This window comes from Pholis gunnellus, assembly GCF_910591455.1.
Source record: "Pholis gunnellus genome assembly, chromosome: 7".
NCBI lineage: Eukaryota > Metazoa > Chordata > Actinopteri > Perciformes > Pholidae > Pholis > Pholis gunnellus.
In genome coordinates this window covers 5,698,829-5,843,007 of record NC_136533.1, presented here as the reverse complement: position 1 = coordinate 5,843,007, position 144,179 = coordinate 5,698,829, and the positions used below count along the sequence as shown (strand labels likewise).

At 41.2% G+C, this 144,179-nt stretch overlaps 1 protein-coding gene across 1 annotated transcript; it reads left to right on the top strand.

Moving 5' to 3' along the window:
* Positions 1-57,463: 57,463 nt before the first annotated feature.
* On the top strand, positions 57,464-124,465 carry cspg4 (chondroitin sulfate proteoglycan 4; the record flags this gene model as incomplete). Its single annotated transcript, XM_079162447.1, has 11 exons — positions 57,464-57,539; positions 94,367-94,530; positions 96,048-99,599; positions 100,947-101,135; positions 101,316-101,591; positions 105,597-105,773; positions 114,469-114,667; positions 114,851-114,982; positions 115,872-116,032; positions 118,328-118,511; positions 119,641-124,465. 11 exons carry the CDS (start codon positions 57,464-57,466, stop codon positions 121,506-121,508), a joined length of 6,978 nt encoding a protein of 2,325 aa, XP_079018573.1. The 3' UTR covers positions 121,509-124,465.
* Between the last annotated feature and the right edge of the window lie 19,714 nt (positions 124,466-144,179).

Sequence of the window (144,179 nt, the reverse complement as noted above, 5' to 3'; positions counted from 1 at the left end):
TGCTTTAGTGTCCCTCACTAACCGAGGCACAGGTTGGTGGAAGCGAGAAGCAAAGAGACAGGCATGGCCGTTCCCTCTGTGTCTTCAACATCAGCCAGACTGGAAATAGGATTAAGGTTTCACTCCCATATGCAGAGTTATTTGGTGCATTTGTTTATGCTTCATGTGCAGCCACATCTGACGACAGGCCAACACACACACACACACACGCGCTTGTGAGATGAGTCATTTCCTTTATGAATCATATTGTGTCTCCTCTTTAACTAGTGTGGGATTTAGGGAAAAAAAGAGCAACTTGTTCCAATAATACATTTTTTTACTGTACTGTTGTAGCTCTGACGATGTAATGAATTCTAGCAGATGGCGAACACATGAAGGTATGAACGTGTTCAAAGACATAAGTTATTGATAGATTTATTAAGGACAAGACAGCCCTGTGTTTTACTTACCCATACGTGAATGAGAAGTTGTTATTTTTTATTCATGGGATGTGCCTCTGGGTTTCTTCCTTTCGACATCGTGTTAATGCTACATGTTGTGACTTCCATGTCTTCATGTAGTTATGGGCATTTTATTGCAAACAAACAAAATTTCAGTTCAAATTCTTTCATCCAAAGTCCATTGTATGTGTCCTTAAAGTTGAACAAATAGAGTACGTTAAAGGCCTTACCTTCCTCACAAAGGAAGGATTTTAAATCCAGGTTTTCTAACTTTCAGTCGTCGTTGCTATGCATTGCTGCATTTCCGTTACCTCGCTACTTCTAACGTTCAATCAGCGTAATGGTGTGGAACAGATGGCAGAACTAGTTAAACTGTATTGCACGCATGAGCAAGACTTACATGCAACAGAAACAGGGATCCACCCATGAAAACATGACTCCAGTAATGGAGTCACTACTCGTGGTGAATTCATGCATGAATGCTTTCTTGTCCCAAATCCCTGATAACGCTACGAAGTGAACAACAAATCAGTGTTTAAATCTTCAGGAGGAGAGGTAGATAACATTAGCGGTTAGCCGCTGATGGGCAGCACAGTCCTGCTTGGCTAAATAATGGAGCTGACAGCTAACATGTGGAGGTTACATTTAGTAAAATTGTGATGCGTTTAAGCCTTATTCAGTAAAAAATGAGTATTATGCAAAGATCAATTATTAAGTTATCATGATGTAAAATGTCGTTTTGGCGAGAAACTTGAATAACTGCAGATATTGTTATGCGCCTGGGGTGCAACTTGTTTTTTTGTCAGGCATCAAACTGCCAACCTTGACGTTAAAGGACAACCTGTTACCCACTGAGCTACATCCGGCCTTTTCCAAGTTATCATTATAAAAGCACAATGCTTGGATTGAGTGTCCTTAGAAAGGAATTGCAATTCATCCTGGCTATTCATTTATGAGATAGCAGGATGCAGCTCAGTGAATACAAAACTTAATTTTTCAGAGAGCACTCCATAACACTATAGCAAGCATACTTGAAACTGTGCTGCATGGAAAATAATGTTGAAACTATCATAGTAAACAACATACAAACTTTGACTATAGCATTTTGTTAGATAATTGATAAAACGACACAGCAAAGACATATTGTTCTGAATCAGGCCTTAATCTGTAATTTTGTCAGATATGAAAGTCTTTTCGCAATCAGAATAGCATCCGGGATTCTAAATGTGAATCGCTTGTGGACTTTCTTTTACCTGTCCTCTAATTTCAGATTCATTTCCTGTAATGTTTCCTGGAAAGGACTGTGTCATTTGGTATTAAAGCACACCTGGTTAGTATTTGAGTGTATAAGAGAGAGCCAAGGAATGATGCGAGAGAAACAAAAGGGCAGAGAATATTCCAGAACAAAAGTGCTGTAATCCTAATTACTAAAAACTGGCAAAAATCTATCATTAAGGTATCGCACTCCCATTATTCCCAGAGAATATATTTAACACAGATTTTTAGCATAATTGTGAATTTCTTTGCAAATTTAACTTAGAATATCAGAATCATTTTATAATTGCTATAAACTCATCCACACAAATAAGCTTTGATTTATTATAGGAGAGGTAATTCTTTGTCTAATTGTAAGTTGCCTGTAACACTCAACCACACAGGATTTTTCTACATGTAGCTGAGCATGCAAAAATCCCTTCTGTGAACAAAATGAGACTCTAGGCTACGCCAAATATTAATTGGAATTAATTATCAGTGTAACAATTGAAAACTGTCGCCGTTTACCGTATAATTAGTACCAAATTACACAGTCCTCTCTCAGAATCTATTCACAGCTGCACACCACTTCCCTTCTGGCAGTTCCACTAAGTATTAGGAAACTATTGGACCAAGAAGTGTTTTCCACTTCGATGGGCCCGTTTATGCTTTTACAACCTATCTCAGTCCTTTGAAGCATGCACTCAACAAGGTGCTGAAAATGTTTGGTGATCTTGGTCCTCGCTGACTCAATAAAATCACATGTTTTTTGTCGTCCCCTCCATTGACAGTAAACACTGCAGTGCACGCAAGCCCCGGGAGGTTAGCCGCTTTCTGCGACGGCTGCAAACGGGTGTCTGGCTCCAAGGAACAAACTACCCTCAAAGTCACTTAGATAACACGCCTGTTCTAGCATTCCACATTCTAACATTTAGTTCAACAGCAAACAAACATCACCATTAGCATGCTTTAAGTGTAACTGTCTCAAGAAGACAGCTGGCACTGTTTACATGGGGATGTGACTAGTAGGTTTTATCATTTTGTCTCAGTTTTTCATGTGTCTACAGAGGCTTCATTCATAATCATAATCGCCAAATGGCAGATGCCGCAACAGGTGATTGGATTAGAGATTGGTGGAGAATGGTGAGCATTTGGCAGGGACTTTATTCATCAACTATTATTTCTGCTGTGGGGTCGAAGCAGAACCTCATTTCACTTCTGTCCCTCCAAAGCCCATATCTCATCCACCCTTCGTCATTTCATCTTATTGATCTTGATGTATTGATTTCATATGAGTGGTGAAATGAAGATTTGGTAAGTTGAGAGGATGGCCTAGAATTTCAACTTCTTTCATTGGATCTATTTCTTGTTGGCTGCAGAGGTTGAAATGTAAGTGAATGGCAAGGCGCCATTTTATCAAAGTTGGTAGCACGCAGGCAGTGAGTGAGCTGAATTTGCATCTTATTAAAATCGGACATATGTTCGCTAACATGAGGGGAGTTAATAACTGACAAGGGTATACAATAATCAGCTGCCCTTGTGAAATTTGTCCTTAAACCAGTTAGTTGCATTTATAAAACCTGGATGTGCAAGTATTCGTTTTCTAGCTCCCATATATTTGCATAGTGTCATTATAACATCCTGATTACTGCCTGGCTGTTATGAATGTTGATGACGCTATGAGTTAAGTTGAAACAATTACATTTAAGGAAGTGACAGATGCAGGCGTACTTAATTTCAAAACATTTGGCGGTTATACATCAACTGCCCTGCATTTGTAGTTTTCTTGCAGCTCTGCTAACGTTGCCTGTAGTTTTAGATGTTCCTAGGCACAAGGTTATAGTTAGTGTCTTGCACAACGTCACTTCAGCAGAAAACCTGGCTATTAAATGGACACTATTGTCCTGGAGAGATGGAATTTAGCAGTGTTGAAAGTATCTTGAAATGTTCTGCGGCTAAATGAGCACAAAAAAACAATGATCGAGTCGATCAAGAAGATCTACAAACATCACACAAATGTTATACATCAATATATGTTTCGTCGCATGCTATATATGTATTTTGATATATTCAACCCACACAAGGTTAATTTATCTGTGAAGTGGCAAACAAAAGGATGAGATTTTAAAAAGTATTCATATCTAGTTTTCTTTGGTTTATTTCAAACCTTCAAGGCATTCAAAGCTCCGGCAGCGAGAGCTACAACCAACCGGGAGACATGCATCATAATTCATAACGATAGCTACTACATGTGTCCTTGCGTCTTTGTTCTGATTTTTTTATTCTGATGAGCAGCAAGAGGCTGAGAACCTTGAAAGACTTGCTTTTAAATTTGCCCTCATTACAAGATCATCACAGTCTAACGTACGAGTCTCTCTTTTGTTTGATTTGCATCTATCTGGATTGACAGACACACTGGAATCAAAAAATTACAGCCCAAGCTTTACGTTAAACTCATTTTGCGTTGCACCGAGAAAATCTGATGTTTGCACTTCTTGGACGACTATGAAAAGATCCAACCAAACAGTTTTTACCGTTCTTGCGAGGGTCTGAGGCCTGTCATGTTTTGAGATGCAGAGGATGGTTTTACACCCAGAGGCATGCACTTTGGTCGGAGAGTGAAATCTGTGTAGTCTGTCATTTTGATCAGACCCCAACCCGCAGTGCTGTCATAGGCAATAGATTTGTGTGGGTGTTTGGGTGTGAGGGAGAAGGGGGTGGGGTGTCGGTGCGCGGGGGGTAACATCTGTTTCAAAGCTACCCGGGGCCCATGCCCGTGTGTTTGACCTTGCGTCAGCAAAGTTGTCCGGGGCTCTCTTCCATGGACAACACGTCGCCCGTGGCATAAACACGAGGAAGTGATGCTTAAACACAGCCCTGTTGCGTCCAGAAAAGAGCAACATTATTCCCCCGAAATCTCACTCGCACAAAAAGTATTTGCTTGCGCTCGATGCACAAAATATCCATTCGCAGACACACAAGTTTGCACTGAGCTCCATGTTTCCTCGCCTTAGGCCTGGGAAGGAGCGCTGGAGTTCAGTCGTCTGGCTTCCATGATTACAACATGCGGGGTCAGCCTTCAGACTCACAGCTGCTCCCCCTCAAACATCCCACCCAATTGTATTAACGTCCGCCAATGCTCGCACACACACACACACATACACACACATGCAAACACATGTGCATCCGCAAACAAATGCAGAAGCGTGGATGCACTAAAACACACATAGACACAGACGCTCTAACAGCCCTCCAGGCTTTATTTGTATAAACAGAGGTTCTGCTGGAGCTGTGCAGACGACCTGCTTTTCGGTGTCTTTGCCTCCTGGTTTTTTTTTTCTGTAGTCTTAAACAACAGCTGTCTCGCTCTTGTAGATATTTCTCTCTCTGTCACCGTCTCTTTATTTCCCTTGCTCTTCCTTCAGCCTTTGTCATCCTCATTTCTCTCCCAACCGCTGTCCTCCTTTGCTCTCTCACACTCCTTTTTTTTCATTCCGCCTTTCGCAATGTCTCATTACCAGAGAGGGTAAACAAAGAATGTTTTCCTTCTGTTTCTTACCCTCTTTCTTGCCTCCCCCCCCCTCCTCAGGTAACTCCCCTCCCTCTCTTCCTCTTACTTTCTTACTTTCTCTTTCTCACCTTTCTCTCCGAACACTCTCTTTACTGTCTATCACAGGCAGGAGTTGCCAGAGCGCTTGCATGCCTGCAGCATCAGGAGGAGGAGGAGGAGGAGGAGGAGGAGGAGGTGGAGGAGGAGGAGGAGGAGGAAGGGGGGAGGGTGTTAGCGGGAGGAGAGTGAAAGCTGGCAATGATGCTGGCATCTGACTGGCGCAGAGAGAAACCCAGCTAAGTGGAATCGGATCCACTGTGCGTTCTCTCCAGTACACTGCAGTGCAGGAATCTTCAGTGTACCAAAAAACTGCACCCATCCTCTTCACCCCTCTTTCTCAGCCACTGACTTCCTATGAATCAAATTAGAATTTAAACTAATTCGACTATGAAGGGTTGTACACAAATGGTATAAAACAAGTTTAGATTGTAGCACCTTGTGGCTATCCAGTTAGCAGTGTTCTCTTCTCCAGTCTGAGCTAAGCTAGTTGTTTGCTGCTGTATTATTGCTCTGAATGTCGTATATTGCTGCTTTAAAAGCGAGACAAACCAAGCGAAATCAAAGGTGATGCAGGATTGCACTGCTCAGCATGATGACCGAAAGATAAGGAGATTACTGTGTTACTATTAGTATATGTGCAGAATAGATCGGACTACTGTAAGGTATATAGCCTTCAGAGCCCCAGAACACATAAGTACGTGAGAGATACTTTTGGCCCAACGCGTTCTCACTCCCAACTCGTCAAATACCGACGCTTGGTTCAGCAGCCCGTTTCTTACTACGGCGCTCTATGTACCCCTCTAGCATCCGTTTGTGATGTATCAGGGAATGTGTATCGGTCTCCTCTCATTACCTGCCTCGTGTCTTTTCAAAATAAGCTTCCGTGTTCACAGGAAATGCACAGTTTCTGCTTGTTACATGCACACAGTGTCTTTTCAAAATAAACCTCCAATGCAGGTTTACTTAGTTTCGAGGTTTACTTTCAAAAGGAAACCACATGGTAAGGCTTTGGAAACACAGCTGGCTGTTTAGGCTTAGGGAAGATAATTGGCTTACTGAAATTACGTAACAAAATCACGGTAAAAATAATTCAACGTTGACTTTCGGTGTTGAACAGCGATCTGTTGGGTGAAAGCCAACCAACATCCTGTCCCACCCAATATTCTGACTTTCTCTTTCCTTATACTAAGCCAGTTGCTCCGACTGTATAATAATGACGCTGATGGGTTTACATTGGAGTTAGTTGACATCCCGGTGCGTCTCATACAAACACGAGGGGCACTGACCAAGTGGCGGCATTTGACGAGTTGGGAGTGAGAACCGGTTGTTCTGGCCATTCAGTGTAGCACACAGTGTAATAGCGCTACAATAAAAAGTCATAAATGGATCACTTTAATCTAAATACTTCTCTTTCCTGTCTCTTGAGCTCTTCTACTTCCCTTTCCTGCCTCATTGCGGTACCCCCCCCACGCCTGTTTCCATCTTCCGTCTTCCACTTTTCTACACTCCTCCTGTCATTCTCCTCCTCTCTCTTGGTGCCTCCCTTTCTCTACGCTAATCTCCCATTACCAGCGATGCCATGTTAGAGAATGAGTGTTTTGAGGCAGCGGAGGCGTGCGTCTCTCCGTCTGCAAGGAGGCCAGCTAAATCTGAGACTGTTCTTTGAATCGTATAGCCTACATCCAAATCTCCTTGGCCCCACACACTTCCCATCGCGCACTCTCCACTTACAAAGCTATACATTTACAGTGCAGTCCATGGGAGGTGAGCTCTGTTTTCATGGTGTGTTTATCTGACTTATGGAAAGGGAAAAAAAACAAAACAAGGGCATTTATTGAAGCACTATGTGGCCCCCTGGTGGCAGGCAGGGGTAACGCAGAAGCTCTGCAGAGGTTTTCCTCCCTCAGCCCATGCTGCTTTGCTGTGCTCTCACTGTCAAGTCTGTAGCGGATTCAAGAAAGATACTGCACACCGAAGATGCATCCAAAAGCTGCCGAGTGCTGTTTGGGTAGGCAGATTGTTTATCATGTTTGTGAGGCTACATTCTCAGTGAGTGAAAGCCTAGAAAATTGTGACCTTGTGGTTCTGAGTAGCCCAGTGGTGACAGCATGGTGCCAAAGTCAGCAAGGTCAGGAGACAGATTCCCACTGTGATTATACACTCTGACAGGGTGAATGCACCCAAATGACAAAATAAATACACGTTTATTTTTCATCTCTAGTGGTATTTAGCCATGCAGATTGTTTTGGGTTCATGGAATCATGTTTCGTGGTCACAGTGTTGAAAGAAATCATGCGAGACACACCACCGAGCTTCCTAAATTGACATGAATCAACTGACACCCTTAGCACACATTGAATAAGCAACCGATAGAAGTAGCAGTCAGGGTACGGCAGCCCAAATGTGATACATCTCTGAAGAGAATAGCTGAGTTTAAAGGTTGGGTTAACATGGTTTGTTTGATTGAAATCCTTTGTTCAGTCGGAATTCTTGAGTAGCACAACCAGAAAGCATCTACACAGGTCTGATATGACATGTATTGATGCTTTATGCCGCCGTCACATTATGGCTTTAAATAAAAACCTCACAAGCTTATTATTCAGCCAGTCATATAGCTACACCTTAACCGGGCTAATAAATCCCAGATTACATTGTTAGGTCACAGTGACATAATGAAAACGATACATCCAAAAGAGACAGCCAGGCAGACATGTTGACACTGCCTGCGCCATTTCCAGTCTTTGTTATGTTTTTTCCCCCCTTCCTTGAATGCCGAGGCTGGATAGCAGATTTTCTGTCAACATGTGGAGATCTAATCTGAGGGTGGTGACAGTGTGAAAGAGACACGAGTGTACTGCACGTGATTATACGGATATCACACAGAGCATTAACGAGCAAGAGGTAATTGTATGCACACAAGAGAATGGGCACGTACACACTGCAAAAGAAACAGCAGGAATGTATTTGTCATGGCGTAATAAGAAGTTAAGACTATTTCCTTGATCACAACACCCCTTACCTCTTAACTCATCCCTATGAATAGCATAACAATCAAAGTATGTCTACACCACTATTGTATATGGCAGAAGTTTCCATGTTTAATCATATCACACAGCCAGTGAGTGCAGCAGCTTCGCACAAGACATGATTCATTCAGGGAATACTGTACGCAGAGCAGTCATGGAAGGAAAGGAGTACAGACTGGTTGATAAAGAAAGCAGCTAATTGCTGTTTTTTTCTGTTATTTTTTTTTTTTCGACGATCAATAAATTATGAAAAAGCTCAGTCGGCTGCCACTTTGCTTTTCGTGGGTCGCAAATTCCAGGCAGTATGACAGCTCAGTGAGCAGCCCGTTCAACTTGCCAGCACTCAAACGCACCACCCACCAACCGCCTCACACCCTCATGCACACCCACGGACCCCACCTTGTACCCCTTCAGCCTTCGCAACCTCCTTGCAAGCTGTTCGCGGCCTCGCATCGCTTCCACGGGCTTCCCTGTGGCAACAGTTGGTTTCCGTTCCGTCCTCTGCAGTACACTCACACATGGAGAGAAGCTTCGTCAAGTGAGTCAGTTGGACAGGAGGAGAAACATACATGCAAGAACATTTGAGTCTTATGTGGGCTGGAAACCTTCCAAACCTACTCAGATGGTAAGAAAAAATGAAAACAGTAGTGACAAGAATCAGCTCATACTCTGAACGGTGTGCGGTGGACACTTAGGCAAGCAGTGCAAACTTAATGGGTCACTCCCATAATGGTTTGGGTTTCCTTCTTGTATGCTGAGGCTATGGAGTGGAACATATCTGCCCCCGGAGCTATGGAGTGGAATTAACAAGGCCTATCATTTAGAAATATCCACATTGCACTGATGGTTAATGGTGGGACTAAACTTAAAAAGCTCACTCTTGCAAACACTTGGTTACATAACCCATCTGTTCCCTGCTCCGGGATGTTTTCTATTAATTGTTTGTACATTATGCATTTAAGAAGAAAGTACTGAATGACTTCAAATCGAGGCCTGACATAAGGCCAAAACTCATTATGCATGAATTTGACATGCATATTATCGAGTACTTCCTCTGATGTTGCCGTGGGCGCACCACAGATGGGAGAGTCGAAGCATTGAGGGAAGAGAGATTTGAATTTCATTGAGCATAGGCCTAATTGAATACATTCTTTTCAAACATCTTGCTTTGGAATGAATGTATTCAAATACAAAATGTTGGCCTTTGTTGTCAAACTGCTGAGTGGTCAGAGGCCAAACCACGACGAAGTGAAATCCCTAGCAAGAGGCAGAAACTTACTCCTCTGTCTAGCTCGCCAATATTCTCAGCATTTCATCAGTTTACTAAACCACAGCAAGACCCACAATAGACATCCTGCAGACTGGCTGACTCATCCCACTGCTATCAGCTAACTCTGTAAGAAGTACAAATGTGGAGTGGGAAAAAAAAAAAGTTTTGGAGACATAATATGAGACACAAATTGTAATGTGACTGGCTTGTCCAGTAGAATGCCTGCTGCTCAGTAATGGCTATGGTCTTCCCCTGGGGTCTGCCACTTCAGTCATTTTGCCTCCTTCATTAAAAACCTCTTTTTGCATTCTGTCGAGGAGGGTACAGCTGTTCGGAGAGTGTTCCTTCAAAGGGTCCGCCATCTGCCATTTTGAGCAGGTTCACACTGTTCATTCACAATGAGGCAGTTTCCTTCTCTTTCTGTTTTTTTTTTTGTGACAAAAGACGATCCACTGCAATCTGTGGGAAATCATACATGATGACGCAAAATATGTTTGCATTATATGTATGTGAAAGGGGGTAGTGATAACGTAGTGGTAACCCTACAGTGAATTGTCACCCAATTCTACAGTTCTCCTCAGCTCTACTGGCCATTTTAGAAACGTTCAGGTCATTGTCTTGGTTTTACAACCGACAACTTGGCGGTTTTGGTTTCCTGCCGCCGCTCTAATCAGTGCCATTTCCAGCTACAGGCAGCAGCTTTCATCGGTAAAGTTGCTAAAATCCCACTGTAGGCTACCTTCCAAGCAGCAGACAGCAGACAAACTTAGCGACTAGCTGTTGAATGCAGTGCAGCATTTAGCAGATAAAGAGCCGGATGTTTCCACGCAAGAGTTGGTGGGGCCCAAAACAGAGCTAAAGGGGCAATTATTGGACTACCTACCCTTTTAAGTTATTATTGAAAGCCCAATGATGTGTTTCCTAGACCTAACTTGGTGGATTTGTTGCATAAACCTAACATTTTTATCGTTACCTATCATATTATATTGTAATAGTAGTGCCTCCCTCTCCGTTTGTGCCTTGCACTGTCAGTAGGTGTGAGCCAGGCAGGAATATGAGCTACTATTGTGGCTGGGCCTCGAACAGTGACTTTGCAGCTACTATAGTCTATCTCACAGGACAGTGTGTCTGTGGTGCTGATGCTGTCAGGACCTGCACAGAGACACTGATGCCAAGTGTAAAGAGGAGAGGAATTTCATTACACGCCTGTCATACCTGGGCACATAACCTTACACAGAGAGAGAGCACTGGCTTCGAGTTCAGACTGTTGACTGTCATTCGCATCATCAGTCTGATATTACTGACAGAGCTGGCCTCTCTTGGCAAATTCAAACTAACTACAGTCTGAAGGATGTGGAGGTCAACTCAATAAGGGGCTGTCCATGCTTTGTTCATCCGAGATTTATATAGAGCTGGCCTCTCACCCCCGTTTTCTACTGCTGGACTGAAGACTTTTGAAATCTTGTTTAATTACTTTTTTTGTTGTATGTGCAATCTCTCTTTTGAGTAGTTTTGCTCATGTACAAAGCGTCAGTGTTGAACATGCTGCTTATACTGCCATAGTGAGAACTGGCCTAATTACATTTGAAAACGGAGATCGTTAAACTAGCCAGCTAAATACACCTTAAATGCAATGAAATTAAAAAACTAATGTAAACATGTGTTGGCATTATTGATTTCATTGGATTAAATGTTTTTATCTTATCAGTTTTTAACAACTGTTGGCCAACATTTTCTCTAGCCCTCGCTATGATGACCGGCAATGAATACCTGTTGTAGTATTAGAGCAAAAATGTGTTTGTTAGATAATAAACTGAGACTAATAGTCTGCACAGAGTAGTTTATTAAAAGATATTTTTTTCAGTGTTCACCGTTACCCTCTGTTTTTTGTAGCTTGAATGTTCTAAATCTTAGTAGCAGGCTTTTGATAATAAAACTGTCATTCTGAAATGAGTTCATTATGCACTGTTATCATGTTAGATGTGCTAGAAACCACACTGCCTGAGACTTAACTTCTCACTTGGCGTGAGAAGCCCAAATTTATTTTGCCAGAATTCAATACCCTCATTTAGTGCTTTGCTCCCTCTCTTGGTTCGACTAATCCTTTTCACTCCCACACTGACGGCTGCAAAGGGAGAGAGGGCGAGACGCAATGAGATAGAAAGAGGACGAGAGCGTGTGAGGGAGGTGAGAGTGAGAAATGAAGTCAGAAGTTGTGAGGGAGGACAGAGGTGTGTGTGTGGGGGGGGGGAATGGGAAAAGTGGACGAAAGAGGATGGCGAGGGAGGGAGGACAAATGGAGCCTGAGAGGACGTTAGGGAGAAAGGTTCGACGTACTAGGGACCGTCCATTTTCACAACAGCTTGGCGAGTTGCTCTCAGCCTCTGCAGACATGGCTCTATTATCAAAGGCCAAGCCATCACCAGGGACCTCTCCAAGAACATGTTTCCCTTATAGGCAGCTGCCCTTTCCATGCGTTACTCTCGCTCCGTTTCAGCTTGCTCTTCGGAGGTTTTAAAGAATACAGTTCAAGCCCTTCGCAACCTAGCCCCTTCACCCCTATCGCATCTCCTGCACCGATGACAACCTCCTTATCCTTCATTTTCACACCACAAATGATGGTGGCATTGGTGACGAAACATTGGGGACATCATGATGTCTGAATTTGATTTTCACAAAACAGTAATTTGATTTCATGAAGCCTGACTTATTTGCCATAATATACCACTGTCAAATGAATCTTAAAGTGTCTATTTCCTTGTAAAATAGCTCATATTCTGTGTGTTTATTTTATTTATTCAAGGGATTTGATTTTGATTCCGCTTCGTTTGGTCATTTAGAGGGTTAGCTATCATGATATCAGTGGATATATGACCACAGCAGTGCCACACAAGTTCAACATAAACTGTCAGCATCTTTTTACGGCATCAAGGTTGTGGATAACAGGGTGAATAATAAGCAGCATAAAACACAACAACAACTCCAGCAGAAACAAGAGAAAACACGCATTTTGTCAAACTCATTTTGAATCATTTTCTTCTTCGCACTACTTGGCTAAAGTTGATAAGAAGATACTCACCCTCAACAAGGTCGAGTCATAATATGCAAAAGTTGCAGTTGTTTACAGTGGAGGAGCGTCAAATACAACATAAGCAGTTTTCCGAGGCAGTGTTTGCCGTTCAAATTATTCAGGTCCTTCCTTGATAACCTCTCTGTGTTTGGATGATGGTTTGCTCTGAGGAAAGTGTGGACACGCTAAAGGATTGGTGCAGCTACGCTGTTTGATTGGGTTCTAGAATTTCAGGTGGCACAACATCCAAGTTCTGTAAGTTCTTTTACAAAAGAACAAACTAAAGCCATGGTGAGGTACATTCTAGTGACTACTGTATATGGAGGGGACTGAGATTAAGTACTGATTCAGTGTTCATATCAAAATCCCCAAGTGAGAACTGCATAGTGGGCATCTATTGGTATGCATTATTAGATGGAGAGATTTTGAGCTGGGAACAATGCAATTTCACTGCAAGTATAGCAGGATGAAAATCTACTGAATCATCGTATTGGCAGGATTATTGAAAACAGCTTTCTTTTTCCCATTTTTCACTATCCAGGAAAGGAAGTCAAATGGCATTTATTGAGCCTATAAGGCTAGGCCAAGGATAATGGAAAACGTCTCATGAAAGCAAAGAAAATGCTTTGAATAGAAAATTAAAAAAAATTAAAAAAATCAAGGCTGGATCCGGCTCCAAGCCATTACGATAGTATGGAGGCAGAAAGAAGAGAAAGAATGTAGGGCGAGAAAAATGGGTGGGCACGATTAAACTTTATGTGGGGCCTGAAATTGTCGATGGGGGGGGGGGGGGGTTAAAAATGGCGTGCCATCTTGAAATTAATAATTCCATCTGATGGTCTATATTTGGCCTGTCACACGCAGTAGGTGGAATTGAATCCCACATCTTCCGCTCGTGCAACTATAGCACATGCCCAGTTCTCCAACCTGCGTCCCTGGCAAACAAGGAAGCAACATCCCCATCCTGCCAGCTTCACGGCTGACTGACCCCCTCTCGCAGCTTCATTTTGTAGCTTAATAAATAATGAAGGTTTGGTTTCTCAGAGGGGTGTCTGCAGACTATGCACCTGGACACCCTGCATGTCTGCTGGCAGGCATTAAAAAGAGCCCGCCAACAAAACTCAAAGAACCACAACCACTTCCTGCCACCCACTACATCATGTTTAGACGAGAGAGGCATTTTCACTGAACTGGCGCTTTTTTCCTCTTGGGAATTTGCACATAGTGATGCAATGTTGAATTGAATTCACTGGCAGTTGGCAACATTATTAAACACCACAGCTCTCCACAAAAGTAGCCACACCGTTTTACAAGAACATGGTGAACCTGAGGTCAGAATCAGTTGGGTGTAAAGATGCATTTACAGAGTTTCAGCAACTTGGCAATATCATGTCAATGGAGGAGTTCATGCCTGGGATTTGAAACAGCGTTTAAGAGCAATGTGAGTATTGTGTAATTTCCATATGTGACTTTTGATCTTCACAGGATACTAATCTAATAAGAAAAAAACGAAACACGAGTGGAGACCTAATCTTTAATATGGAACTCAATCCTTCAATGGGAGACAGAAGTAGTTCAGTGATTAGACATTGGCCGGTACAAATCTCCAGAGCGACTGACTGTAAAAAATAAGGAACAAGATAGACTCCCGTCTCCCTCGACAAACACGGAGTTTCTTTTGTTTGTTTTGAAACGTCCACCCTTAGGAACTTTAATATGATCACACCTCACCATCTGTGATGTTCAGAGCATTCCAGGTGTTCTTTCCTGAGGAAATGGTGTCATTTACATTTTTGTTGCGTGCATTTTGCCTCAAACCTGTCCACTTCTACATCGGTAAGCAATTTCCCGCATTGCCCAGAATGACTTGAGGATCCCCAGAGAACAGGAGGGAACGTATTGCCTTCAGCTGTAGGGTTGTGCATGTAGGTTGAGAGAGCAGGACTGATAGCAATAGCATTAAAAAAGCAAGAGAGCATGAGCTTTTGCACTCTGGTGAAAGCCCTGAGTCTCGCACAAAATGTAACATGTCTTGTGGCTGAATTGCATTATGCTCTTCTGAGGATTCTGTCAGGGTAGAAATGTACATCTTCTAAGATGGATTTCCGCTTAAATGATGAACATGAGTGCACAATGGCGAGTTTATGAAGAAAGGCTCTGAGGTACTCCAACAGAATCTGACATGTTTTCTCTTGCAGAACCCCTTTGTAGAAAGTCTGGAAACAGACATGGGGACATCTGAAGAAAATATTGAAAAGATAAATGCACCAAATTCTACAATTTGGAAAATGCACTTATATTAGCTTTCTTACCATGGCTGGGTGGCTAGCTTAGTTTAGCTCAAACACTGGAACCAGGGGGAAACAGCCGCCTCTGCAGAAAGTTACAATACCCAGCCAAGAAATCTTCTTCTTCTTCTTCTTTGGGTTTTAACGGCAGCTTGCCCAGCCAAGAAATAGTCTGGCAATACCGACGCTTGGTCAGTAGCCCTACGCATCAAACTATGACGCTCTAAGTACTTCTCTAGCTTCCGTTTTGGACTTGGCAGGGCCAGCATATCAGTTTCCAATGCATAGTGTCTTTTCAAAATAAACTTCCATCGTCACAGGAAGTCAGGTTTAGGCAACAAAACCACTTAGTTAGGTTTAGGAAACTGGCATGGTCAACGTTAACTTGGCTGACTATCCTATCAGGCTCATGCTATAACTCAGTGATGCTAGGGGAGCTAGCAGTATCATTTCCTCGTGTGCGAAGAGGAAAAATATGTATTTTTCATTTTGGGGTGAACCGTCCATTTACGCTTACTGTCTATATGACTGAATACCAATAGTTAGACAGTGACATTTATGAGAGTGGTATCAATCAACTTGAGAAACTGAGAAAATCTATTTCCCAAAATATCAAACTATTCCAGGAAAACTCCTCCCCCACAAAAGCAACCAGAGGTGAAGGCACATTACTAACCGTTTTAGGAGGCACCTTTCTTTCATAAAAGTTCTGGCTTCTGAAGAAATGGTTAGCATTTTCTGTTGATAAACCAATTCGTATTTATTTTTTGAAGTTGAATTAATCAGAGTTCTAATCAGTAAAATCTTTGCTGATAACCAGATGAAATGCACACCGGAGCGAGACAGCACAAAGGCTGTGCTCAATGAGTTTGCAGGTGCAGTCCGGCCGGTCTGGCTGTTTCTTCATTTTCCTGCTGACCAGGCATCAGTACTCTTTAATAAGATTCATTCATCTTCCCTTCATGCTCTATTCGCTTACTTCTTTATTGGATCAGACTGCTGACGGCTATTATTCCCCATGGAATCTATTTACTCACCATTTAGGTAATATTACACTCACTTTGTATCAGTGAGAAGCAGAAGTATAGGTACATTAAGCTTGGCGACATGTTTTAATAGCTGGATAACAGATCAGTTACTGGTCTACATAGACTGTCTGCTACGTTACTGGAGGCTAGATGAGGAATTATCCAGTAAAAAACAACACTGAGCGATTAAACACAAATATTACTGTTTCAGTTGTGGTACTTATTCATGCACTGGATTTCTAACGTCTGGAGTCAGATCAGGTGAAGCAGACAGCTGCCATGTGCTGTCGGGGCATTATTTTGTAAAGCATTGAGCTCAGCATGCTGGTCGTTTGTATGAACATTTAAATGTGAGAAAGAGAGACATAAAGAAACATAAAATGTGTCAACAAACAGCGAGCGCCCTGAGAAAACAAGGTTCAATAGAGCCTTGAACGGTATTAGCATGCGACAATTTAAGCTTACATACTTCGCTTTATTGGATTTCTGCACAGTAAGCCTTTTTTCATATTTAGCCACCCTTTCTTCTAGCTGGAAGTTCAAATATCTGAACTAATACCTCTTAGGTTTTTAATAATACCTCAAGGGACTACAATGCTTTATAGTGTTTCCCACACTCTCACTTTCTTCTCCTCGTTCTTTCACATTTCAGACAAAAGACTCAGTGAGTCTCAATATCCTGATTTAACCAGACTTCAACTATTTGATTGATCTGATCTTGGAAATGCTGTCGTATCTCACCATTGTAGGGCACAGAAATCTGTCTGGTTTATATCCTATTGGTGTCAGCTGTAGCTGAAGGCAATGTGATGCATCAAAAAAGCTCTGGGACTCATTACCAATTCTCCCTTCCAAAGAGGGATTAAATATTATTTATAGGGCAGGGGGTAGACTTAAGTTCACTTCAATTGCTTCTGCCTCTGTTGTCAATCTAAATGATACGCTGGCAGGAGCAAGGCCTTTATTTGAGAGCTGGATCTATTGGAGAGTTTGAATTCTCCAATTTCGCTGCAGGAAGTCTACGCGATGAACCGCAACCTAAATAACACTGAATGAGCTGGGAAACCAAAAAAAATTGATATTGACTGTTGACATCCAAGTAATTACAACCCATTCTGCTCTGCGACTAATCATCTGAATATCACTATCGATCGCTTTCTGTTTAAGTTAAATACAGATTAAACTACAGGGTAGTAAACGATTTAGCACATTAAAGACAACAACTCAGAACAAAAACACACACTAGAGTTGTTTTTAAATACAGTGAGGCACGTAGAGCAAAGAGGGTTTTTTCTTTTCTTTCATTGCACTACTACACCTTCCCCATTCGTCTGAGGTTATGGTGCACTAAAATACACTCCACTGCCTCCGCTGACCCTGTCCAGCATCATAGATCTACATTAGAGACTTGGTCCTGCATAGGCTGTCTGTATGACTGATTCTGCTGCGTGCCCCTCCTCCTCCTCCTCCTCCTCCTGCTCTCTTCACAAGGGCAGAACTCTGAGTTCTTGTAAAGATTTTCGGAGGGTGGGGGTGCAGTAACATGTGACAGTGAAGCCGTAACTCACAACTTTTTCATTTTTATGGAGACCCTTTTATTGGACTGTGAAACTTCATCAATTAAGACGACAATCTCGGCGACGGCATCTTTTTAAATTCCCTATAACAGTGATCAGTGCATTGCTTTGATACATGCCTTTGCTGATGTATCTAAACAGTCAAAGGTCTTTTGAGTCATCTCAGGGGTTCAAGGATGAGAACAGCGATGTCCTTCAGCACAGCCAAGTAGCACTGATCTTTTGGATGTTTCCCGTGTAATCTTCTAATCAGTACAGCTCTGTTTGAATGCTGCTCTGGCAAGCAGCAGTCCAGGATTTAAAAGGCTTCCATTTCATTAGCGATTCCGCCTGTCACTTAGCTACCCGATTTGTGCATCCGTCACCTGCTTTTCTCGTTAGGGTCCAAATCCTTTGTCACGGGACCATGGCTTTATGAGCAGGTATCCAGCTCGGTTTTTGGATGTTGATTTAATGGCCGGTAGAGGATATTGATGGGCTGCACCCAGAGTCTGTCAGGATTCATTTAAGTCTTTTGATGTCTCCTCCCGCCGACGAGGTGCGGAGTTATTACCTCCTCGTCACGGGCGAACCCCCTCCCTCTCCCATCTTTGCTCTGCCCCTCTGTCTCTCCATCTGTCCGTCCTTCTCAATGTGTCCGCTGTCAGAGAGGGTGGGAACGGAGGGGGAGGCAAAACATCTCAATACAAAGTAGCCTTCAAAATCTCAGCCCCACTAAAAGCAATTCCACCATGACGGCAGCAAGGCTGCGCTGTACTGTATCAAAAGGTGTCAGTTGAGTGCCTGACGCAAGCCGTTGGATTTCTGATGGGGTTATTTCCCAAAGACTTACTTGACGGCGCCTGTTTTCGCCATAACATTTACAGCCAAACTGGCCCCAAACTCAGGACTTTTGGTAGTCGAGGAAAATTTGTTATGTGTGATTTTAGGCTATATAAAAATAAATAAAATGCAAAGGAAAAGCTAACTTTTATTGTAGGCAATAGAATTAACAGTAATTAAACTGACATTTTAAGCTCAATCTTGTCAAACCACACTTGTTGTTAAGTCCTGTATTACATGGCATAGTATATATTCTCCAGCACATCATGACCCTAAACATGCAGAGACAATGTACTGGAATTACTTAAATGAAAACAGAGCCATGAAATGAATACAGACCGACATGTTGTACCAAACAGGTTCTCTTCTTGACTTACTGCATTTCCCTCCCAGAGAAGGCTGCTGGTCTGCACTGATGCGTGGCCATAACGAGATGCCATAGTGATGATGGTGCATTTAAGAGATAACAATTCCATTAAGCTTAAATAAATCAATTTAGGAAGGCAAAATTAAAATTATCCAGCTATGAACAATTTGAGGCAGTTGCGTATTAGCAATCAGTAATTGAAGTGAAATGTAAAACCAGTTAGTTATGGCTCATTAAAGGCAAGAAATCAGCTTGAAACTCCAGTTCGAGGAGGGTTCGGAAGTTCAGCGCAGAGGCTAGTGTCTAAATGCTAAATATAGGAACTGGAGAGGGCATGGCCAAGTTTTCAAGTACCAGTTTTTGATCAGGCTAAGTGAAGATGATTTTCTGTGATCTTGATGCAGACCTGGCAAAGCGGCTTCCTGATTTTCTTTCTCCGAGACAGCGTGAAACTGTGTTTAATTCCCCTAATGCTCTCGAGTAACTACATCTAATCCTGCACTTCTTAATTGCACAAATTCTTGTTTCCCATGAATCACTGACTGCTTATCCCTCTGAGCCATTCCTTCATGATGAAATATTAAAAACGCTGTAAACAGAGTGGACCCCCGTCTGTCTTTTGGTCATACAGGAAATGCAAAACTCAGTTGAGAAAAAGGGCATTTGCTTATTTGTAATACCCAGGGCACCACTCTGACCAGCCATGCTGGAAGGACGAGAGCTGGGCAATAAAATGCAAGGACATTCCCTCCCCACCCCCGTTCACCCATCATCCCTCTCTTCCCTCCCCACTCACAATGAGGAGGGAAATGATGCGTTAAACACGGTGGAGCCACTCATTCTATAAAACAGCATCATGAAGGAGAGGAGATACTGCTCCGTAAAAAAAAAAAAAGGCAGAAATGACAAGTTGTTATTCATAGTTCTCCGACAATGTGCCAGTTGTTTTATGACTATGAGCTCCGCAACTGGGCACAATGATGAATCTGCCCACAAATCTCTCAGACGTAGACTCAAATCAACGGCGATGGCTGGTAGAAAATTCATCATCGCGACAAAATGGACATGAGGATGGCACTGCTGGTCACTATTTCATAATTTATAGAAACTCTCTTGGCAACATCTGCTATGACACACAGTTGATAAATCCATGCAGGTAGATAAGTAACTTTTAGCTCAGCCGACAACACCTTGTGGTGCCCCTAAAGGATTCAACTGTGTAAACAAGAGATCATAGCTTCCTAATAAAGCTCCTCGCCAGTCTAAAGGCACCTTGGGAATGCAATAGTATCAAGTTAAAATGTTTGCTGTATAGGGTTTATCTTTTACCTCTGTGGACTCTGTAAAAAGGATCTCTGGAAGCATCAGGTTTATTGCAGAGAAAACTCTCTCACAAATATGCACAATACCCACAGTGTAGAGGAAGCACAGCTGAAATGGAAGAGATTGAAGAGAAAATTGAATTGCTAAACCTTGTCAGCGAAGAAAGAACAGAGGAGGAGGAAGTAGAAAAGAAGTGCAGCACCAGTCAGAGAGACGCTGAAATTCTTCTTCTCCTTGTCTTGTTTTAATTGCTTTCTGCTTCCTTTTATTTCTCCATCTGGCAGATAACAGTCACTTCTACTTCTGCACTATTCTGAAAGCCGTATCTCTGGAAAATGTATGTTGCAGAGCAAAACTATTGATGTCGATATACGTAATTTAAACTTTTTGTCATGTGTAAAATGCATCTTATTGTACATGTATTTAGCTGTTTTCTTTGTCAATTGAATGTCCTGTTTATACACAAGAATGAAGTGAAACACAGTAACTAGAATGGTCCCAATCGGGGCATTTCTTCGGATCGGTGAATTACAATCCTTTCTTTACTGTTTTCTCCACCTCGGCCTGCAAGTGTTGCTCTCTGTTACAGCCAGGCTCAATTAGAGTGTGTGTGAATCAAAGTCGGGTAATTTGACAAATATAGCAATTGGCTAAGTACAATAATGTTTTTTATGATGGGGGGATTACTGTATTTTTGATGAGCCAGCGTATTTTCACATCTAACTCTGTGAATTAAGAGTCTATTTAGACCAAGCCAGAGTCGTTGACTGTTGGAACAGTGCAAAGACTAACCAAGATGGTTTTGGTGAGTTTCTATTTTGACTGAAGTACCAAACAAACACAGACACACGCCTGCACGACAATGGTCAATCTCCAGTTCTTGTGCCGATTGTGGCCAGTTGTAAAATGTGAACATATGGCCCGCACTAGTGTGCATGTATTTGTCTTTCTCACTAGCAAAGACATCCAGTTATACAGCTTCTCATTGTTGGTCAAACACTTTCAATCGTTAAAATGAGCATCCTCAGCTGTCACCAATTAAAGTTGATTCCGTGAGTAAATTGATTGTTGACTTCTCTCCAGCAGTGTCACATCAGTTTTACTCTCTCATTTATGTCATATCAATAATTCAAGCTTATTGAGTTCATATTTTTGAACCAGGACCTTCAGTATTTAGATCAAGTATCAGATCAGACTAGGAAGCTCCAGATATTATTATAGGATCGGGATCTGGTCCAAAACGAAACGTACTGGTACATCCTCAAGAGTATACATTTTTATTCACCACACATTGGTGCAGTTAAGAGTTTTCTGCAACACCCTTACATTTTGTTTTCTTCCATACAACATCAGGTTTTCTTTTGTCTTTCGCTGTCAAAAGCACAATTTGAACTGAGTAAATGAAAAAGACTGTAAATATTCTTAATTGCCCTCAGGACAAAGTAATAAAGATCTGTGCCATGCTGTCATTCTGTGTTCTGCGCCGTTTTTCCCAAGGGTCCTCAAAGTCGTCAGTCAGCTGTGAACAGACAGCGTTATTAAAGTTTTGCTCTAACACACCGGAGCAGCCGATAATCCTGGTCATGGCTGAACGCCTGTGCAGAATCGCAGCACATTTAAAGTCTGTTTCCTTCACTTGCGCATCCTCCACCTCAGTAGATGCAACATTAAGGATGAAAACAAGCTGGTGACCAGCTGCTTGTTGCAAAATGAATCCAAAAAAGAGAAAATGTAATAGTACAAATATAGACGATTTATTTGAGAGAACTGTGAGTCAGTTTGGACAGATTGTCTGCTGCTTCCAGACAAGACAGGTACATGAAAGCTCCTGTGTTTGTTGTGCAGACAGCGATAGCGTCAGGGTCTATTGATTTAGCAGCCAGCTCCACGCATAATCAAAGCCCATCCCAGAGGCAGCGCAGTCACTGCCCCAATGCACTCCAATCATATTTGCGCTTGATCACATCCCAAAGAGCTTGTCACCTTAGTGTTTTGTGACATTTAAACCCAGTATATACACCCCGAACTTGTAAAAGGGAAGGTGACCTTCTTCTTCTCCTTCTCAAGTGAATTGCAGGCTCCAGTGATCGCTCTGAATGAGATGTTGTTTGCATAGAACAAACCTGGCCTGGTGTAGTGAATTTAACTTTAGTAAGGGCTTGTGGATAAATAGGTTATATCGCAGTTTTACTGACTTCACATGGGTTTTCACACAAGCTAGAAAGGCAATGTAGTCAAACGCATATTTGCAGGAATGCAGAACAAAGGCGTCCCAGTTCAGCACCTGCATTGAGATCATGAAATCATGCAAAAGCTCTACTTCAACCCCCACCATCCTCTGATGATCTTCTTTCCCTCGCCCTGGTTAGTACGAGCATCATGAGAAAAATAAGTTGTTTATTGTATGGGTTAAAATAAACAAGTGTGCCGAGAGGCTTTGATGTGCTACGCAGTGAAGTTAAGTCGATCTAAACTATGTGATTAATTATTAAAGAACGCTATCTGGATGTTCTATAAAATCAAAATGTTCAATTATGAATGTTTACTGTGCACATTTGCATTATACTGCGAGCTGGAGGCATTCACATGTTATTTTCTCAAGCCCTAGATGCATTTCTTTCATTGAGTGTATTTGCATGCACTCTAATATTCCACTATTATTCTGAATATGACAGTATTCTTAATTTGACATGGGACATGCAAGCAGTATATCAGTTTGGATATTCTGAATTATTCAGATGCAGCATTTTCCAATTCAATCATATGGGATATGCTTATATTATTCAGCTTTTAGGAGCATTCTTTGGGCATGTATACGGCGCTTTGGAATATGTGTCTCAATTTATTTTTTTCCGCAGTTTGCAACACACCGCCTCTTGCCTTTTTGCGCTCATTTTCTGTTCATCAACACTTCTTCAAAGCCCACATTCCTGTTTAGGAGCAATATCATATTGAAGTTATTTTACGTTAATCAGATTGCTTTTCATTAGTCAGACATGTTCAGAAGGAATATTGTCTTTTTTGGAATAATGGCAAAAAAAACCTGAATATTTAGTGCATGTAAACGTGGTCACTGCCTTGTTTGCCAGACTGTAAACATAAATATATGTTGTCTGGGAAAATGAAAGAATTACCTATATAGTGGAGTCTGAGAAAATGAGATTTGTTGAGAGTTAGCTCAAGCTGTCTGGAGTGTTCAGCATCAGTGAGCCCCAACCAATGGAAACTCCTCAGAGACAAAGCAGTAGCTCTCTCCTGTCTATCCAACTGCCCCGGACCGGGACTGGCATTATTTAGGCTCTGGTCGTCTCAGTCGATCCTTTCTCTCAACTCTTCACTTGCTTTTTGTTATCCATTCTTTCCAATTTCTGCTGCCTTGTCTCCACATTCATGAGGGTTGAGAATAGAAAAAGTTTCAAAGTTTCCTAAAGTTCTCCATCTTAAGCAAGAAGAAATGTTTTTGTGTGGTCAGTCTTGATTATGCTTTTGGTTTTGGTTGAAAACTCTGATGTGATGGGAGTTTTTCTTCCTCAGGCAAATGCAGCCCGTTGGCTCAGAAAATATCAATGCAGCAGTGGCACAGCTCCGTAACATCGCTGTGAAATGGAGCATGTCACATACAGGCTTGACCCTGGAAAAGTAATTGATTGATAGATGGTCGGATGGATTAATGACAGACAGCATTCCACCAGGGACTGGCTGGCAAAAAGACCTCTCCGGTAAACTGTGTACGAATCGCCATTCTTGCCAACGTGCCCCTTCCTGTCAACCTGCATCTGGCTGGTGGGGCGAGTGATTGATGGCAGATGTCAGTCTGCTATCCGCTCCACCTCGTCACCCCCGCCGGATGCAACTTCTGCCGCGGTAAGAGTCCATCTTCCTCTCCTGGCAGGTTTGACAGAGTAGAGCCACGTCGAAAACTCGGTTTTCCCCGCCCAGTCAACAGCAGGTGCCCTTTCTTCCCTTTTAAAACTCTCGCTGTAAGGGCAAGTTGTGAGTGTATTCTGAATAAAATTATCAGTTTTCTAGAACAAGTACAACTTCTGAACATTCAGACATGCCACCACACTGTAGGGAGAAGCAGGTTTAGCTGCTGGAACTGAAGGAGAGACAAAAATAGGAGTAGGAAAACGTCATACATGCGATGTCAAGTGAAAACCAGAGCTGCTGAACATAACACACCAAAGGTGGTTTGGCTGTAAGTAAAGCTTCCAGGGTGACGACTGAAAGGCTTTGAATGTCATTCATTAATTAGTCGAAGTAAGATCACAGACCTCGACATCTACATCAAAGAAAGTAGCTTTACTTTCATTTTGCTAGCAGCGGCGGGGAGCAGGATGCAGCAGCGTGGAAGGGTAATGCTTTCTTGCTTAGTGGAGTTAAAATTTACAAAAGGGAATTGGAGAAAAACATTGAACTCATCAACTTTGTCAGTATATCAAGGCACAAAGTTGTCGTATGGATTGCAGATGCACAGCAGTGCATATTTAATCAGGCACCAGAGGCTAGTGAAATCAACCATGACCTGGATGGTAAACATGGAAAAAAAAGAGAAACATCTGTTTCAGTCTTAAATGAGGGTAGATCTTGTTAGTTATATGACTCAAGAGGTCTTTGCTTATTCTGCATCTTATATAATTCTTTGACAATTTCTTATTTTTCTCAGAATTTGCATTCCCAGTGGGAAAGGACATATGCTCTCTCTAATAACAATCTTCATCACATACTTTGAAAATTTTGCAGGTACGAATTATGACTTTGGTTTACCATCTGCTTTGTACCCGCATCAACCTTGTCCGCCACACAACTGCTTTGGCTGCCAGCTGCCCATTGGCTAAGAGCCACAGATACACTATTATAAGCCCAACATACGTTATACTGTATAGTATCAAAGAGACTCTTCACCTGAACTCCAGGAACCTTTCTTTCAGCACAATATGACAATGTATGAGCAACGATATGACGGTATCAACGTGGTGTCACTCAGAGGTGTTGTTGCTCGTAACTGTAATGCTTCAATGAACTTGATGATTCATGAAATTGATGATTATCCATAAAATATCTCCATAGACTCCATTCATAACAGGCTGTTAGAGGGCCAGACTGCATCATGATTAATCTACCAGTCCATCAATAACTCACGACCTTCCAAATGTGTGCAGACAAGTTCCATTATACAGACTTTTAAATGTTCATATGACATAAAGCAAACCTAACATGGTATGAATTTGGAAGCCTCGTCTTGTAGAAGACATGGACAGCCAGTGTTGGTGTCACTTGAGGGACCCACAGTCCAAGACTTAAATGCTGAAAGGGCACAAAACAACAAAGGTCCAGAAATCTAAATTTGAACGTTATTTTACCAGATTAAACAAAAACTAAGTATTTTGTTTGGTTTTGGATGTCAATAATTAACCATAAAGCCATGACCCAACTATAAGAGTTTTGAACAATCAATGCTATCAGTAGAACAGTTCAAATAAACTTTCTAAACATTGGAAGCTCTGACAGAGTCTGTCAGGCATACACAAAGCTGACAACATCGCAGCTAAATTAATTGAAGAGACTTACTGGGAAAGTAGCTGCGTGTGTCATCAACAATGCACACAACGTCATGGCTGCTAACTCTTATAGACGGGTGAACTGGGAACTGTTATGTGCATACACAGTAACGGTTAATTATCAGTTAACAAGGGTCAGCTAAGGGTCCGCATTCTTTTTCAAACTAACCTCCCTACTTACTGTAATTAAGCTTTTGTTCTTTTTTGTCTTACTTTCATTATCAAGCTGATGTGTGACTACATAGTATCTTAATTACTCAAATGGCAATCATGTTTTAAGTCTGTGTATGTGATGTTTTTGTCTTTTTCCTCTTTAAATATAGCTTAAGGCAGTGCTAGGGAGGAGTTTTGCATGAAGAAATGGACCCATCCCATCAGCACAAATCATAAAGAAACACAGCAACAGTGACTGGTGTCTGATCCCTATTGATTCAGACGAAGTAGACTGATTCTATTTTTCCTAATTTAATTCCATGGATGCTGGCAGGAAATCAATCCCATGCACAGGAAGTGGTCAAACTTGAAAGCAGAAAGGGAAAAAGGGTCTTCACCAGCAATGGACTTTACTATGCTGTTGACGTGTTGTTGATTTCTTTCTTCTACTTGTTAAAATGATCAATTTATGAGTATGTATACCAGTTTTCTGAACTACATTATGAACACCTCATCGGCTCAATTGTCCGATTTAGAATCTTAAGGACAAAGGTGTTCTCTGAATATTTCCATTTCTTCTTCAACATATTGCCATTAAACACATCATGGGAGACGAATCTTCGCAGGTAAGGAGCAAGTGAAGCCCTGAGGAGAAAAATGATAGGCTTTCAATTTCAAAATGAGTCGTATCTAAAGTTTGTCAGCTCCAAGTGCTGTGCAGTTTACAGTTAAAGATAGTGACAGATATATTTCCTGTGACCTGAAACAGCCATACTCAGGGCACTCTAGATTAAGTGATTATATCTACGTTTCATAAAGTCGAAACAAACTCGTATAGCTATTCATCTCAATGCCCCCCAGCCGTAATGCTCTATATATCTGAGTGTAAATTGATGCGGATTCTCACTCGGTTACTAGCAGCAGATATGGCTGGTTATAATTGCGGGTTCCCTCTGGTGACTTTTGTCGCAGGGGATTAAAAACATAAATATGGTCAGGGAATCCAATAACCATGTGCAGTGAAGGGAGAATATGCATCATCTACACCTCGCAAACACAAAATGTCAGCAAGCATAGCTGCAGCTGTAACCTTGACAATGAAAATAATGACAGCTTTACCCTGAGGGATTACCACGTCTGATCTGTTTGTGCAACACCGTTGGAGTCGTCAGTGGCTGGATTCATAAACCCTGTTACGATGTGATCCCAACGCCACCGCAACTGGAGATTGATTACCTTGTAAACATAGTTTACAGAGTGTGTGATTCGGTTTCAACAAAGACTAATCATGCTAACATGAGGTTAAAGCCCTACATAGCAGGGTTACTTGTTGGAGTAACTATGTGGAAGCCATGTTTATATCCAAGATGCCACATGATCATTAGCTGCACTATATCAATAATATATAATAAAAATATATTTAAACAATTTAAACTTACTGTTATAGTATGTTTGTTTTGTTGTAGTGACAGTTTTACCAAAAACATTTTATTAAAAAACAACAATGCTAAAAGGTGTAGTTTGCTGATTTTGCTGCAAATTAACATGGCTTTAGAATTGAATTAGAATTTAGATCAATGAGTAAAATATTGCTCATTACACTAATGTTAAACCCGTTGCTGAAGCCTTGAACAAGCCAATGGCCTCAAGGTCTGCTCATCGTAATAATTTTGTACAATCATTCCCTGCAAGCCAGCAATGACAAATACAAAATGGCTGCAGTGTCAATAAAGGGAGCGCCACTAAATACTATTTGCATCTAGCTAAACTCCCTCACGGCCTCATGTCTATAAGTGGATTCTTAGTTTTGGCTCCTGCTTCTTCTTTAGCTACTGACTGGATTATACAAACTGAAGCTGATGATTTATGTGTGTGCGTGTGTGTGCGTGTGTGTGTGCGTGTGTGCGTGTGTGTGTGTGTGCGTGTATTAAGGGCCATCTGCTAACAAAGCAACTATGGTGCATCTGAGTGGCAAGACGGATGAAATTCCTTCATTCGTTTCTGCTGTTGCATTGACACGCCCAAATATAGGTCTGTTGAGGACAAGCCAAAGAATGCATGACAGCGGATAAACAGAGAGCTCTTGGCAGACTCTACGGTCAAATCAATACAAATGAAGATGTCTTTTTGAAAAAGGGCAAAGGGCCCCTGCTTCTTCCTGTTTTGGTTCCGCTAACTGATCAATTTCACGAGGTGGTGTGCGGCAGGTCCACAAACACAAGTCACTTAAGCATAAAAATTTCATAGCGCCCCCCCCCTCACAGATTTTTGGAGATTGGACATAAAGCCTTCCCTCTTTATACCTTGTTATTTACACTCAGTAATTCCACTCGGGCTCCAGAGGAAAGAAGGGAGTGTGTGTGTGTGAAGATGTGTTTGTGTGAAGGGATTTAAGTACCAGCAAAACAAACAAAAACTGTATCCTACACGTTTAATTAGGCGCATCAGCTTTAATGGTAGTAAATATTAAAGCTTATATCAGTTTGAATTTGGATTAGCCGTATTATCACGAGAGGGTGCAGCGCGGTAATCAATGGGAAAATCAGCGTTGGCGGTAATTACAACTACAACATGTCACAGAGTTTACGCTTTGAGCTGTGAGAGTTGCAGAGCTGGCAGTTCATTTGCACCATTTCATTGTCTCAGCTACCGTAAATATTGTTCAATTAGTATTCCAAGTATGCCCGTTAAAAGGAGGGAAGGGAACAGGTCTATTCTTAAATGAATTCAGTTGTTTTTTTGGATCGGACCGTCGAATCAGTTTTTGTGAGCGTATCACAAACATACATATCACATTGCATCATTTAACAGGCTAACACGCCTCCACTAACATCCTTTGTATAATAAATGGATATCAAGTGCAGTCAGTTAATTTTGTTAGCACTTTAGCAGATCATATTTGTTGTGGTGTTTTGCTCTTGGTGTGTGTGGGTGCTTGTATTTTAGGCTAATGTACGACAAGGAAATTTGCCCACAGGGCGCAATAAAGTAAATGTTATCTCATCTCATTATCAAATCTGATTGAATTCGTGCAATATTGTGTTGGAATCTAAATGAAAAGAGAGTTTACTATCATTACGCCCTCTAGCCCAGAGAAATATCTTACTGCTGTTAGAGCCACCTCTTGGATACTCCTGTATTTTTCTCTTTTAGGCTGCAGATTCAAATTGAGGCTGGATTTCAAATGAATGAGCAACCCTTACCCATCAACTCTTAGGATAGAATTTAAAGCTGCACTATTTAGTATTTTTATATTATTGCATTAACAGTACTGCTTTATGGTCCCAACTAATGTAAAAACAAAGTTTGTATCCACAGAAAATGATTAACAAACTCAGTTTCCATCATCTGTACGACGCCTTTTAGCCAATTTTGCTTTTGTTATTTAGTATTTTGAAGGCTCACAAACTCCAGTGATTTGTGTTTGCTGGATGTGTGAGTAGGCAGTTGTTCACTAACATAGTAATTCTATTATTATTATTATCACATAATAATTATGATAATGTCTTTGTGCCTTCTTCCGCTCCCTCAATACGGCCAAAACATGGATTAATGGATTAAATACTGGAGGGTTTGCTGGAACTCCTTATTGCAATAAATACGGCATCATCACATTTTGTGCTCAAATATGACCACCACTGTTGTATTTTATGACTAAATACTGTAGTGCTAAAAAGAAGCAGTTTACGATAATAAAAAATAAAGGTTTTATACAAGAGCTTATCTTCTAAAAAATGTGTTGTACCGAGCGGATATATATACAGGAGATGTCACATCACAGCTGAGAAGGCAGGATAAGCTTTGTTCTTATTTCTGGGTGTAAGAAGCAGCAGAAAATGTTCACTAATACAGTTTTCTTGGAGTGTAAGAGTAACACACAAAGCTAGAAATCAGTATTATCCCCCTTTTAAGCCCTTGTCAACTAGAGACAAGCAATACTCCATCAAGCTTCAGGGTATTGTAATACTCCCACACAGACTGTGCGGTATTGAATAACAGCCTGATTTAAGTGCCCATCACTGTCCTAATTGGTTTCCTCTGGCTCCATGTCTACTCTGCTTTCTCAATCTCTTTCTAAGGTTCTGACCATCTCTCTGTGTCTTTCTCCCTGAGGCATCGGACACATCGCTCCTGCTCTGTTCTCCCTTACAGTACTTTCCTGTTGGTCTTATTTCTTGCTGGCTTGCCCTCCTCCCAGGAAGACTTTGATTAAAGGGGAGCCAGATACCACTTACTGATCAGTCCTCATTCAGCATTTACCAACCGTTTCACTTACATCGTTTTATTTTGACGTCCGCCTAAATCACCTCAATTGGTATCCTGATTAAGAGTTGTTGAGATAACGATACAAAATTGCCTCTGATATTGCCTAAAATGCTGGATCGACAATCGGTGAGTACGCAAGTCTATGCACCGAACCAATATCACGTTGTCATATTATTTATTAGCCTATTCATGCTACACAGGAATAACAACAACAGTGTCACATGCTACTCAATCCATACATTCAAAACGGCAGTCCAAAAACCAATGGGTGAAGTCGCAATGATTATGTCCACTTCTTCAATGCATTCGATGGGTTAAACCCTTGTGCATTTTTTCCTCTCATAATGCTACATTTGGAACAACATATCTCTGTTCAAATTAGCAGGAGGACTACTTGCCATTAGCTTTTAGCTAACCGAGGTTCCATTGAGTTACATTATGATGCGTTCAAGCTCTATTCAGTAAAGATTTGTATTGAAGGTAAATTATAACATCTGATCTGTTCATATGTAAGAAAATTGAATAAATACAGTCATTTTAAGGAGATGTGTACTTCATGATCGAAACTGTGCTACCAAATCAGACGAAAGAGTTAATGTACTCTCTTTGAAATAGCAATGTTGACATGCACAGTAATTAAATGCACATGCAGCATCATTGTAGTTTCTGCTTTCCTGAGGTAAGAGTTTATCCTTTTGACACCCTTGTGTTACTTCTGTGTGACCAGAAATGGTGACTGTCACATCTCTTTGTATAATTTTATGCGCACATGGATACATTTTATTTAAAGGAAAGTACTGGTAATCAAACTGAATTGATTTCCCTGGCCACATACTGAACAAATACATGTATAGGGCTTATATAACTTTTCCCAATGAGAAACATTGTCATATTTTACATATGAATATGACAATATTTAATTTATAGTATCATGGTGTGTGTGTGTGTAACATATGTACACACCAGCAGACTTGGCGCAGGGCCACCAGGGTCTCACCTGCAGTTCAAGAGGACAACATCCAACTTAACGGACAGCAGACACCAATATGCCACCGCTGTGTACTGAGGTAGCATGACATACAGTGTGGAACAAGGAAATAAAGCTCACTCAAGTGTACAAAGAACCCTCAAATAAACCTTGTGTGTCCCAAAAGCCAGTTTGCCCTTCATCATCAGTAGAGCAGCTGCAGGCTTTGCAGAAATAACGACAGCAAGCTAAGTCATAATAACCTAAAGGTACATTGTAAATCTTAGCTTTAACTTTTATCTTTCTTGACAGTAGCTTCTGCATGTATGTATCTGGTGGCTGGCACCCTGCAGGCTCTACCTATGGAATTGCTTCTTCCTCACTTATGTACATTCACAACCCAATGTACTGTGACTGTGTCCACACAATGGTTCCTTACCGTCTGCCTGTGCTTGACTGCTCCAGATGTGTTTGAAATATATATCAATTAATACTGAGTTTAAAAAATGCCCATTACAAATTTCCCAGAGTCCTGTCTTCCAATGTTTTGTCTTGTCTGTCCAACAGTCCAAACCCCAAAGATGTTTAATACACAAATTGAGGACAATATTTATTTCTATTCAAATTTGATAAGTCAGAATAAGGACTTGTTCACACTCTTGCTTAAAAAAATCAATGTAGTTGCTCTATAGTTGCTACTTAAACTTATAGCGAAGAACCCATTTACCTTGCCCTACTTAGCAATGCATGCCAAATTTAATAAAGAATATAATATCTTAAGATCTACTTATTTGTGTACACTTTTGACCTAAAACTGCATGTTAAACCTAGTTTAAAATCAACTGCTGCCCCAGATAGGAAGGCATGAATGTGTTAATAAAATATGTTTAGTCCAAATGCTCACAGAGACATCTAGTTCTTCCTGTGGGTGTCAGGTGATTGACAGGAAGTAGAGCATAACATAATGTGTGCAATGATGTTAAAACAATCTAGTACAATAAAATAACACACCCAAATAGCCAGAAATCCCAATTTAGGCTCAGTGTTTATTGTGGTGGATTATTTCACTCTGGTGGAGGTTGTTGTTCATTAACCTGTTCATACTGTATGTGAATGAATGGTAGCATAAAGAGAAAAACAAGCTCTGCCGCATCCAGATGAATACATGCCGACGGGAGGACAGGAGCAGCATCTCACAAACTACCATAGCAATCATGCTAACTATAGAAAATACATGATCAAAAAGAAAAAAAGGGAATATGTCGATGGGTAGAGTAATAACAGCAATGTCTATTCCTTTGTACTCCTTTTGCAAACAAACTCACTGTAGCGGTAACACATGTGATGCCATGACTCTTCGGATAGATGTTGTTCTCTCTTGCCGCTGTCTTTTTTGTGTTAACACATTTGTACATTTCCCATTGTAAGCTCAAACATTAACTACATCCCAAAGTTTGACGGGCTTTTTAATAATTGCTGATCTTTTAAGTGCCCTGTCTTTACATATTTTATTGAGTTGATGTTTCCTGAAATTGGTGAGAACAAACCCGTAGTATTCGTAGAGACGGCAAAGAAAATCGCGGTGGCAGTTTGTTGTAGCCTAGCAGAACAAAAAACTATTACGTATGTATCCCGGGGCAGACCAGGGCATAAAAAGAGCAACACATACACCACAGGACTCTTTTTTAACAAAATATGCATTTAAATACATGGTTAACAACAGTGAATCATAATGTGTTTGCTGGTCATATGATCATGTATATATATAACAAAAATCCAACAACTAAGCACCAGACCTCATCACAGGTTACATACAACTACAGATCACACATGAACACGACAACTAATAATAATGTGTGACATTGTGGACAGCACACAATGACAAACTTAAGCAGCATTAGCTGAAATTATATTACAACACAATGACCCACATTCAGGCAAAAAAGGCACATTCTATTTTACCCATTACAAGCAATACAACCACAGTAGCAGAGAGAGAGATATAGAGAGAGAGAGATATGTTTTTGACTCACCTAGCGTCTATTTGAAGTCCACAGTCCTTCATGGTGGAAAGGTGTCCCAAAACCACGCTTTATTTCCCTCTGGATATTTCCACCACAGACAACTTATTTAAGATTTAAGTGTCCAATTTTCTCCTTTGCACAGTTGTCCCAACTCCAACCTCTTTTTCTATCAGGGCTCAGGTCCAGTTTCTGAGTTCCAATTCCCAGTCTGTTCATTTAAAGCAGCTGTACAAGTCCACAACTCCACCTTCCGTAGCCACTCGCTAGAAAAGAAAGGTTTCACAAAAACTTGGTAGCTCATGATTTCATCAGCAAGACTGGAAAACTTGCTCACTGATCTAGTTGTTATTTTAACATAGCTAACTGTCTATGCGTTCATCATTGTTAAGCTACAGTGGCTCCCCTGACTATTTATTTGACCATCCAGTTTCACACTGCGGCATGAAGACACTAATCAAGAAATATCCACTTCACCCGGCCGTGGCTTCACTTCAGTGGGCTTGACATGCATCTGGTCTTCAGGATGCTCAATGCTGGTCCTGTTGGTTGGTTGGTTAGTCGGTCGGTCAAACCTTGAGTCCATCCAACAAGTTTGCCAATGGGTTTCCTAATATCTTTTCTGGCCCAGGTTTGCTGCATTTGGGGTTTGTACCTTTACATGTGGTTTTTAACAAATATTTGATCATATCAAAAACCAATGGCTGGATTCCCATAAAAAGTGCTGTGGGTATTCATATTAGTAAGAAAATTGTAGTGACCTTAACCTTTCTTTTTGCGTGCAATGTGTCTATTATGTTGTTCATTATGAACACATGACATCTATTGTACTTCTGTCCATCCTGGTAGAGGATTGCTCTCTCTACGATTTGTTGTTTTCATATTGAGGGTATAAAGTTCTTACTGTAGCTACTTATAATTATCCTTATTTTAGGTTATGTATTTTGTATATTTTAGAACTAGATTTTATCATTTATTTGTGTGGAATATGGAACCAAATACGCATAGTTAGGCAGGATGAAATGCTGACTTATAGCTAACAGTTAAAACAATAGCGCTGAGACAAACTACGTGAGATAGTATGTTTACAACTTTCCAGGTGAGCCAGGTTAAAGTGCATCAGTACAAAGTGATGGCATGAATCAATGCTGCTGCTAAATACAGTACGTAAACAAATGCGAACTCAGCAAAATAATTCATACAGCTGGATTTTACGACCAAATTCCCCCCTTGTGTAATGACACTTAAATGGCAGCCTGCATATAATGATGGCGAGGTTTCCAGCAGTGCTGTCAGCCATGAATATGACTGTATATTCTGTAGCAGCCAAAACACCATCTTCATATTGAAATGTTGCATATAAAATGGGATTACCCATGATCGCATTCACATTATGGGCAATTAAGTCACATGCTGCCCAACTCTGTGTGAGAAACTCCTGCTGGCTTTAAAGTCAACATCAATTCTCAATCTAATTGTGTGCCTTCATGTCAGACTTCATAAATATTGGCAAAACACTGTATATTGTACACTAATCTCTTTGGGATTTTTTTTGTTGGTGTTCTATATCGCATTAAGTCACATTGAGTGAAAAAGGCATCCGAGCTTTGTTGTTACATATTTTAAGTAAAAAGCTGCATGAAATGATAAATCTAGTTGATCTTGAAGAGGAACGGTAAAATTAGCATCCAAACAGGCTTTTGTGGTTCAGCTTTGACCTAATGCACTTGCCATAATTGTGCATGCAAAGAGTTTTCTTCTGCAACTAATAATAATTATTGACATTTTGGATTTGCTCACTCAAAGGTTATGCATCCAAATAAAGTCATTCATCTGGCTAAAGCTGGAGTATTCACAACCTTACAATAATCACACTGTGTGACTGCTCATGCTTCTTTGGACAAAACATTTGAGTGTGAACAGTGTTATCATAACCGGAAGAAATGATTGCCAAAAACTATAAAACGTTGAGCAAGCTTGTAATCAACTGGAATTGTCCCTTTTAAGCAGTTATAATCAATATTTTTAATAAACAAAATGACAAAAGTTAAAAAGAACAATGTGAAAGGGATGAATTTCACAACTTTATGGAAAGGACCTTAAAGAGAAATAAAACCTTTTCCTTTAACTTTCACTTGATCCTGATTGTTATTGTGTCTAAGTCTCGTTCTGAAATTTTGGGTCACATCCACATTGTCAAAATCAGCTAATTTTCAGCCATGACACTGAAAATGTTTTTCGATGACACTACACTTTCTGTCAAACAGAACAAACTCCAACAATACCGGCACTGCTCTCTCCAACTCTCGCTCTACTTTCCACCATTGTCTTTTGGCAACAAATAACATCACACAATAACTAACAGAAAGCAAAAGGCAAAGAAATAATGGTTTGAAATCTCTGATGGGTCTTTTCCATGTTGTGAGCCTGTCAGTGGCAAAAAAAAGCACTTTTAGTGGACGTATATTGACGGTGAGGAGTTGCCCCGAGCGATTACACTGTAGCCCATTTAGCGGCTGCCGTCTGCAGCGTTCTCCCTCAATACTCGACCGATTTCAAAAATCGTTGTTCCCATTAGACACTTAGACACAAAAGCATTTGAAAAAGGGTCTTGAAAAATACCAAAGTTACCATTTAAAAGGTCAATGTAGCATTTACAATTGGTTTCCGCTGCCCCAAGTGGCCAAAAATATTCAGCTATTGCAGGTTGAAGTAATGCAGCCTCTATTGGTAAGACAATGTCAAACCTTGTGGCAGCAATTTACACTAATTATAATGTGACAATTATATGACAAAAATGAAGCCATCTTCAACATAATCATCTATTGGGAGTTATACCATATGTCACAACAAAAATGACTGTGTTAATATGTCTAAGTAAACATTTAATGAAGGGGTTTTTGAAAGTCAGAAGCCCATCGAACCAGAAATATTGTCATTACATATCATTATTGCACTTTCATTGATATATCCATTCAAGGTTCCAAGGCTTTTAAAGACACATTTACTCTCTATCATAGAGATGTGATATGATGGAAATGTATCTCAAGTTGTTTACCTCTGTTTTCCGCAGAGCTCAATATGGAGATGCAGCATGTTATTGTTGTTCACACGGTTGTTTTCTGACTGGAATCAGGCTCTGACTCAGAAGGAGAATCTCCTGGAGACTAAAAGACTGCAACTCTGTTTTGTTTTTTGCTTTTCAGCTCTCTGAGCTGTGAAAGAAAAGTGCAATCTGTTTCAGTGATTACCGAGTGACTCACAACAAACCGCCAACACTGAAGTGCTGGTGGTGTCTTACCTCCGTTTCACCTGAGCCTTTTCTCCAAAATGTCTCGTGGCACCTTTTAAACGAAGACAAAGAAACATTTTTGAGTCACCCCAGGTTGTTTTTTTTTATGAGACTGTCTGTCTATTAAGTTACATAAAGGACATTATACTCAACTAATCTGCTCTACATGAAACAGCTTAATAATGTTTACATGAGCTACAGGAATGAGATGTCTTATGGACCGTTAAATTCTTGAGAAACAAACCTGTCATGTCGGTGAAATTGCATATCTGTGGCTTCATTTCCATGCGCATAAGAAACCTTAGTATGAATTTACATTTAAAAACAACTCCCTGAATTTTGACAGCCTTCTGTTCAAACAATGTGCTGACATCTTGCAACAGTTCATGCTAGTCATCGTGCTCCTTCGAAGATAATTCTGACTACTAAGTCCACTTCCTAAACCAACAAAAAGCCCAGAATAATGTCCAGGTTTGATGTATTCCACCTTAAGAAAACAACAGATATTAGAATTCAGGGAAACAGCTGTTCCAACTGTCGCATTTCTGCAGAGAAAGTCCCAGGTTTGTGTTGGAAAAGTCACTAGTCATGCATTGGGACCAGATCTTTAATTGAGCTGAGTGGGTGTGAGGTTTGAAAATGTGTCATTTACATATTAATTTGCATGTCACTGTAAATCTGTTTCAGTGTGATTTTGTTCGGGCTGCAGTGGTGTCTTAAATGTGAATGTCACTCTCTGTTGGAAAAGGACGTTCTGCTCAAGACGTGTTTCATCACTTCAGGAGGAGTGCTGACTCTTGTGTTTTTGGTTTATTGTTCTCTCATCAATCCATTAATTTAGAAGTGTTTTCTTAAATTTCATATGGAGGTCAGAGGTCAAACTCAGCCATCGAACAGCACCTGGGGAGCTGGTGGGCATTATGGTTTCTTACTCAAGGACACTGCAGCAGGGCAAATGTTTGCGGTCTCTCGGGCTTCAACCTGAACTAGTGTCAGAATTAAAGCAGGTGTGTCTGTTGTTCCAATATTGTGAAAACCATTGTACATAACATAGCAACCTTAAAGAAATAACCCCAGTATACAAATGTATACTGCAGTGACAAATCCACTGAAAATCATTACACAACTCTGTGAAACGTATCTTCTTTAGCTCAGCATTCCATATACAAAGCACATTTAATGACAGCTGTAATTGACCCTCCGGCAGCAGCAGGCAAACGTTTTCAGCAGACAAGCTCAGATAAACCCACTGTGGGCTTCCTGCTCAGCACCCAATGACAGAAGAACACAGTTAGCAAATGGCTCACGAAGAAAGTCAAACAACCATAAATCTCAAGGCCGAGATATCGTTTGGCTCATGGCACATTCTCTGGTTGGGGTGGCTGACTCCAAGCACACATGACCATAATGTACTGATCGGGCTCTTAGTTTTTGTTTTTATCGGCTCAAATTATGAAGATACAGCCATTTATCTTCTTCATGATTATTTATGAGAAAAGGGATATTTGGGACAAAGTTGCCATTCCGTCTGTGGCCTACAGTGGCCAACAAGGGCAATTGCGCTGCAACTGCCCAAAACATTTCCATTTGAAGAAACTTGATGCAGCTTCAGAAACGATAATAAACACATATGAAAATCCAAAACAAATACAACAACGGAATGAGGAAAACAACGCACAAAGTTAAACAGCTTGATTTCGGAAAAAACAAACGCACTAAAAAAAATCAAGCTGTTCCACTTACCGCTCCCCCTAGAGGCCTGGAGAACTGCCATTGTGTTGACTGGATATGCATCATTTTTCTGTTGTATTCGTTTTTGCATTGTTTCTATATTTGCAGCATATTTGCTGTTAATGTATTTGTTTTGGATTACTGCAACACTTTTTTTTTCATTTGCACCATGTTTCTGTTAGATTTTCGGTTGCTCTTTTTTTTTAATTGGCAAGCTGCAGCATGTTTCTCCGAATGGAAATGTTTTGGACCGTTGTAGTTGGCCCTTGTTGGCCACCGTAGTGGCCACTATGCCAGAATGCTCTTCTTGGGGGCTTGTCCTACATCAACAGATACATGTTCTTTGTGCAATGATATTTCTCTGAAAGTTTAGTTATTTGACAAGTGTGACATTTTCTAGTTTAGCATTCCTTAAAGCGACAAGATTATGACAAACCATGAGGTCTTCCAGAGGGCGTGGATCTTGTGCTGAATATAGACTCTGTTATAATGTCACTGCCCAACCTTTTCATAATACTAAAAAATAATTTCTGAAAAATTGGAATGATTTGGCTGAATGCCTGTCTGTTTCATTATCATGCAAATGATGATAACTAGTGGAAACAGTGACCCCTGGAGATTAAAACAATTACTATTATTGTGAGAGACAGCTAAGAATGGAATTGTCAAGCCTACAGCTTTGAAGAGGCGATGGACAAAAGAGGTTAGGAAAGCGGCAGGGAAAAAGAAGGCCAAAGTCGAGCTGTTGAGCTATATCCATCAGGTTAAGTGCTTAAACTCCTGACAGTCTGATGGCAAATGGGGTCTGTGAGCTCCCGTGAGCTGTGGTGAGACAAGCTGTCTCTCAGCAGACTAACACTGGCCTACACTGCTGCCTGGTGATCTGCCGGTCACGAGGTACAGGTATGTTGAGCTTTAAGCAACAGCTCCCCCTTCAGAGCATGGTCAGCTCCAAAATGTGTGTCACAAAGAATGTAGGAGGAAGTAAGGCCAATTAGTGTTATGTGTATTGAACTCCAACGTCCAGATACCCTAATGGGGAATTTGAACTGTCTCCCCTTCCTGCTCTCCCTCCTGAAACAGAGCAGACAGCCGTGGAGATCTGAACGCACACATCTTCATACTGAACGCTCTGGGTTAGACAGATAGGAGGCTGAGTCTGGGAGCAGACTCTGAGTCGGCAGTCTTTTGCTTATTGTGGGCCTGTTTTTTTGTGTTTTTTTTATTTATTTGTATTTGTGTTTAGATTCATGTGAATTTTAGAAGTAATGTGTGTTTCGATCCTCTTAACACACACCAACCAGATGCCATCACCTCTGGAATATGCTATCAAGTGCAGAATTAAATATTCTGATAAGAAATGTCTTATCAATGTCTCGATAATACCAACTTGCATGTGTTGTTGAAGTTGCATTCTTTCCGCTGATAAGACAAACAAAGTTTACGATATTGTAACCTTAGTTAATAAGCACAGGTGGAGCCTTCTGCCAAGGGGGCTCTGCCTCTCCTTTGCTGCTTGCTCAAGAGGGTATTGGACTGGCCAACTTCCCTTATGCACATTTCCAGTGGGCGAACGCATGCTCGTGATTGGAGGAGAGTATTATCCATAGAGTCCAGTCGAGGGCTCCACCTGTCCATAGAACTAAGGTTACAATTCCGTAACCTTTGTTCAAAGAGATAAACCTTTCCCTTTGACAGGTCAAATATATATTTGATAATGTGTCATGTGTATTTATATGTTTCTAGTGTCATACCAGTGTCTTTAGAGTATCTGATCCAAAAATAGAATAATCTCAACATTGCAGTAAAATACATCAAAAGATGTATACAAAAAAAAGATCAGCAAACCTTCTCAGTATAATGCATTTCATGCATTGCATAAAAATACAGTATGTTTAACATTTAATACTCACTAACACCCTCATTGTTTTCATCCTTAATGAGCTAGGGAAGACCCAAATGGATTTTATATCCCACTAGCTGTAAATATCAAACCACCGTTTCAGTTCCTAATATCAGAGCAGTACAGAGACATGAGCTGCTCCTCCTGAGATACTTGTTATGCTTAGTCTGCCAGCACTGCCTGCCCTCATACGTCCTCTTATTCCCTCTGTCTCTTTGTGTCTCTTTTCCCCTTTCTCTCTCTCTCCCCCTCTCCCTCCAGCTTAAAGCTGAGAATGTTCTGTGTCTCTCCCAACACCTCTCTCACATAATTCTCCCAAACATCTCTGTGAGTTTGCTGTTTAGTTTTTTATACGAGATTGAAACGCCTTGACCCTGAATATCAGAATCTCATTCAAAGTGTCAGAACGTCCTCATGGGGGATTGGTATTTATCCATTCCTGGTCCAGCGTTACGCAAATTGATTTATCTGTCCTACTTGCCCATTCTATATTTATGACACCTATGAAAGATGTAGCCTCACTTTTTACAAGCTGCAACATTGACACTGGTATTGTTTTCACCTTGTGAGTTTGTGTATGTGTGTGTGTGTGTGTGTAGAGGGAAATGAGCATCGACATAACTGAGCGCTGAACATATAATATAACGTATAACTTATATACACAACTTCGGTAAATACTGCTTTTGCACTTCTAGAAAACAGAAACTCTAACCCGTCTTTAACCACATACTTTAAAGGACTGATCACTCTCCTCAAAGCCCAGTGGTCAGTGCCATGGTATCTGTCTTCTTATTGATTATTTTCCCTCGCTGTGTTTTAATGAAGCAGCCAGTTGCCGGCAGCAGACTTGTCCGCCTTATATTTGTATTTGTGAGCAGTCAGTATGCTCTTTACTCGCTCATGTTGCAGGTGGAAGCTCGCGGGCAAAGTGAACGCTGAACCTGTCACCCGAGTGAGCAACCTTCGTTGAGAAGAGCCAGTTGAAACGGGGGCCTTCTATTTACCCAGTTACACTCATAGATATTTGATGAGTTGACTTCCACGTAACTTTATCTTTTGTTTGGCTTTGGGTTTTTTTCAATGTTCGTGTGTTTGATATGGAGGAGGTGTGTTTGGTTTGGGGAAAGTGAGAAGCTGCGCCGAGCGGTTTGAGGTTCTCAGTTTGTAAGACACCATACTGGTATAAGCTCATTTCAATAGCCCCATGTTGATATGCAACAAGATATAATCAGTTAGTCAACTGTGCTCAGCTGCTAACAGGTGTTTCAGCAGATAGTCTGAATGGTTTTTTTTCCCGCTGATTAAAAATAAATGCTGGACAAAAACATCGAGCTAACAAATCCAAACCAATACTACTGTACAGGTGTTGCTGACAAAAATCCTGTTGGACAGAAGTCATTTATTATAAAGCAAGGAATCTCGGTCTGCAGGTACGCATGTATGTCCTTCGCATATCTCCTCAACTCTTATCTGATCACTTGGCAGGTGTATTGCTGCGGACCTAAGGAAGGGTCATTTTTCAGGGGTAGATTTCGTGACGCTGTCGTGCTTTACTTTTCACCTGGGAATGGGAATGTTGGTATCGGCAGTGGTAGAAGAAGGAGAAGGCTTCTAAAACCGTTTTTTTCTGAAGTAAAACTATGACTAACCGCACAGTAAAAGTCCTGCATTTAAATTTTGCCCCTTGAGTGAAAGTTAAAATGGGCCTTATTATCACCTGTTCTTAAATTAAACATCTATTCAAGGAGGAGCTGTCAATTCTATTATGAGGCTGATAGTTTAATGTGTCATATTTTAATTGTTATATTTAGTGAGTCAAATCTAAATCTGCAACGTGAACAGTAACATTTCTCTGTCAGGTAAATGTTGTATTACATTGAAATATTTATTTATGTATGTATGTTTAATATGTATTTAACTCTGAAATAAAAGTAGAAGTACACAGTTAGTAGTATACAGCTGAATTGCATATTTTTTAACTGGGGGCCTACAGTGAGTTAGAATAGAAATATAATTCAATATTTTTCATATCCAATTATTGTTATGAATCTATAGCTGTTTGGAGCCCTTTTTAGTTGGGGCCCGGGTTGCCTACCCAGCCCAACGGTAAAATCTGCCCCTAATGTTTTCCTCGCCTCTGAACCAGAGTCTATTTCACCAGTGTTTCTGACCGTGAGTAGCTGCTACTTGAGAGATTCATGCTACTATGTCTTGTGTGTATGTGTATTGATGAGGACCCAAAGAAGCGTAGTGTTGAGTGGGAAGTTGTTGTGCAAGCAACAACACCACAGGCCAAGCATTCAGCCCCTTTCTAACCTGGCATGTTTTGAGCTGCGCTACTCAAGGCATATCTAAGAATGTCAACACAAAATGCTATGCCTACTAGAATTTGCCTGAGACATTGTATTGTTTCGTCGATCAAATGCCTTTCTGAGAATCAAAACCAAGGCTACAATTTGAGATCTATTCTTCCGTGAATATTCTGCCAGTATGTGTTGTGGTAGCTTACTTCTATCTGTACTCACAAAGTGAACAAATGTATTTTTGTTAGAACAGCTGTTGTAGCTGTAGCCTTCATATCTAAATTGAAAGTATCCTACCTCCTCTGTAGACTTTCATCACCTGCTGCATGTCAAAGGACTAGCTGTTTGTTTTCAGTCTCAAAAGAAAGGAAACATTTATTGTACAGTAATGGATTTTGCGAGCAGGCTGACAAGCATGGCGCTGTGATCACCTTCAAAGCTGAAAAGAATCTGCTGAGCTAATGTGACTTTGAATTGAATGTGTCAGGACACGCTATGCAGTAATCTAGGGGAAGAATGGTGCAAAACATTAACAACATAGTGTTTTTCTTTTTCATTTTGGTCTTAAAGTGCAGCCACTGGCTCTTTGAATGGCTGCCTGGGTGTATGCTTGTGCACGTACAACTGCACTGACATACCAAATATTCCCATCTGCAGCTGTTTTATCACCATCTGCAAACAAGATCTGCTTTTGAGGGAACTAGTCAACATGCCGGTACTTAAAGAAGGAGAAACTAAGCTACTTTGCAGTCATTAGAAAGTAAAACAAGTTCTCCACAGTCATAGCCTCTGGATAGATCTTGAAATAGAAGACCTGTGTGGGGCTATTTGATGTTTGACATGTCTACGGTAGAAAGCAGAATGCCTAATAAATCACAGTCCAAATAAAAGAATAACACAAAGAACTATAAAGAGCAGTTTCTTTCTGTCCATTCTCGGGAGATAAATAATGATCCACCTCTTTCCCTCTCCACCTCCTCTTAATTGTCTTTCAGGGCCTTCTTTAGAGAACTCAAAGCAAGGAGAACGGATTAACAGAGGAATTATTGACCAGTTTTACTTTGAGGAGAAACCATGGAGCCGTCCATTTGTCTCGTGGTTTGGTTTTATCAAGTGCAAAAGTCCAGCAATTACTTTTCCTCTGACCTTAGGGAGATCAGGAAAGTAGGCTTCTGTAATCCTTACTTTTGTGCGATTGAAGTGGCGTCTCGTTATATTCACACACGCTTATGTTTGAATTCACTGCTCATGTTTGTGGAGGCCAGTAAATCAATCCATTCTGAAAGGCTCAGCATGGAGGATCTCTGCCGTTCGGCGTTATCTAGCCGTCCAGGGCTACATTTAATTAACTGGCAGCATATCAGTTCCCGGGAGTTTGAAGGGTTGAGAATCTGGTCATGCAAGTAGATGTTGTTTTAGTCCAGCTTTATCATTTTTTATTATTCCTCCTCTATGACACTTCTTTGTACTGACTGGTTATTTCGGGCTTGACATGCTGGCTCCAGAAGGCTCGATTTGCACATTCACAACTGTGCCCAGGACGCAGATCTTTTTTTTCCGGTTATATTATGGGGCTAGAAGGACAGCATGATAATGAGGGGGCAATGGCTGTTTGAGGCACTCTACAATAATGTAATCAATGGCGTTAATGGAATCTGACTTCCATAAAAAGCTAATGTTGGTCAGCCTTTGCCACTAATTTGCACGGAGAAGGCTGTGGCGTCAAAAACACTGCAGAGAGCCATCTGGAGCTGCAGCCCAATGGCAGCCGCCTGCATATGCCATTAGAATAAGTACTGCTACTGTACCTAAGCCAATCAACATCACATAAGGAGGCCACCGTGTGGAGGCGGCTGCCATTGGGCTGCAATACCAATCTCAGTCTTGGTTGCTCCATATCTCCTTCTGTGACACATCTTGTTTTTCTCAATTTCTACCAGACTCCAACTCCATTGTTCAAGGACAGCACACTTCCAAAGCTCCTGCACCAACACGCCAACAAACATCCACTGAGGAAAAAAAACAATGTCAGTTTGCAAGAAAGATAGCTAGTAAAAAAGCTGATAGCTCGTAATCTACACATCTGAACAGCTTAAACTTACTTAAAAATGTCAACATAGCTTTCTTTAGTTACTAAAATTCCTAAAAGGTTTCCCTAGATATGCAACTCGCCCTATGTTGTCACGATGTTGCTAGATGGACAGTTTTTGCAATGTCCATTTTACAATTGAGAGGATCCTAACCTCATAATAATTATTTAAGACCATTGACGTTAGCATCATAAATACGTTTTGCCTTTTAATTGTTAATGCTAAGGAATTTGTTTTCAAATTTAAGTTATATAAATATCGTAGTTTATTAATCTCAGCAAAACATCTATCACCTATGTTACTAATAGAACATCCCCCAATTAAAAGAGTTTTTTTTCACAAAACTATGTGACATCACAGGATGACAACTTTCTCAGTGGCGACCATTTTGAATACATTCTGGTGACCGTCCTCTCTTTTTTTTAATTTCATAGTGCATTTTCAAGGAGCATATTTGACCATCATATGTTGGGTACATTATAGTTTACAAGTCTTTTATGATTCTTATTCAATTATATGTTAAAGTTTGTTGAAGAAAATTGCTAGCCATGCTAGGTCGACCATGGAAATTGTCAACTATGTTACCCAACTCATGAGGGCTAACTTATGAGTAACATAGTTGATATGACACTATAACGGTGTGTTTACAGGTCTTTGTAAAAAGTCAATCAGAACGCTGCAGCTCGAGTCCTCACTAAGACCAAGAAAGTGGATCACATCACTCCAGTTCTGAGGTCTTTGCACTGGCTTCCTGTCCAACAAAGAATTGACTTTAAAATCCTGCTGTTGGTTTATAAAGCACTGAATGGTTTAGGGCCAGAATACGTCTCTGATCTGCTGCTACCTTATGAACCATCCCGACCCCTTAGGTCGCCTGGGACCGGTCTACTTTCTGTTCCCAGAGTCACAACTAAACATGGAGAAGCAGCATTCAGTTTTTCTGCTCCACATATGTGGAACAAAGTCCCAGAAAGCTGGAGGTCTGCTGAGAGCCTCAGCTCCTTTAATTAAATACAGATTGAAGACTTTTCTGTTTGCTGCTGCCTTTAATTGAACCTGATTCAAGGATACTAATCCATTTCACTACTGCATTTTATTTCTTAAACTGCTTTTTAGTGTTTTAATGACTGTTTTTAATGTTTCAATCAATGTTCTTCATTGTTTTTAAATCTCCTTTTCTTTTGCCTTATGTTTTGATGCTTTTAACCTTCTTGCAAGAGTTTTGCAAATCAAGGGGTTACCATCTAGACACAGCTGCTTCTTATTCTTTGCAACCAATGTCCTTAACTAGTAAGCTAGCTACCAGACCGGACTGGAGTTGTAATTCTTTCCCACGTACTGCATCTCTGTAAAAAAATATATTCTCATGCATTTGTTCTTCATTCCTCCATTCCACCCCCCTTCTTACTCGCTTTATTGGCTTCAAGTATTAATTCCATTTTATTGCTTTTGGCTCACTCTTGCTTTCTGATTCAACCTATTGGCAGTCAGATGATAGCGCTGAGTGAGTAATAAAGTGCTTGTGAAGACCGTCGCAAGTGAACACATGGATCTTTTCTGGTGTCTACGTATGTGATATATACGGCCATCGATGTGCTAACATATACATGTGCACTGCTGTCAGAATGTGAGAGGAAGGCTTAGCGACCACCTTTACAGTTTGCAACTACTTACTTGAGGTGTTTCACATTTAATTACAATTCACTAAATACAAATGATGCCTCTACAAGCTATTTTTTTCTATTTTTACGCTTTTTGTTGCCCATACAGCTGCAAAAAAATGCATAGCATTTCACTTGTTATACTAATAAAAGAGAAATTGTTTTGCACTTTTATACAGTTTTTAACTGGCATTAAAAACAAACTATAGCTGTTAAAAATGTATATATTTGTTGATAATATTCCCCATGTCATTGAACTTGTTGACAGTTGCAAACACTTTTACTCTGAGGGACTAAAACACTGCTGAAGGTTAGAAAAAAAGGGAAATTTACTATAACGGGCAAAATGTGTCAATGCACAGCATCTACAAATGAAGCAGTGCAGAGCTTTACTGCAGCATTTACTTTTGGCAGTGTGTGAGGCCTTATTATGGCAACAGAAGCCAGGAATCCTTAATCCACAGGGGTCTCAGTGGGAAGGAAAAGCTTCTTGAACAATCCCCATTCTTGGAGCCTGTGGTGAAATCCAGCGATCAGTCAACCCTGAGCCCCTGAGCCTCTTGAGGGCTTGGGACTCAGGCCAGTGTTTTACAATGGCCCTGGTGCACTGAGGAGAAAGGGAGGAAGAGACGGGGAGAAGGAGTGAGAGGAAGAGACAGAAGGAGAGAAAGAAAAGAGGCCGAGATGTAGCGAGTGAGAGAGAGAGAGAGAGAGAGCAAGAGACAGCCAAGGTCTGCTGGGAAAAAAACATCATAACTCACAAACTCATAAAAAAACTGGCTCAACATTGGTGTATTCATAGAGCTGAGTTACAAGGCTGGCGGGACACAGGAGTGGGTGTTGACTTTAGAAAGACGCCTCCATGCATGTACACGTTTCCACATACAATGTTCACCCGCACTAGTTGACTTTACAAAAAAAATTGAACGAGACTGATTGAAAAAATGTAAGGATGAGACAATGGTGAAACAAACTTGTAGGAGTGTAAGTGACTTAAATGCCAATAGCTTATAGGGAACTATTTAATTTCAATAAACTGAAAATCGAATTTACTTCATATCTATAATGGAACTCTAATGTTAGCCTATAGCTACTGGCGCTTCGAACCACATTGGCTCGGTAGGAGCGACACAGCTGTGGCATCTCACGTTCCGAAGGTAGGCTACCCGGTCTGACCAATGGACTTTCTTTTTTTAGCTATCGGTCGAAGGCTAGCCTGCCGGCCAGTCAGGCTCACAGATCCCCTGCTAGCTCAAAGTAGCTCTCTGAAGAGATGCTCCACAAGACCACAAGCGGACCCCGCCGATCTCCTTCTGGTTCATTTGCGGAGGAGGGCTTTCTGGAAGCTGTTTAAGGGCTGTGAGATAGAGTCAAGCAACTAAGAGTCAAGCAAGAACATGCAGAGCATGTTGGAGAACCAGAGAGGATGGAGATGTGCGGACTACACTGCCTCTCACGCCCCAGTAAAGCCTCCAGATTTAAAAAAAAACGAAACATGAAGATTTTATTTTAGACTTGTAGCCATGTTACACCACCAAGTTTGTACAGTAGCCCTGAACGGACAAACCAAAAAGCGTTTTGCATTTGTAAGTTACCTGAAGGCCACCATAGCTTGGAAGAGGAGGGCCGAGTGGAGGGTTATTCAGTTAATTGCAATTTGCAAACTCGCAGATAAGACGCCACTAAGTCCTACACACTGCACTTTTAAGATGAGAAAACTCTATTTTTTTATTTGTATTATTAAACCCAAAATGCACATGTACATTTATTAGAATGTCACTAAAAATGACATGCAGTAACATCATCGTTACAGATGCAAACAAAACAGTCCGTGTACCATTTACAACTCTTAAAAAAAAAAGTCATAAACATGGTAAGCCAGTTTTTGGGTGTCAGCTCACCTCTACACAGATATTCAGCAGTACTTGTTGAATAGTTTTTTGATCTACTTTGGATACTCCAGGTGCAGCTCATAAATTGGGCCAGACAGGAAGCAGCCTGAGGTGGCTTCTTCACTTCATTCATGACAGCACTGCCTTCCAAGATGTCCCCTGCTTTTGATGGGTTCAGGTGAGGAGAGGCCACATTGTAGGCCTTTTGGATCTTCCGTACAATTATCCTGACAGAGTGTGAGAAACGTGAAAGAAAGGAAACTATTATGTCCCGTCAACATTTCTAAGTGTGTCTGTGTCACGCCGATGCATTTCTATCAGGATAGAAGTCTTTGCACAGGGGACCATTTTTGTGACCAAAACTGCTTTTCAAACTTCATCACTGTCAATATCATTCAAGGCGTCAGAGCCAAACAGAAGCCCACAGGAGGCCATCTTGTTCATTTTAAAACAGTGATTTAGAGACCGTTCATGCTGCACATTGCATTACCTTGCTGTGTTACCTACCAGAAAACCCCTTCTATCACCCTGGGACGTTGTATTGTTGAGATGTGTACAGACTGCCACATGGTTTTACACAGCTCATAAAATAAGAAAGGCAGCTTTTGAGATAAAAAACTGGGAAACCTTTTGCAGATTGATTGCTGTCATGAAAGCACAATCCACTGTTAAATGTCACCGAAGTTATGAGCTGTGATGAGAACAGGGCTTTAAAGATGGAACCATGCTGTTCTCTGTAAATAGTGAGAAATCAACATCAGCTAGAAGTATTTAAATCTGCATTTTCATACACAGCAGTCGCACTGCTCATGTGTGACAAGATCATTTTCTCTGATTCATTCAAATGCCATTTAGTGATGACAACCTTTGACCGCATCTAACTAATGAAATGACATTCACGTGAATTTGTTTTACAAGCACCCCGCATTGTGTTGTTTCCAGAGATTGACTTTCAACTTCTGACCATCTCAGTTTGACCTGCATGTGAAACACCGGAAATGTTGATCCAATGTTTTCGTGACACGGTCGATTCGTTTCATGAGCGGTTTCGACGTCACTGAAAGTATCTACTCTGTGAACCGGAAGCATTTAATGTGAAATTTCTTCCCACAGAGCAAATTCTGGTGAGTCATCCATCTGACGCTTTTTATAGGAAAAACATGTGCCTCTTGCAACAATCTGTTCATTGCAATATTTGTAATTACACATTCAAGTGTGTGCAGGCAGAAAGGCCTGATGGTTGGTCATCAAAGCTCATTTGATCCTCCACCAGAGGGCAGTGCTAAGTGCTCTCTTGACCTCAGAGCTCTGCTCGACTCTCCAGTGGTGCAGCGGCTGCATCTCATCCCACCTACTGCTGTACCTCAGAGGTGTGGTTATTTGCACTCAGCACACTCTGAACATTTTGTATAATAGGATAAAAAAAAACAAGAGCAGCCATTAATTGCCACAGATGTTAATATGTTGTCTGTATTTCTTCAACGTACAGTATACTATCTAGTTTGTGCAGCTTTAACTTTCAGACAGTGTGAGATGAAACTTTTCTTTCCTTGACTCTACTCAATATAAACCCTCATTTTCAACAAAGCACAGATGGGGGGTGCTTTGGAACGGTGCCAGTACCTCTCAAAACAAAGAATACAAGAACAGAGGATGCACAGTATCATTGAGAGCGTTGAAACTGAGATTTTTTCTTTTTTCTTTTTCTTTTAATAATCGCCTTGTCGCACTGCGCTGAGCTTTGTATCTGAGAGCCTTTTGTGTCTGAACAAGCCAGGCGCAAACACAAAAGGCAGTCAAACATTTTTTACGGCTCCCAGCAGGTTTCCTTAAATGTTTTAAAAAAGTGAATGATAATGGGTGTCCACATGGCATACTCAATCAAGGTTACAGAATGGAAGGTAATTAAGCCATTTAAGCTCCATAAAGCTAATTTCTGCTTTTGAGAGGAAAGTCTTGATCAATGACAAGCTGAAGATTAAAAAAAAAATAGATGAAAACAAATCCCCTTGACCTCCAGTCTCTTTCATATGACACATTTTTTTGTAAGCCCTTGTATTATTTAAAAAAAAAAACAGTTTCTTTTTGAAAATTATCACTGCAAACCTAGTGTTTTGTCTGCCTGTGAACTCACCAGTATGCTCGTGCACTGAATTTGACTGTCTCTCCACCCACGCCTTGGCATTCCATACGCCATCACTTCACAGTATATGATATAAATATAGGTTTTCTAATTCAGGAACTAATACAATGCAGCTCTGTGACGTGGCGTCTTGTTCAATTACTGCTTGAATGCAAAATGAGAGACGTGTTTTGCAAGGATGAAACTGCCGAAGAGCACAGATGGGTTAATCAACAGTGTTCATGATCATGGAATCCACTAGACAGTAAATATATAAATATATGAAAGGGAAAACATCTGTAGAACTGCAAGTCCATATCAAGACTAGATGTAGTTTTTTCTACCATCATGAATTATATCAGTAAAAAACATATATATCTTTGATTGCATTTGTTTTTAGATCCTTTATCTTTATGGCTTTTGTTCTTTGTCTATATATATATATATATATATATATATATGTATACACATATACATATATATACATATACATATACAGATAAGATCAATGCCACGCCCCTGTTTTTAGGATAAATACCAAGCTTTGAAGTACTGGAATTGCATATTTTGTTACCTTTGGATAGCATGCTAGCTGTTTCCCCCTGTTTTCAGTCTGTGTGCTAAGCTAACCTGCTGTGGGCTGTAGCTTTATATTTACCCTACAGAAAGAGAGTAAGGGAAAAACCTATGACAAAAACCAACAAATAAGTTAATTATTTATGAATTGTATGAATTCAGTTTCATACATCAGGAACAAGGGTTTTGTGCACAGCTTGCAGTCCTCTCCTGTTGGTGCTGTTCAGGATTATGCTGCAATATATTACTTATTGATTTCAGGTGAGAAACCAAAGGAGATTTACTTTTTACTTCAAATAAAAACAGTATCATGCGCCTTGGCTTCTCTTTTCTGAATTTTACAATCAGCTCCTGCCTCTGTCTCCAAAGACAACTATCACTTCATTGCTGCCTGTTTGCTGCTTTAAAGTGCTGTGATGTTCAGTGCACAGCAGGGGAGCGGGAGGGGGCGGTTCGGTGTTACAGTACCAACGCCACCCTCCCATCCTTCCTTCCATTTAACAAGTTCATATGCGAGCAGCTTGAGCAGACTGACATTCCTCTCTTTATCAAGTGAAACGGCGCGTGAAATTCCGAATTTGGTTTTCTGTACATGCTGACTGGCACACAATTGATTGTTAGAAAGATTTCCGTGCCACTCTGTCACAGTGATGATCTGTTGGCTTTGATGGTGGGGAAATCCAGTTTTGGACTATCAGCTGTGATGTTATGCCTCAAGTGTCAATAAGATTGGAATGTTTCTGTTTTCTGTTACAAAGCACGCATATGTTAGAAAATAACCTTGAAATTCTGTCAAATTCACGACCAATTCAAACCTGCTCAGTAGATAGATAGCTGGTAAGTGAGGCTTACATGTGGGATGTTTTTTGCATGTGCTATTTTTGACAGATTTAAATCTGCATTCATTAACACTTCTGCTTAGTTTTACTCCTTTTCCATGCGTCTTTGTGTATCATTTATTTTTATGTTTTATTTATTTTTTCTCCGTCATTGAACCCCTGAGGGTCCCTATCTGTCGGCAGAGCTTTGCATTGGGGACGGAGATCCAAAGTCACAAAGCTGTCAGGGGAAAGATAAACTAACTGGATGTGGTGATGATTGAGCCAGGGAGCCAGAAAACTACATGCTAATAGAAATGAAGACCCTGAAATGATGTTTACAGCAAATGCCAGTTTAGGCTGAAACCACTTATTATCAAGTTACATTGCTTTAATTGACTCTGGAAGTGTTTGATTGGCAAGCTTAATCCTCTCCTCTCCTTGAGTAAACATATCTAAATAAGTGATTATTGGACACAAAAAAATTGAAGGTGACACAAAATATTGTCATAGCAATTAGCATGAGACACAGCATTACATGTGTTTACGCCGCAGATGAGTCAACCATTTTGCCAGTGGTGTCATGCATTAGCTGAGGTGAGAAAAGCAAATTAAGTTGACACTGCCGATGGGTTGTCAAAGAAGGACTGTAATAGGCTTACAGCGGGAAGAAAGTAACTCTTACAAGTAGCGTCTGCTAATGTTGCAGCACAAAATAGAAGCTTGTAAAATGATATTCGCCATGCTTTTTAATTATCCGCAAATGTTGGCTGTTGGTCATTGGGAGTCCTTTGAAAGTTGAAAATGTGTCCTGTGTGTGAACTGACTTTATCAGTGACTGTCAGTCAGGGTAGAAAATCACTGTGAACATGCAGCCTGGATCATTTATTGATGAGAATTCCTCAATAATGAATCCCAATGATTCTTAGAGCTTAATTTCGCCTGCTTGATACAAACATCACGCTGCAGTTCAATCAACACCTTTGTGACAGTGCTAGGCTCATTTATCACCCTCTACCATGTGGCCGTGCATAGAGTCTCACGGCTTAAAATAGATTTATTTGAGGTAATATTCCACTAAGATGTATCCATATAAGCCTGTTACCATCTTCAGTGCATATTTAGCTATTCGGCAGAAAGCCCACGTACAGAATTATATACAGGCGCTAGGATGCTAATCTTATCTTAATACTGTATGTGTAATTTCCTCTCTGGACTCCACAGCTCAATCCTGGATAGGAACACTTATAATTCATAAAATCTCTGCCATGCATCAGGTTACAAGCAGCTAGAGTAGAGAGTGGGTGTACTGTCATTTTTAAAGTCCAAGTTATGTATTGAGATGAATTATTGACAAAATAACTATAATGGTACAATCAATTTATTCAATAGGGCCGCGACCATCGAAGAACAGACATTGATTTTTTGTGGTCATTTGATTAGTACAAAAGAAATTGGAAATTGTGGTTCGTGATTATGTTGACAACCACGTCACTGGGGCCGTAACGGGTTGTCGCAGGTTGCCAGGAAGTGAGCGGACGCAAATTTGGAGACAAATTGACGGCTCGGTAGCTAGTTTGCTTGTCTTTCTCCAGAGCGACAGGGAATGAGGCAGAGGGACTGTCGGACCCAGCCCACTGTTCGGCTCATTTTCTGTAGCCAGTGTAGCATTGGCAAGATTAGCCAGCCAGCTAACTAACCAGCTGTCCAATAGTTAGCTAGCTAGCTTGCTAATTCCACGATGCTAAAATGCTACTCTGGTTGCAGAAAATGACCCAAAAGTTGTCACTTATCTGGCGTTAGCAATGTGCTTTCCTATGTTGTGAGCAAAGAGTGGGTGGATGAAGCTTTGTAATCATTCACTCTGGCTCTTTACCTTTTGTAAAATGACTACTCCACGGCTCATTTTACAGCAAAACCTCACTTCACTGCCGTAAATCTGTTTAGATTATACGGAAGTTAGCCCACTACAATGGACGCAATGACAACAGGACACATACAAATTACCACCCAGCTATGTTGATTTGAATGGGAATGTCCCTTAGACTCACATTTGATTTCTGTAGCAGCAACTAACAATTGCTTTTATTATTAATTATCCTGCAGAATATTTTCGTGATTAATCAATTGATTGTTAGTGTACAATGTCCGTGGGAGCGTCTTCAAAAAATGTTGTCCAACTAACAGTCCAAATTGTCACTATGGGGAAGCCATTCAATTTGAATTGTCCTTGATTAATTACTTAAATGGTTAATAAACAATTATCAGCAATGCATGATCTGTAAATCAACTATTCCTATTTGTTTGCACCAAACTCCCTGTAGATACTAACATCAATTTGTAATTATATGCTTGTTTACCCTTTCACCGTTTCATCTGTTAAGGCTGTTCTACAATAGACATTGATCTAAAACAGATTACATTTTGAAAGTAACCTTCTTTGCCCTGTATAGAATTAATAAGACCATGAACTTCGCCTCTCAGCGTGCTGCTTTTTCTCACAGCTACCCATCAGAGTGTTTACCTTTTCTGTTAAATGACAGGGGCTGCAACCTGAAGCCTCTTCAAAAAAACGTTTCCACTCATAAAATTCCTTTCCAGCAACCATGCTAGAGGCATATTTACCGCACGGGGAGCGTTGCTGTCATGCACGTGGTTTCAGTTTATTCTCAATTAAGGTTGTCGTGGAAGGGAAAGAAAAACTACTGAGGAGTCGTGGAATTATATTATGAATATAGTAAAAAGATTGCATTTGTGAAAAAATAAACCATGTACTACACTGTACTAAAGAGACAAAAGGGGAGTGGGCTCACACTAGTAGAGAAAAGTGATATCTCCTGGACAAAATTAAGAATTTGTTATAATGAAACTGTTCTAGTTTCCCACAGCAGGATCCTGCTAATGCCACTAAAGCTCTTCATTCACTCCTTGATTATTACAGTGTTTTTTTTAAACCAGTAAGACATGGTGATCAAAACAGGCCGCTGTGATTATCTGCCATTTGGCTCAAGTTCTTATCCAGTGGGAAAAAAATGTTTAGAAAAACATCGACTTGCTGCGGTTTAATCAAGTCTGGAGCTTTGACAGCATAGCGGTGGTCTGGCCAGACGGCTGCAGCAAAACACAAAGGTGATATTTGAGACTGTGTGGTGAAAGCTGAGTTTCTTCGCTCTACCCCGGATGACTTGAGAGGTGATATTTCGTCAAAATGTCCCGAGTTACTGCTCTGTGTGCAGATTGCATCAACTGGGAGAGAAATGAGATCTGATAAGAATTCCTCCAAGCTCAGGAAAGTTAGTGAACTATAAAACTGTGAGCTAATATGGTGAGATGACAAAACCACAGTATATATTGTTGCAGAAGTGCAGATATTTCCACTTCAACAAGGATAGATTTAGATTTACTTTTTTGAAGAAACGTGGAAAAGTAAAATATCGGAGTTAGTCCATATAAGTGGAGATCTTAATAAACAATTTATTTTGTCTTCATAACATTTCTGCTTTGTGTTTCAATGTTTCTTGTTGTGCAAGGAAGGGATAGTAACACAAAGAGGTCATTTCATGGTGAAGCGCTTTGGAAGATACCACCTTGATTTGAAGTCAGACAGCTCAGGCCTTGTGGCATTTAGGCCTAACCACTGGCAGTCAAGGCTGATGCTGTTTGTTTACTTCTGGAAAAACAGTCACGTGATGGGGGCGTGACCAATCAGGCGTTGCTGATAAGACCCAATCAGGAAGCAAACGTGGGCGCCTGCGTCATCGTTTTCAAAAGTCTACAAGTATAAACATGGCAAACGTTATGACAAAATTTCATATTATTTTTATCTTGTGTTCCACCACAATAAGGATGCAAATGCACGACACAACGTTAAGTTGATGCAAAGTTCACTGTAAAACTTTGCAATGAAGCTATAAAAGAGGATGAGAAGAAGAAGTAAACAACACAGGTTTCAAAGGATTCACAGATGTTTTATGAGGCAGGAAATGCATTCAACATGTTTTGAAGCCTTAAGGACACTTCTAACATGTTTTGGTGTATATAATTTAATAGTTGAATGTAAACAAAACCCTGTTTGTTTCCAATAAATACTCCACGTCCATGCATTATTGAGCCCCCAAAAAGTATCATGAATTGCATCATCTTGCTTTGATGAAAGCGGGTTCACACACACATCTACTTGCATCAGCTGAAGTGCTTATGCTAACGGGGCTACATGGTGTTTTGTGGATTACATAAGGCAGCCTGTGCGCTCACATACTGCAGGAGCCCACTCGTATCAGTGGGTGACAACCCTCCAGGGCAATTTATGCATCCCCAGGGAGGCGAGAGTATGTCATCGGTGCAAACGGTTGGCTTAGGCTCACAGGGAGCATTTTAATTGTAGCTTCTGTCATGCTGGAATAATCAGGGATGCTGGGGTGTCAAAAAAAGGTTGCCTGGAATAAATGGTGTCGTGTTACAGGCACCACGTGTTATTTCACCGGTTTTCCTTACAGCTACAAACACTCACAACCTTTAGTGAAGTAAAGAGATGAGCTGTCCACTTCATCTTCATTGTGTTTGTTGTTTTCCCAACAAATGAGTGCAACCTCAGTGTGGAGCTGTAATGCTGGTTGCCACCAGAGGTGCTGTTGATCCAACAGAAAAAAGACATATTCAGATTTTGTTTGAAGGAAAACTTTCCTGCACAGATCAGAGGAGTCAGATGAAAGCCTATATTCCTGTGTGGGATCTTTATTCAGTCATGAAAGAGAAAAAGGTAACGGAACTTGTTTTTGGATTTATCTGTTACAATGTGCAACTTTCAACAAAAACCCTCCACTTCTTCTATGTAAAATGCCCCTCTCATTCTCAAGTAATCATATTTTATATGCAGCTAATTTGAAGATAATTTCTAAGGATTTGTTTGTTCAGTTGAAAAGAGGGGGGGGGGGGGGGGGGGGGCTGTTATTGAACTGCATGGGTTGCGCTCAACAGTGAATTACTGTTGTGAAGTTATTCCACACCCGAGAGGAAGTGATTAGACAATTCTAATTGTATTCCCATTTCTGCTGTCAGAGAGAACGAGCAATAATTTGCCAATCAGCTGACTGTGAGACAGGTGAAATTGAACGTTCAGGCTTCCAGAGTGAACTTGAGGTTTAATCTTAGCATCCAACCAGAAAATACTAATCCCTGTGTGCGAGGAGCATCTGCATGTTCATTACAAAAAAAGAGGAAAGTAAAAGCCAAGTGGAGAACAATCTGCAACAGCACACATCCCGATTAAAGTCTCTCTCTACTTGAGATAACTTGAGCAGCAAAACTTTTCCCGTTGTCCCTGACCTATCGATAGATCAGACCCCAAATACAACACAGCTCACCTCTACTCCGCGCTAAAGTGTGAGCAAATTAGCTTCTGGAGCAGGTTTGTTGAACAAAAACATAAAGAACGAGACATTGATCAAGGGGAACTCTAGAAGGATGAAGCGCCAAGAGACTTGGGCAACCTGATTTGTCTTTAATTAAACGTAAAAGGTTTATCTTTGCAGAAGGCCGTCGCTGGTCTCCAAAGGCCACTGCAATTACTGAGTGAGACAAAAGGAGGGAGCTCTACAAATCCAGGAGTGGTCAGACTGAGAGAGAGGCAGGGAGGTCGTGTTGCTATGGGGAAGTTTGGTTTGAGGGGTTGAACAGGGAGAACTGATACATGTGAATGGAGGTATGTGTGTGTGTGTGTGTGTGAATGTGTTTGTGTGTGTGTGTGAATGTGTGTCCTAACGGGTCTTGTGAATGTGAACGTGTAACTGCAGGGACAGGAGGGAGAGGCAGGATATGATTTTTCGGTCCTTGAAGATGTGTGTGTATAAGTGTGCTGGAGAGAGGGGTGGGTTGAAAGAGGGCGTCCCTCTCATGGTCCCTCCCCAGCCCTGCCCCTTCACATGGAGGAGTATCCTGCAGCAGGTCCCAAAACTGGAAACTCATTCAGTCCCTTCTGAATGGAGTGTCTTTAACGTGAGAGTGGAGGACTTAAAACTTTTCAGCACGAAAATATGAGAGCCACGCATTCGGTCCTGGTTGGTGCCTTCCTGGCCCTGCTGCTCTGCCTTCCCAGTCCAGGTCATGGAGGTAAGTGCCACTGCAAATCCCTCTGTTAGTGTCCTGTTACCCCCCCTTCTCACTTTCTCCCCTCTGTCAGAAATACACGGGGGGGAGATCAGACCGCTGTCCCTGTCTGACGCTTCCCCAATGCATAAATCAAAGCATGACAAGTTGATGAGATAATGCCTCAAACTTAAAGTACAAGAAACTTCAACCTTAACCTGCAGCAAGATTGCATGAAGCAAAAAGTTTGAGTAAACTCTAGTCTACATTTCTTTTCTTTACTTTTTTGTTGTCCACTCTCACGGCCCTCTTGCCATCTATTGCTCAGCAGTGAAACCTTCCTTTTCTTGGATGAAACTCAATACATGAGGGGGAAAGATGTGCCAAGGGTCTGACCCTGGTCCAAGGTCTGAGACAACATCTGTCAATTTTTTTTATCGTTGCCTTTCAGTCTGTGCCCAAGTGTGTGAGAGCATTTACCTTTAGAATGTTTGCATTGAAATTGTTTTGCCAAAAGGCAGGAGGTAGTGAAGATGAAGCCCTCTGTGGATACAGTTGGAGGTGAGCTGAGGTTCCTCTGCCGGCAGCAATGAATGGCTCTTTCAGAGAAGTGCACAGTGGCAGGCAGAGCTGCTCCTTATCCACCCAGAGAGGAGAGATGAAAGTGTGGCGGGGTGGGGTGGGGTGGGGGTGGGGGGGCTAGTAAGGGAGTGAGAGAGGTAGTGTGCGCTTTGGGGAGGGGGATGCATGGAGGCCAAGGCCCGTACAATGGCCCCATAGTGCATTAGTAAAGTCAGCTACAGATGTACTTTTCTCAGATATGATGCAGCAGTTCTTCTTCTTATTCATCCTGAGTACAGTTCGAGTGGGACTTGCAGTGTTTGGGGCGAGGCAAAACCAGTAAGAGTATGGGAAGTTGAAACAGTGTATCCAAACAACTTAACCAACTCACCTCGGTGCATAATTGTACATATGGCGAGTTGGCAGGATCAGCCTTGGACTTAGAGCAGCTGTTGAGCCCATTGTCTTCCGCCGGCTGTCAGATCTTCAAACTCTCACTGCAAATTCCACTCCAATTAAGTCCGGGCAAACCTCTCCATGAGTGTCTTATTGGCAGACAAAGTGAAAAAGTGTCTCTTGATAATTTGAACGGGGGAGTACTGCTTTGTCTCAGTGGCACAGAATCAAAGCTCAGCTGGGGAACTGGATTGAAATCGTCTGCACTGTGATCTGTTCACTATAAGCACGAAACGAGTCATCTACCCTTCTGTTTGCTCATTTATAGATAAACCCCACTGACTAGCGTGGTGGCGACACCTCCGCTAAGGACTTAGCTGTGCACTGAGCAATCCGACTGCTGTCTGAGTGGGGTCACATAGCAATTGCTGACGAATCACAGAAACCTTTTTGCATATCAGTGTGCAGTATCTTAATGTAGATATAGACCCTTTTCCAGCCTACATCATCAAAAATATGGGTGCGCATCTCATGTGAGTAAGCAAGCGTTAAACATTAAATTAAAACTGTTAACAGCATCAAAATGGTTGTCCAGTGTTGTTCGGTGGGTTGTTCGGTGGTCAGAATTGATATTCTAACACTAGACTCAAGTTCTCCAGAATTCTGACAGAATCATGATCGTTTCAGTGCAACCAGTGTTTCATTTTAACAAGTGATCGTTTTAACTGGTGACTTTCAGCTGATTGCTCGTAGTAACTTACATAAATGGTTGGCATAGATTGCAAACACAAAATATAAATATGTGTTTAAAATTGATAAAAGGCTTTTACGAGGACACCCAACCTGCTAACATCGGCCATCACTACGAGAAACCACAGAAACGTTTGTGTGAAGCTATGTTTAGAATACGAGTGACAAAAGCAGCAAAACGGCCATTTACGTTTGTTGGCAAGTTGCCGTTAAAGTTTTGCTCAAGTATCTCATTAACGTAGTTATGTCATTAAATAGCACTCCCATCATGCAGCAGCAAGTGTCGGGCGTCAGTTTGTAGCTTCATGTTTCTGGCTCAAATGACTTGAAGACCGTTGCTGCGTCGCTTGTAGTGTCACTCGTGGAACCGAAACACCGGGAGCGTCTATGGCAACAAAGATATTTAACGTGTTGACTACCTCTGGACTGAAGACATGAATAAAATATATGCGTGTGTAGTACGCATTTAAACACTCACTGTTTGTATCATGGTAGTTGATGTTGGTAATTGTAAGCATGTAGCGACATGGTTCTCAATTAAACACATGTATATATCTGGCCACTAAATATTGGGCCACTTGCTAATGTATTCTACCAACTCACAAACAGCACACACATCTGGAAAGTCAGTTTGTTTAGGTTGCAATCGCAACCTTTGCGGGTTAATGCCCTTGCATAGATTGACATATTAAATTCCAAACTGTAAAAGGATCTATACATACATACATACAATATTTAGCGTTATAGTTAGAGCTTCTAATCAAAACGATGGTTGAATAAAACAGGAAAACTGTACAAGGGAACAATTTCTCCTCATCTAATAATTAGCTGGCACAATCTGCCTCAGTGTGAACAGTACTCATCCACTGACCCTGGAGAGCTAATTGCTAATGTTGACCAGATGTACAGAGTCACTGATTAGATTTTTTGCCCCCGAGCGCTCATCAAAATTCCTGCCACAAGCTGCTGGGGGACTCTTCCACCCTCGACGTAGAAGGCTTACATTTCCTCCCCGTGTTTACATCTTCAGATGTCCCGGGCCACGCCCCACATGACGTCCAGACGCCGGGGCATTCTTTGCGTCTTTGGCACCTTTCTTTACAGAGGCACTGCACAGTAGTTCTCTAAATGTCTGCGTGGACCCACTCTTACTATATTTCTAGGAGCAGAGGAGGTTTGAGTCAAATCATGAACACGGCCAGCCTTCCCCTTTATAACATTTTCCATGAGTTTTTTTCAGCGATGATTCCTACCACTCTCCAACAGTCTTATGCCATCGTGTTTCTTCCGCCCACATAACAGCCTCGTGAACAATTATGATGCAGTGCGATGCAGGAGCTCACCAAATCAATTCTATAATTCACCCTGCATGTAGAATATATGAATAAAATGTGCGGTTACGTGTTTGGAATGCTGGAAGACCTGCATGTTTGACCCTTTGGTGATGTCATGACCCTCAATTTAACATTGCACCTGTGTTTGATGACACCATCTTTCACCTACCCAAGCTTACAGCATACCTGCCTATAGTGAATATAGAATTTAAAAGAGACGGGTCTTTTTGGCATTGATAGTAAACGACTAGTGTGGTTCTGTATTCAGTGGTCAAGGGAGATCAAGCGATGCTCACTTTATCATGGCTCTATCTGAGATTGGACCTGACATGTGCCTGTAAAGAGTCTTTAAAACAGCCTGCAGCTCTGTGTCTCTTCAGTGACGCTGCACTTTAACCGCCACTTTACCAAGGTTTGGAAAAAATTGGCAGGGCAGTTATTTTCAGACCATGAATTGCTCTCTAGTGCTTACATGTTGTTTGATTGTCCTGGTAATAGAGGGGGTTTTTTTGTTGATAGACTTACAAAGTTTGAAGATGTTTTATTTGTTAGAAAGTTGTGCGCTGCTATGGAAGCCACATCCACCACCACTCCCCTCCGTTGGTCAAACAGTGTGCAAAGCTAATGACTTCTTTCTTACCCCATTGCCAGCCTTTCCAAAAAGTCTCCCGTTTGTTCTTTTGTTTTGTCTTGTGTTACTTCATGAAAACCCATTTATAACATATTGACGTTTTCTGAAACACAAATATCACCAGACAGCTGAAGAGACAGACAAACAGACGGAATGGAGAGAAAACAAAACTCATGTCCAACTCTGTTGGCAGACGTACTGATGTGAAAATGCTTCTAGATAACACTGTAAGAGCATCGATTGAATCTTCACATACCTAACTGCGGATGCTTGTCTCGAATTGCTCAAATAACATATAGTAAGACAACAAAATCTACTACAAACACTGTGTAATGGTTTATGCATATTTGTGAGTGCTTTTGAGACATCTTGCTCCCGAATGTGTTTGCATTTTCAATTGCTAAGCTTAACGAGGGGATTTGCATCCCAAGACTGCACATGAGCCCGCTATCTCCCCTGGAGTATAATGTCACTATGGTAACAAGAAAAAATAAATATGGACATTTTCCTGGGCTTTGTGAAATGTCTGTATGCAAGGCCTCCATGTGTTCCTCAAGAGCTGGCAGGGAAAATGGTGTGACCACAAGTGTCTGCACAGAGGATTAATAAGTCCAATATTTGCATTGGGAAATTGATGAGATTAGTGTTTTGCTGGTCGTGCTGGTCCCACAGACACACTTTGTGACCCTCCCCTCACCTCTTAGTTTAAACACAACGCAATGTTGGGACAGAATAAAAATGGGGCGTTTGCAGTCAATCCAAACAAGAAAACCTGTGTTTATAAATGCAGAGCAGAATGTGCAGTCTCTTGCCTGTTTTCTTTCTTGGATGGATCCCTCAAAATGTGACTGAATGTCCGAAAAAGAAGCAGCTTTCTGAAAAATGTCTAATGAGAGAGTTTCACTTCCTCATTGTCAGAGTTTTGGTTAATTTTGTAAAAAGAAAAATGTAAAGAGGTAAAATAAAACACTCAAGTATGGTTTACATTTTTTATTTTGTATTACCTTGTCATTTGCAAGAGCCTTCATCAATTCAAGTTTTTTTGTAAAAATGTTTGCTTCCATAACATTGCTGTCGTCGGAACGGCGTTATCAGCTGTAACCACCGTATGAGTGCAGTGCAGAGCAGCGGCCAGTAGCTAGCCAGTGGGGCATACAAACAGGGACTCACATGCACTCACACGCACACACAGCAGAACCGGCTACGTAAACAAAGCACAGAAAAGCTCGGATTACAACACACACAGACGGAGAACGACTTTATTCTCTGCCAACACGTTCTCATCCAAACTCGTCACATACTGACACTTGGTCAGACCCCTTTGGCGTAACTTTCTAACACTCTGGGTAGACTACAAGCTGTGATCTCCGCTGCTGAGAAGTGAAGCCGAAAGCAAGTACCAGTGACATGTGAGTGCCATACCAAGTCGCTAGCTGCCAACTGTCTGCTCTGCGTCACTTCGGAAAGTCCTGTGTTCGTTTGACCCAAAAATGAGAACGGGCCGTCTCATCTCATCTTAACAGAGCACATAGTTGTTTGCTGCTAAATGAATGTTCTGAATGTCGTATAGAGAACCTTTAAAAGATAATCAACTCTGGTTGCTCTGCTGCAGAACATGTGAATTCCTTCTAAAACTTCAGTGCAGTATTGGATCCTTCCTGTAGGCTGGAAGACATCCTGCTCATTTACACTCTCGTCCTTTTGGCTGCATGAAAATGAGACTTTTTCTGAGCATGGAAGACGATCAATATTGATACCATTTCTAATATGATATAACCTCCCTCATTTCTGCCAGCCTGATGTTTTATCCTGCCACCTTCAAAGAGAAAGTTTCAGTGAGTCATAGTTTATTAACAATTTTTTGGGATATTCTGGCCCGAGGCAAACATCATTGCGAGAATCCAAAGTTAGCTGTATGAGCAACCTGCTTCACCCCGCTCCTTTGCCCTCAATAGCTTCCTCTTGTAACTACAGGTAGGATTTTATATATGAACTACAGCAACAGCGTAGGCAGCTAGTCTGCCCGGTGATTACAGTGTCGGCCCCATAATGGACATGAGACAGGTTTGACTCCTGTAACATCAATAACTCCTGTCACGACACTGAACCATTGCTGCTCTTTCACAGTGGGCTGCTGTGGTCAGATAAGCATTGAAGCTAAAAGCCAGTAATGGGAAATGCATAAGATTGTCTAAGAAAAGCCAGAGTTGAAGACAATTTCATCATTTATTTCACTAAATAGCGGAACTACAGGATAATTTCAGTTCATTACAACTTCTTATTTTTATAGTTCTTGCCGTCACTTGTACTATGACTCACCAAAGTAACTGCTAATATCTTAAAACACAGTTACATCCAAAGCAGGGCGAAAAGAGTCAATAGTCCAACAATCAGACAGGGCCAATATTTTAGCCACATTCTCAGATCACTTTATTTTGAGGTAAAACTGAAAGTGAACTAACCCAAAATGCACATGAGTATAATTTGTAAGTGTGATGGATGTTTACAACTGTTTGGATAACTTTAATCCTTATCCGGTATTTCCGGTACTTCTCAATATCTTTGGCTAACCTCCGGGCGAGGCTAGATAAGCCCCACACTCTCAGGACACTCGCTTTAAATGTTATCAGGCGATTCATCAGTGTTGAACAACCCTATAGATATGGGTTAGAAGGGACCTGCTTCACCTACTAGTAGGTTCAGAAGGCTGTTACAGATATCATCTTTTTACATGTTCGATCACCAATGCGATTACAAGACGACCACGCTGACCATAGTAGCGGCCATAGTAATTAGGACAAGAGCAAGAGCGCCGACGTCCACATGGGAAGGCATTTGGGGATAAAGAATGGGTCAAACAAACAAACCTAAGAGACTGCTGTTCTGTGAAAACCATAAGTCAACATTTGCCGTACTTTTCTTAGGTAGTTTGATAACGCCAAGTTACGTAAGTGACCTACCAGCGTACTTATTTGAACCCAAACCACAATGTGCCTCTAAAACACGCTATAACAACTGTTTTATTACATAGATTACAGGATTCAAATACTAGGTATAGAGAAGTGGGGGGGTCAATCGGAGCCCACAAGCACATTTTTACCCCAAGGCCCCATAGTTGGTTAATGTGGCCCTGTCTAAGGTTTTTTTTTAAAGCCAGTTTGATCATCTGACAGCTCATGTTTTCCCCTTTTTAAGCGTGCCAGATCAAAGCAGATGATTTGAAGAGTCTTATGGTATAATTACTGACAGGATAATGACCAAAACTACTAAATTAAGTTGTTATAAATCAGAACAACCCTTTATAGCAGCAAAAACATGTGATGAAGCTGTCAAGATGTACTTCACAAGGCTGCAGATGTGCCAGATGCACAACCCTTCCAAAATAGGAGCGAAAGATCTACGTTCCTTTCCAGATGCATCACTGCCATTGTTGTGACCTCCGTCACTTCAAATGCACATATCATAACTCAGTTTATTCTCATGGTGAGGCAAGAACAGTAAAATACATGTCCCTTGACTAGAAGACTCTATAGTCCCCTGGCAGATGATCTTTCCCACATTGCTCTCTTTGAGGTTGCTGGCTGTCAACGGCAGGCTGCTCGGATTATATTTTCAGGCCATGATCTGCTTAGAGCGGACAGACAGCCCACACACAGACCTCATTTAGCCCTGGGTGTGTACACAAAAGAGTTTCTGTATACAAACACAGGCCCAGATTCTCTCCTTAGGTGGAAGGTCAAAAGCCATCTCATGGGGTGCTCCCATGTTGTCTTAACCCCTACCACGTCAATCAGATAAGTCGGTGGAAGGGGGTTTTGCTACCATTAACTAATGAATGTTCTACACCCAGATTTCAGGTCTGTAAGTGGCAATTTAGGGTTTAAAATTGTTGTTAAACTGTTTTCGCATTGTCGTCATGCAATGTTAAGGGAATTCTCTGACCTACAGCAGCAGCAGACTGGGGCTGGAGCGAAGGAGGAAAATAGTGACATTAACATTAAGTTTCACATATGTTAATACTTGGAGTTTTACAGTTATAGGCCTTGGGGCCAGCCAGGATTTTTCATATTTAAATATTTTGTGCTGGCCCACTTAACAGGATAATAATGATACGTTTAACAGCTGTATTTTTCTTTATCAGAGTGTGGAGATCATACTTCTAACTAAAATACCCAAATAACTTTGTAATCGCACACCATCTACACAACATTAATATGATTAAGAGTTTACAGGCATACTAGCTGCTGTGTTAGGCTGTACTTAAGCACAGCAGTGCTTTTTAGCTAAAGGTTAACTTGAATATGCTAACATGCTTGCAGTGGCAATAGGTTACTAACATGCATATGCTTAGCAGGTGTGATGTTTGTAATCTTTTCCACCTTAGTTTAGCGGGCTAGCATGCTAACATTATTATGAGTTGGCACTACATATAAAGTACGGTTGGACACAGTGGACACAGCAAAAGTGCTTGGGACAAAGTCCTATTAAATGTGTGTCCTTGGCCAAACGCTTGACATACTCGGAAATCTTGAAAGTAGATTAGATTTGGTTCATGATGTCCGAGGATATTGGGTCTTTGCAGCTGCAGGCAAAAGGATATGGATGAATGGAAGAATGAGATTAATGTCAATTACTGAACATAACAAACAGTAAACAGGGTAATAACAGTACTGCAAAAGATGAAAGAAAGAAACAAATCAGATGCACCATCATGCACATTAGGATGCCTGTAGGATAACAATAGGGCCACGACCTGAAGTGGAGCATTTAAAATCAAAGTGTTGTGACGCTAAGAAAGACGGTCTTATATTCTTCCCCCACTGCTGCAGCTGAACTCTGAGTGTTTATTTTTGATAAGAGCTGTTGGGGAGTTTTGTGCCCAAAATGAAAACTCCACACAAAATTATCATCACTGCAGAACTGCCAACTTTTCAATAAAAAGGAATTATGCATGACCAGATGTCTTGATAAGAGTGGCCTTTTTTCTTCTTCTTTTTTGTGAACAGTCAGTTTTATCATGTTTGGTTGAATAGAAGGGAATCAGTTCTATTCTGGCTGCCATTGTTTCTCTTATCCATTGGAAAATAAATTAAAAAGATGAATGAATTCTTCTTACCCCAAAGGGCTGTTATGGAATTACTGATTTCAAAATCAACCCTCAAGATCTTCCCTTCTGTCTATTGTGAATGTTATCAACTCATGATATCAACAGATTGTGTTATCGTACATCATCATATGATATACATTAATGCGTAAATCCGATTACAGGAACAATGCTTGCTTTGTTGAACACTCTGCATCGCATGTAACTCACATGGCCTGATCAGTGGAATCAGACCGATGTGGCCAATGCGGTAAGGGAAGGCTGCTCAGGCACTGGAAAAGCAGCGTGAATCATGGGAAATATTTCCAGTGTTGGGCTGACTCATCTGAGACGAATTAGGAAAACCCTGAGCTTTCCACTCCAACATCTGGAGTCGGCTTGGTCAGTTTGTAGCGAGCCAAAACTGGAGGCTTTAATCAAATTGTCCCTCCGCTTCTCTTTTCCTAATATAGACAAAACAACTGCGGTGAAAGAATGTGAGTGCGCCACAATTAACTAAGTTCTGTAGAATGCGGAGTGTTAGATCTGAAGTAGCTCTTGAAACAGGCACTGAGAGACCGGTTTGTTATCAGATGTGTTGCTCGCAGCAACCCTAAAACCTCCAGGGAACTTCTTTTTTCGTGAGTTCTATAAACAGTAAGCAACACACACAGTAGTGTCTCAAATGCATCAAATACAAAATGGAACTGAATGATTTTAAATTGTAAGACGTCTCGAATATTCATGCAATGTATATTGTGTTTCACATGTGTTGAGTTCCATTCTACATAGCACTATCCCTCAGAAAGGTCCAGCAGGGACAGGAGCTCTCACATGAATATGAGTCACTATTTTAAATATAGAGAAATCCACTGAGAGTGCGAGGACTCCCTCCAGCCCTGAGGGTGCATGACTCATAAGCACATGGCCGCTGTGGTTAATCATAAGACATCTGACTCCAAACTAATAGTTTTTTGTGCGTCTAATTAGTTCTCGACTCTGAGATGTTATTAGCCTTTGCTCCAAGACCAGATGATTGAGCTTTGTCCTCAAGCGGCTGCGATCTCATGAGAGAAATGAAATATTTTTTACATAGTGCGTTTGGTCAGGGACAAAGTTCTGACACTAACAAAGTTTACAGATTCTGGCACCTGAAACCTGATAGTTAACTTCATCAAGCATGTGACTTAATTGTCTTATCATAAACATTCATATACCGACACAAAGTAATGCACTGTAATTCGTAGCCTATATATCCCACAAAACTAATTTCTATTTATTCCATGTAGTCGTGAACAAAGAAGTATAAAGAGCAACAGACGCTGCGTTGGGAGAATGTAATTCCTGGATGGAAATCTGGTTTTACCCACCAATCCACCCTGTTTGTTCGAGTCCTGTGTGTAACCAGAAGTCACAACGTTGATGTATTTGTCCCGTAACTTCCATACTTGCGTAATGTCGCTCCTTAGTTATTTTAGTTTTGTTGCCGAAACCTAGCAAAGATGTTTCCTCTGGAGGCCGAAGTTTATTTAAAAAAAACGTTATGCATGTAACAAGCAGAAATTGACTTGTGTTGCTGGACATTCATGGGAAAACACGGGAAAAATGATTAATAACTTTTGGTAGGATATCATACGAAGCACTGTATGAGGATAAAATGATTTTCAGCTGCATAAAAGTTATTTTGTTTTTATCCAAACAGCTAGTCTCCTGCTCTATCGTTCTCACAACATGGCAGCGGGAGGCTGCATTTACAGTAGCAGTGCCACTTTTCACAGCATGCTGACATGAAGGCAGATCAGTGCCAACTTCCGTCCGGTTGAAGATCTTCATCAGCACTGCCAAGGGAGCATGAAGTGTTCGGAGTAATTTGATGCCAGACGGCCTCATTGCAGGCAGGGTTCAGACAGAATCAAGGGCGCTGTGGGGTGGCACCAGGCCTGGGATCGCCCAGATGACAGTCTGGAGGAGCTTGCGCCAGATAAATATAGCTGGACGGGAGAACCAACAAAAGAGCATGTTGCTTCACATGGGATTGACGAAAGAGGAAAGGGGGAGGAAAGCGGATCCAGGGTGGGGCTGTGTGTGTGTGTGTGTGTGTGTGTATGTGTGTGTGTGTGTGTGTGTGTGTGTGTGTGTGAGGGTGTGTATTCTGTATGTGCTGTGGTTAACACAAGTCCTAGTGTTAGGGAGCCCGAGCAAATGTCGTCATTCCCCTGGTTATGCAGGCTTAAAATAACTGGGGGAAATGATGTGTCACATGAAGTTTGGTTTGACTGTAGCATGAAGCGGAGGACAGCTGCACAGTGGAGCTGAAGCACACGTCACTGGTCTGCCCGGCCAGACAACCAAGCTCCTTGTGCAATCATGTGTTGAATGTTTCACACACTTGTGGCAAAACAGATGCGAAAAAGTTCTGCGTAGTTTTATGGAATATTGTGAAGTGAGCAAAGACTCAGATTATGTGTTGTGGGCGTCAGTTATATGATAATGAAGTTCTTCCTTCACATCACAAATGTAGGTTGTGAATATGTTCAGGCGTGTAGAATAGTTGCAGTTATAATAATAAGTTATATTGAGGTGTACGAGTAGACATTGATTGAATAATTAGACATTTTGGGAAATGGGCGTATTAGCTTTCTTGATCTAGATTGGCAGACTGATAACCACTCTCATGTCTGTATGATAAATATGATGCTAAAGCTAATGTAGCAGGCAGTTAGCTTAGCTTAGCACAAACACTGGGAACTGCCCGAAAGGAATCACAATTATCCGACCCGCACCTATTTCCCAAAACCACTGCTGTAGAGAAAAAAGGAGAAAATAGGCCTGTATTGGCTTTAAACAATCTCATGTTGATGCGCTGTGAACACAGTGATTTGAAAATCCATTTGTACGTAATATATGACATTATATCAATCAAACAATGAATGTTTTTTATCCTGAAGGAGACCAACACAGTCTCAGCATAAGAAGTGTCGCTCTCCATTCCTTCCATCATTAATAACGTAATTCTTCCCTGTTGAAAAAAAAGTTAAATTGGCCCCTTGCACAAATTTGCATTTCCAGACAAAATTCATATTTCATGAAATTTGTAGAGACCCTGCTCAAAAATGATTACATGCACAACTAAACAAACGGAGGGCGTACGCTATCTTGTAGAAGAGAAAAACAAATATTGTGAGAAATGGGAACAAAAGATCCGGGATCTTTGAGCAACTAACAACAGCAGCTGAAGTCAACAAATGATCGGCCAAACCAGAAGAAATGCAGATGAGTGCACACTGAGAACAACCAGTAATTTTGTGACCAACTATGCAATCTGATGCATCGTATTGTGCCAGACTGGGTCATGGGAATAGACCCTAGGGAATGCAAAGATACGCAGTAGGGAAGTTGACCACGCGTGACCCCGGAGCATCCGGTCACTCCTTAGCCCAAAATGCATTCCCAAGATTCTCTTTCTCTCGTTTTCTGTGGTCCTCTGAAGTGGGTGGTGGGAGCTACACCTTGGAGACACAAATACAAAACGTCCATTTCTTCTTTTAAAGCAAACCAGTGACACATGTGGCCTGTTCAGTTATTCCAATCTAACAGAAATGCTGTCCGACCCATGTTTAGTACAGTAGCCACCAGAGGCTGTGTAGCTAATTTGCAGCGTGAGAGAGCATTTTGCAACACATAAGAATACCAATAACCTTTGGGTGGCAATTAGCATAGGTCCAGCCTAAGGAAAAGAAAAATTGGACTTGCTTTTTTCTGGCTGCTTGATTCTCTAATGCACATTAATTTATTAGAGCATGCTCCTGGTGTTTCTTTGCCCTCTTTCCATTATTCACATAAACTACTCTTATAGGTGTGTGGGAAGGAAAAACTGGTAAAGTAAAAACTAAATGTGTTATATATCCGGAAGGCCATTTAGTTAAAGTTTATTTAAGGGAAAGTCTGGTGCATGGCATTCAGTCTAAATACTTTAAAATGGTTCCGATCCCTCTGGTGTTGAACTAACAACACATTCTCACTCCCAACTTGTCAAATATCTCTGCTTGGTCAGTGGCCCTACGCTTCAGACTATAACTCTGGGTACCCCTCTGGCGCAAGTTTGGGACGTGTCTGGGACAGTGAGTCAGTTTCCCCTCATTACATGCAGTTTCTTTACAGAATAAACTTCTGTGTTCTCAGGAGCAAGCCAGTAAATCCAGAGGCTATAATCCTTTATTGAATATATCGACTAATAAGCCTGAGTACAGTCTCAAATGGGAGATCTAAGTTAAGATGAGAGACTTTTAATCAGGCTTATATTATGACTCACTTGAGACATTATGGATGGGGAAGTAATTTTAAGGACGGTGGGTCTGAAGCTTTACACACACCAGCCTCTACTCTACTGTAGCGGACAGTGGAAGAGAGGTCAGCAGTTTAAAATAGAACCATCTGATGCCTGGAAAGTGTGGTCCACACTTTAACATAAATCAGATTTTATTGTCATCTAAAATAGTTTTACAGCCTTGACAAACTTTCTCTCAACAAAATGTATGTTTTGCAAGCAGACATCAAATCAGATAGTGTGTTGAGGGGCGGGTGGGTCAGGGGTTAAATAAGGTTTCATACAATCAATCAATAAGAGAAATATGAAAAGTTTAAATAATGATAAAAGCACCATTAGGTTTCCCTATCTCTGCACGAGTAAATCATTTATAAATGTGTGTATCTTGGTGGAAGTCTTAACAGAAACTCTCACAGCAGCTGTTGTTGCAGAGAGATTCTACTGTCATCCGACAGGCAGCTACTTGTGAGCACAAATATTTTCCTGGCAACCGAAAGTGGAATAAACTGGGTTCACTGCCTTGCCAAACTGTGGATTTCATTTCCAGGCATAAGTAGAACATGGTTGTCAAAAGTAGAAAAGACTGCCATGTTATCTCAAAGGTTGTATGTGCTGTATTTCTGCTTCCCTGGTGCATTTACATGACAAGTAAAAAAACACAGGGGTTGCAATTATTTATTATTATTATCCTGGTAATTGAAAGTCAACATCTGAAGCCAGTAAAATGAATCAGCTTGATAACAATGATTGAAATTGCACACAATCAAGAATACGCCCGAATAACAGATCTTTGATTAGGTTAATCATGGACGTCCTTATTAGAAGCTGCATAATCTAAACACAAAGAGGCCCACTTCAGGCTTCCACTTCTGCTTGCAGCCTATGACAAATTACAGTATCTCATAACTCATTTTTTTTAACATACAGCCAACTCCACCTCGCCAAAAACTTCTTCCCAATGTCTTACCAGGAACGCTCGCCTCCAGATAGCACTGCATTAAACCTATAGTGCTGTGCTGTGAGGTAAAGTCCAGGGCATATTCTAGTAGAAAAACATGATTCACTGGTCTCTGGAAATCTGAAAATAGTACATTACTGCCAGAGAATGTTCAGCCGTTACCTGACATCTGTCCTGGTGACTGCAGGCCAGCATTCCTGAGCCCGTTGTTGAGCTGACTGGATACAGTTTGGGAGCTGATGCAGGGAATTAGCTCTCCAGTGCTCACAGTGGAAATTGAATGCAAACAGCTGCATAGAAGTGTCAGTGAAGTTAGTGTTTGGTCTGGCTGAAGAGTCTTTGTTGTACACGACACTTAGCTGCTGTTTCTGAAAAGACAAATGTATTTCTTTTCTTTTTTCCTGGCCATACTGGAAGAACAATTATGGTCCCATTGTAAGAGATGTAGGACAAAATCAACAGTCTTTGTTCTGGGACAAAACATAATTAGGGGTTTCAGAATAAGCTAATATGAAGCTGTAAATTATGTAATTACTAAAGAAGAAAATAATTCGCACAGCAATTTCCTTACATTTTGTACAGCGAATAAAGGCATGAACAAATCACAAGAATGTTCGTTCAAAGCGTACACGGTAGTGTAGCCAAGGGTTATGAGTTGCGCCGACACATACGAGGATTATAAAACAACATGGAGGCTCCGTAAGACGACTGTATGATGTCCTCCCGATCTTGACAAAGGCAGCGCATTTGTCGTTTATTTGTCACGACCCTGGTGCATAAAAGCCTTAACTCTCGAATGAATGATTAATTCCAGAGCAAACCTCCTTGACATCTTTTAAATGCAAGTTATAAACTATTGATGGTGGTCTCCATGTGAACTCACTGCTGACTCCTGAATCGCTTCACGGTGATGTCATTTGGAAACAACTTACTGGCCCCGAAAACAGACTGTCTGTGTAGAGAATTAGGGTAGTTGGATAATATATCCTGTAACAGGCTGTTGTACTGGATTCATGAATGAGGCTGTAACTGTGAGCAGGTGTGTTGTATTACAGATATAATACTCTCCTTCCTGTGAGTCGAGCGCTACAAAAATATATTTAAAAAAAGAAAAGGGCCCCATCGCATTGTTGAGTGAAATGTAGATAAATAATGTTAAACCACTGAAAGTGAGACGTACCAAAGTCTCACATGGTAGGATTTTAGTGAATCACTGTGAACATTTGGAGGACACATTGTGTGAGGAGGATGCTGTGGTGGACCTTTTATTGCCAAATCCAACAGGAGCAGCCCTGCACTGCCTGGCTCCACCCTGCCTCGCCCTTCTGTGTCAGCTCCACTCGTCTCCTCCTCACGCGCCAAGAAAGTCAAAATATATGTGAAAGTATGAATGCAGTGACTTAATTCCATATATAGCCCGATTAATAACTGCGACGTACATGATGAAATATAAAATCAGACAACAAAGACAGCTTTGACAAAGTTTTTGAATTCAGCTACCTCCTTATTTTTCCCTTTGCCTTTTCACCACTTTATTCCAACGTATTTGAAATTATCTTCTTGTGAGGCCTCATCCAATGATATTCCAGTAAACTAAGTCCATGAAGTGTCTGCATAACGAACATTTATCAAAAGTAACAGTCTTTTTTGGGGGCGACTGTCGCTCAGGAGGTAGAGCGGGTCGTCCCTCAATAAGTAGATCGGCGTTTGGATCCCCGGCTCCTCCAGTCCATGTCGATGTGTCCTTGGGCTTAACCACAAATTGCTCCTGAAGTCTGTGCCATCGGTGTGTGATTGGATGCGAATGCTTCGATACTCCTGATGGGCAGGTGGCACCTTGCATGGTAGCCCCTGCCATCATTGTGTGAATGGATGAATGATGTCAGAGGGTTGGAAAGGCGCTATACAAGTCCATTTACCATTTTCAAAACAAACTTCTTTCTTCACTGTAAACAACTTAGTTAGGTTAAGACAACAACACTACATAGTTAGGTTAGATCCTGGTTTGGGAGGAATAAAGAAAATGGCGTTACTTAAGTGCGGAAATTGCATGATAAATAAATTAACGTTGACTCCACATCTCCTTGTCGAAGGGCCGGTGTTTGTTTGACATCCATCTCCCCTCACGCCTGCTTGACTTTTTGCAGTCTTTATACTCAACTATTACTTGAACTACATACGTTTCGATTTCGTCGGATATCTACGAATTATAGTGCATTTATTTGATCTACAAAAGCTGTATGAGAAGAGCCTGATCAAAACTCTGGTCACCTCATTTGACTTGATGGGAGCCTAGCGTGAACCACAGCATCCTGCCGGACTAAGACACTCAACAAATGGACTACTGTCTCTCTCCAGTGTTGCTCGTACCCAAACTGTTGGCTTGGAAGTCACACAGCAAAGAACATTTTTTTAAATGCGTCATTCATGCATTCCATACCGTGCAGTGCAGCGCTGTAGATGCTTTTAATTTCACGGGCCTTATTCTCTGCGAATCAAACGCATCTGTAGAACATCTGAATGCCAGCTGGATGGCATTGGAGGCCTTTGGCAGTATTATCAAGAATCAGTCCAATTCGGAACAGCATTCATTTGTAGTCGGAATATATATGGGCCGCTTCATTTAGCCTGTGGAATTAAATTCCTCAACCTCATTTAAATTCTAATAAACAACTATATATATTCATCACTAAAGGCTACAACTCATTTACATCGGATTCACAGGGCCGGTGTTGTGAATTTTGAACAGCCTCCACATATGCTGTGTTACATATATGTTTCGTTCGGATTGAGAGCTAAAGAAACACACAGGGCTATTACCCCGGAGGTTGCTGTTCATGTCCCGGGTGAAACTATTAATTTATGTCTGTACCTTAAATAAAGTAACAAACGTTTATTTTAAGCCAAACCATGATGTTTTTACTAAAACAAGCCGAGTCGCTTTTTTGCCTAAACATAACAAAAAGTAATTTTGTTTGCATTTTTGTTCTGTTTCAATATACAACGTTAAAACTGCGACCAAAATCCAGGAGCAACCCCTTTGAAACGTAATTGAGAATGCAGTTGAGTTGTATGGGAACGTAATATTGAAGGAGACAGGGTTGTGTCTGTGTATGCTTTCCAGATTTACTCAGTATTTTCACTTGGAAGGATGGCTTATTGTATGTTCCTGACAGCTCTCAGCATGTTGTTAAGTGCTCTGAGCACCAAAGGATTGAAGTTACATGTATATCATTTTCTTGTAAATGGCTAAATTGCTTCAAACTTTCTATAGTTGCATGGCAACAACAGAGAGCATAAAATGTCCATTAACAGTTGTTCAGCCCCGCAGCTAAGAGGGAGGTTTAAATCTCATGGACAAAACAGTACAGCACAATTCACCATCGAGCTGTCTGTCAAAACGCATCTTGTAGTTTTGTGTGTGCTTCAGTTTAACTACAGCTTCTCATTGAACGTGACGGTTGCAGTTAGCGCTGCCACATCAGATAACTGAGGCAGTTAAAAATAAAACACATTATTAAGGTCTTGTGAAGCTGCTGTCGCACAGAGAGTGACGCTATTGGAAACAAGACCAACGCCCTGACAGTGTGCCAAGGCCTTCTGGTGAAATAGCGGATGAGACGCCTGCAGAAGAAGCTCTTTTGCCCAAAATACATCTTTTGCTGCTCACCAGAAAAATCCCCTCCTCCCACTGGGTACACTGCGTACTTTCTCTTTGAGTCTTTCTTTCCATTTGTACTTTCCTCTGCTTCACTTAGTCAAGTGTCGGTTGGAGCAGATTCTTGAGGACACAAAGACTCCTTTTACAGTAGCCATCTGAAAAATAACTTTCGTTGCCATTTGTTTGGTTTGCTTTTTTTGGGAGGGGGGGGAGAGGCAGTTTTCTCCACAGCCTGAGTTGTATGGGCCCTCCCTTTTGCAACAGAGTCACCCCGCAGCTTCTAAATGTTTAAAAAAGGAGCCTTCTTCCAGTCCATCCAAAACCACCTCAACGCTTGGCAGTTAGAGGACGAATGCAGTTGAAAAACCAAGCGAACACATTCCATGTCATGTGCTACACAAAACAATGTCGGTTGTGCTTGCAAGGCTGTGTGATTGTGAGCAATTCAGCTTCCCAAAAGATGTGTCAACTAACTGCAACTCCGGCACTTTCTGTTGACCAGTATGTTTGTTTACCATGTGGCAGGACCATTACTGTTGATATACTCTCCATATGGTAGGTGTGGAGGGCGATGAGTACTTCAGAGATATGGAATTTGTCAACACTTGGCAACACCCGGCTTCATATTCATGACATTAAGCTGTGGGCACATTCACACTGGGGAGCCACCAGCGTTAACTGTGACCTACGTGTCTTGCTCAAAGGCACCTCATTGGACCTTTTCAGTGGGAGGAAACGGCATTACTCAACCCCCGGCTCATTTGGGGATTCAAACTGACATCCCTGCAGTCATAAACCCTCCTCTACAACCTTCATGCCACCAGCACATGCATATGCTTTCGCTTAATCAGGAGGTCCTTTATCAGCATCGGAGGCTGTGTGTTTATGCCTGTTTGTGCCTGAGTGGATTGAATTGAGCGTGTCTGTGGCTCATTGGGAGGTTTCTGTGAGAGCCGGAAATGAGGATCCTCGTGTGTTTATATGTGTGAGTTTTCATGCGTGTGGCCATCTGAGGCATGAAGACAGATGGATGAGTCATACATTTTAAGTTTCTCACTTCTGTTGCTGCCAAAATATTCAGTTCCGTTTTTTCATTTTTATTCATATTTATGTCCTTTTGTTGTTTTGTGAAAAAAAAACGTTTTGACAAACCTGTTTGCCAAAAAATATGGTTTGGAAATAAATGTAGATTCCTCCCAATGATGACAATTATGTATTTCATGAATTCATTAAAACACCATATCAATATATCAGGTAAAGTTTAGACAATGTTATTGTGCAGTGGATATTAGAAGTTATAAAACAGTACACTGACTTCATGCAGCATTAACAACTTATATTTAAATACAAAAATCACTGAAAATATCCACGCCAGACAGCCAACCCTGTCTCTTACAAACGTACCCATTCAACTAACCTGCACACTCAAAAAAAATGTCCTGTAGATCCCTAAGTACCTGGTCTCATATGTCTGACAAAGACAGCTACATACGCTGCCAACTGTTTAGAGATGGCTTGTTAAACGTTAATTATGCTGCCGTCACTGAGCGCTTGCACATTAGTCAATTAACTTGAATAAAAACCACCTCTGCAGGTGGGCTGCCAATATTCTGCAATGTGTGGCTCTTTAGTTCACTTAAAGGAAAGTGCAAAGCGGCAGTGAATTACCTGTAGCTCCTCTGAAAGTGGGTGTTTTTATGGAAAGCCAGGATAGTGATCTGGCTTTTCTAACCTTTTCCTACCTCCTGACATCAACTTTTATCTTCGTTGGGCAGAAAACAGAAGTGTGTACAAGCTGTGTGGCCAAAATTAGTGTTTTGTTTTTTAATTTGTCAGAAGACTACCCATCTCAAAAATCCATCAAAGTCTGTTAAACTTGAACCATCTGAAAATGTGCAACATCAAACCAGCCCTGAGAGGCTCTCGGCGTCTTTGTCTCTTTGGTTGGACTTGTCATTAAGTCTGGGTTATGTTTGGGTGCAAGCGCTCAGTGGCTTTACAAATTGGTTCAAAGGGACTGAGTTACTGGAATCAAAGCAAATCTGCACACACTAAAAGAGATAGAAATGGCATCACCCACACACATGATGGGAAAAACTGTGCGATAATGCGTTTTTATTAAAGTCTGACCCTAATAAGAGTATAATCGCATTGGGAGCTGTGAAATCATGTTCACCCATTAGCAAAAGGAAACACACTTCTCAGTCTCTCCGATTAGTCCAAGAAGCTCCCAAAAGGGCTGTTAGCATCCACACTCGAGAATGTATTTAAATCCGGAGGAATTTTAATTACACTCGGATAGCTTTTAACTGGGTTAGCGTGTGTTGTTTGAATGGTTAATTAATGGTTTTGTAAGCTGCTTTCATTTCATCTGTAAACTCCAAGCGTAGTAAACAAGCAGACATCCTCATCACAGGTGACGTCCGGTACTTATTTTTAGCATAAAAAAAACATTCAAACATATTTACCATATTATATTATTCAGTCATTGGGCTTTAAGTACTTAAATACAGTCTCCATTTTACAAAAATTGAGTTTTCTCATGTTTCAATTTCAGATTCATTGTTGAATGTCTGCCACTGCTGGTGATCAGCTGATTGACTGATTGTTTGAATGATTTAAACACTCTATGTTTCTGTTTTTCAAGCCTCTTTGAGAAATGAGAGAATTCTACTCATTGAATTAAAAAAGAAGAATCCACTAAGAAAACATCACATTTCTCCATTCATCAAAGGTTAGAAATGCTGTGGCATTTTTATACGATGAAGGAACTGCGTTTTTTCTCATTTGTTTGTCTGATGTGTGAGGCTGCAAGATACTTTTTTGAGATGCAGTGTGTTGCCAGCTTGACAGGTCATCCAGATCTGTGAAATACTCAAGAAGCTAATCCTCAGATTTATGATTATCATATCTGTTGCCGTGGAATTTGATCTCCCTGTGAGGTATGAGACGTAATATATGCATGTTCAGACCATCTGGTGCATCGGCTCTCACACATACTGACATTCTGTGACATTTGCTTACTGAGCGGGTAAGCGCCGGTGAACACATCTGCACATGGTTTATGTTTGCTTAGTACTGTAGGAGCCTCCCCCCCCCGTGTTTTACATGTGAAAGTATATCATCTTTACTTTAATGGGGTGAAAAGAGAGAACGGAAAAGTTTAATCTTCACAAACCTGTCCTCTTCCCAAATGAGCCAGATGGAACATAAAGCATGATAATTCCCTTTTTTTGGAAAAAGTTCAAGGAGTTTTACACAACCAACATTCAAGTAACAACTAATGAATCACACTGAATGTCCCATATACAGGTGTGCAAGGGGGATTTTTGCAGCAGGTCAAAAGAAGAGCGAGTAAAGCAGAGAAAGCCTGCCTGAAACTTTAAGCCCCTCAAAAAATCGAACTTTAAAAAGGGATTATCACCGTTTTCCTGACTTTTGGATGTTTGGCTCCATAATCGAGCCCAAGATTTTTTTTTACACAGATTGAAGTGCTCCTCTGTGTCTGCTGTACTCAAGTTCCTTTTAACAACCATTTATTCTGTAATAGTCCTCAACACACACACTGTGATTATGAATGAGCTGAAGAAGTTGAAAATGTCATCCATCAATAGACATTGATTAAAGTGAATCACTGTGAAATCTCTGTACTGTTTAAGGCTACATTAGGCAAGTTAGTGCACATTAAAATATCAATTTCTTATTGAACCAATGTGACTGAAGTGGGACTGTAACAGGGAGGAACAGCAGTAATTGCAGAAGTAAAATTGAGTGATGGTGATGTGATAGAACTATTGTCTTTGTCATGTGATACCACCCACCTTTTTACCACTCACCACAATGTTGTGTATTTCTTAGAGTCATGAGTTGAAGCTTTTGTCACAACAAGTCATAATTGTTCTTTGTTGAATCCTGGAAGACCTGTCAATCAAGTCAACATAACCCTCAAAGCACACCCTCTGCACATCCTGATATCATCTTAATGAAACAGCAGCTGTCAAAATTGACATCTGGATACACAATAGAAGGCGTAAACATAGCAAGGCCATCACATCTTGTGAAAAACATATATCGGCTCTCAAAGCAAGAGTCCTCATTCATTTCCTGCATCTCAAGACCATGAAAGATTCAGCCACGGTGATTGAAACTTAAAAGCAAAACACAGTCTTCCTAAAACAGTGAGCAGTCTGTCTAGAAAAAGAGACAGATTTTTGGTCGCCCTTGGCATCCTTTGATATGAAGCGATCACACAGTAGTTGGTGCAGCTGACCGATGTCTGAATACATGTTAGACCTTAAACTTTAAAACGCCCCTTTTGACCATTTGTTGAGCTGCCGGTTGTGCAAAAAATCGAAGACTTAAATATAAAACGTAAATGAAATGAAATGTTGCATCAGAAAGTGAAAGTCTACTTCTTGCCGGTAAAAGGCGATCCTGTATGTACAGTAATTAGCCTGCAAGACTGTAAAACAAGACATGCGGTCAGGGAGCCAATGTCGGCTGAATGGCAGCATGTTAAGCACATGTTCATAAAACATTAGGAGGGAAATGGAGAAGAAACAAGGTGAAGGACAGAACATTTGCTCCAGAAGGGACCATTATCTGTAATGGCACCCATCATGACATACTTCCGCTCATTCACAATGAGCAGAGAATTAGACTCTTTGATGGAATTAATTTGCATATTTTAAACACAAGGTACACAATCTGTTCTTAGTATGCTGCTATGTATGATATTTTATGTTCCTTATCATAATGTGCAATAATCCTGGGGCTAACTCTCCAATAGAAGAACAAGTCTGCTATTTACTTATACATCAACCGTTAAGACTTTGTTGATTAGGACATATAGCTTTTCGCATAAGTCATGTATGTAGCCAACAAATGAGAGACGGCGATTCAAATCTGCTAGCAGCAGCCGTCACTACATCCGGCAAAACACATGGTCGACAGGTAGAAATGAGGAGCCTGCTTTTGTCTATTTCTGTCCGAAATGGAGGACACTTTGTTTAAACATTTACCATTGATTTTCACTGGGGACTCCACAGCTGGCTCAGCAAACTTTCTGTGGCAGCCATTACATGGGTTAGATGCATCTCATAGGTGCCCACAGCCTCCCAGCTTTGGCGTTTCTAGCTACCTGCCAAAAGCCCGTCATCCTCCATTCTCTAGATGGTGGCGAGGACAAAACGAAAATACGAGTCGTTTTCTCGTTTCTACCACTTTGGATGTAATCCAATGAACAAACACACAGACCCTGTACCTTCGACGTGATTGACATGCCCTTGGGAAAGCTCTACGTCTTGGACTAAGGACAGACTGGATGCTACAGTGATTCACTATTGCCTCAACCACAATACACAAAGGGGCTAACTGGTTAGGATGCTCTTGGTGTATTGAATAGTGTTAGTGCCGTCGAGGCTTTATTCAAAAGTAAGATGTATAAGAGTTAAGAAGCAATGTTGTGGACAGATTTGAATTACTGACTCACATTTAGCAAGTAAAACCTTTCATACAATCAATACCTGGATTTACGAATAGACTCTTAAACCCTCCGGGGTTTGTGGTTATTTCTTTCTCCACCACGTCAACGTTTCCTCCCTCTGGTTCTGTTCTGTTTTTGGCTACAGGGTCTGGTGAAGGCAAGCATTGATTTTAGTCATGGGCTTTGTTTTAGTCTTCAGTCAGGACAGTGACTGTCTCAGTGGAGCTTTCGCCTCTGGCATTGAATAAAAAACACATTCCTCACTTCCACTCATTTCACTCGCCCCTGTTGACGATCTCTCTCTCTCTCTCTCTCTCTCTCTCTCGCTCAGATTGACACTGTGTTTCAACATCGCGCTCCTCCAAACCCTGGATTCATCAGAATCTGACAGCCTTGTCAATATTCACCACACAAATTGGGCAAAAAGCCATCTAGCGTCTCAATGAGATGAACAAATGTGTTCATGAATCTAAATCTAGCGGCGGGGCTGTCAGCATTGTATGTAAAACTACGTGTAGCTATCCGGGTATTATGCACAAAATCTGTGCAAGCCATCTGTGCCTATGGCATGTCTTATACCATCAAATTACTCACCCATGTGTGGCACTTTCATCAGTACACGTAATTGCACCATGGCAAGATAAAAGATTTGTTTAACGGATGATGGATGAAAGGCTTGCAAGATGCACGCAGTTTGAATTGTCAGATACATTCCAACACAAGTTTAAAGAACATGTGCACTACAACATATACCGGGTAATGGAGGCCATGATAGTTTATTGATGAAGCAGCCTTGAGACACAAATGCCTTGAGACAGTTGAGAAATGGATTGGGCGGAGTTTTTTCTCTTTTTTCCCCTTTTCTTTTTTAACCTAGTTGTTAATGGTCAGCATCCCATCCCCTAAGTGCAGGGACTCTCCACATGTTCCTGTTTTTCTAGCCATGTTTCCAAGTTAAATCGATATCTAATACTGAATTGGTCAGTAAAAAAAAGATGAAACTATAAAGGTGCATCTCTACCAGGTGCGTCTGGGACAACCACTGCTGTATTGTGTGATTGAATGATTACAAGCGGTGCTGTAAAGCGTCATCAAACAGACTTCATTCAAATTTAAAAACCAGTGGTGCTGTAACATTATACAGGCAATGGACTCAAAGTTCTCATATAATTCACTTCACGAAGACACTTAATACAATCGTGCCAAAACGCAACGGTAAACTCACCGAGCTGTCTTGTCTGCTGAGTGGTTACGAGGTACAGCAGTGTGTGCGCTGATAGTTCTGTTTGCTGTTAGCATCGCCAAACACTGCAAACTGTTATCCGCACACTGTGGCCGCAGAGTAGACAATGCCACGTGGTTAATGTTGTGAAACGATGCGTGAGGTTTAGGCAACCAAACTACTTGGTTAAAGTTATAAAAAAACATTATGGTTTGTGTTAAGTAAATAACGTACCGAACAGAACGATGTAACTACTGGCCATAAACAACAACGCCCTTAGCGGACTTTCTTTTACGTAACGTTATGTAAAAATCGTAAAGTCAATGCTTGCTTTTGGTCATATCCTCTTCATTACAACCACGTAACTTTCAATAGCTGTCGCTCATCACTTTTTCTGACAGAATGCAAAAACAACCACATTAAACACAGTTGTGGTTCACAGAAACGCACAATGGCAACATTTTCTCCTGACGATTGGGCTGTCTGAGCGTACCTGAAGGCTACATTCAGCTGTCACAGGTTAATCCTTGTATTCAGTGTTCTGGCAATCTAGACAGATCTTCGACTGCGGTACAATAGTTTCACTTTCAAGGCTCACACCTCCATAGATCAGTTCCGTCGCTGAGAAGCAGTCAACCTCCAACAATGGCTGCACTGATCCGCTGTCATCCTCGAGGTGGGTGGCGCAGCATGGGAGGGAGTTTTACTTCAGCACGGTCTTCTGCAACACATACGGTCGTTTCAAACACAGTGATGAGCATTTAGTTGAATCAGCCATGCAAATTTGGGGGTTACAAAAAACGATTAACAACTTCTCTCAGATAAAATGAAGAAATAACACTGTAATCAGTCAGAGGCAATGAGGTGCATTACTCGTAATTACATCTGTTGGAGACACAAAGAAGTTGTTGGAACAACAGCCCATTCAAACTCCCTGCTCTTGTTATCATCTAAATGCAAATTGGATGTAATAAGGACGTTGTCTGTCTATCTACAGAAGATTTCTGCCAACGTACAGGAACAGCAAAAAGGGAAAAAAGGCTGTCTGATGTAGCTCTCACTCTTTGTACTTTTTTATAGCCCCAGAAGCATCCTTCCAAAGGTCTTTTTAATCATATATCTCTCTCTCTGAACATTTTGTCTTTCTAAATGTTTCCAATGTTGTTTTGTGCTTTCTGTCTTTGAGGCATCCCTGGGGTTTGGCAAGCCATGATGCGCATTAACTCGTGGCACTGTGTCTTCAATTCTGACTCATGACCCTTGTCACAAGTAACCCTTTCTCTGAGGACTTTCACACAAATCCACCAATGAGTCTTCACGTGAAAAATAAAGACAGCATTGGTTGTTCATTCCAATGCATTTGACGATCTCTTTTCACATTTTCCTGATGAGTGACCTTTTGCGGGTCGTGCAAATAATGACTGTTCTGTCAGTAGCAACGGTGGACCTACGATCACTTTGTACACAACCACAAAACCTCGTATCTGCACCTTCCTGTCTCACATAACCCCTTTGGATTGTAGGGAGGATGCAGCAGCTGCAGCCAAAGTAGAACTTCCGCACCCTGCTTTTATCCTGGACTATAGTGGCCAAGATGGATGATTCTGTCTCAAATGTTGCAAACTATAAGTGAATATAGTGCTTCCAGGTGAAGTAATGTCTGGCAGCCATATTGGAGGTATTTAGATCTTGAGAAAAAGTGTCCGTCTTGTCCAGCTCAACAGAATTCAGTCGACATTGTGAAAACAGCCATCAGCAACTGCAAAGCCTTCATTTTGAAAACTATGACAGACGGCTGTAGAGAAACAGTTTTTACCAGCAAGGTGAAGGACGGTGCAGCATTCAGAGATTACACCGTTGGACTTCCGCTGTTGTGTACATCTGTGCACAGCACCGATGCCAAAGGGCGTGAGTTATACCGTAAACAGTGGCCTGTGTTTGAGGATGCATGTTGCCACGACGTCCCTCCAGGCCCACTGCGGTGTGCAGAGTGGCTGCAGTCAGTGAATGATTTGGCAGGAACGCAGAGTTTCTTTCCCCTTTTGGGCAATTTTGTCACCACATGTTTTAAACCATTACCACAGATGTGGCATGAGTGTTTAGGCCCAACAAGACCGGTGTTTACATTAAATGTGGATTCTATGTTGAGGCCTCATATTCCATGTGTAGGCAGGGATGACCTCACAAAGCAGATGACACAATTCTTTTTTGGATTGAGAAAATTGACTTGAAGTTTGTTGTTTGATCCCCGAACTGAACAAATCTGGTAGAGAGACGGCAAAGAGCAGTGTTTGTTCCTTCGTCGAATTACCACTGCTTAGGAGCTCTTGAGCAAGGACTTACCTCCCGTTGCATTGTTGGATTCCAGGTGTGTGTATGTATGTAACTGCGGGGAGCAGGGCGTTCCTGGAAAAAGTAATTCACGCTCAGTGAATTTACTGTTCACAGAAAGCTTAAACAATCAAGGTAGACCTTTTCACACTGGACCAAATCCACACTTGTGCCACTTAAAGCCTTTTCAAATAACCATTACTGTTTTCATTTCTTTGGTTTGAGGTCTTTAGACTAGTATACCACAATGTCTCTCTCAAAACTAATATGAGGCTCAATAGATTGTTAATAAAGCACTTGTGATTTGTCTCTTGAATTTTTACAAATCACAGCTGCTTTTATCAGCTCAGATATACATTTGTTTATTGTACAGAGGAGAGAGAAAGAAGACCGTTTCAAATTCAAATCCCCAAAGGGGTTCCTCCATGTACCAACCACCACCATTTTCCACTGAAATCAGAGCTATCCATCTTCAAGTCAGTACTGCGATAATGAAACCAAACTGCAAATTGTGGAAAAATTAAATGGATGTACAAGTTGCAGCCGGAACATTAGAGTGCTGTAAAAATTGTTTTGCAGTGTTCCCGGTCTTTTCCATATTATAGGCTATTCAGTTTCCTCGGGTAGAGGGAGATTGAGAGTAGGACACCACAACTTTTTTCTGCCAAAAGAAAGGTTGTGGTGCTGTTGAGAGAAAAGTGGCTGGGTGGAGCAGGGTGGGCCTCTCCAACGGTAGCCTGGTGGAAAACAGTTATGCGAACGGCGGGAGACGGTGGGCTGACTCAGCCAGCAGGCCTGTGAAGGAGCGACTGCCAGGTTGTGAGATGTCTAACTCATAGTGGAGAGAGTGTGTGTTCATGGCCACTAATATGTGCATGGCTGAGTGTTTATGTTTGCACGATGTACTTCTGTCTTTGGGTGTGTACCTTGGAATAGTTTAGAGTAACGCCGGCTGATGGAAGGTTTTGAGAGCAGACATCTGGATAAAGCATTTATCTGGACCTGAATTCAGTTCAGAGTTAAGCGAGACAGAGGTGTCTCCAGGGTTCAGGGGGGAAGGAGTGAGGTGGTTGGGAAGAAGGATGGGGGGGGGGAGCAGTCTGAGCCGGAGAGGGGCAGTCTGGCGGTGTGTGTGCCTTCAGCTGGTTCTCATTATGGGGCTAATGTGACACTCTGATCTCAAACACACACTGACTTTACAGACCCAGGTTAAAGCCGGATATGGGTTTTGGGGGGCCCCTTCACTGCAGCTTCTGTATCACAGTTTCCGTTCTTGATGCACGCGGAGGACTGAGGGCCTCATTTACAGAAAGGCCTCACTATCAAATTTGGTCACGGAAAAGTGAGCAGCTATGACGCTTGGAACTGATGTGACAAATGGTTCCTAGACGTTTGGTTTCAATGAGGTTAGAAATATGAAGCGTTCATGATGTTTTATCATGGTTTTTTTGCGCAGAATTTGAAAATGAATTTAACATAGAATTTGGTCTAGAGTGATGAGTATGGAGAGCAGTCAAGTCCTAAAACTGTGAATTCAATGCTTAGTTCGATTCAGACACTTTACTTATTATTAGACCAAACCTGTACCAAACACTCTAATCGTCAGCCTTGACAGCAACACTGGTATTGTCTTCACCTTGTTTGTGTGTCATCATGGTCCTGGAGACACTTACTGTAGCGAGACCTACCACAGAAGTTTGAAGATGGGTGTGGTCCGAGCAAAGGTGCCAGAAGTAAGACACTGACTAGGCCATTGAGAGAAATGTTTGTTTCGGGTCAAAGACAATTTGACATTTGGATCAAGGAATCCAGAATTTCTCAATATAAAGTACCTCAAAATTGTTGTTGTAGCAGCTGTACTAAAACCCAGCACAAGTATCAAGATCTACATAGAATCTCTTGGAGCAATTTTGACATATGGCAAATACAAAATGGTACAAAATGGTTGATTTATGAAATCTGTCTAGGAAGTATTTGGGACCTCCATCAGCAGCCGATCCCACTGTAAACCCCATTACTATCAAGTCTTCCCCGGCACCGGATCCCAGCTGAGCAAAGTTTCCCGGGGGTCCAGGTCCTACATTTTTTCCCCAGTGTTGATGTTTAAGGGGAAAGATTTATGACACTGAGATGCTACTTGGCAAAGTGTTTTCCAGCCCACTGAAAAGCCAATGTCATGCTGATAATTAGTAGTGGAGTGACTGACGCCTGCACTCTTACTCAACAGCTGAATGGAGCTATTGATATGCTTAAAATGACTGCCAACGGTGAATGAGGCAGACCTTGAGAAAATCATGCTCAGAGCAAACATGCAAACATACCTTTTCAATACCCCTGAAAAAGAGTGATGGTGGGTAATTACGAGACCAAACCATAGTGCTGTCAAGTGCTCTCTGCTCATTCATACTTTTGACAGTTTAAATCACGCCTCAGACGCTCTCAACAGTATGCAACAGTGAACCGGTCGTGTGTATGATGGAAACATTTATTAAACCCACACAAAACCTCAAAAGTGCATTATGCTGACATTAAGTGAAGTACCGTAAAATGTAGAAGGGCGTTTGAGTCACGACACAGGCAAGATAAAGAATGTGTTACTGCTCATGTTAAGGCTGGAAGACCTCATATTTAAGAGTAAAGGAATACTCCACTGAAAGTCTGTTTACTATTACATATTTGCGCTATCTTCAATGCTTTTAATGATTTTTGCCACCAAGAGTTAGCGAAAAAGTATCTTTTTTTGATGGCCTGTTTTTTGTAATGGCTGAAAATAAACAATAAAACTTCAAACAAAAGAGTAATTTAATATGCAATATATGACGCACTTTAGCTGCAGCCCAAGCCTCCAGGAAGAGCGCCGGATTTTCAAGCCAATTTCATTGTAGTGGCCAAACCGTGGAATTACAACTTCCATGTTTCGGCACATGACTTTTTATCGTAGACTTACATTGGTAAAAGAGACATCTCTAACTCAACAGATATTTAAATTGTATTCTATTTTGAGGTAAATCAATTTCCCAGTACGAACACTTAAACAGCACTTTAAATCCTAAAAGTTGTAAAATCTCCTAATTGCCAAATCCATTCATTTCCTTAGGCATAGTGAACTGCCGTGCATGTGAGAGGGCCGTGCAGTTGTGAGGCGGGATTAAAGGAAAGGTTTCTGCACTTGCTCTATGTGCCCCATAGATGCGGAAGATCCGGGTACTAATAATTGTATGCACCACTGGGCAACTTTCATTTGAATGAACGATGCCCCGTCTCCAACACTGTATCCAGTTCTCATATACATCAACAGGTCACACATTTACATTCAATTACAGGGATTTAGCAGACGCTTTTTTCCAAAGCGACTTACAATATGTGTATTCAACAGCTATTCAAGAGAACTACTAGTCACCAGAAATCATAAGTGCATCTCCTCGTTTACACAAGCATCTAAGAGCATAAACCAGAGCAAGTACAGTGCAGAAACAAACTAATATGAATACAATAAGTGCAACAAACCACTACATAATGTCAAGAATAACACAATAAAGTCAGACATATTGGACTCATCTTTGACAACTTATAGCTTGGATAGCTAACTTACTGTATTTAGTTACATGCTAATGCCATGCAAAAAGTGTCAAAACATTACAAAAAGTCCTACAATTCCTTTTAACCATGCCTGCGATATAAGCACCTAAACCAAGATACATCATATAGGAAGATGAGGGCTTCAGAACGGAGGCCTAAAACAACCAACATTAACATTGTTTTGTTTAATTATCGGTCCTAATCAGTAGATGTAGCAACGGGACACAGAACCTCTGTGCTCGTCCATTTTGTGTTGACATTGTAAATATTAGAACCTTAAGTGGCTCTACTTAAATGCTGTCTAATTTCCTCCTGCAATTAACTTGGACCGTCACTGCTGTGGAACAAAGCCAGCGCAGCCGTGCGTTGCATGAAGTGCTCTCAGTTTTAAAATAAAGTACTGTAGGGTAATGATAATTCCTTATTGACCTTTAATTAAATTTATGAGGATAAGTCAGGTGTAAAAGTACAGAAGTACAGGACACTTTGTATTCCGCAAGATGAGAAATGTATCATTGTATAAGTCTTAAGTTTAATAGTCTATACGGGATTTCCATCACTATTTGGCACTGCTTTCGTCCTTCCTGTCCTCTCCCTTGACACACTTTTATCATGGTGAGATTTCACACTGGAATTCATTACCGGTGTGTTAAAATGTCCCTCAGCTCAAACTATAAACAGCCTTGTTCAAAATGAGGGGAAACAGATAAAGTCAATGTATAAACAATCATTTGCTAGAACGTTCCCTTGCAGTGAATGAGAAACTGGCAAAAGAAAGCGTGTGTGTTAACGGCTGTGGGGGGGCAGAGTTGGTGTGAGGAGGAATATAGGTTGAAATAGTATGAAGAGGGTGGGGGGGGGTCAATCCTCTGATGTCACAGGGGGGTTATTTTAACAGGACCCACCCACTGGGGCCTTGGCAGTTGATGGCTTCCGTAGCTCGGCTGGGCCGACAGAGGCGCGCTTTGTATTAGAAAGTCATAAACTACAGCAGTGCCCTGAGTCACCACAATGCTTCTGTTCACTGCTGTGTTTGTGTTACAATGTTGTGAGGTGAGTGAGATCATGAGCCCAAAGTCATTATGACCAACGAGTCCTTTAGTTGAGTGCGATGAGCCAACAAACTGTGAATTGGTTGCACGCCTTATTCGGCTGGAACATTGGGTTTCAGGAAAGATGTTTACCTTGTAGCTGAAGCCTGGCTCGAAAATTTGAGAATGTCCCATTGTGTAGTTTTGAAGCAGCACACTATTTCTTTGTCCGCTGTCGCCTTGAAATACGGTATGGCAATGTTAACATGAAACTGAAATGCAGCCAACATTTGATGGAAATGTTTTCACTGGCAGCATTGCAAGAGAGTGTGCAGGCCAAAGAGTAGAGTTCATGGCAAGTTTCTGAAGTTTTAAACAATGATCTCCAGTGATTTGTTTGGATGCCGTGTGTTCTGTCGCTACTTCTCCTCTATATAACCTTCCACGTCTCTGATTTCCTGTTCTCAATCTCATCTCAATCCAGTGAAAGTCTGTCGTCCTCGACAAAACAAGTTTGCTACAGAGATAAAATGTCCCTTTCCTTTTTTCTGTCTCTTTCCAAAGAAAGTGGACTTTTCCCTATTCATTGTGTATAGAAACCCGGCCTTTCAGATCCCCTCTCAAATTAACAGCACAAACTCAGACAACACTGAGTCTTTCACATCCTTTCCACGCTTTCCCTCCCTTTTTTTCTCACAGGTCCATTTTCCTAAACTGAAATTACATTACACTGCCATTCTCCTTTCACGGGGAAAGGTCATAATTTTTCGTTGCTGCCGCCACCCCCTTTTCTGTTGTGTAAGTGTACGTTTTACAAAGAAGGAGCCTGAAAAATCATTGCCAGGGAGGCCACCCGCTGAGGCTCCACAAGCCTGTGTTTTTTATTGTATTGTACCTCCTCACTCTGGTCAGCGTTGGAGTGTCTCAGAGGGATGCAGATGTAGGTGGGGATTTGAAAGAGGACCAACGTGATGTTGTGTTTGCTTTCACACCGACATAGTCTGGCCTGAGAAATGGCTCTATAAAAGCTTGTAAAAGTGTGTCCCTAGTGATTTCTGAAAAAGTCAGCGGGGAAGGGGCAGAGGGGGGAGGGGGTCCTTATAAAGCAGCGCTGTCAAGGTATGTAGAGTTGTGGCTCTGCTCTCTGCTGTTTAACAGTGCTGGAGTTAGCAGTATTTTTTTTATACAGACTGCTGTATTCAGAGTCAGGTCTGTAAACACGTTGCACCAACACGGTCACTTCCTTTAAAGAGCAGCTATGTGCTGTGATCAGTGTTGGGAATATCATTTGATGTTGTTGCATTCATCTGAATCAACACACAGGTTACCAAACAAAAACTGAAGTGGCAATTGTTCATCATTAAGTGTTTTTTCCAATTATAACTGAACATTTTGAAACACTAACCTATGGAAGCTCACGTCCACAGGAATGCTCTGGCAACTCTGTTACCTAGATAGACACCATGCATTTGCTTTGCTAATTACATAATTGCTGTAGGGATTATGTTCAGTGGTAGGTTTTTTTTCCAGGTTGTTGGATTTTTTCTGGGATGTAAACCATTGCCTGGAGCTTCTTCCCACTACCAAAAAATCCCACTAGATATTATTATATGATTCACAACCACTGACGCTGCCAGCCACTGACAATTAGAAGCTAACAAGCTAACTAACTGCAAACAAATTACAGATGCTAACTGCACGACAGCTAGTCACCAATTTTGTAAAAAATAGACTAAATGCTGAAAGTTGTGGAGCTCCGTGTCGCCCCCTTGATGCGCACTGCTCTGCTCGGTCAACCTATCAGCGCTGGTGGGCGGGGCGAGGCCAGATCCTCATTTTCCTTTCGGTGCCGTTTTTTTTTTACATTTACTTTTAACGTGGAAAAACCATATCAAACAAATATTATTTTGTCCAAGAAATAGTCCTTCACAAATATATACATCAATTATGAAAATGATTGCTCTATTTTCTGAATTGATCCAGCATTAGTAGATTTCTGATGTACAGCTGTATGTTCTGATATCTGGGGACTTAACTGGAAATCTAATGTTTATCACAAGCACAAATGCTATTGACCCTTGTGAGTGATGCAATTGCCGGTAATGGCCGTGTTACCATACTGTAAATGCCATTACACCCTTAAAAGCTCTTCAATTATGTATACAGTTAACAACACCCTATCCTTCACATAATTGTCTCCAGAAGCCAGCATGTCCTGTTGTAACAGACACAGCCCAGCAAAGGAAACAAGTGACCAACATAACCACTATTTATAGTGAAGCTAACCATGGTTTAACCATGGGTTACACAAGGAGGTGGGTTGTTTGGATTCTAGGCAGTGCTACCATGGCAATATTGAAGTCGGGGAAAACACACTGGGTATCCTTTACTTCTGCATTTTAAACAAGGAAATCATAGTATTTTAAACAAATGTGGAGCATCGTGTTGATAATAAAGTAGAATTGTGTGTTACTCTGTTTCAGTTCACACTAACATTAGTCAATTACACACTATGTTGTGATTGGGATTTGTGTATTTTCTTTCGTGACCAACACAATCAGAGCACCAAAAGCATCCCGAAGGCTCATCTGCACAGTAAAGTCACAGGACGGAGAGTCGTCCCAAAGGCTCCAATCTTCCTGCACTTGTGGTCAGCGTGTCTCTCTTCCCTGTAGCTTTTTTTCCGGACATGTGTTGCTAGATTGAGACCAAAAGAGGATGGAGACGAGGAGGAGGAAAGGGAAAAGACAGACAAGTAATTCATTCAGGGGCTCGTGAAAGAGAGGAAGACTCGGTTTCCTCGAGCATTATAAATACAAGCGCAGTCAGTCATCAAATTATAGCCATCTGCATTGGCCTGAGACCAGGATTCTGCTTGACGCACAATAAAGTAGTTGTGAGGAGGGGTGTGGTAGCTAAAGGGCATCAGAGACTGTCCTCTTTGGTGGTTAAACCTCCACACAGAGACTGACACCAAAGTGTCGCAGCAGCTTCACAGCTCCAGCTTACACTTTTCGGGAGCAGGGATGATCCTTTACAGATAATGATGCCTTGTCAGCGGAATCACCTCGGCTAGGTCCCATCTACACCCAGCCCCTGAAAGATGGACAATATAGCTGAGTGTTATGTTGCAGGGGAGACAACAGGAGCCGTGTGATGCACATTCTCAAAAGCCCTTCATGATAATGTTTTTCCTTCATCCTGTAGGTATGAGTAACTTTTAGGGGTCAAGGCAGAAAAAGATAGATTTTTAACAGATATTTAAAATGTGCTTTCCCCACATGAAGCCTGTTCTATGCAGAGCTTTATACAGCTTAGATGGGGAACTAATGAATTCCAGGTCCAGGTACACTGCAGAGAGTAAAGCTATTGTGTGTGTCATTAGAAAACGTGCTCCTTTTTCCTGAAGGCAACGGCAGCGAGCTGAATTTGAACCAGAAAATCCCGAGGCAGAATTGTCTTGGCATCGCTCTCTCCTTCAGCTTTTTATCCCCATGCTCAGTGAACAATCCAACAAAAGCTCGGGTTTAAGAACCATGGAGCTCATTGCGATTTTCTTTGTTAATGCAATTGCCTGTAAGAAAAGATTCTGTTCCCCCATTTTTCAGTTTCAGCCTGAAGGCTCCTGTGCAATTAGCACTAGTCTTTCATTTGGAATACTTTAGCCTTACTCGAAACTCTCTGAACAGTACCATAATAGCCTGGAGCACAGTCAGTAACAGCTAATGACAATAGCCTCCGAAAAGTGACATTTTGAAAGTGAATGATGTGTGACTGTGATAATTCCATTTGATTCAGTAATACAAATGATATTTGCATGTTCATCTCAATTCTCGTTTTGAATTACCAGGAAACATCTCATGGCTCTAGTTTTAATAGTGTTTTCCAATGTATTTAAGTTAATTTGTTAGAATTCACGCTATATGGTTTGCGAAATGCAAAATGTGATAATGTCAAAAACTATTTCCTGTGATATTTATTTCTAAGAGCCACCAGCGTGGTGTGACTTTGGCCACAGGAGACCGGTGCTGTGCAGCAGTGTAATCAAATGTCTGTGTATCTGGCCGGGCGCTGAGACCGTTCATCACTGTCTTTGTTCATGACAGAGCAGCCTTGGAAGCAAAAGCAAATGCCTCTTAGTGAAATCACAAAAAGCATGGGCACCATGATAAAAGCTCGCTTTCGTCCTCGCTGACATCAAAATGATTGTCTTTGTTCACATTTCATGTGTTTGTTGCAGATCTGGAGGGGTTAATTTACAAGAAGAGAAACCAAAGAACAAATGTACCCTTCGGTGCTTTGAGGTCGGCAGCGTGGCATTAATGTAGATGCATCACAGACACAAGCTGCCCTTTAAAGGCACACACATACACGCATTTGTTCCCAAGCGGACACTGGCGAATCTTGAGGAAATACCTTTTCCATGTATAGCTATGAATGGGAATGTTTGGTGCCTTATTTTCTCTGACTCAGTCATGTCTGAGAAGTTATTCTGGGAGATTTTTTGCTGCATGGCATTAAGCCCACCACCCTGCTAGGCTACTGGATGCTATACTGTTGATTTTGAAGGAGTATTTTGGTCCACATGATCTCATAGGAATGTTGTAACTTTGACACAGCAATGTCTCTGCTTTACTATTCCAAAGCATTAGCATTTTGTGATCCGAAGACTGCCTTCTTCGCTGTGTTCCAATGAGTTTCTGTGTCTTGTCCCTTGTGAGGGCGAGTGGGTGGCTAATGGAAAGCCCCTTTCCTATATCTCTTGGCTAGGGCCATGGAAACCCAATGCTGAGGAAATGGGGTCTTGGAGGTGGTCCAGTTTAATTTCAGAGCATGTGCACTGGGAAATAATTGACTTCCTTCGTGGTTTACATTTTGTCGAGGGCCTCGGAGAGCACAGTCCGATGCAGGTGGCTGAATTAGCATATCATTGGAAACGAGACAGCTCAAGCCTGGGAAATCCTGCGCCCCAAGTCTCTATATGCCCGGAAAACCTCCGCAGGGGTAATGACTGATGTCTCAGTGAGTGAATCCCTTTGAGGCCAGAGGAGCTCCTCTTCATCCAGGAGCACCTGGAGGGCACCTGATAATATAGAAATCAGTCCTGAGCAAGTTGCACTGTAACGTGACACTCAGGAAAATGCTCATATACAGTAATTAGTTTCTCCAAACCTCCACATTAGAATTCACAGAGTTGCCATCCAGCAGTACAGGATGGGTATATATTGTCTCATGCATGTTATCTTTATGTTATCCCAATGTAGTGATACATGTTGCCACAGTGTCGAGAATGCAAATTGTGAGATTAGACTTATTTTGAAATGGCAAACGACAAAAGTGTCATTATTGTCTCTATTAAAAAGCTCACAGTTAAAGAGAATATGTGTGTGGGGTGACATACAATTAAAATCACTAAATTGCTGCAGATATGCAGCACTTTTGACTTCTAAGCCGACAAGATGCCTCTTTCTTATCTTTATATTCTATTTTCACTCTTCGCAGAATCCTACTTTGGGGACAGCCACTGCAGTTTACAAGCCTTCCAAGATGTCTCCACCTTCCACCTGTCACTACAGATCAAGACGAGTCGACGAAGTGGGCTGCTGTTTCTGGCTGCAGGAATGGAGGATTACCTGTTTCTTGAGCTCCAAAACGGGAAAGTACAGGTAAATGCTTATCAAACTGGGGCGGAGGCCATAATATTTATAGACACTGTCCCAAAGAAAGAAAAAAATGACAATAAATCTGGAAACTTGTATGAGCATGGTTGCATCACTTTGTAAAGGACTTAAATGAAAATGAAATAGAAGCTAAAATATAATCACTGAATTTGTTAATTAGAGGTAAACCAACAGCGGCTAAAACAACTCCTTCCAAAACCTATATCACTTGAAAGAAATAGTTTGATGGCCTCAGATTTTTTTTTGATTCTAAAAACAAAAGGTGAATCATTTTGCTGTCTACTTTTTCCCCCGGGAGAAGCAAGTATGAGGAATTAAATTAGTATTACTTATGTAATAGGTTAAAAAACACATACAGTGTTAGTTTGCATACAGATGTATTACATTACATTTTGGCTAAATATGTAAGTAAATTCATGAATGTCAAAGCAAACCATCATCATTATAATTCATTATTATGCATTTACCAGTGCAAGAGGAATATAGCATCTTGTTCTGTGTTGTTTTGGTGATGCATTATATAAAGCAGTAAAAATGTTCAATACAAATCAATATGATAATAATAATAAATAAACATAAAAATGCAATTTCAGTTGGCTATTAACCTATCAATTCATTCACTACAATAATATCCAAGTCATCACGTATGAAGTTACTCACTTTTGGGCATCTAAGCTGCAAAACACATTTTTAATGCATTTCAAAGCTGTACGATAAATTGCAAACAGTGTGAGAGACATTCAGCTTCAACACTACAACACATTTCATAGGTGCCATTCTGAAAACAAACATGACATTTTACATCTATAATTACTTGTTTGACAGCAGTGAAAAGCAGCAGAATTAGCATCAGGTGTGCTATCACAGAGATTTATATTGATTTCCCCCAGAAAGCACAGTAGCTCTGCAATTTCATGAGGTGAAATCTCAGAAATCTATTAATGTGTAATAAAAGGAAATATTACGTTTCGTGTTTTCTTCATTCTGTTACTCAGAGTGATATGAGATGCACTGAGCAAATAGTCTTATAAGAATTGAATAGCCTTATCTGTCTTGCATGTGTAAGAATTATGTCATTTAACTTTATTTAAGGAAAACGCAGATCTCTGATGTTATCAGTGAATCTTCTTACAGATAGTTCATTTTTAAAATGTAGCTGAGTCAACACTGTGAGCATATCTGAGGAATTGGGGGGCATTGTAGATACACTGCCTTTATCGTAAACGTTAACATAGCAATAAAATAAAGCTTAAATTCAAGTGTTTTGATGAGGACATTTGGGTTGCTATTTGCGCATTCAAGAGAGTTTCTCATAGAGTAAATAATGACAGGACTGAACACACTTGTAGTGTACATCCATTTTAGGGAAGGCATCCATGTGCTGCCAATTTGTTAGATAATGAATAATTACTCACCAATAACGTACCCCAATTTGCATGCACAAAACCTGAAATGTATTGTAAGTTTAATATAATACACTCAATGTTGTTGCTTTTCCTCAGGCACGGATGAACATGGGGGCTGGTGAGGTGACACTGTCCTCGTCCCAAGGAGTGCAGCTGAACAACCTTCTGGACCACAAAATCTCCCTCACACTGCTCGATGGCAAACTCACCATGACAATTGATGAGCTCTTCCCAACATATGTTCCTGTAGATGACGACGGCGAACAGCTCAATATCGACATGGGCGTTTGGCTTGGAGGAACCGGAGACCTGGATGCTCCCTACCTCAGCAATGCCATTCCTCCTTTCCGCGGCTGCATGACTCAAGTCAAATTTGAGTCCCACCAGTTTGATATTCTCAGCTCAGCGTTTAAACAATGCCATGACACAAAGGAATCCTGCAGCAGTGAGTTTGAGGCTGGTGATGGGGAGGCAACTAGTTTCAGCACCCCTGATTCCTTTGTGTCCTTTCCTACCTGGAGCGGGGCTAGTGGTACTCCAAGGGTCTTAGAAATCCTAATGAAAACCACCATTGAGGATGCGTTACTTGTTTTCCACCCTGGCCGAGAGTCAGACTTTATTGCTGTTGGTGTTGTGAAAGGCTATCTCAAAGGCATGCTGGACCTCGGCAGTGGCTTGGAGGTACTGGAGAATACCCAGGTGCGGCTGGATGATGATCAGTGGCATAGAGTTAAGGTTCAAGTCAGTCAGGACTCTTTTGTCCTGAATATAGATAGCCAGTCTTCCTCCCTTCCTCTTGACTCATCACAAAAATTGGAATTGGTTGGAAACTTGTATCTAGGAGGCATACAGGGGAAAATGAAGGACGTCTTTCGTGAGAGCGGGTCCTTAAATCGTGCAGAAGAGGAAATGACAGCAGAATCCTTCATTGGTTGTTTGGGAGAAATCAAAGTAAATCAGAAAGATCGAAGCCTCCAGGATGCTTTGGTGACCAAAGATGTTCATGTTAAATGTGAAGGAGAGGAATATGACTACTCAAGTTACTATGACACAGACGCAACTACAACTTCTCCACCTGTTCGCATCCGATATGTTGATATGGACATCAACGACCAGCATTGCTACCCAACAGATGACACGCCAGAGATATTCAAAAATGTCACAAAACTTCTTGATGTCACCCCATTGTTTGTGCCCGAAGGTGGGGAAGCTTTACTTTTTATCGACAACCTAAGTCCTACATTTGACCTCAGTGCTGCAGGAATGCGTCAATCTCAGATAATCTTTACTATCCAGAATGATCCCTGGTATGGCTTGCTTGACATAAACACTAATACAAGACGCACACAAAAGTTCACTCTTCTCGATGTCATCAATAGGAAAATTAAATATATGCATGATGGAAATGAAAGGCATGCAGATCAAGTCCAGCTGCAGGTGGTTGCTGAAAGTAACAGCTACCTTCCAAAATGTTTAAAGACTCCTCAGGAGTATGTCCTCCCTGTTGAAATTCTTCCCGTCAACGATATACCGCAACTTGGTGGAGGAGAAATCGCCATCACAGAAAACGGCAGAACTCGTTTAAGTCCCGGCCTTATTAAAATCACAGATTCTGACACCCGCTGTGATGAATTAGTAGTAACTGTGACCCCAGAGCCTTCCATGGAAGTTGGTTACTTAGAAAACGGTCAGCAGCCAGGAAGGAGCATTTCAGAGTTCACTTGCAGGGAATTAAAAGATGGAAATATCTATTTTATACATAGAGGGGGTAGAGCTACTGGAATTACCTTGGAGGTGTCTGATGGACAGTCAGTAAGCCATTCAACTACTTTTACGTTATCTGTGACACAGCCACATATGACTATTGTCACCAACACTGGCCTTCTCTTGGCTCAAGGAAGCAACGCCTCCATTGGTGTTCAAAATCTGGCTGTCATCGCTCATCCTCGTAATGGAGATATTATGTATAACATTACACAACCTTTAATATTTGGAGAACTACAGATCAGGACAAGTGATGGAATGTACAAGCAGGTTACAACTTTCCATCAATTTGATCTGGATCAAGACCGCCTTAGATATGTCAGCACAGACTCGACTGACCAGGAAGATATTGTAACTGATCGGATTCAATTCAACGTCCACCTGGGGCAGTTCTCCCTCTGGAACCACACCTTCTTGGTCAAGATTGTCCCTGCACAAGTGAGAGTTTCTACCTTGGTTCCATTAGAGATAGAGTCCGGTGAAGAGCAAACAATCGGACTCACAGAGCTTCAAGCCGAAGTAAGAGGGAAAAACCCAGATCCACAAACTGTAAAATACATCCTTGTCAAGCCTCCAACACTCGGTAGTCTCCATTTGTCAGACAGAGAGTTGAATGAGGGGGACATCTTCACACAGAAGGACATTTTGGACAGTACTATCAGCTACAGTGTGCGTGTGCAAAGAACTGTGGATAATACAGACCAGTTCCAGTTCAGAGTCCTTGCTGATGATCAGTACTCCCCTCTATACACCTTTCCAATTACCATCCTCGCCAATGCCGATGCTCCTGTTTTGACTATTGAGGAGCTGGTTGTCGTGCAGGGCGGTGAGAATACTCTGAACAAAAACTATCTTTGGATACATTCTCCAGGTTCTACAGATTTTATGTACCGCGTCACACAGGGGCCAAAGTATGGGCGACTGATTAGGGACTCCCCATCCGGCCAAACTAGATTTGAGGGGGCGATAAGAGTATTCAGCAACGAAGACCTCCAGTTTGAAAGGCTTATTTACAAGCATGATGGCTCTAAGTCAAGCAGTGATGAGTTCTATTTTTCAGCATTTGATCAAGGAGCGGAAAATGACAATGAGGAAGCAGCGCGTGGAGTTTTCAGAATATCCATCCAATCCAAGAATGAGCATGCTCCTGTGAGGGTTGTGGACAAAGTATTCAATATAGTCCGCCACGGTCAGCGTTTGCTAACAACTGATGTCATTCAATTTAAAGATGACGACTCAGATTTTAATGACACCCAAATTGTCTACGCTCGTGAGGGAATACTCTCAGGCAACATCGTCTCAACATCTAATCCCTCACAGCCCCTGTTCCGTTTCACACAAGCCGACCTGCGAGATAAGAACATCCTCTTCATTCACCACGGAGCAGACCGGGAGCGATTCTCCCTGCAGGTGTCAGATGGCTTCCACAAGACCACCGCGCTGCTTGAGATCCAGGCAGGTGAGCCCTACCTCCGAGTAGTAAACAACACAATCATTGTCATCGACCATGGAAGCACTAAGACCCTTAACACCACCCTGTTGAGCGCTGACTCTAACATGGACATCAGAGACGACAGTGAGATCAAGTTCGAGGTCACATCGCCACCCAACGACGGCAGGATTATTGTGAGTGGGATTGAGGCTGCAGAGTTCACCCAGGAGGACTTGAAAAAAGGCGTTGTCTCTTATGAGCACAGTTATGAAAGTCTTAGATCCAAGGACTCCTTCAGCTTCGCCGTGCAAGCAAGAGGACATTCTGAAGAAGGCACATTCAGGATTAAAATATTCAAGCAAGGTTACCTCTCTGAGCCTGAGGTGATAACCAATGAGGTCATCATTTCCTATGAGGGAGAGCACACCATAATCAACCAGGATAATCTCAAGGTAATGTTAACTGACTCATTACAGTATGTTGAGCAATAGTGATTTGTTTACACTAACTGGAAGATTTACATTATGTGCTTGAGAGCGACAGATCACAAATATACTATTAATTTGCTTGGCTGACATTTAATCTACAAAGCACACATTTGTTTTTATTCATCAAGACAGCATTTCATATTTATACAACTTGGCAGTGATTATGTGACAGATTGTCTTTGTCTTTTTCAAGTTTATTTTCTGTTTGTGAAATAGATCTTTCGCATGAGTCATTCAAGCATACTGCCCTGTTTTGTAACCCTGTCTCTAATCTACATCATAACCACATGAAAGCAGGGCTAAATATGACTGTGCAGTTGCTGCTTTTGATCTAGTTTATATACTAAATTACAGTCTATTAAGTGTGGAAAACAGAGCACTAAGTATCCCCTGAGGAGCTTCCTGAAGCCCACTGTAATTTATAAGATGAGCCTGCCCGCACTTCATCTTGAATGCAATTAATGAGGTTTAAATTGGCGGCCCATTCATAAGACATTCTCTATATATATCTTGAATTCTTTCTTTTAAACGTTCATTTCACCAAAGTGCACACAATCTGCAGTATTGACTGGTGAAGAATCTAGACACACATACTCCTGAAATATGTATTGAACAAATCCTTGATAGAATGGTAGAATGATCTTCTCAAATGCCAGCATGCCTGCTAAACACTCCCCTGCTTCAGGCTGCAGAGAGTTTATTAAGTCTTCTCAGTGGGACGACCATAGATCTGCCTGCGTGTAAATCTCCAGCATGACTTTAAATGTTACCAAATGTCAAAAAATATATTATTTTAAAGTTTCATACAGTCACAGTGTTCTAGTTAGATACTATATGCTCTACTTTCACCATCAGGTATTAAGTGCACTGAAGTTTACAGTATATTGATAAATAATATACAACAAATTAATGTAGTGCACTAATATTAACTTAAATACTGTTCCTGTACTAAAAGGAAGTAATAAAAGCTATCCAACTCCAGATGTCTATTTGAAACACCACGGCCAAATGAAAACTTTTGTTTTATTATTGTTGATTTGTTATACTAACTGGTGTAGTTGTCCTTCTGGCATTTTTGTCAGCTGTGATTAGTTCCTCTATTTCCATGATGCATTGTGTTGGGGGACAGCAGCGACTATCAGCACCACACTTAAAAAGTCAAACAATTTTAGTATGTATGCTGCATTTTCACCAGAAAGCTTAATCTTTGCACTTCACACAAATCACTTTTAGATGGTCATTATACAAAAAAAGACATGAAATATTTAGAGATTAGATTATAAATTAACTGTACGAACTTTTGCTTTTTAGGTGGATCAAGCTGATATTCTTCCGACAGAAATGGTGTTTACCATTAAGAAGCCTCCTCGTCTCGGCCACGTGGTCAAACTCACAAACAGCTCGGACAGCACAGCCTCGCCTGTCCTCGACTACATTCACTCCTTCACTCAAGAGGACATTGATCAGGGACGCATTCTCTATGTGTCTGCATCCATCCAGGTTTATTGTCATATCATTTATTCTGCTGTTGCATAGTAAATCAGATGTGGCAGCTTGTTCTTTTTCATATTCACGCCGATAGTGAAATCAGACAAAAACAACCTCAGCCTCTGATGGATCTAAGGCACAAAGTCTATTTTTGGTATATCAATAACTTATTTGAACATCCATCTCATTCAGGGCAATGACGCCTTCACAGTTGACGTCAGCAATGGTTTTACTTCAGTGGAGGACCTGCACATCTCTGTGAACATCGTGCCCCAGCTCATCCCCATCCAGACCTTCAACTTTACAGTGAAGGAAGGCCTCAACAGGGCAATTAATGCCGAGATTCTTAACATCTCACATCCCTTTTACACCTCAGCAAACATCGTCTTTCTTGTGGAAGAGGCACCACAGCACGGGGAGATCCGTTACCTTGATGGAGACGAACTGACTGACTTTACATGGGAAGAGGTATGTAATGATATGATGAGAGAAACAGAGAAATTAGGACTTCAGATACATATTCCAACAAAAAATGTCCCCAACGATCTCCAAACAATCGCATCTCCCTGGCTCCTCATTCAAACAACACTGTATTTTTCTCTTGCACCTTAGGTTCAAACTTTTGTCTGATCACTTCCCTCACTAACTCTCAAAGTTTATAAATCAACAATCAAGTTAAGTTTCATTGCTCGCCAATATGGTAGCATGCTATGCTATGCTATGTTGTTGGCTTGGTTCATCGCTATAATGAGGAAGGTCATTGATCCAGCTCTTCTTATTTTTATGTATATTTTTTAAGCACACTATTTTTTGTGCATGCATGTATTATTTTACATAAATCTATTACATTTGTGGGGGATATTTTCGACATACCAGCATCTTCAGAAATTACTCCTTCAATAGAGAAATTGTGTTGTAAAATAAAACACAGAGCTTTTTATTTACCAAATGGTTGGTTTCACCAAATTGTGTGTACAACAGGCATTGCCTCTAGCTACAATTTTTAGGGATTGAGTGATTTGATTAATTAGTCAAAGGACATGAATCGTGGAAATGTGGAGATTCTTATATTTTTGTCAGTCTGGGACCAAAATCTTTCCAGAACACCCCCAAAAAACGTAATAATCCACATTTCATCCACTCTTAATAACTCCAGGGAGTACAGCATCTCCCTCTCTCGACTAGATCACGGTGGCTGTTCAGCAGGATTACCACAGCAAGGCTTCACCATTAAACCTCCCCCCGGTTACTTCTCAGTGCTGTTTTGGATTTGTTGTAACAGACAGAAAGTGGAGAGAGACACGTGAAGCTGCTGCAGCACAGCTATCTGGTCGCTCTCCGTGTGGTTTGGAGGCCCCAGCTTTAGGAAAATATAAAAAATGCATGAGTGTAGTGATCATTGAAAAAAAACTCATGCATTCTGAATGGACCACATAGTTTACTGGAGCTAGTTAGACACGTGTCTTATAGCTTCTGCATCTATCCCCGGTCTCCCTCTACTCCTCTCTACTTTGCTGAAGCATTGTGGAAAAACTGACGATGCCTTTGGACCGCCTGGAGCCAAAATAAACTGGCCCGGTATATTCCTATAATAATATATGAGTGCACGCTGGCGTCCCGCGCTTTGCTACTGCCAGACTCGCTCACAGTGTCTCTCAAAGAACCCAATGTGCAACTCAAATGGGTCCACTGCGTAGCAACGGTTTCATTGGCAGCGGAGGGGCAAAAGTGAACATAGATATCAAATGCCACTACGGAACTGTCACAGAGACTGTTTGCTAAATGTGTTTTTCTGTTTTCTTTTAATGTTAGACTCAGAGAATGGAACGCAGTCCGTTCTCCCAAATGAGTACCACATTGAAGAATAAATGTCCAATCCTCAGTCAGTGGAGCATTTAAAGCAGACCGTAATTGTTTCAAAATTAAAGTTGTGTGTGTGTGTGTGCGCGCTTTTTTTGTGTTGACGGGTTTATTTCCCCCTAGGTTTAATGCTGTTTGGACACGGGACTAACTGGTGTGTGTTATCATTTTGCGATAAAGTCACTAGCTTGGGTAGTTCACTGAGGTTATGTAAGTGTGCAGTAACATCGTGGCTGTTCAGTGAGAAAAACTGAGAGTGTTCGAGAGTGTCTACATGAACACCAACCACATGAATGTTAGTCACTCTACTCGCTGTATGTGCCATGTGGTCCAGATGTGTCACATTAGCGTGGAATCTGTGTCAGACAAAGTTTTTTTCTATCCCACAGCACTCACTATGATTTACTCCTGCTTTGAACAATCAAGTCATGAACACATTCAGTAACATATGCAATGTTGAGTGGGATCCAACAAAAATCTGAAACATTTTGCTCCGATACACCTTCGCTTTAATCAGGTTCAGCTCTCCATCGGGTCTCAATTAGGTCTTCCATCTGTGGAAAGCTATTAAAGTCCTCACATGCAACTTTAATTTTCGCAAAGTACAAAATGTTTTCGGTCCTCTGCGGTTTATATTCCTCTTTTTTAAAAATACAGTAGACACACAGAACCTTTTACATCAATCAAAAGTGGAAAACAAATATGTCAACACCGTGCATCAGCCTCTAAGTAAATCCAAAGGCCACATGTCTAACAGCCACCCACTGTTTATTGTCCCAGCAAGCAGACTGATTGTCTCGCTGACTTTCCCCGATCAGTAATGATGATGGGGGTTGTTATTCCAGAAGGATGCCCGTCATATGGGATCCATTTGGCACTTCCTGCTCTCTGAAGCGGGTCCCTCAAATTCACAGCAGCTTACTGGCTTTTGTCAAGACAAAGTTCCAACTGTCCTCTTTGCGGAGATGTATCCGGAGTCTCTGTACATTTGTCAGATTAAAATGTTACATGTTACATACAGATTATTTGATCCAGATAGGACTACAGGATTGAGAAACAAGAACTCAGGGTGCTGGGTGCTGGGATTTCTCTTCTGTATGCAGAAAGTCAACTGAGTTGACTTGGCTCGGCCGCAGGTGCTGTTTTCCGTCTAGCTCACTTGACACAGGATGACTAATTCTTTTGTGCATCTGGTTCCCCTCAAGGTTTTGTCATGGGAGATTCTCCTTGTTCATGTGCTGCTGTCAGACACTAAGACCTGATTATAGCCTTTATCTCAAAACTTTGAAAACATATATTATCTGTTTAGGGCAACAAAGGATATTGTGTTTACTGTACAGAAATAAAGATCTGTTAGAACATAAACGGTATTATGTTTTCTCATCTCCTAAAAACAAAGAGAGGAATTGTTTGACAATTTGGCATCTGCCTGTTAAATACTAGGCGAGAGTCAGGAGACAGTTAGCTTAGCTTAGCACAAAGACTATAAGCAGGCTGAAACAGCTGTCTCTGTCCAAACAACCAAGGGAAGGCATATAAATAGCATTGCATTACAGTCTTTTCCTCCCACCATCATAATTAGTCTTTCTCACTTTCCATACTACGTCACTTGCTCTGAGCGTAGCATATTCACGCGTATGCATTTATATTGCAGAGGTTGCAGACTACATGACGTAAAATGACATGCATAAAAGCAAGAATGGCGTTGTCATTGTATGCTAACTGACACATTGTCGTGTCATTCATAGACCATATGGTGAGAGCGGGCTGGTCCAAAGAGAAATCCACCAACCAGCACCCCTGAAGTTTGAAAAACTGGGCAAGAAAAGACTAATCTTTATGCTAAGCTAGGCTGGTTGTCTCTTGGCTAACTCTCGGCAAGAAAATGACAAACCATACAGTATTTACGTACCGTCTCACATTATCCGCAAGTTGGGTATTCCTGTGTTGTTATTCTAAATGAAATGGATGATTCTCACAGTTGGAATAACCTAAAAGATAAAGATCAAGCCAGTTAACAATTTGAGTAAATCAACTTTTGCTTTAAAGTGATATTAATGGGAATTTTCTGCTTTGTGTAAAGTTAGTGGACTAACAAGAGACATAATTATAAAATATTCAGGGTTTTAGTCCCAACGGCATATTATTGTTAGATTCTGCCTGTCTAGTAAGCACCCACGTCTCAAACTCCACTTTGTAACGCAGTTTTTCTGTTTAAAATGTTTATAACATTTGTAGTCTCCAAACCTCAGCTGAAATAATAAGATCCCCCAGAGCCACAAAAGACATTAAACATTATGTTTTCACAGGCTGAGTAGCACACCAGATAGTTAGTCAAAGTACTATTATGAGTAAAATGATTTGAGTTCCCTGTGTCAGGGGACAGACGGCTATTTGAGAAGATATTATGCACCAAAGAATTGAGAATTTAAGAATTTGAGATGGAAACAATGTCATGAATTTGGGTTTCTTCAGGTAAACCAGGGAATGATGGCTTTGTGGTTTCTCTAAAGCAGGCCCGCCCAGCCTCTGCCTATGTCATGTCGTTTCCTACCATTCAGGTCTGATTCAGAGTGGAGTGACAACTGGATCTTTTTTTTTTATCTTCCCCAGCTGAAACTTGGACACGTCTACTACATGCATGACGGCACCGAGAGCAAGGAGGACAGTTTTACACTCTCTGCCTCGGCTTATGAGATTGAGCGCCGGAGCCTCCCTGTCACCATCTCGGTGACTGTCACACCAGTCAACGACGAGCCGCCAAAACTGACACGTAACACAGGAGTGGAGGTAATGTTTTGCTTTTTGAAAGTGCATTTGCTGTTACTTTGAGCTGTCCTCCAGCATGCTCCACGGTAAACGTTGCTGCTGTAGGAAAATCTTATAAAAAAGTAAACTTTTAGTTTGTTGGATACTTTTTATTTTCCTATAGTACATTTCAACTGATGAGAATTCAAGCTGGCCACAAGCGTCACTTTGTGTAAGGGCAGCAAAGTTATTGCGACCTTTCAAAACAAGGGAGTACTTTATATTAAGAAACCGTGGAAAAAGATCTCGCTTCCTTCGGGTTTATGTCAGTTCAAGTTTATTTCACGTTACCTCTTGTTTTTATTTGCTTATATTTTACCTTTGTAAATATTCTGGAAAGAAGAACTAGTCCAACTCGTGCATGTGATTGAAAGGCTGCAGGTGTTACCACCCGTTCCAGACTTTGCATGATTAGTCCGATGCCCAACCCACACAAAATTTGAGAAAATGGCAGATAAATAGCTTTATATTGGTAATGAGAATCTGTCTTGTTGAAAAGAGCTTGATTTATTTAAAATATACTACCTCATAGTGCTTTAAGCCTTTTACCGCTTTGCGCTTCATCTTTATTTACATTTATTCTCAGACAAAATTGATGAATTTAGTGTTTTTCTGCCAATTTAGAAATCACAAGATATGCAAACAATCAAAAAGCCTTTTGTTTGAAGGAGCTCTTTCCATTTAAGGCTCAAACTGATATAAAATCGTTATGAACTCTGAACTCTGAATGAACTTTCTAACATCTATAGCTTGAACTGCGGTTACAGCCCACTGTCATGAATCCTGTATGAAGTGAGAGTTAAATTCACTTCATGCTGCAAGTACAGTGAATGCAGGGAATTTTACTCAGACGCTGAAGGCTACTGTCCTCACAGACGATGACGCACGCTGCACCAGTACAGCAGTGGCCTCCACAGCGTATTGTTTTTTTTATAAACAGCCATGAAGTAGAAGTGAATTAGCATATTCTTAGCTTGACTGCTCCAAAATGTTGCAAATGAATCATGTACGCCACATAAGTACAAGAAGACAGTGATTCACTGAAAGCACTCAGTGCTGTCTTATAAAGCATCCGTATGCATTTTAATTTGCACTGGAACGGAGGGAACTTAGTATTGTTATCAAACTACTTTACAGTATCCATGCACCTCAAATATTCAAAACTACATACTTTCAACTTTCATAAAAATAACGATGTTTTAAAATTAAATATGTCTAATTTGGAAACGTATTTCAGTCTGTATTTGGCTTTAGTTAATATCTTCTGATTCATTGTTGTCTTTTCCCACAGTATAACTGTGTACCACTCTAACTGAGGAGTTTTATTTATCACAACGGGACTTCAATCTGACTTGTATTATTGCCCATCCCTAATTACCATAGTCAAGTAAAACACATCTGTTTATGTTAACTCTCATTTTCAGGTTCATCGTGTTTTTGGTTTCCTATTGAGCATGTTTATATGCCTTAATATTCAAAAAACACATCATTTTTCTTGAATATACCTGTACGCTCTATTTTAGCGCCTGTCTCTTTAAGCCCACCTCCCAAAAAAGCCCAGTCTCCTATGATTGGCTCGCGAGAAAAAGATGGTGCACCTTTGATTTAGAAGTATGTTGGAATTAATAGATTGACTCCAAACTGCATATTTACTGAAAATAGACGAGGTGTCATCCCTTGTGGGATCTGTCAGTTTAAAAGTGGAAACCACACTTTATATCAATGGGTTGATGACTGGTGACAGCAGTGGTTAACCATCCAACGCACGCAGGGTGATAAATGGTTCAAAACAAGTCCACAATGAAAGCTCTGTCAAAATGCTCAATCTGTCACTCCCCCAAAGTGGAATTACAGAGACAATAATACATAAAACACATCAAGTTGATCCAAAGAGAATTCAAATGTTTCTAAAATAATAAATTATGTGAAATAATTTTTTGCCATAATCTTGATTTCCAATAGCCTTCAAGTGTCACACTGCACTGTTTAATTTCCTTCATTGTGGATCTCACTTATATTTCCTCTCTAACTAATAACACTCCATCCGTAAATAATGTCACCACAACTATTAACCTTTGACGCAAAAAGGCAGACGTTCATTCAACAACACCTTTATGTAATTCTCATATACAGTAGTTTGGGACACGCTTTCTTACTGACTCAGCCATGAGAGATGAAAAAGTTTTGAAGGATCAATGAAGTAGATTGTGCTGTAAGAGTAGGCAGGCGGTTGGAAAAAGCCAGCAGTAATCAGCTCACAGAACTGGAAACCGACTGTGTCATTCAGCCCTCCCTGCTCTGCCTGCGGCTCCGCGTCTCCCTGGCAACCCATATTTTTGGAAAACCAAGATGGTCGACGAGACCACGGCTTTCTGGCAGAGCGAGGGCGGCATCCAATCCCTGCGCCTCCTCGGCTGCGGCTGCAGAATGTAACATAATGATATGTGGACGTCTCCCCGCACAGAGCCGGGGCTGGCCCAGCAAGCGGCACTTGGCTTGATTTAAAGCAGGAAGTGTGTGTGTGTGTGTGTGTGTGTGCGTGTGTGTGTGTGTCTGTAGTGACCTCTGCAGCAGATGATCAGACATGATGACGAACATGGTCGTGATCGGGCTCTGTTGAAGCTCACCGCTGATCCCAGTTGGCCCGGTCTGTAGGATGCAGCTGGTCTCGATTAGGGTTTACACTCGTCTCTATATGTCTGGTTCTACTTGACTTTACTGTATCTCAAAAAGGTTGCGCTAGTTGTGCAAAATAGCTGGCTCTGTCTCTGTATCTAGATATCTGTCTGTCTGTCTGTCTGACTATATATATTGTATATGTAGCTCCATTGATAAACCATTGTCTGTCTTGTTGTTGCCTTTACTTCCCCACTCCCCAGTATAGAGTTAGAAAACACTCTGGTGTCCCCTGTACTTCCAAATTCAGCCTGTATTTCGGATGCCCAGGCAGTGTGGGACCCAGCTTCAGACATCTGGCGCCCCTTCAGAGTCTCCAACATTTAAAACATGGTGGTATCCTGTTGAGTCATCAGCCAACGAAGTCATTCGCCTATGGCAGCTCCTTCATTACTGCCTCCAAATGAAATATCAGCCATTGTGTCCAATCAAATTGAATTTGCAGCCCATCCTCCTTGGTGCTAAATGCATTGATTGTTATATAAACCATCAATTTGCAAGGCCATTTTCAGATTAGCTGGCCTAGATTGCTTGGTGCCTTACTGGAGTGTAGAGTAGGCTGATGGGGCCATCTAGTGCCGGGGATGGGTTTTGCACTTTAAAAAATATATAATCAGAATTTGTAGACAGATACTTGAAACTAGGGTACTGTAAAATATTGAAACATTTGTATTATTTAAGAAGGCTGTCTTTGGTTTTTCTGTTTAGGAACCGTTTTGTTTATTTGTTTGTTTATTGGTTAAGAACAGTGTGCAAAACATGCATTGAACCAGATACGGCTAAAAGCTCATTTTCATCTGTATCCCTGGGCGGAGTGCTGCGCAGGTTACAGAGATAAAAGATCAGTTGTATCAAAACGTTAGGCTTCCTTAAAAGCTGATACAATAAAACACGGAACATCCGAAAACGAAGAAACCAAACAAAAATTCACAACCACCATGAAACAAACAACAGAAGAACATTACTAAATTCCCACTAGCACAGTATCAGTATCAGTGTTTTAGCTCAATGACTACAGACCTGACTGTCCTTCGACCAAGTTTTCATATTTCTTCCAGTGGAAGTTGCATTTCAGTTAATAGTTAATGTCGGCAGTGTTGCCTACATGGTGATTATCATCCTTCTCAGCATGTACATCACAAACCAGTGTCATCATTTGTGTCAAAAAGAGCTATGAGAAAGCACTGCCTCGTCATCATCAGCTGCTCAGACATATTCATCATGTTTTCTGCAAAAAAAGAAATGCATAATTTATTATAAATGAAAAGTCATTTGTAATAGCAGAAGGCTACAAAAGCAGTCAAAGGCCTTATGATGTAACTTTGCTGGCGTTTTCAACTTCCATGCGCTGTTTGGTATATTTGTTTGCCTTAAGCGTCAATGTAAATTAACTTTTGACAAATTATTTGCACAAAAGCGATTCAAAGATAGAAATAGATGTCATTTGCCACATGCTCTAAACGGAAAAATTCTAAACGGAAGTCTCTCTTGTTTAGGCTGTTGTGCATTCTTCAGAAACTTAAGTCATTAACTGCTCATTGAAAGTGCCTGTGGTAGACAGAGCGTTCCTTTATACTAAGATAGAAGAAGAGAATAGTATTGGATTCTGTTCATTACAATTAGATTGAGAGCTTCTCCCGAGCTGCTATTTCTAACTCGTACTTCTCACCAAATGGAGTTCTGGTTATGTACTTATATGCTATAAGTACATACCCAGAACTTATTAGGGCTTATAAGTGCTGACCTGGAAAATGTTGCTTTTTGATGTCATATACCCGGAACAAATTGCAGAATTCCTTGAATATTACAAAAAGAGAAACTTACTGTAACACCTCAACGTCTTGTTTTGACAAACCCCCAGTGGTTTGACTTCTCACCCTCCTGCGGTGATGTACAGGTGCTCTTCAGGGTCTCTTGACATCACGGCTGGAAGTGGTTGCAGGTGCTACAGAGCACACCTCTGACCACACCCAACCACTCCCAGCGGGGACGCTGAGTGTGGTCAAAGGAAATGGTGACGTGACGGCGGCAAACTGCTTTTCAGACTTGTTTTAAGTTATTCTCTTCCAGGAATCTGACAGAGAACCTGATTAAGTTTGTGATCATATTTGTACTCTTAAACAAATGTAACCATGGTAGAGGTGACTAGAAGCTGTTGTCTTGACGCTGTGGTGTTATAAGTTTCTTGAAATGAAGAACATATTTTCTGTTGCCTCTTGAAAGGAGATTGTTCCCGCCCTCAGTCTTCTACAGCTTCTGCTCTGTTAGTTAGTTAGAATGATGCTCCTTAATGCTGAGAAATTGGCCAGGTGGGTGACACAGTTATCAGCTAAGTCATCTCTGCATATCATATCACCTTCTCACATCTCTCTCAATAAGGAGGAAGGATAAGACAGAGGGAAGGGAAAGCATCCGTCTTGTTTATGGTGCAATAGTGGGTGTTCTGTCCCATGAGTCCAGATTTGGCTTCAATTGTTCAACACATTCTCATTGCGACTCGTCACTTATTGACGCTTTGTCAGACCCCTTGGCATCACATTCTATTGCACTGGGTAGCCCAGTGCGTGGTTACAGTAAACAAAAACACTTGCTTAAGTTTTGCCAAAAAAAGACACTTAGGTAGGTTTAAGAAAAACATCATGGTTGGGCTTAAAATGAGTATGCAAACTAAGTAGAACCTAAACAATGTAACATAAGTACAGAAAATGCATCACAAAATTCACTTACTTAACTTTGGGACACAAAAAACCCGAAAGTCCTGCATTTTTTTGACACATCCCCTTCTTTCATTCTTTATATTACGTCATCACACTCCCAGAGCACTTTCTCTGATCGTCTAATAATGAGGTGGATGGGTTCAAATTGTCGTCCCACACAGACACTAAAGGGTGCCTTGTGTGTTGGTTTCAGACGTCGAGCGGCCTGACAAAGTGTCGACATCTGACTCCCTGGAAATGAGCTGAATTGTTTGTGTTCAGTCTCCCGGGTGTGCTCCCAGACAAACTATCGGTTTCTGCACCCTGAGATGTAAACTGCCTCGAGGATGTAGGAATTCTCCAAGGCCTGATATCACAGGTTCTCAGCAGGCTTCAACAACAGAGTGGATAAAATGCTACCCTGTTTGTTAATGTAGGCTGTTGTGTTGCTGTTGTCAGTTCTACAAAATAACCTTGTAAACTATCGGTGGCTGTAAGTGATGCAGTAGGATGACTTGATTCTCTTCCTCTGAAGATAAAACGCCGCCTATACCGAGCTCATCGACACAGGTTACCCCCATTCTGTCATGGAAGTGTCTGACACATGAAAGGTTATTGTTCCCAGAGGTAACAAGTCTCTGCGGGTATCTCATGTGCAGCAGCTCCAGTGGAACCGCGGGCTGAGCTGCTGACATCTGGTATCAATCTTTCACAAATTCCAGCAAAACTCTTTAGATACAGGTGATGCACTCTAGGAGGTCATAGCTGGGGTCCCAGCTGTCTGGAAATACGAACAGCAGGCCTCAATCCCCTCCAAGCTGACGGTCCAGGGATAATCCCAAATGTAGCTGCTTTACCTCCAAAACATCAGCGCCTCTGCTCTCCACACCCTGGCACACAAGATGGCCCAGTAAGCATTTACGGTAAATGACTATCGTCAGTGTGAAACAGGGCTAAATACACATTCAATTACAGTCGTTTAAATCATGATGAAACAACTGATACATGTAATTTAGGCGTCTAAAAATGTACCTTTCAACCAGATTTAGTCTGGTTAACTTAGACCTCTCGACATACTTTAACCTGGGTATCAGTGCTCATCCTGTGTGAACAAGCGTGTACACAATAGTCACATTTGAATATCCTCATCCTATTTTTTGCTGGAAAGCCATGCAGCCGATTTACTGCTACATCCAACCAGAGGCCACAGAGTGTAAGTGGTTCGCATATTGTCTATGTTACATGAGTCTTTTGTATACAAACTCAGCATGCACACACGTTTAAATTACCTCTGCAGGCGCAGTACAAGACCACGCAGCAGCAGAAATTCTGTTATAAAACAGCCCTTCTTGTCTGTAGAGTCATCAGCAGTCATAAAAGTTACCATTTCAAAAGGAACAAAGGCACAAACCACCAGCAACAAAAAACAAAGTGTGATACGGTGGATTCTGGCTTTGAACTGTTGATGCTGCGTCACCGTGATAGATCTTTGATGGAGTGTCAAACTAAATCGGAGGAGCAGCAGGGGAAACTAAATTATACACAATTGTTGTACTGAAACAGTCTAGATGGGTTTAAAATACCAGGGATGACACAGAGGACCGAAAGAGACGGCAATTGTGTTGGTTTCACGACAACTCCGGAATAAAGAGAATATAGCTCACTTTTGAAAGTGGAGGGGTGTCTTTCAGACCACCACTTTGGTCAAGAATGGAAAACTAGCGCCAACATCTATGGGGCCCATAATCGAAGCATTACCATATGCAAATGTCGTGGAGAGCTGTGTAACTGTTTCTCAATCTGTGTGTGTGTGTAATCAGATTTGTTAATGTGCAAAAGAATCTTTAAATGCGTACTTAGATTGGTTGATGTCTCCTGGAATCTGCAAATGTGTATTCAAATCCGCCAATGTGATTTTTGATTCCCCTCCTCGCTATCTTGGTACTATATTGCTTTCAACTAAATCATCACTTTCCAGATCTATGTCTAGATTACATAGCCTACAGTGTAAACTCAAATACTAAATTAAGTATTTAGGCTGCTATTACAGGAAATTACAAAGAAAGCTCTGCCTAAAGCGCTTGATCGCTGTAGGTAATGTACCATAATGTATTCTGGCTTGCTTTTACGGTTTGGTGGTGCATTTTCAAATGTCCATGGAAAACTGAATATGTAGGCAATGTGACATCATAGCACAGCTTTGATAACAGCAGCAACATTTTCTACAATTCAACATCACGTTTTTAAGTTTTCTTCAAGGAGCTTAACTCTTGCAGCGGCATTCGTCTTTAGAGAATTCTACATAAAAAGGGATATTTGTTTTTTCTTAAGGTGTAATACCCTCAGTAGACCAGAATGCAACACAGCTGTAAAACCTCTGGCTCTCATGCTTTATCTGTATTATTTCGTTCTTATTTCACTTTTTACTTTAACACACGAGTGAATGCCACAAGTTCATGACCACACTCTTGAGCCAGTTTAGGAGATTAGTGAGAGAAACTGGACTCACCAAATAAGACAATTATACATGGATGATGTGTGCTCATGTTCTAAATATAACTGACTCTCAGTGATTGACACCTGAAGCCTTCGTATTTGCTCCCCTCTTCCTCCTGCCGGAAGGCTTCTTGCTCTTCATCCTGAGTCTTGAGAAAGAGAGAGAGAGGTATCAGAGGTCGAACGGCTTTCCGGATCGATATGTGCTCTCTTACTGTAGGGCACCCTCGGCTCAGTCTCCCAACTGATTCCAGCTATTTAAGAATGTCTTTCTGGGGATCTGGCCCATTTCTTTCAATTAATGCTCCTTTCAGCCAGCCGACCATTAGAAGTCCATTATAGCTCATCCACCCAGGGATAGTCATTCAGCATGCGCTGCTGTGCTCCATCTTCTGATAACAGGAGCACCCTTGACTGCCACAGAGAAATAATTAACCTTTTAAATTGTTTCTTTGGGGGGGTGACTGTTTGTACGGTGGCTTTTGTACTTATCTTCTTTTTATTTTAATCATTTGTTTTCTTCCTTTTGGTTGGTTTCTTATTGTTTGTTTCCGTGTCTTCTGAAGTGGCTTCAGACCAACATTAATATACAGCATCATAATGTCTTTTATACACAACGCAATCTCTATTGGTTTTCTAATAAACTCCTGACCCCTTGTATAACGTTGAATTACCCGGAATTACCTTCCTCCAAACATAACTCCGACTGGGTAATATGTGGTATCTTTTCATCTCGGTTTTTCTCTTTCTTTCTTTCTTTCTTTCTTTCTTTCTTTCTTTCTCTCTCTCTCTCCCCTCATGTGCCACAGGTTCTTGCTGGTGAGGAAGCTGATATCACCTCCAGCATGCTGAACACTGAGGACGCCGATACTGTTGCAGAGGAACTGGTTTACAACGTCGAGGTGCCAACCAGCGGTATGGTGGCGTTGAAAGAGGCGTCCGAAGAGGGCATCCTAAATTTCACACAGGCTCACGTAAACAAAGGGGAGGTCATCTTCATTCACGAGGGTGAGGCCACTGACATTTCTTTTGTTTTTTTCTTATTAGTATATTGAATATAAGTCGGCCTCTATATTGGACTGTTGATATTACAACATCATTGTGTAAATCATGTTCTAGTCACTGCCAGTGATCAACTATGAAACCCCCAGAGGCATGTTGTGTCACATCCAAACTCCTCTGCTCCTCCAGGTGAGGAGTCTGGTGGTTTCAGTTTCACGGTGACAGACGGCGAGCACACATCTCCTCTCTACCGATTTGTCGTCACAGCCAGGCCTCTCACCATCACCATGGTAACGCAGGAGGAGCTCATGGTATTTCCAGGTAAAATGTCAAAAAATCCTTGAGATTTCAAGCCCTGGAGACAGCAGTGATTGGAGGATTGTGACGGATTAGCGGTCAATAGTTCAGCCCAGTCACTGCTTTCTTTTAAAGACATTTATTATGTTTATCTGAAACAATGGTTAAGTAGCACAAGTAGAAGAAACACACTGATTAATATCAGTTACACAATATCTTTGCTAAAATGAGCCACGACAAGCTACTTGACATAACGGACAAAGGAAGGTTGGAAAACCTGAAGAGTATTGAATTCAACAAGGCTGCATTTCAATCATTTTATTTCATTCAAAAGAGATATGAAATACAGGCCGAGGGAGGTAGATAAAGACACCTCCACACACTTCCAGTCGGTCAATACCTTGTCTTTAGGAAAATCCTACTCGGTGTGCCTTTTAGCTTACTTTTCCTTTTACAGTCTAAGCTTGATCTAAAATTCTTCCAATGCACCAAAGAGAAGTTGTTTTGTTGTTAGTAAATACTGTATTTTTAGAGGATAACTTCTCCAGATGAAACATTTGACAAGTGACACTACTTCATGAGTGTCAGCACGGACAATAACCTCACCTCTATTCTCAACAAAGTTTACTTTCACGCGTCATAAAGGATATGAGTTGTCACATTTTTGAAAGCACGAACATCATTTTGGAATGAAACCCTCCCCATCAGGAAGCTCTTCCGCACAGTAATGTGCATGAATTACTGTAACCACTAAAGCTTTTGGCAATTCTAGACTCTGTTACATTTTACAAGCTCCACAACACTTCCAAGGCCATTTTCCACAGCACTCAGAGGACGGTGTGTGTGTGTGTGTGTGTGTGTGTGTGTGTGTGTGTGTGTGTGTTTGTGTGTGTGTGTGTGTGTGTTTTCACAGGAACAAGGCAGTCTATCACGAGTGCCAATCTGGGGGCTGTGACCAATGAGGATGGCAATGAGATAAGCTACTCTCTTATCCGCCCACCTCGTTTGGGACGACTGATCCTGGCCAATGACAGGAACCAGTATGAGGAAATTACCCGCTTCTCACAAACACAGGTAATTACTTTTGTGCGTGTGCGACACTAAATGTGTGTATTTCTAGGATACATTTCCTTCAGGAGACATTTAACTAATTTCCCCCTCCACCCTTCATGAAATGAATGTTCTACGTTCGCTATAATGATTATTATAAATTTTTAGTTACGGTAGAAAGTAAAACAGATTAAACGGAAAAAAAATAATGTAAAAGAATAAAGAAATCCCAGGACGAGCAAAGGAAAAAATAACATATTTTGATGGATTTTGTTTTTAATAATCAGTTACATAAGGGAGCACTGTAAAGGCAACTATGACTCATTTCCTTCTTTTTAAATAAATCCTCTCCTCTTTCACATTTAGCATTCCTACTAATAGCAGGTTTCTTTTACTAAGCAGACGTAGCTGTTCAAGGCTTTCCAGTTGTCTTCTGCAGAGACCATCAAACAGACATACGAAAAGACATAATTCCACTTTTATGCATAAAAGTGCAGCTAATCCTCCTTTCAACACAAACTGCTGCTGAAGATCTCACCGCTCTCCTCAGGGTGCAAATTAAGTCATTTAAATTCCTGAGGTTACAGCGCTTGACTTGTCTGAACACTTTTAAAGGTCTGCTCAGAATGATACTCTTATTTTGTGTGTTTTTTATCAGCATCGGCTTTTATTTAATGTAGAAAATTCAAATCAATAAACGTGATAGTAAAGTTCACTCAATCTACACTAAACAGTTTAGTGTTTGTCGACTTATGGTTTCACATACATTGTGGTAGTTTTCCATAAGTAAAATGTTTTCTTAATTTAAGTTTGTACCGAACATCTACAGACCGTCTATAACTGCAGTCCATGTTGTACATTTATATGAGGCATCAACATGTTCCTCTTCTTCACCAGCAGGGGGCCTCATTGCATAATGCCTTTGTGTCATTGTGACGTTTAGGGTCAGCATTAGCATGAGCCTCCATGCTGATAAAGGGTTTGGGTTTTTACCCTTGATGATTTTTAATGTATGTTAAGAATGTGTGACTGCAGTCTTGCATTTTATTTTATTAATGTTAAATAAATAAATCTCTGTCTAAACTGCTAAAAGTAGTGGACAGGGTTGGAGACGATTTTAATAGACACTTTATTGAAACGTTTTTTTATTTCTTACACCACATTTGGCAAAGTATCCTTAAAGTAGTCAGATTACATGCAAGAAAAAGAAAAGAATATTCCAGGCACTCAGAGTCCTGAAATATGATTAAAGGTTTTAGGTTTTTAATGGTTTACGCCAATTTCTTTTCAAAATCCTTCATCATAGTTTTGCCCTCTTTTTTCCAAAGACTTTTGTTTATTTAGTGGATTTTGTTTTACTTATTGTCTGTGAAGCAAAGAATCACTTCTATTTCAGTTTACTCAGATTACATAACCAAATATCCAGATTATGTTTAAAAAAAGATGACGATGAGATTTTTAGCATTTACTGGATTTGGTTTAGGATTATGAACTACACAACATGATCTTACGCATTGCTTCATAGTGTGTGTGTGTCTGCCATGGCAGCAGTGTGTTCTCACTCTCGTTTCTGTCTGATTTCCATTGCTGACATCTGACTGTGCTTGGATGAGCATGAGAATAAATTCTTTCCCTGCAAACTGCTCTGTTTCAATTGTGACAGAAAATCGAACATTAAGTCGAGCTGAAAACATGATTTGATGATTTGAGTTATTCAGCGATGCGTTTGTGTGTGCAAGCATGAACGCTCGGTTGCTTGTGGTCTTGTGTGTGTGTGTGTGTGTGTGTGTGTGTGTGTGTGTGTGTGTGTGTGTGTGTGTGTGTGTGTGTGTGTGTGTGCGTGCGTGCGTGTGTGTAAGAGAAGAATTGAGTTTAGGACACAGAGTGACCTCAGAGAGCAAACACAGGCCATCACATTCCGGTTCTCAAACCCGGATCCCAGTATACAGCTCAGCCAAACCACTGCTGCAGTCATTTGAGTTCCTATTTTACTGTGGTTCTTACACATTTCAGAGGAAAACAGAGAAAGAAAATATTAAAGCGAACTAAGATGTCTTTGTCTTCCTAATCACTCAAGTCAAAACAAATAAATAGTCATTGACAATCAAGCTGATACTGACCAGATATTGAAAGATAAAATCCTTTAGTTGATGTAGTAGAAAATGAATTAGTTGTCTTTATTTTTATTTTATCTTATTTTTCCCTATAGGATCATCTTATTCGCTAACTTTCCACTCCATTAGGCAAAACTTGCACATTGCGATATTAAGAGTTTTGAATGGCTCATCATCTTCTGATTTTGTTTCCCCTGACACACAGCTGGAGTCAGGAGTGGTCTACTATGAGCACCAGATACCCGAGGAGCCTTTTTGGGTGGTGAGGGACTCCGTAGACCTAACCCTGTCATCCCAACCAGCCCCTGATGTCCGTCACATCCTGCCCATCACCATCTCTTACTATGCTGCTCACAGAAACATCTCCTCACAGCTGTGGAAGAACAAAGGTACAAGCTAACATCCAAATCTAAATACATTTCTAAATGAACTGTTTCTCACCTTTATTTAACCGGGACATCCCTTGAGATAGAAATCTCTTTCACTAAGGAGAGTCTGCCAAGACATCACACAGCTTGAATTTAGTTTTTAACTTTCCACAGATGTTGAGATGCAGAGACGAGTGGCTAAGCCAAGCCCCATTAGAGGGCTCCACCTAAAATAATAGCAGTAGAGTTTAGGCTACAGCAGTTTTCACCAGCTGTAGCCATGTTTTAGACACGTCAGATCTGTGTTTAATTATTTATTTATTCATACAGCGTTGATATGCTATCTTTTATATCTTTCATACTTTGTTACCCTGCTACAGTACAGTTTGGGTGAAGTCTCACTTTAAATTTCTGTAGATTTATTTATTTTGTAAATAAAGTTGTTTTTGAGGATACGTACATTTGCACATTTGCAAGGCTGTAAGTGATACCCTTGATAGAGTGGTGCAGGGACGTTAGCGTTGCCCTGGTCCCCTCGACAGAAAGCCAATAGGATTTTTCCATTGGATTATGGATTATTGTAGAAATTAACCTCTGTGCAAACAAAGGTTTGTTATACTCATGCTACACATCTAGTTCAGCAAGATAATCTTCACAAAAAACATCACTTTCTGGGAAGCGTAAATGCAATCGTCAGAAGTAAAAAGCTAACGTTAGGCTATGAACAAACTACAGCTTCCAGCTTGTATTTAGATTTCACACGTTTTCACCTTTTCAACAAAAGCCTTTTCTCTTCGTGTGACCTGATCTAGCTTGTGGTCATGGCTGTGTCAATTGTCTCAAAATCTAAATCTACAAGTTGGAAAGTTGTATTTTGCAAGAGCACAACAAGGCTGTAAAGATATTTTTTGGCCAATATATGTACAATAACTTCTTATTGCCTGAATAGTCGACAGTCATCACGGGACTTATTATCTCTGCTTCCTTTTGCTGCTTAAACAATACGCCCCTCCTCTGTCTGTGTCTCCTATGGCGCCAACAGCATAAATGTACTGTGCTGTATTATTAAATATCGACAGGAGACAGCCAAAACTAAAGAGAAAGTATATTTGAAAACTTAATTATTTATTTTTGTATTGTTTCTGCTCAGGTTTGGAAATTGTGCAAGGCCAGAGGAAAGCCATTGATGATTCAATTATTGATGCCTCCAACCTTCTGGCTAGCTTACCTGAAGTTGAGCGGGACGACGTGGATGTGGTTTTTGAGATCAAGCGTTTCCCTGACCACGGTCGTATCACCCTGGGTGGTCAGGACCTGCCCCGTGATGCCCCATCCTTCATGCAAGAAGATGTTACACAAGGAATGCTGGAGTATCTCCATGATGACTCAGGGGCTCCCTTTGACAGCTTCTCTTTCAGAGCCCGTCTAAAGTCCGAGGGTCAGAGTTTGGCCCCACCTGCTGAAGCCGTGGTCCTGGAGGAGATATTTAACATCTCAATCAAACGGCGCGGCTCTGACTCCCCTGAACTAGTCACTATAGACATGCTCTTGGAGGTTCTTCAAGGCTCCATGACCCTTTTGTCTCAGAAGCATCTTAACACTCAAGACGAGGACAGTCCGCCAGATGAGGTGCACTTCAAAGTGACCAAAGCCCCTAGCAACGGCCGACTGGTTGACTCCCTCACAATGGACCCCATCTCTGGGTTCACACAGGAGATGGTCAATCGTGGGCAGGTGGGCTTCTTCAGCGATGGCAGCCTTGCCGCTGGCTTTATGGAATTCATTGTGTCAGATGGAGAACACCAAACAGAGCCACACACGCTCCACATCGGCGTCCTTGCTCGCACCTTGTTTCTTGACAAAGCTCCTGAGATCAAGGTGAAGCAAGGCGATGATGAGACCCTGGTGACTGAGGAGATGTTGAGAGCCACTACCGGGGGCCCCGTTGAGGAGGACATCCTTTACAAGATCACAAGTGTACCTAAGTATGCAGCTGTCATGGTAGATCGGCAGCCTACATCCGCCTTCACCCAGACACAGATCAAAGAAGGCAGAGTCAGTGTCCGCTTCGTTAAGTCAACTTCACCTCGAGACAGTGTTGCATTTGTAGCCCGTAGCAAAGCTGCTAATGTCTCCTCTGTCCTCAACATCACAGTCCAGCCTCTGGCCAACATCGCTCAGGATCCCCTCTTACCCCAAGGTGCTCTTGTCCAATTGGACAGGAAGCTTCTGGATGCAACTCCCCTGGCAAACAAGACCAGAACCTCCCCAACGTTCACTGTCATCCAACAGCCCCACGGGGCTCGCTTTGTGAGGTCTGGAGCTCCTGGTGCAGGTCAGCCAGTGGACACATTCAGCCAGAAGGAGCTGGATGAGGGGCGAGTAGCTATGGAAATCCTGAATAGCGCTTCTGGATCACGAGGCAGTGTCACTCAGGACGAGGCCCGCTTCCTGCTCAAAGCCCATGGGGTTCCTCCAGCAGAATGTGTGCTTTCCTTCCAGACCGGCCCCTACAATGCTTCTGTGGTCTACCCTGCCACTCTGTTGAGGATTCCCTCAGACGCCTCACCGAAGGACAGTAATGACCTCCCTGGCGCTGGGTCCCCTCGGTCCACTTCCGCTAGCCCCCGCTGGCGGGGCAACATGGACTGGCCCCACGGAGATGCCCCCACAACAACATCTTCTGGCTCTAGCTCCAACGGGAAACCATATGTTTCCAGGCGCAGCAACTTCTGGTCTATTCTCATTCCAATCCTAGTAATCCTTCTCCTCGTGCTGCTGGCAGCCATCTTGGCCTACTACCTGATCCGCAAAAACAAAACAGGCAAGCACGACGTCCAGACCGCAGCATCCAAGCCTAAAAACGGAGAGGTGGCCAGCGCAGAAACCTTTCGCAAAACTGACCCAGCCAATAACATCCCCATGTCCAACATGGACTCCAAAGACGCAGACCCGGAGTTGTTGCAGCACTGTCGGACAACGAACCCGGCCTTGAAAAAGAACCAGTACTGGGTCTGAGACACTTTGAGATAAGACACAGAGGGAGGTGATCCTCAAGTGTTTGGAAGTCTCCTCAAATCATTCCTCTCAGTATTAAAGACCTCTTGCCACACCAGTTCAAATGAAAATTATGTTTTGACACCATTTATTATTAACTTATCTCAACATAGCTGTGGACAAATTCTCAGGCAATGAAACACTGAATACTTATCGGCAAAGAAAGAGGCACTTGCTTATCTAAGGTGGGTCAGGCCATGTCTATTTATTTTAGTTTTATCGTTCCTCTTGTCAAAGGGCACAAACAAAAACATAAACATGCCATGTGTTTGCAAAAAGTATCGTGGGTGTGCTCTGTCATTGTATTCCATATGATATCATAGGCCAATATTATTCATTTCATTGGATAGGTGATATAAAGCCTTTAAGATGTTTTAAATTTAGTTTTTGATCCATCACGAAAGTTGATAAGCCTTGTACATAGATGATGAGGTAAATATATGCTGTATTAAGTTGAAAAACTGCCTCTTTGTATTTTCTCTTTTATTTTTCAATATTGTTAAGGTACCGTTGTATTATGTTTCTCAGGGCTAAATTCAGTTTAAAGGAATAGTACAACATTTTGGAAAATACGTGAATTCACTTTTTTTTCAGAAAGTTACTGAAAATTAAAAGAATGATTCCACTCCAATATTTGTCTTTTACACTCAAAGCTACAGCATGGAGACATTAACTTAGCTGAATCTAAGGGGGAAACAGGCTGGTTCCATCCAAAGGTAAAGAATATCCACTTTCTAGAGCCTCGAAAGCCCGTTCTCACTCCCAAACTCGTCAGATACTGCGTCTTGGTCAGTCGCTCTATGCATCGAAGTATGACTCTTATCGCGGCCATAGATATGGCGGGAGGAAATGAGGAAGTTAGGTTACGTAGTATATAGAGCTACAATCTCTACTTGGGAAAATGTTTAGCTGGCTACTTTATTACTGAGAATGAATTATTTAAACAGCATTTTTATCGGAATTATTTTGTTCCAAGCTATATATATATATATATATAAGGGTTTGATCACGGTAATTGTGATCACTAAGCCGCTTCCATTGTACTTGTGTTGCCTAAACCTAACAAAGTTGTTTCCTATGAAAACGGAAGTTTGTATTGAAATTGACATGTTGAAAACTAGCTAGAAGGGTACCAAGAGCTGAGTTGGGACTGAGAACGTGTTGCTAAAGCTCTCTCAAAAACATAATCCGCACAAAAACAAGAAGTTGTGGTTTTATGTGGGGTTATGTACCAGAGTATTTCTTGGCTGGACGCAGTGACTTCCTGAACCTGGCTAGCTGAAACAAGCTAGCTGAAACAAGCTAGCTGCCTGTCTGTCTTCCTGCTATCTTCAGCTAACTGTCTCTTGGCTGTGGCTTCATATTTAACAGACAGATATGACAGTGGTATCTTTCTTCTCATCTAACTCACCGTGACAGAGCAAATAACCGATTACTATTACTTTAACGTCGTCACCCAATAACATTTCAGTAGTTTTGCTTTTGTGTGGAAAGAGGAGAACTTAATACTAAAAACTGTTTCAAATGGAAAAACTTGTTGCGACAACTTGCACAGGTTTGATTGAATTTAGCTCAGAGTTGTGTCATCGTCTGTCATATGTTATTATTTCTGCATGCTTCCAGAGTGCTTGTAAATATTCACTGGACTGGCACAGCACTGACCGCAAAACTACACAGTACACAGTTTGTATACCACAGGCAGGAAGATATTTTGGTACTTTTGGTCTTTAACACATCCGTATTGGCTGACAGACAGGTGTGAGGTCATCTCAAACTGGGATGTTTCCAGTTTCCAAGTCTGCAATTAAGAATTTATAAAAGCTGGTTGGTGCTGGGATGGGATAATGAATACAATGTTTAGGTTACATTGATGAAGAAAATTCTGATATTTACAGAGTGTCTTTTTAAATCGTCACAGCTATTTTAGATTTTAAGCATTCCATATGTAAGCTAAATATACAAACTGTCATATATTGAAATTGTGAGATTTTTTTTACTTCTTAGACTTGTTTTCTATGTTGAAACTAAATCAGTCTCCTTTTGTTTCTCTCTGGACGTCTTTATCGTCACTCTGACCTGTGAGGGTTATCTGGTGGATGACTGTTGAATGAGATACTGAAGGTGAAGCAGAGAGTGTACAATGAGAAAATCAGATGTGTTTTTTTGACCCACTAAAGAAAAGAAAGACTCAACTATTTTGTATTCTTAAAGGTGTTTGACTATTTGCTGTACATTTCTTTTCTCAAACTGTATACCCCATGACACCTTATTCTCTGTTAGTCGTATGCTGAATATACAATAGTTTCTTTGCAGTATTCATCGTCTATTGAACTTGTATTTTTGTAGTAACGGTTTTAACAGACAGCACAGAGCTCAGGAAATGATGTGTTTCCAGTGACATCTCTTACAGATAGCTGAAATAAAGGTATCGGTTTCTCCTTCAGGATATCACATCCACATCTTACCAGTTTTATGTGTAAATATTTGTTTTTTGAGTAAGACTTTTGGGCTTGATTAACGTTTTCGAAATATATATCATGTTTTGTACATGTAACCACATTTAATTAGATTCATCAACTGCAAAGTATGCCTGTGTCTGTGTTTGTGTGTCTCTTTTTGTGAGTGTTTGTGCAGGTGCCCATCGCTCTTCTCCTGTCTGCTTACCGAAGGCTGTGTTCATGGCAGAGTTTCATCACCACCCCTCATTTTTCCTTATTTATTATTTCTGTCACTCCCCATACATCAAGTCGTACTCAAGTTATGTGCTTTGTCAGAGATTAAACTGTAATCTGTAAACTGCAGGTGCCTTTAAAAATAATGATAACACAAAGCAATGTTTAGATTCTGGAACAAGAGAAATGTCTTTTGCTGCAAAATGCCTCTGAGCTTGATCTCGGCACTAATGGAAATAAAAACGTTCTTGCAACAAAACCTTCGTTAATTGTTTTCAGTCAGTGACTTTGTTGTTCGACTGTTCAACGCTCTTCTAGTGTGCAGGGAGCACATTACTTGCAGTGTTGGCCTGTCTTTATTGCATCACAATGAGGTCACAATGCAAACTTCAGAATTGTTCTGCCCATATAGTAACTTAAAGTCTCCCACGTCGGTTAATCAGTGTCACTGGATGTTTCCAGAGCTTCATTTCAATTAGAGGGAGACTGTTCATTTGTGGTTTTTGCCACTAAGCTTTGGAACAGTTTGCCTCTCACGATCTTCCAAATCTATTGACAATTTTTAAAGACATGTTGTTGCTCTTTAGTTTTATGTAACGTCAGTTCAAATTCTGCTGTATTGCTCTTGTGCCTGTCTGAATGGCCTGTATTGTAATGCAGGCTATAAACTTTAGTTTTGAAAAGCGTAATAAATCTTTACTGACACAATTTTAGCCAGAAAATTTAAATAATAGAAAAAGGCTGCTTTTCTTGAAAACATATCAATCCTTTTTTCAAAGATCAGTCCTTTAATTTGTGGTCATTTCTGCTCTATTATTTGCTGTCCATGCACTGATTAATATAATAGCATTTTTAGAGTCGGACGATATTTTATAAGTTTATTCAAAGGAAAGCTTGCTGTTGTAAGCATTCTATTTTCAACACACAACTTTGTTTCCTTTCAGCACAACATAATGACACTAAACATGCTGTTGAATTAATTATAACGTATGTGTCTTAACTTAAACACATCATAGTAATGGCCGTAGGTAAATTTGAGAGGAAATTGGAGACAAGAGACAATAAAATACAATTTCCCAGAGAAAGACACAGGGTTGTCTATGTTTTAATTATTTACCGTAAAAGAAAGTGCTGAATCTTTCCCAGGGAAACATCTTTTTTGTCAACCTTTTGTTGTCCGCTCTCTATAGATGCTATGAGTGCTTTTGACCACCAGGTGGTGCAAACATGCCCTTATAGAACTCGGAACAGCTCTTGCACCCATTCGTCAGCATTTAACAAGGATCTCTCCGTCCGTCATTCTTTCCAGTGAATGGCCTTTGCTTTCAGTGTTTTTCTCAGCTTTGTACATTTCCCTGCTCTCCTGTCTTCCCCCGGTGTCACTGGTTTCCCTGTGTTCCTCTCCCAGCCGCTCATCTTGCAGGTTTCATAAGCTGCATTGGCACAGCTGTTCCTCCACATGTGTCTGCTTATGTCATGGCCTCTGAGCAGTCAAGTCTCAAGTTTGATATATGTGGAAATGAAAGTTACAAAAATACTGTATACTGCACTGTAGACCAAAAAAACTACTAGATACTACGAAACCCAATAAAAAATGTCTCTAGCAATCCTAATGAACAGCACAGATGTAGATATCAGTTCAATTTAGGACAATCTGTATCTAGAGGCAACACTATGAGTATGTCAAAGCTGAAATGCTACTTCGTTTTCTTAACTTCACCAGAAATAAAAGACGGGAGTTATGAACGGATGTGAATGTCTGATCTGAAGATCAAACATTGACCTAAGTATTGGAAATGGCACTCTATTTGGTACGAGCTTGTATTAAGAGGAGTAAAAAACAACTTGTGAAAGGACTTCATGTTCTGACATTGAAGGATTGTGTTGTTCATCTTGAGGAAGGAATCATTTCCTTCTCCTGATACTGAATGGACACCTCCCACTGTCCACTCCCACAGATGTGCTTGCATATCGGTGTTGGACATTTCTTTGTAACCGCATTGCCTCTCATTGGATCAGAGTCTTCTTTTTGGACTGAAAAGTGTTTCTTGACGCAGGACAAGTCTTTAATGTGTTTGGCCTGGTTCGAACGAATGGCCTGCTGATTGGCAAATGCTGTCCTCCTAACTCCCTAAAGACCAAGAGGAATGAAAACACACAAGGCTTGAGAGGAGGAATCATTTTTAAGAACGTCATGGACTAGACAAAGTGTCATCTCATTGTTTTGGCTTTCATAAAACTGCTTTCAAAGTTTGTTGTAGTTCTCAATATGTCAGTGAAAGAATGTATTATTATCTATTTGTGTTTGAGAATAACATATTTCTAGTTGAGGATGTAGAGCAAACAAAGGGTGTCAGAATTGCAAAAGATATTATTATTTTTTGGCAAGCCATTTGGAATAAAATAACCAAAAAATGAAAATCAACGTTGACAGATGTTTCACTTCACCGTACAGGAAATGTTCTAGTTATCCCAAGTTACTTTTACAAGCAAAGCATCGGGCAATTAAATCAGCATTATCTCCATTCTCTGTGAGTTTCACAGCATCAGTTTGCTTGTTAACCTTCAATATAAGTCTGAGCCAGGGTGTGTTGACATTGGCTTTAGCTCTTACAGAGTCAGCCTCGTTGGAAGAGAAATGCCTGTTTGCTCTGGACTTTGCTCTGCCGCATTATCTACAGACCCCATCAGCTCTCGACATGCAATAAGTGGCATTCAAAAAGGACAAACCTCTAAAGCTGGATGTGTTTAGATGCATGCTGTTCAGCACCTTCCCCTCACATCTCTCGTGTCAGTGCAGAAGTCACGACCTGAAAGTAAAACCTCTCCTCCTGATTGGTGCATCGCCGCTGTCAAAGTTAATCCTCCACAGCATCAAATCCTCTCCAAAGGATGCGGATATCCGCAAGATCTGCTTTCTTTCTCATTTTGCCAACATTGTTGGTGTTACAGTAAACTGTGTAGTTGCTGCGCTGCAATTCTCAGGGATAACTCATCAATCGATCACATGTGATGTCTTATTACTTGGTATTTACAGTTGATGAATTTCTGTCGGTGGCATTTCGTCTATTTATTACAAAAAAACACAGTTTCAGTGCAAGAAGATGCCAGAGCTACAAATGTTAAATCTTTCATGTCTTGAGGCACTCACTGGTGACATCAACTTGCACTGAGTGACCTGGTTGTAGGCTGCAGCATTTAACCAGAATTTTAAAGTAAATTATTCCATTAAAACAGTTTAGAGACTATTCCTGTCTACATGTCTACCACTACTACAATTTGAAAAGTTTTTTAAAACATAAAAATGTGTGTCTGATCAAATCACTCTCTCCTGAGATACACAATCATAGCCTAACTGTCATACAGATCAAATAAAGTTGTATGTAGGCCTTGCATCCTATTGTTGACATTATGGGCAAATATACTTTTTATGTGTCCATAAAAGTTAATGTGTATCTCTTTCAGTCTGAGTTTGAGCCAATGGCAATAGGTCAGAGGATCAAAATGTTTGCATGCAACAGTGACCAGTAAAAACAGATGTTGATGTTTCACTGGTAACTGTTACTTGGTTTGAGTTTATTGGGATAATAACAACGAACTGAATCCAAGTTTGGAAATAACATTCACCAATCCAATAAAACAGGTTACTCCATTATTTTGAACTGAGTTAAACTATATACTGTAAAAGTATCCTCTGACATTCATTTCGACCACATGTAACATTCAGTCTATGTTCACATGCAGCTGTCAGAGAAGGCTGAAGTTGGGTCTCCGGGGCCATATGTTGGGGTCAGGAGCGCAGTGTAATGTGTTGGGATGGGGCCATGGTGAGAGTCAAGCCCCGTCGCTGCAGTCGGACCTGGAGAAAGAAAGGGCTTTCAGACAGATGGACACACACAGACAGCTGGGAGAGGGAAACACGTGTGTTTCTGTGTGAACAGCCTGTTGCCCACAGTACAGTGTGTGTGTGTGTGGGTGGGTGTGTGGGTGTGTGTGTGTGTGTGTGTGTGTGTGTGTGTGTGTACTTTTCCTTATAAATGTTCATGTTTACAAGAAAAACAATGAATTGCATCACTGAGATTAAGAATCCCTTCCTAAGAGTATCCTGATCATAAGCCTGGTATTAAATCCCTCACGAATGCGGCTTGAACCAATATGTTCATGTTGATAATGGACCACATGGCTACGTGTATGTGAATGGGGTCATTCGCAGTGACAAGCCGACAGAGAACTGACACCCGACTCTGCAGTTCACCTCAGCTCGTTAGTGTCTCTCAGCTCTCTTTTTTTATGTTCTTTGGCTGCAACTAAACGGTTTTGGTTCACTCGCACAGCTCTCATCAGCAAATTCTCCAGATGCAGTAGGTATTTTTAGTATAAACAACGGGTGGTAAACCACCCGTGAAGCACTGAACTACAGGCAGACAAATTGAACGACTAGCTGGTGAACGTAGTGGAGCATGTATCAGCTAAATAGCCAGAATGTGGAGGCGGTGGAGACCAAAAACAGAGCTAAAAACAAAGAGAATATCCGACTTACATTCATCCGATGGATAGAAACACAACTCTAAATGAATGCTAATGTTGCTCTATGGCTGCTGTGTGTGTAAATAGGCAACTGCATGTTAATATGTTCAACACATCAACTTTTTATGGTGATACTATGTCAATGTCGTGTTTACAGATTGTTTCAGCCCTGGCTATGAGCCGGTCATGACATAGAAATCATATGGATGGACAGCAGAGAAGTAATAATATATTGTTTTGATTCTTTTTGTTGATTTTATACTATTCTTTGTCAGAAACAATTAATTCTAAATGTTTTGCAGCCTGTCAAGTCTGCAGGGGGTGAGAATTTGATACTTTAAAACATGGATTTTTAGATTGAGTATCATTTTAATGAAGGTATTGGAAGATTTGCCTTCAGTCAGTCACACAGGCCACCATCTTGCACCCTGGTGAATATTTCAGGTAGTAGGATTACCCAATGATCTAATCTGAAGATTGATTTATCTATTTGAATTGTCGCTTATTGTTTAATAAATGTCTTGTAGCAGTATCGATGGTGTTTCATACTTTTTGTCACCTAAGCCTTCCAAAACATCCCACTGATCTACTACAGACATGTTATCTTTTTGGGAAATCAACAAAGGAGGTAGAGGGAGGATGTCATATCCTGTATGACAAGCTAATGAGAAGCTCTAGCTTATGACTCCCCTTGAACTCGTCTACAAGCTGCATTCCACTCACAGGCTTCTGACACCACGTAATAAGGTTAGGATAGTTCTCATCCAGCGTCCGTAGCTATACTATCAAAATGTTTTTATTGTAATTTGAAGATATCCCACAAAATCAATTTGTATGTAATCTATGTAATCAAAAACCAGGCTGCAAATCCCCACACATGGTGGGTGGGAGATTGGTAGGTAGGTCAAACAAAGACCGACCTTCCACCCACGGGATCACTGTTCGTTCCCCATGTAAAACAAGAAGTCAACGTTGATTTGTCACAAAACCTGCACTCTTCAGTAATGACACTTCCATAGATATTTGACCCCAAACGACGATCTTTTCCAAAACCGAACTTAGTAGTTTTGTTGCCTAAATCTAAGTTAAAGCTAGCTGTTTCCCGTGAAGGCAAAAGTTTATTTTAAAAAGATCGTATGCATGCAATGTATGAGGATACGTTGAACTATTGCACAGCTTTCCTGCCCTTTCCCATTAAAACCCTACAGCAACTCGTGATTTCTACTGAATAAGAGTTAATTAGCACAAATCATTCCTCAGCTTGCCACAAACCCCCACATACTGAGCCACCTCCCCTGATGGCTGCCTAGACGCCAGCTTGCCTCTGAAGTCCCCGCACAGCTTATTTGGTTTTGTGGCCTGACCAGCGGAGCAGATGATTCCTCGGGTCCGGCGCTCAGCGAGACTTTCACCCTCTCCTCCACTGTGAGAAATGCACTGTGGTCACCCTGCTTTGTTACTCCCACTGGCTGGAACACTATTGTCATGGAAATCCCTGTTGTGTTTTCCTTGTGTGTGTGTGTGTGTGTGTGTGTGTGTGTGTGTGTGTGTGTGTGTGTGTGTGTGTGTGTGTGTGTGTGTGTGTGTGTGTGTGTGTGTGTGTAATACCCTGCAGTGGGGTGGGACAAACTACATAGAGAGCCAAGAAAAACACAGCACTCGTCTAATATCCTCCTTTCATCCCTCCATTGCACCTCATCTTTCTAACCTCCTTCACCACCCACCCTCTCTCCTCGCCACTTTCATACGTTCTACTGATCTCCAAAAGTCACGAAGAGAGGCCAAGAGTCTGGACTGGGCAGGAAATCCCCAGGCAGGGTGGACCCCGGTCACCCCACCCTGAAAGCTGGGCCCTCAGATCTGGTTTGTGTCATTTCTCCGTCCAGCTCATAGGGTGGAGCTCTCTTTCCAGGGTTTATTGTGTCAATACAAAACAAATTGCATTCGTTTGAATGCACACATGCATGAAAAATGCAAAACAGTGATGATGTTCTCCAAGTTGGCCCGGCAGTTGTTTGTCTTCTACAATTTGCCAAAGTTTCACTCCTTGTTATTTTTCAAAGGCGGGTTTGTGATTATGGCACAAAGTTGTGCAAGTTCTCCCTGTTGATTTTGGACAAATGAAGGCACCAAACGGTAACATGACCAGAGGGAGTGTGGTCCAGAGATGGCCCTGAAGGTTCATGAGCTGGATGAGGTGGTGGGCAGATCGGGGCAGGACGGGGTTCAGCACACACAGAGACGAAGGTATGCAGGACCTAACTGGGAAGTTATTTTAGGAGAAAGCCCTTCTGGAAATTCACTTAGGGCTGTCTGCCTCCGCTGCTTTTCATCACCGACGTTCTATACAGGCCACCACATTGCAATTTCAAGTCATACAGAGGATGGGGGGAAAAATCTGTTCCTCAAAACATGTTAAATTGAACTTAACAATGTTTACTTTAAGTAACCAAATAGAACGAACTGAATATACGACTACTCCTTGTACTCTAAAGGAACATTCGACTCATTTTACATGTCAAAGTCAGTGTACTAGTCATGGCAAGTACAACACAGCCTGTCAAAACAGTTGTATAACAACTTCCTGTGGCGCTGGAGGAGCTTTGTGATAACTTAAGAAATCTTTGCTTGGGCTTGGAAACTATTTCAACAAACATTCTTACACAAGAGTTTGAAAGATAATCTTCTACGTTCTTTACACGCAGTGTCCTCTGGAGTAGCCATAATGGACGTTTGGCTACTCTGTGGCAGCTAAACAAGCTGTAAACAACATTTACATATCACCTAAAGGATTTGCTATTGCAAACTTGTTAGCAAACACAAAGTAAGGAACGCAAGAAAAAGCTTAGGTGAAGAAAAAAGGAAAATTTGTATTTGCTAAACCTCAAGTTGAGCGTAAAATAGGTTGACAAGAATGTAGACTTATGTCAGTGTGACGGTTAAATGTTAAGTTTGACTCCTTCGTGCTCCGTTGACAGCGGCCACTGTTTGTCGATGCGATGTGCGTTCAGAAGCGATACCGAGCATGATATTGTAGACTGAAGAGAAAATCAGTCCGGATCTTTTGATCACTAATTGTACTTATATTTACAAAGTTTATATCTCCACAAATGTATTGTTAAAATATTTCATAATAACACATAGTTTGAGCAACATACAGTTGGTTTACAGATTCTGAAAGCTGAAGTCCTCATGTTTGCCAAACATATAACATTCATTGTGTTCTAGAAGATTACGAAATAGGGAACCAGGGTCTCTCGTTCTTGTTCTCACCTGTGTAGCATTAGCCGAATATATGACTCATTACCACAGGGACAGTGTTGTTCCTTAATTCATTGTCTTCCGTCTCGATCACCAGGTGATGTGGTCGTTCACTTTTACACTGTGATCTGGAGGCTTTAGCTTCTATCTTTTATCTTTTGAAACTGTTTTCGCTGCTGAATGACGAGTTAGACATCCTGGATATATTCCCTTCAAAAGCATTTTGTTTACCATTCTGTCTGCTTCTCTCTTTTCCCCCAAAAATGGACACTTTTGCTGTGACAGTGTGGGCTCCATGGTAGCTCTGACAGCTGGATGGAGTAGAGACGGGGCTCAGCGAAGGGTGTATTAATACATTAATAAAGTGACGCCAATGTTTAGGGAACAGTGTGTTGAATTTAGGGGTATTTATTGGCAGAAATGGAAAATTATATTCATAACTATGTTTTTATTAGTTTACGATCACCTGAAACTAAGAACTGTCATGTTATCAAAAGCATATAATGAGCCATTTATTTCTACATTCGGAGCAGGTTGCACGTCATGTTTCTACAGTAGCCCAGAATGGACAAACCAAACACTGGCAAATGGCCCTTCATGTTTGTACGTTACCTGTAGGCCACCGTAGTTCTCCGACATGCATGGAAAGGGAGGGGTTTTCAGTTGGTTACAATCTACAACCTCACCACTAGATGACACTAAACACTACACACTGCTCCTTTAAAAGCTTCTTAGTTAATGAGCATTGTCTTGCATAAGTTGACAAACTGGATCAAGGCAACTAGCTTCTAGGGTATAACTTCCATGGTGACAGACATGTTTGTTTCGGACATGACGTAATCGCAGCATCTGTTTTGCCTCATTAGTGCCTCTAAGGAAACGGTGTTCAATGCTCACGAGAAGATGTATGAACACTTTTTCTACTGTAATAGATCTCCGGTCATATACAAACACTTGTAACGTGACTTGTTTACAAATTGAGTGGATGTTTTCTCGGCTGGTGTGGAAGATTTACTGGGATCTGTCTAATTGCTGGTAATATCTGTCTTTAGTATTTAGTCTCCAACCATCCAGGAATGCTTGAAACCACAGTCAGAGGGGGCTGTGGGGAAGAAAGAAAAATCACAGAGCTGCAGACTGGAGGGGAAAAATGTTGGCATGCCTCCACAGCCGAACAACCAGAGCCTTCTTTTTCTCTTATCTTTTTCCCTTCGCGCTCTGACATTTGCACAGGACGTGATGTGAGCTGATTAACCGCTTTAGCCTTTACACTTCTGTGTTGTATGCCACGCTCTTATTTGTGCACTGTTTGATAATGCTATCTGGGATTTGTATTTTCCTACTTTAAATTTCACCTTCAAAGTGACTCATGAAATGACAAAAGAGCTATTACAGTAGTGGGCAGGGCAGCAACTTCCTTTGTAATTCTTGTTTTTTTTGTTTTTTTTGGCATCCTCCTTATCAAGCGGTGTTTTCAAAATCAGTGGCTGGGTGTAACTCCTATCTGGTGAAGTAATAACATTAACTAATGGAATATGTTCTCTTAAGAAGATGACCTCAAAGTGAGCGCATTGCCTGACAGAAATTACCAATTACCTCTCAGATGCTAACAATCAGGGCTCTGCCTTTCTCTCTGTCATCATTATAATGCAAATAGGCAAAACGTCTCATGCAATGTTTGTACCAAAGTATTTCTTCTCATGCATTTTGACCTATCCTAGCTGCCTGGATTAAGGCAGCTATTAAGGATCTAATTATCAGATTTTGGGTTTAGTGATGGATTATTTGTCTATGAGGGGATAAGCAGATCTTTCTTTCAACGTTAGATCCCCAGTTTCAAAGCTGAATCACACCCTCACCAAAACACTTTGGGCAATGGAAGTTAAACTCACGTAACAGGATTGATGTTCTACTGCAAGAAATCATCTCTTCTCTGGAAATATTTAGCAATATATACAAATCACGGTGCAAGGACATCTGTGTTGTTGGATTAAAACATTTAAAAAAACGCCTGGCTGTGCACTGTCATCGAAGAACAAATCAATCTGATGTTAGTTCTTCAATGTTCCTCTTTGCTTTGTTCCTTTCACGGACAGATTGTCCCAGGGGAGATGAGACGGGGCAGTTTGGTATGAGACCAAACTGTGCGCATGGATAATGGTTGACGTGTCAGTTTAACAAATGCATTTCCCCTCCAAACAGTAGGTGAATGTAAGATTTTGTTATCGGCTTGTGCAACCATAATATATCTGCAGGGGTGTGTTGATCAATATCTGTGACCTGATGCTTTTCTTGGCCGGTCTCTTAGATTTTTTTGGCCTGCAGTCTGTTCAAAAACAAAACATTGTTCTCACTTATAGTACTTGAAGTTGTGGAACTCAATGTTACAAGCAAGCAGTTTAAACACAGGCACTCTACTTTTTAAGGCAATGGCAGTCAAAATAAAATTCACATTTGTAATTATTAGTATTATTTTGCTTTGTGATTTGATACTGTCTTAATAACCGTGCAGTGGTCATGGCTCAGTTCCAACATACCCCTACGCCGTACTGAACCCTCACAGAGTTTAATCAACGTCACTTGTGAAGTGTCTGAGGAATGGCACAGCCCTTTGTGAAATCACTTTAACTGGACAGAGACATTTCTATGCAAAGCAAAGTACGTCTCATTATACTCCCGCCATCAACTACTTATACTACATTTTGATTATGACAAGAGTTAATAATTAAAACAATGCCATCTTGAGGACTCCTGCATGTTTTGTTTATTTTTATGTTTTGTAATTTGCGCAATTCAGTCATCGCAACTTCCCAACGCTATAGCAACCCAGTCGTCAAAAATAATGCTGTATCTCCTCTCGACGTTCCTACTCTTCGTAAAGTTCCTGAGCCTCCGGCTAGATGTATCATATATCAAAATAAACACTTGAACATGCATCAACGTGTTAAGAACTAACTAAAATCGACAAAAAAACATCTTTGGGAAAAATGTATTGGATGTGTACGTGACTTTTTAGTTTGGCTCATGCCCCATGTGCTTATGGAAGGGGCGAGGTTTATGACCTATACTGCCGGCAGACACCAGGGGGCGATCAACATGTTTTGCCTCTGCTTTTGGCTAGCTGTCATGCCGCCCATCTTAATACACAGTCTATGGTCACAACCAAAACATTGGACTTCTTCTATCTGTTGTGATAATGGGGGGGATTTAAGTATAATTGAAGGCGAAGACGCTTTGAGTGACAGGTGGGTACCATGTGGTAACTGGTCCCCCTGGTCCAAGATGTGATGGCCAAGATGTCTCAAGGCTTCAATATGGGAATCAATAATCAATGGTGGACGTCACGATGTCTACGCCCACTTTGTATATACAGTCTATGGTTAAGGGTTAACAATGAAACATCATTAGAGAGAATGAACGTCACTCATTATTGTACAGTAAGAGAGAGAGAGAGAGAGAGAGAGACAGAGAGAGAGGCTATTGGACTGGGAGATAATGGTTTTTTGTGGCTTTTGTTCGTCCCAAGTCAGGAATGTTGTTTACAGACAGACAGTGTCTCAGGAATGCAGACTGTGTTCTGAGGAAATGGTTGTTGTCTCCAGAGGGACAACTTCTACAGCCCGGCTGCAGACCCAGAAGGGAGAGGTTGACAGGGACTGTATGTGTAGCACAGGGAGCATGTTGAACTATTCATTTCACATTAACAAACAATGGGATGATATAACACACCTGTTTATAGCCTCTCACAGCCAAAATACAAGCTGCAGTTTTCACCACGATATTTAGGTTTGGGAAACATCCTCAGAATCATCTGAGCTCGGCCTGACACGGATCAGATCTTCTAACCATGGAGAATGTTTTAATGACACGACTTGCCAAAATCTTGCCATATTTATTGAGACACTGATTGTGGTGATTAGTTCGGGAAGAAGTTCCAACCACATGTTTTTACAGCTTTCAAATCGGAGGCAGCGCCCGTGATCATCCAGTTTAGTGAAGGAAGGGTTTGTGTTAAGTGAAGAAGTAAATGTCAATCCTGTGTTGTTCAGCCATGCTAGAAGTTACGCCAGAATCAGCTTCTGTGGTAGAAACTAGTGGTTGTCATTTCAGCAGTGCTTAACCTTCCGTTGAGGATCCTTTCAAAGCAGTTGGTGGATGGATGAGAGCGGTTAACCGGTTTGCTCCTCCATATTATCTGTTAATATGGAGGAAAATCTGTTAATGAGCAGTTAATGACCTTTAAAGACGATGAGGGTGCGCATGTTTTACTGATCTGAATTCTCCTCAACCCAGTGAGTATAGAGAAGTACTAACAAAGCCCCAAACGCTTTATGGTTTGGTGCCTTTTATTGAAGTCTATTTTGAACAGGATGCTTTAATTCCTTCCAGATTTAATGTTTGGGTGGTTTTATTGTGTTTTTTTTGTATCTCAGTTGCCACTAAAACATACTTGTAGCAATCTTGAAATGATCTTTTCAGCACTGTGTTTTTAACATCTTGACTTTATTTGCTAAACTGCACTCTAAAACATATATTTAGATATTACTCCAACATTACAAGTCAAAGGATACTGTTATAGTTTAGGAGGATATCGATATAGTTTAATGATATCCAGCTGGCTCACAAACAGTGAAATTACCTCTCATTTCCAGTCAACTAATGACAGTCACTCCCTACTGTATATCTCATATTTGCAAGAAGTAACTTGCATCTTTCTATTGTAGTCACTGTACTTTGCTCTTTACAAAACACTGTCTTAAAATCCTTCTTTTCCTTCCTGTGTTTTTATTCCCATCACCTCTTTCATACATGGTCAACTAGAGTTACAGTTTCAAGCCTACTATTTTATATCCAAAAAGCAAATTTTGGATGGAATATCCTTTGAACTCAGGTCGGCAGTCGCAAAACAGCTCATTAGATGAGCAATCTCTGGCAGCTGCTAAGAAGCCTTCAGGTTGCAGGATGTGAACTGAACTTTCCACAAGTTCAAATCTTTTCTGTTGTCAGCAGTCCCAGCAGTTGTTGCTACGCCAACTACTTGTGCTCTTATTTGCTGAAACACTTCTTTACCACATGAATCAGCTCAACTCAACATGAATGTGATCCTATGCACGTACTGTAACCCTTTCTGAAGGAATATGGGTCAAAATCCTTGTGTTTTTGTTCCCTTAGAATGAGCCGTCGAGCAGGTCTTCTTCGTGAAGTCCACTATGTTGCACCGCCATCTTAGCCCAGAATGGACAAACCAAACACTGGCTCTGGATAAGGCCATTTGCTTTTTTGCGTCGGCCACCATAGTTTTCCTACGTGGATGGCACACAAAAGAAAGTTTCAGTTGGTTGCAATCTGCAACCTCAGCACTAAATGCTGCAAAATCCTAGATGTGATTATATTGGAAACAAAATATTGTTTTTAAAGCCCGATTCATTTTCAAATAAAGAAAACAAATGTGTCTGGAGTATGAATGTATTTTTAAATAACGAAGGTGAAAGAGCATTGATGACAGCTTTATATAGATACAGAAGTGCCCAGATTAGAATGACCGCCACTGCAGTTTCCATGCGATGACACAGCAGTGCTTTTGTCTTGCTCAATTAGAGACTGTGGTCCGGATTTAACAGCAGAATTTTGTGTCCTGGAATAATAGTTTACAGGCCTTGTATTTGTCTGATCCAAGCCTGAGCTGTTCTCTTTATTTACCCAGCAGCCCCTGTAATTTCCACAGCTACCTCGTGCTTGCTATCTAAAGATCTTTGGATTTCACAATCTCTCTTCACTTCTGCAGCAACAACACTGTGCCATGTGACGCACAAAAAAATGAATGACCTGTTTGGGCCTGCGGCAAAGAAAAGATGTCATCATTTTAAAGAAAAACACAGACACATTCACAGCCCTTGTAGACATCTGTTAAGTACCAGGATTTACATATTTTCCTCCCAGCTACAAATTGTGTAAGAGCAAACAAAGTCACAAGGATTACAATGTGAGTAAAGTATGTTCTCAGCACTTGAAATGCACTCCAATGTTAACAAATAAATGTAGTGGAGTAAAAAGTGCAATATTTTCCTCTGAATTGTAGTGTAGAAGTATCTAGTTTCACAAAATGGAAATACATAAGTGCAGGTACCTCAAAGTTGTACTTGAGGTGCAGTACTTGAGGGAATGTATTTAGTTACTTCCCACCACTGGATATCACATTAACATACTGCCTCACAGAGGGATGTGTGGTTTAGAACCATTATCACAAGAAAAACATGATGCTGGCTCATAAATTAGCATGATGAATCCCTAAAATCAGTTTCCTATTCATTATCTGTGGAGCCGCTCCAGGCTGTACATCTTTCTGACTTCTTGGCTCTCTTTTCTTGGTTTTTCATTTTGGCAAAGACATCAGTTGATTAATGCTGACTACCCTTAGAGCAAATTGATGTGTCAGTAATTAAATGTCTGTTTCTATCGTGCAGCAGAGAGAATAGAATTTGTTTTTTTAAATAATACATTCTGTCCTCTGTGGACACGTCTGATGTCACCCAGCGGTGACAACTATGTTGAGGCTGTTGTGGCCTGATTAACATGTCAGGGGATTTTCTTGAAAAAAAAATCCACCAGCAAAACCTTTTAATTGGGACTTTCCCGGAACAATGTGGAAGTATTTCGGGTCCAACCCACTGGAATGTCCTCTCTTTTAGTCAGGCAAATGTAAGAGACCAGCCTGGCTTTGGATTGGTATACAGAGTGTTTTGGGCATTTGTACTAGATGTGTATTAGAAAATAAGTGCTAATATGAACCTGAGGTGGATACTTTTATCCAGAAAAAGTGACCTCCAGGAATACACCATCAAACATTCATTGCAACAGTGGAGCCAGTGAAGATGTGACCTTTAACCTCAGTGTTGGCCCCTTTGATCTACACAGAGCAAATAGATACTGGGCTGTAGTGTGTGTGTGTGTGTGTGTGTGTGTGTGTGTGTGTGTGTGTGTGTGTGTGTGTGTGTGTGTGTGTGTGTGTGTGAACTAGAGTTGTAATTATATAAAGCCAAACAGTCACATACTATAACGCCTTCACCAAGCCATTTACTGACAATTTAAAGACTTCAATCTGGAATTCCTACTCGGCAGAAATAACCACTTCAGCCTCCTGAAAGTCATTTTTCTGACGGGTCCGGACAATAAGATTCATCTGGAACCAGTCAGTCCAAAGTCTGGGTCACCCCTCCCCCTCCTGAGTGGACCCAGAGAGGTGAAGAACAGCAGTCAGAGAGACAGAAAGACAGACACTAATGCAGAGATATAAGAAAAGTGTACCAAAGAAACGACTTAATATCATGCACATTAAGTAGCTACTAAGAGAGAGCCTTTTTTTCGTTTTCTAAGCCCAATATTCCCTCAACCCTATATTTCTTCAGCCCCATGTTCTCTCAATCCAATGTTCCTTCAACCCTTTGTTCCCTCGGCCCTCCCTTAATCCTTTGTTCCCTCAGCCCTGTGATCCCTCAGCCCTGTGATCCCTCAGCCCTGTGATCCCTCAACTCTATATGTTCCCTCAGCACTGTGTCATCTCAACCCTATGTTCCCTCAACCCAATGTTTACTCATCTTTGTTCCATCAGCCCTATGTTCCCTCAGCCCTATGTTCCCTCAGCCCTATGTTCCCTTAATCCTATGTTCCCTCAACCCTATGTTCCCTTAAGCCTATGTTCCATCAGCCCTATGTTCCCTTAATCCTATGTTCCATCAACCCTTTGTTCCCTCAGCCCTATGTCTATCTGATGTCTCTACCAGTGTTTCAGAAATTATTTCCATAAAAACACGCCTTAGCTCTATAGTGGCCATGTTTTCATCAGCTTCAAAACGTTTTCGCTTCCGTATTTTTGTTGACATGTCAAACACTGAATGGATTTAGGCAACACTAGTTATACTGACAACATCTGTAAACTGTGGACTGTTTATTCTCAAATGGCTTTGATTCAGAATGAATGTTCAAGCTTTGAAGAAATATGACTCATCGTCGTACTTTCCCACTTCGTCACATATTTATAATCGTTTATAAAAGATATGTTGGCATTTTATGGGAGTTTATTATTTGAAAACTAATTCTCACATGACCTGGGTTTGAAATGTAATCTGTAACATATGGCCAAAATTTTTGTTTTAAACATTCAAAAAGTCAATTAACAATATCAACAGAATATGAAGAAGTTACATTGTTGGCAATATGTCAAAGACATCTATGTATTGTGTTGTAGAGATATCTACTGAATTTAGCATATAACTAGCTAGTGGGGGCCCTTACTTTCTTGTAATAGCACTTCTGCCCCGACTCCCTGTCCAATAAGCAAACTTTCTGTGACTCCCACCACACACAGATGGCTTAAGTAACCTATAAGCTGACGATGTGAAGATCATAAGATAACAGTGTTATTTTGACCGGCTCTCAGAGTTTCATCAGTTTGGTAAAGTTTGACGTCGCCCTGCTGTTAGTTAGTAGTTGGCTTTTTTATATAACTTTTATACTAACTATGATTGTAAATTTAGAATGTATAGACCCAGTAGTAGAGATGAAATGCTTCCCCCTATTTCTTTGGAGCAGGTGGCTCGGTATCACACGTTGCACATTTAATGCTCACGAGTAGATATTGCTTCATTTTACAAGGTTACAAGCTAAAAACGTTTGGAACATCTGCAAGAAGGAGTTATCTGGATAATCCTATTTGTCTCTGCATAAAACTAAATGAGAAAAATACTTCCCCTGACATCTCTGGAAAGGTTAAAATAACACTTTTTCATGATTATAACTCTTATTGGTAATTCAGTAAAGGGACAATAACTACCCCCAAAGACTGGCAGCGCCAGGATTCCTCTCCCAAACTAACACAAATCTGGTCTTAATGTTGGCTTTTGGCCCTGATGGGACGTTGGCCCCAGCAGCAAGCAGCAGAAGCAAAAGGAGGAGGGATTACCAAACCCACCATGTGTGTTGATTCGGCCATCTGTTGCCTTTGTTTCCTCCTAATGCTCGAGGAGGAGGACGCTGTAATCCTCTGCACCGTGGAGGTCAAGACCATGTCACTCCAGTCAGTCAAGTCAGTCCAGGAGGGAGACAACAATCCTGTCTGGTCATCCATGAAAGTGATAGTAATGACAAATTTAACTCAAGAACCCTTTTTACTGCTTTACATACAGACCAAATACTTGAGGGAAATGACTGGGAGATTTGAGTCTTTGAGTCTTGAAATGTTTGAAAAAGTGTGATTCATGTCTGCTGTCATGCAGTGAAACCTAAACACATTCGCTTCTGTGCTCTGCAGCTCAGACTGATTTTTCATTAAGGGAAACAAATGAGGACTCTGGGTACGTCGTGTCCTCTGAGGCATCCTGTCCAGGGGCTGGAGGTGCACTTTTCCTCCCCGGGCTATGCAGACATGAAACTGCTCCTTCCCTTTGCTCAGCATCTTGTTTTTTTTTCATTTTTTATTCTTTTATGGACATCTGCTGGCACTTTGGGCCATAACGCTTTTACCATGTGCCCCAGCAGCAGCATTGCAGACCTGAAAGAAATCTACACTTTTCCCCCTTTTAGACGAGCCAGGTGTGTTGCATTGGAAGTTACGGGCATGAAGACGAGTTAAGAATGTGCTCAGTAATGTAAATGTGAATCGCAACATGGCACCCAAGCATGACCAGACCAGTAGCAACAGGGTATTTTGAGGGGTTTTTTTTAATGATAAAACAATTTTAACACCAAGCTGGAGCAGTATCAACAACTGTTCCCTTCTGGAAAAGAGGTAGTTAGCTCATCCAGGCTTCAGCTGTGTCTGATGGAAAAAGCCTAAAAGGAGGCAAAGTTGACCGGTTTTCATCTCCCCCACTTCCTCGCTCACACGAACTGGGTTGCTGCGGAGAAGTGCACTGTTAGCATTACTTTGGCAACAACTTAAGGTCTTGGAACTTTTTCCAAGGTGTCATTTTACTACCATTGAGGCCTTTTTTTGCTGCACTAGTACTCTGTGGTGTACAATATAGAAGTGTGTGGAAGGCAAACTTAATTTGTTTGAAAATACCGTTTAAATCTGCTTTCACCACTTTATTAAGTGTGCGTATTTATGGTTCAAATTTAGATATTCGCTCTCCTGTCAGTCTTGGGTTTTCTAAGTGAACTTGATGACGCCTCCTCCTGGCACATATCATGAAGGTGACATCACCCCGCCGTTCCTGTTGCATAACAAAACCTGAGAAAGCCGGAAATATTACCATCAGACGCAGGCATTGTGTTCAAACAGAAACATCTGGATTCTTTTTTCTTTTTAAAGTTGAAAAGATTGGACGTGCATCTGTAAAGTACACCTTGTTCTTGACAAACAGTAGAGCAACTGTGATTCTTTAGCATCACTAATATGTCAACGCGACGGAGATGAACAATGGTACAAACCAAAGACACCTGCTGTTAGGGTTAAAACAGAAGAGGGAGCTCGATGGTATTTAGATCCATGCCAACGTCTCAATCACTTCAACAACGGAGCTGTTGATTTTGAGCTGTCCAAATGAAAAGGTTGCTTCCAAAACATCTGGAACAGATTAAAGGGGAAAGCCGGGGTTTCTCTTTAACATATTGTACCAGATTACAGTTTGGCATTCATCAGATGTATCCAAGAATTAACCCAGCAGGAGAGCTTCACTCATATCAGGAAACTTTCAATAAAATATTTGTTGACAAAAATGAACACATGAGGATGTGTGTTAACTGTTTCTTGGGGGGTTTCCTTCACATCCATACAGCTAAAGAACAGGTTATGTTGTTTATGAACAAGGATAAACATATGCTATCTCATAAGTTAAATAAGTATACTTAAAAGTACAAAATTCAGATGTGGTGCACTGAGAGATAATGCTGTGACTCGCCCTCTCTGTGTGTGCTGTAATACGAGCCTCTGTGCTTTTTTAACGTAGCCGGTCCGGCCGCGTGTCCGTGTTGGTGAATGTGAGTCTCAGTGTGGTTGCCCCACCGGCTAGCTAATCCCCATCACTCTGTGCTGCGCTCATACGATGGTTACTGCCAATAACGCCGCCCTGTTACTTGCACTGTTCTTTCTGTTAGCACCGTTAGCTGCTAACCGTCGGTCCAGGTGCCGCCATGTTAAAATGAATATGACGTAATACTGAGAGGGTGCTGCCATGCTAGCGACTCTGTTAGATAGATAGATAGATAGATAGATAGATAGATAGATAGATAGATAGATAGATACTTTATTCATCCCGCAATTTGTTTGTTAGGCTCTCCTCAAAGGGAAACCTGTATTGCTATTTATCAAACTAGATGGTTTTGTCGTTAATTTCCTAGTTCAGGTGATATCGGCTGGAGAGATGTTTTCCTTCTCTCCAATATAATGGGACAATATGGCACTCGGCTTGTGATGCTCAAAGCGACAAAAAATACATTTGAAAAACTCAGCAGCAATGTCTGTTTCCAGAAATCACGACCCGGTTACAATCCTGAGACCTTGTTGTGAGCAGTTTTCTAAAGGAACTATGGTTGAAAGAAAATAGTTCCAACATGAAACTGCTGTATTTTGGGGTTAGCTGCCACTTTAAGTGTTCGCAAAAGTTAGAAGAATGCGTCATCTCTAGGGACCATGCAAATGCCAAAGTAATCCATCAAGAAGTTGTCTAGATATTTTAGTCAAAACCAAAACGGTTAACCTCTCTGGTGGTCCTGGAGGAAAAGTTAGGGAATCACAAACCTCAGTAGCTGTGAGTGTCTGTACAAAATGTCATGGCAACCCATCCAATAGAATAGAGATATTTCAGTCTGAAGCAACTGTCTGACAATGCCAGCCACAGCGTTACCATGGCTAGAAACACAGGAAGAAATGCTTTCTGGTCAACTAAACAGATAATAGACCTAACAGATTGTCCACTCCAAACCAACCTTGAATCTGATGTCAAGAATTCTGCTCTATTCAGACTTCTAGCAAGATGTGCGCACATTTCTTCTGTGTGTCATTAATTGTGCTACGTCAATGTGTTCTTTTGTTTGCGTGTACACAGAACTTTGGATAGCAGCTCCTGGCTGTCCTTGTTTTGGTTATAATCGGGACAAACTGTTTGTGTGTGTGTCATCGCATCCCGCTCACAAATATCCTTGTGTACTAAGTATGGGAAGAAATATGACAACA